This window comes from Pleurodeles waltl, chromosome 2_1 (genome assembly GCF_031143425.1).
Source record: "Pleurodeles waltl isolate 20211129_DDA chromosome 2_1, aPleWal1.hap1.20221129, whole genome shotgun sequence".
Classification (NCBI taxonomy): domain Eukaryota; kingdom Metazoa; phylum Chordata; class Amphibia; order Caudata; family Salamandridae; genus Pleurodeles; species Pleurodeles waltl.
Genome location: NC_090438.1, coordinates 438,582,850 through 438,727,028, shown reverse-complemented (window position 1 = coordinate 438,727,028; position 144,179 = coordinate 438,582,850).

Sequence of the window (144,179 nt, the reverse complement as noted above, 5' to 3'; positions counted from 1 at the left end):
TAATTTGTCCCAGCCAACAGCCATAGTAGTAAAACTCAGGAGGGAACATAGATTACACCTAGAATTATCAAAGGAGAACTGAGAAGACATATTAGGTAATAATGAAAAAGGGCTTAAAGAGGTCAACTTGATACTATGATACATTAAAATACTGTGCAGTTAGCACCAGTTACACAGAAATGTAAAATCAAAGACATTATCTCCATTCTATCTGTTCTAGAGATGTGCAACCATATTGTGCACAGACCATGGAAAATTTCAAAACTGAATCAGTGCTGGACACACCTGAAAGAATAAAATCAGAATCAGATGCAGAGGGGGCTGAGATGTAGGCCTAAGGACAGCTTTATTGTTCAACACAACACATTTTCCAATAATCAGACACCACAAAAACATACACGTTATGTATGGCCACTTAGATTATTTCTAATTGAATGTTGATTATTTTTGTGAAACCTGGTAGGTATTGTTCCTGGACAACTTCATTATTTGCACTTTACCATTCATACATTTTGACTGCTGCTAGCCCTTGTGGCTGCGAGCCCCGGAGTAATATGTGTGACCGTGATCTCTTTGTATAATGAAGAATAAAGGCTTATATAAATGATCGTACCATCATACACTTTCACACACTACGTCTAATTTTTTTAGCTATTAGAAAATCTCTTTACAGACATACAAGTAAGTAATGAATATACCTCTGCTATCAGTTTTTTAAATCCAATAATAATAAGACAATTGACAACACCGTTTAATGAAGTGGCATTTTAAAAGGAGCCTATGCTTAAACATGATCTAAAGAGATGTGCACTAGACTGAAACAGTCAAATGCTTCTGTATGGTTCTTCAATAGCCATTTGAAACTCCCACATAGCACATTAGTTTTGGCATTGGACATATGCAGTCTGAAATCCTTCTCATGGGGTTTAAAATTTCTGTCTTACAACTCATTAACAATATATTGGAAATTATCATTGTAACCAGAAGTTATGAATGTAACTTTCTGGGCCACAAAGGTTCACCATGTGACCAGAAACAACAAGTGATCTACATTTCTATTGATAACATATTGTATTTAGTGGTATAAATAGCAGACGGTTACAGAATAATAGCCATCATTGAGACATGAAATTAAAGGCTCTTCAAAAGTTTTAATTAGTAGATTGTGAGTAGTCCCACCAAGGACCAAATTTTTTAGTACATTTCATTGGGCATCTTCTGAATTTGGCTCCTCTAGACATGAGAAATAATCCATATACCTTGCTCAGTCCACTACAAGGTTGTTTTATCACATCGCCAACATCTAATCATAATCCACTTAGCTGAAAAGTGTGATTCTAAATATTTTGGCAATTTGATGTTTATCAGCAGACAGCCATTACACCTTACACTATATAAGATGTAATTAATGTTCTATATTTGTATAGCTCATATACTACTAGAAAAGTGAAATGACTGGGGTTTAATGGGTTCATATTCCAATTCATAACAGAAAAAAACATTGATTTGAAATGATTTGTTTGAGCCAACATGCATTTAGGCAAACATTAATTTCCTAAAATAGTCACTTGCATGACCATGTTTTAAATAGTTGCTACAAACGGATTAATGCACATATGTTAATTTATACAAGAAATTCATATTTCAAGAGTTCACAAAAGACATTTGTAACATTGATCCATGAAAGGAATATCCGGATATGCATCCAATTCTGTTTTTCTGCATCCTTATTTCACACAGATATACTTTGACTTTGACACATTCAATGACCCAAACTCAGTACTCAATACACTAATTCCAGTGCACTTGCTACAAGATATTCCAATACCCACCTGCCAAACAGAATTTCACCAGTTGCTGTATTCCACAACAATATTAATGTTGCAAAGAAATGTGTGACCATTTGCTATTTCTAATGCTTTTTCTGCAGTTGCAACACATTTTAGAGGGGGAACCCACAAGCTCATTGCCATAAAATTGATTGCTTAATCTGTCTTTCAACTAGTGTACATTAATTTATGTGGCCTGATGTAAGACCTGATATTGTTAAACAGCAGCGCTCAGGAACATTGGTAGACTATCTCAAGAAGGATACCTTAAGAAAATCAACATGTGGGAGATGTGTATTCCTTGGTTCTACCTATTTGTTTTAGCTGCACTAATATTAAAAAGCATAGCCAATGTACCAGTTGCATTTATGAATATGTTGCAGATGCTTTGTGAGCAAAATATGTAAAATTAAGTGAGTTACTCTATGTAGGAGGCTGGCCTGGCTTATAGTGGGTACCTGAGGATACTCACACCTTGTGCCAGGTCTAGTTATTCCTTTTTAGTAGATTAGTAGTGTTCTAGCAGCTTAGGCTGATAGAGGTAGCTATAGCAGAGCACCTTAGGCTGAACTAGGAGACATGCAAAGCTCCTACTATACTACTTATATCATATAGGTACTATATCATAAGAAACACAATACTCAGGCTTACTAAAAATAAAGGTACTTTATTTTAGTGACAATGTGCCAAATATATCTCAGAGGATATACTCCCTTAGGAGGTAAGTAAAATACATAAAATATATACACAAACCAAAATCAGGTAAGTAAAACAGTCAGAAAGTAGTGCAAACACTGTAGAATACAATAGGACGCAATAGGCCTAGGGGCAACACAAACCATATACTAAGAAAGTGGAATGCAAACCACAAATGGGCCCCTAGGCTAGTGTAGTGCGTAGAGGGTCACTGGGAGTGTAATAAAACACTAAGGGTGTCCAAGATACCCCACCCCAAGACCCTGGAAAGTAGGAGTAAATTACTACTATTTCCCCAGAAACACATTAAACTCATGATAGAGGATTTTGCAAAGACCACAACAGAATGCAAAGCAGTGAAGATGGATTCCTGGACCTGAGGACCTGCAAAGGAAGGGGACCAAGACTAAGAGTCGTGAAAGTGTCCGGGGGGTGCAGAAACCCACTAAACCCCAGAAGAAGGTGCAAAATGGCTGCCTCTGGATAGAAGAAGCTGAAGATTCTGCAACAACGAAAGGTGGATAGGAACTTCTCCTTCAGGCAGAAGATGTCTGTCCCACGGAGTGCTTGAGGATGCAGAGTTGGTTCTTCGGCAAAAGACCACAAACAAGCCTTGCTAGCTGCAAGAGTTATGGTTAAAGAAAAAGGGTGCTGCCCAGTCCCAGGAAGGACCAGGATGTCGCCACTTATGAGAGGAGACAGAGGGGGGCCCTCAGCAACACAGAGAGCCCATGCACAAGAAGGTAGCACCGATAGAAGTACTTGAACACAGGTTCAAGAAGTCTGAACACGTCGGTCATCTCAACACTGCAAAAGAGGGTCCCACAAAGCCGGAGATCAATTCAGGGAGCTGAGCATTGCAGGACAGAGTGCTGGGGACCTGAGCTTGGCTGTGCATGAAGGATTTCTTGGAAATGTGCACAGAAGCCCTCGCAGCTGCAGTTCACTCTGTGCACAGGACTACTATCTGGAGAGGGTAGGCAAGGACTTACCTTCTCCAAATTTGGATAGTTGGACCACTGGACAGTCTGGGTCACTTGGGTCTACCAACTGTGTTCCAGGGGCCACACTCGTCAGGATGAGAAGGGTCCCATAGTACCGGTTATGCTGAAGTTTGGTGCCTGCTGGAGCAGGGGGAAGACTCCGTCAACCAACGTGAGATTTCTTCATGGCTTCCAGTGCAGCATGAAGACAGGCAGCCCCCAAAGCATGGACCACCAGGAAACAGTTGAGAAAGCCGGCAGGATTCGGCGCTACAATGTCGCTGGCAGTTTTCTTGCTACTTTGTTGCAGTTTTGCAAGTGTCATGGAGCAGTCAGCGGTCGATCCTCGGCAGAAGTTGAAGAGAGAGGTGCAGAGGAACTCTGGTGAATTCTTGCAAGTTGTTATCTGAGGAAAAGCCCACTGAAGAGACCCTAAACAGCCCTCAGAGGAGGATTGGCCACCTAGTCAGGTAAGCACCTATCAGGAGGGGTCTCTGACATCATCTGCTGCCACTGGCCACTCAGAGGCCTCCAGAGTGTCCTCACACCTCTGGATCCAAGATGGCAGAGGTTTGGGACACACTGGAGGAGCTCTGGGCACCACCCCTGGAGTGGTGATGGTCAGGGCAGTGGTCACTCCCCTTTCCTTTGTCCAGTTTCGCGCCAGAGAAGGGACTGGGGGTTCCCTAAACCAGTGTGGACTGGCTTATGCAAGGAGGGCTCCATCTGTGCCCTTCAAAGTATTTCCAGAGGCTGGGAGAGGCTACCCCTCCCCAGCCTTTAACACCTATTCCAAAGGGAGAGGGTGTAACACCCTCTCTCAGAGGAAATTCTTTGTTCTGCCTTCCTGGGACTGGGCTGGCCAGAACCCAGGAGGGCAGAACCCTGTCCATGGGGTGGCAGCGGCGGTAGCTGCAGAGAAAGCCCCAGAGAGCTGGTTTGGCAGTACCCGGGGTCCATAGTGGAGCCGCGGGGATGTATGGGATTGGCTCCCCAATACCAGATTTGGCATGGGGGAGAATTCCATGATCTTAGACATGTTACAGGGCCATGTTGTGAAGCTATATATAGGTATTGATCTGTATGTAGTGCACGCGTGTACTGGTGTCCCCGCACTCACAAAGTCCAGGGAAATGGCCCAGGGAAATTGCCCTCACACTTAGTAACTTTGCATCTAACCTTCAACAAGTGAAGGTTAGACATATAGGTGACTTATAAGTTACTTTAGAGCAGTGAAAATGGCTGTGAAATAATGTGTGCATTATTTCACTCAGGCTGCAGTGGCAGTCCTGTGTAAGATTTGTCTGAGCTCCCTATTGTTGGCAAAAGAAATGCTGCAGCCCATAAGGATCTCCTGAAACCCCAATACCCTGGGTACCTAGGTACCATATACTAGGGAATTATAAGGGTGTTCCAGTGTGCCAATTATAATTGGTGAAAATTGTCACTACCCTATAGTGACAAATTTAAAGGCAGAGAGAGCATAAGCAAAGCGGTTTGGTTAGCAGAGCATCAGTGACACAGTTAGTCACTACACAGATACACACATTCAAGACACAAACTATGAGCACTGGGGTCCTGGCTAGCAGGATCCCAGTGAGACAGTCAAAAACAAATTTACATTCATATAAAAATGGGTGTAACATGCCAGGCAAGATGTTACTTTCCTACACTCTAGCAATTCCTAGATTTATAGCTTACTACGTGATTTAGGTCAGTAGTTCATCATATTCGCTTATTGACTGTTTTCTGTTTTCCAGAGAACATCATTGCATGGTGTTTTATCGTCTTCCTTTCGGAACTCATCTGAAAGAAATTGGTGTTATTTACCAAGTCTGGACTTTTTACGTGTGTTGTCTTTTGTACCTGAAGCAACCTAGTTCTGGCGTTTGCTAGTTAGTTTTGCTTACGGATTTTACCAAATTTGTCTAAATCCAGTCAGGTCTAGAAATTGTGAGCACTGCTCTTAAGGAATGGTAGGGAGAGAAGAACAAGGCAGTGGCCTACCATGTTAGAACACTCAATGAGATAAAAAATCATCACAAAGAAAGGTCTGATCTTTTCTAACAATATATTGCGTTCACAATAATTTTGCGGTTATGGCTATCTTGTTTTTCTAACATGGTAGTCCACAGACATAATTTTCGAATATCAAAAGAGATGCAGACATATGATTTAATTATTCGAGGGGTTGATTCCTATTACATTCGTGGAAGGGTGCCAGCAAAGATTGTTGGCCTAGGCGCTATCAGCACTAAAGCCGACCCTGCTTACAAGTGCAGAAATTCTTACATGATTATCTGTGTTAGGAAGTTAGGGAAATGATTGTAAATCTGCTCACTCAAATGGAGAGGGAAGAGATGTAAATATTGAGGACATTCACATAGGAAACCCATCTACCTCTTTGCAAGCAAAAGCTTTCATTGGAATATGTTAGAAATGGGGTTGCTGGTTGGCTAAGGTATGCACTGAAGTCAGGCAGAACCCACCCACTCTAGTCAGGGCGAGGGAGTTACACACCCAAGATAACCCCTGCTCATCCCCTTGGTAGCTTGGCACGAACAGTCAGGCCTATCCCAGAGGCAATTTGTAAAGCAATTCCACAACACACACTAAACATGTGACGCACTATCCCAACCACAAAAGAAACACAACACCAAGTTAAAAATAAACTGTATTGTACATGTTAGAAATGTGGTCTTTAGTTGGCAGTCAGAATACCTCCTGTCCAAGCAAGGAACCTCACTCTAGTCAAGGCAAAGGAGAAACACATCTGGTTAACCCCCACTCACCTCCTTGGTAGCTTGGCACGGGGCTTAACCCAGAAGGAGTGTGTAAAGTATTTGTACCAACACACACAGTAATACAGTGAAAACACTACAAGTTGGATACCACACCAGTTTAGAACAATAGGCAATATTTATCTAAATCAAACAAGACCAAATTACAAAAATCCATCGTGCACAAGTCAAGATATGAATTTTCAAAAGAACAAAAGTCTTACTCCATAGAAAACAATGGAAAAGTTGATTTTTCACAAAGTACCTGATTTGCGTAAAAAATAAAGCTGTACAGGTTAGTGTGTATTGGAAAAGAGAGTGATGCGTCAAATTCTTACCGGAAGGTGAGGCCATGCGTCATTTCTTTTCTGGTCGGGTAGGCGATGAGTTGCTTTTCTCCCTCGTAAGAAAGCGATGTGTCGATCTCCGGACAGGGCACCTAAGATCCACGCAGGTTCACGATGACTTAAACTTCCAGCGATGATGCGTGTGAATTCTGGTGGCATGGTGTTAGAAAACCACGCTGCCTGGGGTTTGCATTGTTATCAGCAGCCGCTGTGGTGGGTGTTGCGTCATTGCTCCAGCCACAATGTGTTGATGTCCCAGCTGCGATGCAGGTGGAAAGTCGAATTCAGCCGCAAAGGGGATGCCGTATCATTTATCAGCAGTGTTGCAGATGGTGCATCAAAAATGTCCCCGTACGACGTTCTGTGCATGGATTTAAGCTCTTGTTCTGTCAACTTCAACTTTCAAGGGCCCAGGGACTGGATAGGGCACTACTTGGTAGGGCAGGAGTCTCAGCAGAGAGTTCAGGTGATGGCAAGGAAATCTTTGATGGCCCTGGAACTTAAAAACAGGAGGCAAGCTCAGTTCAAGCCCTTGGAGATTCTTCTTGAGCGGGAATGCACAACAAAGTCCACTGTTTGTCCCCTTCACAGGCAGAAGTAGCAAATGGAGGATAGCCCAACAAAGCACAGTCACAGGCAGGGCAGCACTTCTCCTCAGCTCTTCTACTTGGCAGAAGTTCCTCATGGTTTAAGAAGTGATCTTGAAGAAATCTAAAGTCTGGAGTATGGGTTCACTACTCATACCTCTTTCTGCCTTTGAAGAAGGCAAACTTCAGTGGGAAGTCTCTGTTGTTCACAAGACCCTGCCTTGCCCATGCCAGGCCCCAGACACACCCCAGGGGGTTGGAGACTGAACTGTGTGAGGGCAGGCAGAGCCCATTCAGGTGTAAGGGACCACTCCTTCCTCTGCTGTTGCTCACATGGCTCATTAGGATATGCAGGTTATACCTCAGCTCCCTTTGTGTCACTGTCTAGAGAAGATTCACAAACAGCCCAACTGTCAGTCTGACCCAGACAGGGAATTCACAAACAGGCAGAGTCAGAGAATGGTTTAAGCAAGACAAGGCCTACTTTCTAAAAGTGGCATTTTCAAACTAACAATCTAAACACCAACTTCACTAAAAGTTATGGTTTTACAGTGTGAGTTCAGAGACACCAAACTCCATGATTTATCTGTCCTCAAAGGGAATCTGTACTTTAAGAATATTTAAAGGCAGCCCACATGTTAACCTATGATAGAGATAGGCCTTGCAACAGTGAAACCCACATTTGGCAGTATTTCACTGTTAGGACAAGCAAAACACATCAGTACATGTCCCGCAGTTACCCTACACTGCACCCTGCCCATGAGGCTACCTATTGCCTACCTTAGGGGTGCCTTACATGTATAAAAAGGGAAGATTTAGGCTTGGCAAGTGGGTACACTTGCCAGGTTCAATTGGTTGTTTAAGACTGCACATACTGTAGAGACACTGCAGTGGCAGGTCTGAGCCATGTTTACAGGGCTACTAATATGGGTGGCACAACGAGTGCTGCAGGCTCACTAGTAGCATTTGATCTACAGGCCCAGGGCACCTCTAGTTCACTTTACTAGGGACTTACTAGTAAATAAAATATGTCAATCATGAAAAAGCCAATTACACATACACTTTACACTGGAGCACTTGCACTTTAGCACAGTGGTAAAGTGACAGAGTATCAAAATCAGCAAACACAGAATCTAGCACATGGTCAAAACATGGAAGGAAGAGGCAAAAAAGGAAGGGAAGGCCATTCCAAGGATGCCAGGTCTAACAGTACACAACATTATTAGACCAAACACAACATGTCACTAATACCCTGCTACCCAAGCACTTGTCAGAACATTACACAGTACTTTTACTCTGCAAACATTAGCAGTAGTCACACAAAACACATAGTTTACTGATTATTCTGCAACACAAACAGTAGTCAGGAGAACATTACTAAACCAATGCACTTATCATAAAATAATCAGTAATGCCCATACAAGGAACATCAGGAAATATATGGTAAGTCATAAAAAACACCTAATTAAAAATGACCAGATTGGAAACCTCATGAGGGATACTCACAGCCTGAGAACCACAAGCTCATTATTGCTACAATGTCATGATGGCACATGAGGTGAAACGCATATACTTCCTCAGGGAGGTACCTCAATAAGGAGGCCCTCTTTGTTAGTCCTAGGCCCAGTCCTGGGCCACCTGAGGGGACTCCCATGCTCCGCAACGGTATGGAGTGGGGGTCCCAACAGCAGCCTGGTGGAAACGGGACCTCCGTCGAAGTGTCCCTCCCCCCCTGCAAGCCTTTGAAATATGAAGGGGGGGAGGCATGGACCCACTTTGATCCTCTAGGTGGGGGGAGGCTTCCTTCCCCTCACCTGACACAATGTTTTCAATGTGGCATAGCAGCCTCAGGGGCCCTCAGGGAACAGGACCGGCCCTCACGGGGCCAAGAAGTCATAAAAGACCAAGAAACAATCACAGAGCATTTGGCTCCTCATGCAGCACCCATGGAAGGGGGGCTTACGCTCCCCTCTCCCATGTCCTGCTCTCGGGTTGGCCTTGGGAGCCGGAGGGACCACCAATGTGGTCTCCATCCCTCCTGGGGCTGCTTCTTTCTGTTGCCTACACCCGACTCTGGTGAGTGAGCCTTCCTGCAGCCATCCTGGGCTGCCGTGGTCAATCCCTACCAAAAGGGACTCCTCCTCCATGTGCCTTGCCCTAGGGCACCACTAGTAGCAAGCTTGTTCCAGGCTTCCTTTCTTCATGCCCTGGGGGCACGGAACACAGTGTGTGTCTATTTTCAACAACAGAAAGCACTCTCCATGCGCAGGGCGTCCAACCAAAGAACAGGAGGCACTCCTATTACCCAGTTTGCAGGGGCCGGGGCCACACAGTGGTCCGGGCAGTTGCAAAGGAACATTAACCCTGTCTAAGCCCCTGCAAGAACACTGGTGAGTAAATCACAAGTCAGGAGGCCAGCACAGCTGGGTAGGTGTCACTTCCTCCTGATAGCCCCACAGGGTCTTGGGACCCACAGAGTCATAGAGAAGTTGGCAGTAGGGCAACATACAGAAAAGCATTCCGGTTGAGTATTTTGTGTCACCCACCAGGCACCAGGAAGCAGGGCAAGAAACAGAAGAGCAGTGCAGATGAGTCTTTTAAGAAGTCCAGTGATCTTTCTGACAGAGGTTCTGTCCCAGTTCCAAAAGTGCTCTAAAACACGGGGAAAAGCACCCTGCACTTATAATCAGTTTTGCAAAGCCTTTTCAATGAGAGGGAGAGGAGGTTTCAACCAGGCATAACTAGTTCTAGGAGTGTCCCCTCTCTCCTCCAGCACAGGCTACAGATATTTGGGGGTAAACAAGCACTTTGTGTGAGGCCAGGGCACACCCTTTGCAACTGCAAGTGTGCCCTGCCTTTCTTTCTCTCAGCCCAGGAAGACCATTCAGTATGCAGATGCACCTCTGTGACACCTCCATCCTCCCTGTGTACAGGCTGTCTGAAAAGAATGCACAAAACCCAGCTGTCACACTGCCCGGACATGGATTAGAGTCAAGCTGCAAAACACCAGAGTTATAAGCACAGAGAAATGCTAACTTTCTAGAAGTGGCATTTCTATAATGGTAATAAAAAAATCCACTTACACCAGTAAGCAACATCTCTCACTCCATTACAACCATACCAAACATGCCTATGCTACCCCTGATAAATGCGACAATACTTCTTAGACATAAGGTAGGGCATTTCCAATGCAATCCTATGAGAAGGCAGCACTCACAGCAGTGAGAAACCACTAGGCACATATCCTGCCTTTTACCTACATACCACCCTGCCCATAGGGCAAGCTAGGCCCTACCTTAGGGTTGAATTACATGTAGTAAAAGGGAAGTTCTGTGCCTGGCAAGTAAATTTAGATGCCAGGTCCCTGTGTCAGTAAACTGCGCAGGCAGGACCTGCGCTAGCAGGCCTGAGACAGGTTCGAAAAGCTACTTATGTGGGTGGCGCACTGCAGGCCCACTAGTAGAATTTAATTTACAGGCCCTGGGTATAGGGATACCACTTTACAAGGGACTTACAGGTAAATCACATTTGCCAATTTTGTGTAAGCCGATCATACCTACTTTAGAAGGGAGAGCACATGCATTTTAGCACTGATTAGCAATGATAAAGTGACTAGAGTCATAACGTCAGCCAAAAAGGGTCAGAAAAATTAGGAGGAGAAGGCAAAGGGTTTGGGGAATGACCCTGTAAAAAGGGCCAGGTCCAACAGAATAAATAAAGGAAATAGTCTGTATCTCAAATGTATACTTATCCATCACACATTGCATTTTCTAACCTCATAGATGCATGCTATGTAGTAAGCAATCTTTAATTTCTATCACTGCCGCAGGTTGTTTTTAAATGTTTTAGTAAGTACTCAAAATGAAAGCCACACCTATTGCTTTTGCCAATACTTGTTAGAGAAGCACTCATGCCAGGCACTGCACTATAGCGTCTCTAATATTTCCAGTAACAAAGTTAAACTACATTTTCTTCCCATTTAAGTTCTATTACACCCCGAACAAGGATTTTCAATCACTTCACACTGGGAACTGTATATATAATCTCACAAAAACGTCTTCAAATGCATACAGCCTGCGCGCATATTAATCAAGCATTTGCACCATTCATATCAATAACACAAACTCAGATCACATTATTCAAAGTGAAACCTATTGATAGGCAACATGTGTCAAGATAGTTCTACATTAATACTTTTTCATACAATTGCCAACGTTTCTGAAGTGGGAAGAGAATAATAATTTAATTTCACACAATTCACTTTGAAAGAAGCCCTTATTTCCATAAGATTTATGTTAACATTTATGCGACAAGGCACCGCCATGCTCAGTAGTCACCAAATGGTCTGCGATTCAGTATGGTTGACTTCACATTAATTGAACAGTTGTCAGATTATTGTAACTGTAATTGCATCAGTGGCTAATGCCAGATGAGTTGAGTTATCACTCCCTGGAAGTCGGCCGTGCAGTTCTTTTCCATCATTGTATACTGGCAGCAGCGACAATCTTTGTAAAAAAAACATTCTTTAAAGTGTACTGTCCGTGATAAAATGAGCATTTCAGGAGTCCTACAGCTGAAAAACAATAATGGTGGAACTTTACTTACAGCACGAAATAAGCCCCCTTAAGCTACCATAATGCGTCTTTCTCCCTAAAGTAACCGTGGCTATTTGGGTCAACTCAGTATGTAATAGGGTTTTCTTTTAAAGTTTCAACTACTTTAAGCTGCAGGTGTTTTGAAATTAAATTGTTCGTTTCCTCTACGAAATAGGCAGCCTCAAGCAACATCAATTCTCTCTAAAAGCCGATTGATTCCTAATGGTACTGAAGTGAAACCTGTGCAAACACATCCATTGAACAGTATATGGAGGGGCGTGCAAGCAATTCACTGTTCGTCTGTTATCATTTGTCTAAGTATGTACTCTCAGCTGTTAGCTAAATAACAGGGAGCTGCCGTGACGCACAGGCTATGCGTTTTATTTTCGCCAGGGAATTATTCCAGGAAACCATATGTCTGAAACCGTGTACATTCTGTAGGACTTTTTCCGACATTTCAGAATTAATTTAAATCGGATCTTTAAAGACAATAATTCTTTCATTGTTACTTTGCATGTGCATCTATGTCCCACTTACCTTAACAACACGCATCTCCTGTCAGTTACATGAAACCAAACATTGATGAGTGACGATTTCCATTGTGCAACTGTGAAGTAGATCACTCCCAATTGAACAGAGCAGCATCCCCTAGTGGTGTAATAAACAAGGTGGTAGAGGGCCAGTGCTCAGTTTTTTCTACAATACGGCACAGTGTTCCATGAACTGCTTTGGGTCCGTTGATGCTTTTAAATGTGCTTGGTACGTAGGAAACCAGATTGCCTGCAGCCTAATTGGAAGAAGTTGAAAGGAGAGGCGCTCAGTAAGGACCACGGTCATCCCCTTTGTAAATTCTCCACGTTTTTAAAATAAGGGGAAGAAATTATTGCGCTCTACAAATCCACAGACATATTTGCTGTCCCTTTCAAACCTTCTCCTAAGCTTTTTCTCCTATGTGTAATAGCGACAAAATCACAAGTTTAGGCCCATATTTATACTTTTTGACGCAAAACTGCGCTAACGCAGTTTTGCGCCCAAAAAATTAGCGCCGGCTAACGCCATTCTGAAGCGCCATGCAGGCGCAGTATTTATTCAATGATGTTAGCCGGCGTTAGCCGCCTGCGCTGTCTGGTGTGCGTTAAAAAAACCGACGTACACCAGGCAGCGCCGGCGTAGGGGGAAAATGGAGTATGGGCGTCCACAAATGGTGCAAGTCAGGCTGAGGCAAAAAAATCGCCACAACCCGATTTGCGCCATTTTTTTACGACGCCCATCCCCCATTGAAATGACTCCTGTCTTAGCAAAGACAGGAGTCATGCCCCCTTGCCCAATGGCCATGCCCAGGGGACTTCTGTCCCCTGGGCATGGTCATTGGGCATAGTGGCATGTAGGGGGGCACAAATCAGGCCCCCCTATGCCACAAAACAAAATAAAAAAAAATACTTACCTGGACTTACCTTAATGTCCCTGGGGTGGGTCCCTCCATCCTTGGGTATCCTCCTGGGGTGGGCAAGGGTGGCAGGGGGTGTCCCTGGGGGCAGGGGAGGGCACCTCTGGGCTCATTCTGAGCCCACAGGTCCCTTAACGCCTGCCCTGACCCAGGCGCTAAAATCCAGCGCAAATGCGGGTTTTTTAGACCCGCCCACTCCCGGGCGTCATTTTTGCCCGGGAGTATAAATACGACGCATATGCATCGCAGTCATTTTTTAAGACGGGAACGCCTACCTTGCATATCATTAACGCAAGGAAGGTGTTCACGCAAAAAAATGACGCTAACTCCATGAACTTTGGCACTAGACGAGTCTAACGCCAAAGTATAAATATGGAGTTAGTTTTGCGTAGAATTTGCGTCGAAAAAAACGACGCAAATTCGGCGCAAACAGAGTATAAATATGCCCCTGAATATTCAAAAGGCGATCCATGTAACCCCTTTACTCAGACCCCGCTGGCCTTTTTTTGGTTGTTATACGTGGAACTGGCCAACAAACTGGTCACTGGACTTCACAACAAGCATTGCTAATGTCAATTGGTCTGGCTTATGAATAAAAGTGCCTGTTGTGCCATTCATGGGTTTAGGCGCACAAAAGTTAACATAGATCCACTTTGTAAACATCTTTGCATTCATCCATCCATTCATCCATCCACTGACTCATTCTTGTGTTCAGTCTTTGATTCAACCGTAACAAAATACACAGAAACCCAACAACATAAGCAAGGCTAATTTAAAGAATACAGGTAGAACAAAGAAAGCATTTGGATATCTAAAAATAGTGGGCATATGCTTGCAACTACATAGCTAAACATAGCAGAGCCATAAGGATATATACTTTTACATGGATGTTTGTATTACTTATTGACTGTTTTATTACTTGATCCTGGCAGACAGCTAACTGTGTCAATCCTTCAAAAGAGATTCCAGCAAGAGGTATTGCTCTGCACATTTTCTAACTATACAGTTTGTCAGAGGTGATAAACAACACCAACATCCTTCAACTCAATTGTTACCTCTGACATTTTGTGCACCAAAATACAGAATATGCAAAGTTTGGCACATGTATTCTGCAAACTTCCATGCATCAAATTACCTGCTTATAGAATTTATATTAGTGTAAAAACAACACACCTTTAAAAGCCTGTTGTATTTAACATGTTTTTTACAATAAAAATGTTAAGTCTACTGACTTTGTCGTAGTTTTTCATTATAAACAGAACATACCATATGTGATTTTGTATAACCTTTTCCATCGAACCAATAAGGCCTACAGGCCTTATCAATGTCTTGCCACTATATCGAATAAGGGCCTGCTGAAGTGCACATAAACCGGCAACCATTAGGCATACAGTTGCAAAATTGCAAAGATGAAACAAATTACAATTATCAAAAAATATACAACCCCTCCCTATTGGGCATAAGGAGAATCATCACAGTGAAATCCCACTCCCAATGTCTGTTTGTGTGGGTGACCAACACCAAAACCCTTGACTTCCATGGTAATTTGTGAGATTACATCTAGTTAAATACCTGTCTACAGCCTGTAAGTTAATGTGATGACAGTCCACTGTAAGAGGCCTAATGTATTAGACAAGTGCTTTTACATTAAATAAACAATAACAACTGCCTTTGCCATAACTTTTCATAATAAACAAGCCAGACGTTAAGCATTTGCAATAACATTTCCTTGCACATCAGTAAAATGTATAGCTCTTTTTACTAGTATGTGGAAACTTTTCATAATAAACAGTTAGGACTACATCTTTTATCAATGGCTTTCTACAATAACCAGCACATATGTACAGTATTGGGCATATGCTTTCTCACAAGGAAACCATCAGGTATGCAGTGATGTAATTTCAAATATTTACACACAGTTGTTAAAAAAATATAAAATCCCTGCTACGAGAGCTTATTGCAAATCTTCTGTCCCCATTGTTTGTTCAGGTAGGCAAAAAACATCAAAACCCTTGTCTGTACTATGGTAATCGGTGACATTCCGTGCAACAAACCACATGCCTACAGGGCTCAACACAGTGTAATACCAATATGACCCTAGAAGCCTATTATCTTTAACTCATGCTTTTCACAATATGTCAGATCTATCTGCTTTGTCATACCTTTCTATGATAAACAGATCACATCTAGGGAATCTGACATTTATTTCCCAGTTAACTGAGAAGGCCCGTTGACCTTATCATTGACTTGACACTATTTCCAGCAAAGGGCTACTGAACTGCACATAAACTGAGAACCATCATGCATACAGCTTTACAGAAGGCAAAACAATGTACAACTCCTCTTAATAGGGCTTACCAAGAATTATGTGAAAATCGTCTACTCCCAGGGTTTGGCCAAAGTAACTGACCAACACTGAAACCCTTACCTGATATGGTAAACTGTGAGATTACATGTAATATAAAATATCTCCATAGCCTATATCATAGTGGGATGATAAGTCACTGTTCAAGGCCTATTGGATTTAACACATGCGTTTCACAAAAATGCCAAGTATTCTGCCTCTATCATAACTTTTCATAAGAAACAGACCAGACCCATAATATGTCACATAACATTTCCCTATGCAGCAATTCAAGCCTATAACTGTTATCATTTGCTTGTCACCATAACCAAGCCCACCTTACTGTACTGACCACACTCACAAGGGAACAATGAAACATACAGTCATACAGTACGAACCTTTACAAAATTAGAGTTGACCAAGGAAAATATTACACTTTCTAAGAGAGCCTATCAAGTGTTGTTGTAGTTCATACTTTCTATCCCTGCATTTTGGTTGGATGGTTCAATAACACCAAAACCCCTGCCTGCCCTAGTAGGTTTTAGCACATTGTCATAGAAATCCATCCTTAGAAACCATACCAATGCAAGGTGGCAGCTCTGTGAAAGATCTCCACTGAACCCAGCCCTTTCCTTCAGGTTTATTAAGCTGTTTTTCACCCAACATATTTGGCTTTTATTTGAGGATGATGGTGCTACCTTAACAATGCTACTGCTGGTGGGTTTTGGGAGGTAGCTGAGTGATGATTTAGTGGCTCACAATGACCACCAGTCACATACTTCTCTGTGAGTGCATAGGCTGTGCCGTGTGATCCCCTGACTCTGTCTCGTTCTGCAGTAATGTCTCCAGTGGTAAGTATTGCAGTCAGGTGCTAGTGATATGGGGGGCTCAAGCACCACTCTAGGTAAGCCACCACCTGCGTAGTGCAGCCTGCCACTTATGCCTGTGCTGTGAGCTGGAAACATGGCATTACGGTTTCGCATGCCAGAGCTTAATGCACAACTGCACTGCTGTGTGTTTAGTGGACCTTATTTCCTCGTGCACCCCGGATGCTGGATCCTCCCATGCAGCTTGTCCAGCAGTAAGAAGCACAGGTAGGTGTTTTTGCTGCCCGGGGCTCAACCACTACTCCCGGTAAGCCATCTGACTATGCAGTGAGGTCTGCCGATTGTGTCCAAATTGGCAATCAGAAAACCGGTGTGGCTGACCTGCACAACATAACTTAACACATGCTTGCACTACAGTGCAGAGATCTACACTTGCAACTTCATACTCCTCACCTCTTGCTGTTGAAATGACCGGGCCTTCTATTTCCCTGCTGGGACATTTTGCATGGGGCTTGATGCCCTGGCTGATGTCACTGATTTCACTGTGATCCACAATTTTGAACTCCCCACATCTCTCCCATGTTACCTCACTGCCCATGCCTTCCTGTCATACCTAAAGAGATTTTTCTCATCCTGAAGTGGCCTTGCATCTTTGTTGGAAATTAGGTCTCTATTTGGCCGAGGTATGCACTCTATCCAGGTAGGGACCACAGTCCTAGTCAGGGTAAGTCACAACACAACTTAAATAATCCTGTGATCAACCCCCTGTACCTTGGCGCAGAGAAGGGAGGCTTAACTTAGAAGGCAATGTGTAAAGTATTTGTACAATAACTCATACAGTAACATAGTGAAGACACCACAAAAAGTACTCCACACTGGTTTGGGAACATAGATAATATTTATCTGAATAAAATAAGATCAAAACAACAAAAATCCAATTTGTGCAAGTCAAGATATCACGCTTTAAAAGTTTAAATGAGTCTCAATCCTTAAGAATTAGTGATTGTATCCTTCTAAAACACAGTTTCTGGGATTCATCAAAAATAAAAGAGAGGCCACAGAGTAGGAGATGCATAGAAAAGCAGATGATGCATCAATCTTTTTCAGATCAGCAAAGGCGATGTGTAATTTCTTTCCACGCTGCAAGACAATGTATTGGTTTCCAGGAGCGCAGCCTTGGTTCCTCACTGTGATGCGGGGATATTTTGACACCCAGGGACAATGGTGGAAAACCCAGAAGAAGATGAGCAGAGGCAACAGGTGCTGCATTGATCCAGCAGGCGATGTGGTGATTTTTCAGCAGTGTAGCAGGCGCTGCATCGATCCAGCATGTGTTGCATCGAGTTTTTAAGGTATTGCATCGATTTTCTGACACTAGATTTTCTCCTCTTTGGTGAAGTCTTTGATAGCCCTGAAACCTCATAACAGGTGGCAAGCTCAATCCAAGCCCTTGGAGAGCACTTGAGGAGGAAGTTGGGGGTCATTAGGCACCAAGGCAACAAGCAGGCCAGCCCTCCTTCCCGCAAAGCAGTCTAGGTTAGTCCTTTGGGCAGCCAGGCAGTCCCTCTGATAGAATCCAGTTGTAGGTCAAGAAGTGTCTGATTTGGTGGGGTCACAGACCCAGTATATATACCCAAAAGTGCCTTTGAAGTTGAGGAAACTTCAAAGAGTGGTTTTGAAGTACACAAGCTCCCCTTTCAACCAAGCCCTATCTGCCAGAAGTCCTCTGGGGGGTTATCATTCCTTTGTGTGAGGGCAGGCCACTGGCCTTTGAAGTGTAAGCGTGAACCCATCCACCTTTCCTGCCCAGGGAGACCCATTCAGAATGCAGATAAATGCAGATGTGACTGAGTGTCCTGTGTTTATGGCTGTCTGGGTGAAATGTACAAGGTGAGCTGTCAACCAGCACAGACCAGACGTGGATTGGAGACAGGCTGTAAGGCACAGATGGCAGTAAGTGCAGAGAAATGCCCTCTTACTAAAAGTGGCTTTTCTAAGTTAGTTATATTAAATCCAGCCTCACCAGTAGGCAGGATTTTCTATTACCATTCTGGCCATACTAAACATGACAGGGCTACTCCTTTCAGACAGATCAGAATCTACTAATTAAACGCATCTAAGGGCAATTCTAATGCTGACCTATGAGAGGTGTAGGCCTCACAGTAGTGAAAAACACATTTGTGAGTTTGTCACTCCCAGCACATGTAAAACACATAAGTACATGTCCTGCCTTTTACTTATAGAGAATCCTGCCCTATGGGTTACCTAGGGCCTACCTTAGGGGTGACTTATATGTAAAAAAGGAAGTTTAAGACTTGGGAAGTAGTTTTAAATGGCAAGACAAATTGGCAGTGAAATTGCACACACAGGCCTTGTAATGGCAGTCCTGAGACATGGTTAAGGGGCTATTTATGTGGGTGGCACCATCAGTGCTGCAGGCCCACCTGTAACATTTACCTTACAGGCCCTGGGCACCTTTAATGCATTTTACTAGGGATTTACAGTTAAAATAAATACCATGTTTAGGGGAGAGAGCGCATACACCTTAGCACTAGTTAGCAGTGGGAAAGTGTGCAGAGTCCTAAAACCAGCAACAACATGGTCAGCAAAATAGAGGGAGGCAGGCAAAAAGTGGGGGATTGACCATCCTAAGGCTGTCAGGTCTAACGTGCCCCAACTAAGGATTTTCCCTATGGGAAAATATGGGAAAAAGCTAAAAAAAAAAAATAATTAGCTAAAAAAAAAAAGTAAAATATTTTTAGGTTAAATATAATTATAAACTAATGTTACATATTTATTTTAACTGTAGAACAAATGAAAAAATGTAACAACATTGTTACCTTAATTATGAATTAAATCATCAATTAATATATATATATATATATATATATATATATATATAAATATATATATATATATAAATTGCCAATTTAAACCAAAAAATTGATTTCTATTATGAAATAGTCATTATTAAAAGTGAGTACAGAATTAATTAAAAGTAATTTTGTGATATTTTAATAACAATACAATAGTTTTTAATTGATCATGTTTAGTAAAAGATTTTGAATAAAAAATAAATATGCTTTTGAAATTTTACATATTGGGGCATGGTCTGGCCACAAATACAGATGACTGCCTGATCTGTGAGCTCTGCGCGCCAGTGGGCCCTCATTGGAGGCGGCCCCTCTTTACTAGTACCTGTGGTGGAGTTCCAGACGATCCTGATACCACCAGGAGTCTTTGGCCCAGCGAAGATGTGGCAGTTTGCACGCACTCAGTGATTCTCTACCAACTGCACGCCAGTGCCTAGTAAAAGGTCTGAGTGAAGGCTGGGGCCGAGGTCTTCAGTGAGGTAGGTTGCCACCCTCTGCAGCCTAGAGCTAATCACCGTCCTCCCGATGGGACCAGCATTCCTGTATGATGCGGGGGGAGGCCGCATCTGTTTGTAGAAGCCCTCTTTGGGGGTGCTCCCACCACCCCTCACTGCCAGCGCAGCCACAACGTACGGCACAGGGGGAGCCTGATTGTACATCCTGAAGGATCATACAAGGACTTAAATCCAGAGACAGCTCCCCTGACAGTCCAACCCAGTCCAACCCATCAGATTTTGGAGCAAGCCTGCCCACACCTCCGACAGCCAACCTGTCAGCACCGATAATTCATTGAACGTGTGCTGGTGTCTGGAATCCGGCCTGCACAGGGGACGGGACCCTGATCCTTGTTGACGGAAGTGGCCCCCCTGCCGCGGTACAGAACAGTGCCCCGACCTCCATGTGGGACCAGTGACCATTTACTGAGGGGGAACCTGAATCTGGGGCCGAGACACTTTTCCGGAAGCGTCCCACTACCTGCTTATTAACTCCATGGCCCAAAGTGATGTCGCAGGGGAAGCCAGTACATCTACAGTGGCTGTTTCTAAGCCCCAACCTGCAAGAGGCTCTCCAGAAAGCTCATCTCACCTCAGGGGCAGAATGAACAGCAACCTGGTGAGTCCCTCCAGAGAGACTCCCAGCCAACCACTGCCACTGAAGAGGTTGCTGAGACTCGGTGTTTGAAATACATCGCTCACAATGAGTACTGCTACTGACCACAGCCGCATTGGGCTGTGGGGCATAGGCTGGAAGGCATGGACTCCAGCATCTCTGCACTCACGGCTGAAACCAAATCCATTTGCACTGATATAGGGGGATTTCAGAATCGTGTGATGGAGGTGGAGCATCAGATCATGGCGATGGAGGGCCGCTTGAATACCCTACCAGATAGGGATCAGGAACTCCTATTCTTCTACAGCAATGTTGTCGATCTGGAATACAGAAGTTGCTGGGACAATGTCTGCTTCTTTGGCTTCCTGGAGTATGTGGAAGGTTCAGATTAGAAAGGATTTTTGAAGAATATCCTGCCCGTGCTTACTGACCTCACTTTCGAACCACCCCTGGAGCTCCAGAGGGCACGCCGAGTGGGCCTGCAACTGCCAGATAGAACATCATTGCCTGCTTCCTGCAACATGAGCAGGCTAGACAGCTCCAATCCGAGGCTCACTTCCATTGCCCAACCCACCATGAATGTTCTGAGATATGCATTGCTACAGATTTCTCTAGGCAGACCAATGACCACTGTAAGTCCATCCTTTTTCTCTGGCACTGTCTTCATCATCTGGGCATCAAATATGGCCTATTAGAATCAGCCCGGATGTGGATCATGAAGGATGGCACCACAAGGGATTTCTACAATCCGGCGGATTTACGTCTCTTCCTCAATGAGCTTTCACACTAGGACATGAACGCTGTAACCTTCAGTCCTTACCCCTCATAATAAAGTGGCTGTATGGCCCCCCGAAGTCTCACTCCCCTCGCAAACAAGGATGGAATCACACCAATGGCAGATTGCACCATAGAGGGAGGATCACTATAAGAGACCCAAGGCCTCACAATGACAAGGTCCTTGCACTTCAAAGAGTGAGGTATTTAATTAACATTGCAGACCTTTGTCTTGTTCCTGTTATGGAGAGACTGCTGGGGCTGGCATCTTGTGCTCATTGGATGGTTGAGAATTCTTACACCTGAACACTTAAGCACTGTTTGTTCTTGTTCACCTTCTGTCTTAGTCTTGACCATCCTTGGAGCTGGCACTGTGGTTCACCCTTTCTCATGTATCTGGCTGTGTCCTGTGGCTCCCCCGGCTCCCTCCCCTCATCCCCCTCATTTCTCCAATTCTTCCTCCTGTTCAGATTTAGGCACGTCTATTGATCATAGTTGCCTCCTTAAAGGTTTGTTTAATATTATTCATGTTTAAAATGCAACACAGTACCTGTAGGTATCATGTTTCTCCTCTTAGTGCTCAGGCCCAGGTTTGTTCATTGATCATTGTTGCCTTTTCAGTGTTTTGCTTAGTATTGTTGATGTTTTAAAATGCAGCACTGCACCTGCAGGTATCATGTGTTTCATTTGTCTATCTAGGTATGTTGTCAGTCGATTACTAGTTAGTGCTTTCTGAAACTGTATATATAAATTTTGATTATCCTCTAGGATGCTCTCCGACCTTACTGCCACTCTCCTACTACCTCACCTGCTGGACATGACAGGGATGCTGGGCCCTACCATACGGGAAAGCCTGGGCAATTCTACCAGACCCTAACTAGTCAGCACTCCCCCCCAGCCTTCCATCACCTGTGAGATCCTTCCCACAACCTTTGTTATCTTCGACCATGTAGCCACATGGGTACATTTCTATAAAATACAGGACATCACTTTGAATTACCACCTCATTATGATGAGACTCTGTTGTCGCTGGTGGCCCTTCCACTCAGCCCCTGGATCTGCCAGATATCCCTTCACTTCTCCCGGCTTGAGTCCTCGAGTATCCTCTTTCTCTGTCACAGCCTTATCTCCTGAGGGTTCACGTCAGTACGCTGACTCCGCAAGCTTGAACCCACAGTTTACAGACCTAGTCCCTTAAAGTTTGCCCCAGCCTGCTGCTGGATTGCTCATTACCCTCTCTGACTACCTTATCCTCTTTTCCCTGTTCCCCTTCCCCAGTACTGCACTAACTTTGACTCCTCACACTCGCTCCATCCCATTTTCTCTTTTCCTATGTCCACTTACAATACTCTAATCCATTACATTCCTTGCCCTTATTCCTCTACACCTTAACTGCGTCTTAGCCCTGCCTCCTACGGTCTGAGCCTTTGGGTTCTACATTATGAAGCCCTAGTCTGATGTGGAGGGCAGATAGCCTTTGTACTACTAAAGATGGAAGGCAGGACATTGCGTATTGGCTCAGTATATGCACCCACGGGCCCCACATGCTCCTTTTTTCTTACAACTTAACCGTCTCCTTGGAGGTGATTGGAACCTCACCTGCTCCGATCATGCCACAGTCATCTTGTCTGTTAGATCTAGATCCTATCCAACCAGGCTGCAATCCTTGGTATTTCCCAGTACAATGTTATTGAACCCCCCTTGGCAAATCACATTTGAAAATATATATCTCCAACTAATTAGGGGAAAATAAGGGCTCAGTCACATCTCAGAGAGTGCTGTGGTCAGCTGTGAAGGCAACTATCCAAGGACAAACGATGCATGATGCTGCATTGGCTAACCAGCAATGAGTGGCCAATCAAAAAGAATTAGAAACTGCTGTTGCATCTCTCACCCATGGCTACACAGCCCGCCCCACACTACCTAACCACCATCACCTTGAACAGGCCCGAGTAGAACTTAATGAGCTATTCACATCAAAGGTGGAGTATGAGCTACTGTACTTGAAAGGCCACCACTCTGAACGGGGGGAAAAGCTGACGTCTTTTGGCGGCCCAAGTACACCAAATAGAGGCGTCCTCCTTTCCCACCCTCAAGATATAGTTAAGAAGTTTGCAGGCTTTTATCGTACTCTCTATACCCCTGAAATGATGGTAGATGTTACCTGGGTGGAAGAGTTACTGGAGAGCATACAGCTGCCTACCCTTTCTGAGGAGGGTAGGGAACTCCTTGAGGATGAGATAATCAAAATAGAAATTGCACAAGACATATCCAAACTTCTGTACCACAAGGCACTTGGAGGCAAGGGCTTCTCGGTGGAATTCTATAGGTGGGCTGGTGAGGAGGTCATTGATTACCTCTATTAAGTTTTTGGAGAGACTATCTAGGCAGGTTCCTTGGGTCCTATTTTCAACAGAACAGTCATAGCAATCCTAACCAACCTAGGGAAGGAACCTCTAAAGTGCTGCAGTTATCTCCCCGTTTCACTTTCAAATGGTGATATTAAGATACTTGTCAGCATGCTAGTCACCCATTTCTGGAAGGTGATCCCGTCTTTGGTACATGACAAGGTGGGACCATATGGGGGTGCACTTCTAGAAACCATCTCTGTATTCTTTCACATGCCCTGTGGGAAGCTAGGGATTTACAGGAGGAAACTTTGGAGCTATCCCTTGACACCGAAAAGCTGTTTGATCGTATAGATTGAGCATATCTCTTCACCACCCTACGCTGCTTCGGCCTCAGGGACCAATTCATTGCCATACTCTGACTTTTATATGACCATCCTCTGGTCAAGGGTAACTGTAGTGGCTGTGTTTCCAATCCATACCCATACAGAGGGGAACACAGCAAGGCTGCCCACTTTCACTGATTTTATTCTTGTTGTCCGTGGAGCGTCTGTTGGCTACCATCTGCCAATCACTGCTCCTTACTGGCATTCCACTCCAAGGCAGGACAACTAAACTTTACATATATGCCGACAATATCCTGCTCACTTTGCAGTACCTGTGCAGTTCTTTGATGGTGCTCCTGCAACTCATAGATGATTTTGCAGCCCCGTCAGGTTACTTGGCGAACTGGAATGAAAGTGAAGTCTTGCCCCTCTCAACCATTACAACGACGATGGATATTCATGATTTCCCTTTCCGATGGACACAATGCCACCTTAAGTATTTAGGTAATCTTGTCAGTAAATGGCTGGAACATATGGTGATGGATAACCTTGGCCCCCTATTTGCTCATATGCCCCAAGATATTGCAAAGTGGTCACACTTAAGACGGTCCATGTGGGGTAGAGTGCAGGAGGTAAGGATGGTCATGTCACCACGATATACATATGTGCTGGGCATGCTTCCCCTGTCGGTACCTCTGGGAACCCTCCACCTTATAGACACAGAAATTTGAGCCTTCACCTGAGGATCCTCTCTACCGCACTTAGCGATCGCCAAGCTAATGGCATATTGCTCATATGGGGGTATGGGACTCCCCTCAATTTAACAATACACACTGACCTTCCACCTATCACAGCTTATTTATATGATACCTGGAGTGCTGGATCCACCACACTGGGTTCTCCTTAGTGACTGCTGCTCTCTGGTACTGGTGGCCTTGATGTCCTCTACATGGTCACTTCTCCTCACCCACGCAGACCTAACCCGATGATTCAGGCTTTGCACAAAACCTGGCTCAGGGCCCACGGCCTCCTCGGGGTACAACCCTATCCCCATTTGAGGGCTCCCCTCTGGGGCAATGACAGCATACGTGTTAGAAATGTGGTTTCTGGTTGGCTAGGGTATGCACCTCAGCCAGACAGAACTTACCCACTCTAGCCAGAGCAAAAGATTTACACGTCCAACATAACCCCTGATCACCCCCTTGGTAGCTTGGCACGAGCAGTCAGGCCTATCCCTGAGGCAATGTGTAAAGCGTTTGCACAACACACACAACACACATAACGCAAAATGTACACCACAAAGTAAACACAACACTGAGCTTTGTAAAAATAAACTGTATTGCACAAAACATAATTAGACCAACATTACATGTAAGTAATACCCTGCTACCTTAGCAGTTGTCAGAACGTTACACAAGTTACTAATACTCTGCAAGAATACGCAGTTGTCACATTAGTACACGTAAGTACTCAGGATTCTGCAACATAAGCAGTAGTCAGGAATCACAGTAAAAAACTAAATACACTTGTCATAAAAGTATCATAAAGGCCTATATCAGGAGCACTTTAAACCATATGGCAAGTCAGGACATCAGATCAGTGTAGGATGCCAACAAAAAGAAACATCAACACATGTATGTTATATTACACCCAAAACAGGTTAGCCCAAAAGCCCCTTCAAGCCCCTAAAAGAACCATTTAGCGGCAAGAGTACCTGTTTTGAATTTGAAGGGCAACTTCAGTGCCACAAAGCATACGAGGAGGGCCCCCAGTGCTCCTTGTGCACAACGGGGGCCTCGTGGTGATGGTTATTGAGGAGGGGGAGGCACGCACACCCTACGGTTCATATTTCAGGACCCTCCTGGGTCCCGCGATCTTGTGGGTGGCCTCCGGCCAGTATGGACCCTCCGAAAAGGGAGGGGGTTAATAGAGCAAAAACCCCACCAAGGAACAACCAGGAAGACCAGGTGGTGTGGGGCCTCCGTGAAGGTTTCCACCTGCCAGTGATTTCCGCTAAGGCTATTGGCCCAGTGGGGCGGGGAGCTCTCTTTGAGGCCTGCCTCTCCTCCTAATTGTTTGGTGGAGTGGGGCCTGGTGGGACCTCGGATGATGCGTCTACCCCACTCGGGGAACAGCCGCACCTGACGCAGTACACGTGCTGCTCTGCTGTCCTTTTCAGCTGCCGCGGAAAGACCACATGAAAGAAGGAAGCTGGTGGCACCCCAGAGGCATCCTGTAGTATGCCACGCCTCAGTTGTATCTCCTAAGAGCACAGCGCCACTCGCCTCGTGCCCCTGAGGCACATCGGGCGCGCAGTTCTAATGTGCTTGGAGTTCCCAGGCTGCAGTGGTGATTCCGGCAAGAAAAAGGAGTGCTTTTAAAGCGCGTCGCCCCTGACAGCAACAGCGCTTCACCACTACTCCTTCCCAAGTGTGACGGCTCAAGGAAGGGAGCGCAGTTTAGGGGATCAGGAGCAGGTAGATGCAGGGAGCAGGGGCACAGCACCCATCCCCTGGAGACAGGACAGGAGGGAACACGGGACTGCAATGCTCCAAACACAGGCCAGCACAAAGGTTGCGAGTAACAGCAGATTCTCCCCATGACCAGTAGGTCACAGGTCAGCACAACAGCAGCAGTCCAAGGCGGTTCCTGGTGAGTCCATCCAGCAGCGTATTTATCCAACTCCAAGTAGGTTCTGGTCTCCCAGAAATGTCCCAAGAATGTCCAAATTGTGCGTAAAATTCCCCTGTACTTATACTGAGTTTTCAGTGTGTTTTACAATGAACAGGAGAGGGGGTTACAGCCAGTTACAATTGGTTCTGGGAGTGCCCTTTCTCTTCTCCAGCACAGGCTCCAAACATCAGTGGGGGGTAAACAACCCTATTGTGTGAGGCCAGGGCACAGCCTTTACAAATGCAGGTGTGGCCCGACTCTCCCTTCTCTCATCCCAGGAAGGCTTTACAATATGTAGATGCACCCCTTTGACACTTCCACACTCCCTGTGTTCAGGCTCTAAGAAGTATGTACAAAGCCCCAACTGTCAGTCTGCCCAGACATGGATTGGAGGCAAGCTGCAACACACCGAAGTCATAAGCACAGATAAATGTTCACTTTCTAGAAGTGGCAGTTCTGTGATAGTAATAAAAAATACACCTACACCAGTAAGCAGCATTTCTCACTACTATCACAACCATACCAAACATGCCTACGCTACCCCTCATAATTCAGACAATACCCCTTACACATAAGACAGGGCATTTCCAATGCAATCCTATGAGAGGGAGGCACCAAGTTAGGCTGTTTGTCACTACCAGGACAGGCCACACAACATGTCACATGTCCTGCCTTCTAAATACATGGCACCCTGCCCAAAGGGCTAGCTAGGGCATACCTTAGGGGTGACTTACATGTAGTAAAAGGGAAGTTCTGGGCCTGGCAAGTAAATTTAGATGCCAGGTCCCTGTGGCAGAAAACTGCTCACAGAGGCCTTGCGCTAGCAGGCCTTAGATAGGTTTGACAGGCTACTTCAGTGGGTGGCGCAAGCAGCACTGCAGGCACACTAGTAGCATTTAATTTACAGACCCTGGGTATCGGGATACCACTTTACAATGGACTTATAGGTAAATTAAATATGCCAATTAGGCATAATCCAATCAAACCAATTTTGTAAGGGAGAGCACATGCACTTTAGCACTGGTTAGCAGTGAAAAAGTGCTCAGAGTCAAAACGTCAGCCAACAAAGGTCAGAAAAATAAGGATGCAAAAAGAAAAAGTCTGGGAAATTACCCTGGAACAGGGCCAGGTCCAACAGTACGCATAGATGGCAAGACCCTTAACTGGTCACAATGACGTGAGGCGGTTATACATACCCTGGACCAGATCCTGGTTGATGGTGCACTGTAACTGTTTGAGCATCACCGGGAGGAATTTGACATTCCCCTTTACCAAACACCTCCAATTTTCCACATTGCTTACAGTGCTGCATGGGACCCAGCCCTGGACCCTACCGGCTTTGCCCGGGGTATCCAATCTCAGGACTTTGGGATGTTTTCGGTGGTACAGTCGGGCCTCTGACACGTCACCTCTTTTCGCAACTTCTCATGGCTGCTCTACACCACAAATGGCAATCTTGACTGCAGATAGAAATTGAAGAAGAGGACTGGTCGGACATCTTGGAAGCTTTAGACAGGAGTACACAGGAAGCTCAAGTGAAATTATGCCTCTTCAAAGCCGTCCACGAGTGGCATTGAACACCTGTGATTCTCCATAGGGTCGGCTTATTGCCACATGCAACTTCTTGGCAGTGCCCAGCTAATCATTGTGACCTCACCCGTATCCTATGTGAATGTCCCTCAGTTAGGCCCTTTTGGGGAGTGATTGGTTATACCATGGGTGCCTCAATGATGCTCATGAAACCTTTTTTTTCTTCACTCATTCTCCTACTACAAAGGATACCCCTGATTTAACCCGCCCATAAACCCATCTCTTGCATGCAGCCCATGCGACCGCCAAGATCTGCATACTTCAGAACTGGCGCTCTCCCATTCTACCATCACCAGAAGAATGGGTGGTGGCAGTGCTTCAAAATGACAGCCCATGAACGCGTCGTTTATCACTTACAGGATCAGCAGACATGGGCACACTTCAATAGGGATGGCCCAGTGGCTACTTGACAACCTACACTCTGCCATGATTCCATGACTACAGTGTCTGGCCTCTAACCTTCCCAAACACCCCTTCTTCTCCTCAGATTTCTTCTTCCTCTCCCTGCACAACTATCCCATCACCCCTCAGTCTGTTCCTCCACTGCCTCTTCCCCCTTCCTTCCTTCCCCTTCTCAGTCTCCCTACCTTTCCCTTCTTCTCTACCCCCCCTCTTGCCCCCGACCCCTCTCCTCTTCTCTCTCCTCTCCCTCATTGGCTCCTTCAAGAGGTCCAGTCCATTCCAGCTCCTATGATATTTCCCTTACTCAGTCACCTAATCCACGGTACTGCCTTCCCTACCTTATCTCTATTTTCTTACATCTTACTATCAGTCCACTGGTTTATTGAAGTTCACCCCCCATGCTGCGGTTTCCCCCTCCCCCTCCCACCACAGTTTATCTGGTCCTGCTTTATCCATTACTTGTGTCTCCAGAAGATAAATAACTATGCATATATGTCTTCCCTATCCCACATCACCTCCAGGAATGAACCCAGCTTGGTCCTCCCCTCTCTCCATAAAGGTGACTTGCTCTTTTGTCATTTAAATTCCTCTGACCAGGTCATGCTTCACAGCAGTCGTATACAGCCTGTCCCCTTCTCATTATTTTCTTCCCTCTGTGATGGACTTTCTTCTTTTCTTGTTTTGCCCAATGCCATATGGTGTAAATTATGTTGGAACTAATGTTCTTGACTTTCTTTCACTAAATGTATATTATGTTTATATGTTTACCATTTAAATTATTTAATTTAACATAACACTATTTCTCCTGGGATTTTAGGTCACTTTCTGTCCATCAATCTATATTTTTTATGAAAGGGTATTGCAGTACTAGTGGTTGGCCACGTGTAGTGCCTGACCTACCCCAGCTCTGAGCTGGATTAATTTGCTACTGTTTTCAGTCCCTGCAGCAACTTTAGATGTTCTGTTTGTGAATAGTAATGGGCTTACTATTTTGTGGGTGGGTGCCAGTCCCTCACTAACCCCTTACCTAGCCCTCTTTAAACCCCTACTCACAGCTAAACACTTACCTTTTAAAATGTATAACCATTTCATCTAGCCCCTACCCCGATGCCTCTCAATTTACTACTAAGTAGTAAACCTACATGGGGGCGTGGCTTGAGGCAGATGGAGCAGCATGCGTAAAGTGGAGCTCCCGGAGGCCACCGATCTTCGCACAGTTATCCTGAATCCCTGACCCCGACGGTCGCCAGGACTGACCTGTGATACATAATGGAGCCCCTGGCACATCACGAAACGGAAGCCTGGAGAGATCTAGCTGGCTCTGGACGGTCCAACGGCCCTGGCACTGAATCAAAGCGGTAGGACAAAATTGGCGGACCGCGTCAACAGAACCCGAAGCGCGAGAGGAAAACTAGGAGACCGCCCGGGCCCGACACAGTGAAAAGGGACCGGGACATGGAGAACTTGACTGGCGACCATGCCGGCCCCGAAACAACTGGCCAAGTGGGCGGTAAGGAGAGGCGGAAGGGAGCGCCTGCAGAGAGGGCCGGACCCGCACCGCAACCAATGGTGAAGCCGGCAGAGGCGCAAAATGACCCGTAGACCTCCATTTAGATCCCTCCACTAGAGGGAAGAGGGGTGGGGGAGGCTGGCGGGCCCCCGGTTGGGAAAAAGGCACTAGACTGGCAGCCCTGAGAACAACGCGAAGGCCCGGCAGTGCACTAGGCAAAAACCCGGCCAGCTGAGGCTGCTCTCTCCTAGGGACAACGAACCAGAAACGGCGGGAGCGGCGAGGAACCCGGCGAAAGACCGGAAGTGGGCGGCCGGAGGTCTTTACCCGGGCGCCCTCCACCAATAGGGGACCCATTGCAGCAAGTAAAGCTGGGGGGATACCTGAACGGATGACATGACGAAGCAGGGGTGAGATATGGAAACCGCCAGAAACTCCCTGCACCGACTCAAAGCAAGGTGGATCGTAGCGACAGTGATGTGCCTGGACACGGTGAAAGTAAACACAGAGAGCCCCCCAACATGAGAGGGAGAAGAGGAAAAATCGAGGAAATGACCAACGCAGAGGGAGAACCACACCCAGCCCTGTAAAATCAGCACACCAACTAAAAATGGGCAAGCCCAAAAAACAGGAAGGCCCAGGAGAGGACAACAGCTCGCAAAGAGAAGGAGCACCTGCAGAGGCCAACAGGGGTACCACTCTGGACACCCTACTGCAAGCAATCCAGGTATCCAGAGAAGCTCTGGAACTTAAATAAGACTCCCTGTCTGCAGATCTGACGCCCCTAAGAGACGATCACAGAAGATTAACCGACAGAGTAGTGGCCAATGAAAAGTCGCTAGAACAACTCACCCCTGAATGCAAGACACTCGCTAAAACTGTGACCTCTCTGACATCCAGGGTTAAAATACTTGAGACACGCATGGAGGATGCCGAAAATAGAGCACAAAGAAGCAATCTACACCTGGTGGGTATCCCCAAAAAATCGGAACGTGAAGCGCTGGACATGGAGTCTTACCTAGAGCAGTGGATACACAATGAAATAGCACCAGAGGGCCTCTCACAATATTTTGCAATAGAAAGAGCCCATAGAGTACCTGCGAGACCTCCTCCTCCTGGTGCAAGACCACGTCCAATCGTAGAAAGCTTCTGCATTTTAAAGAGCGAGACTTCATCCTATTGCAAGCACGAAAAAAGGGAGAGATCACCATGGAGGGACAGCGAATAATGATCTTCCCGGACTTTACCAAAGACACCCAGAAGCAAAGACCCACCTTCATGGAGGTCAAGCGGCATCTTAGAGAACGAGGCTACCAGTATGCCATGCTATTTCCGGGCAAACTAAAGATCATTACGAACAATGACACACTCTTTTTCACTGCACCACAGCAAGAGCAGGAATGGCTAGATGAGCTAGGACCGACAGAGAGACAATACAAAGAAGGAGTGAATAAAAAAAGAAGATAACCATCCGGGCGGAAAGGGAAACGCATTACGGACATGGCCCCACCCCTCGATCAGACAATGAGGGAAAAACAAGAAGCTGTGAAAGCTGTGGCATCCCTGGGACGAGGAGGCGTCACCTCCCCACGCCGGTCCGAATCCCTATCAGATCAGGACTCGGGGCCCAACGAAATCTCCTGTTCATCACAGGACACAGCCGACGGCCTCCCACGGTTCACCCCAGGGACATCAGACGAGATCATCTGAAACACCAGTGAAGATCCGCTAGCGCCCAAATGAATGACCGGAAAGACATGGACTGATGGAACGTAGCAAAAGAGGAACAGCAGAAATAAGGACTTGCGGGGCCGGATGGACCGGGAGCACAGCGGTAGACAACGATACAGAAGCACAAGCTCAACTGCCATGGGACTCTGTCACAGCCGACTTATCGCAAGTATAGCCGGGGTACTAGGGAGAAAAACACGTAATGAAGCAAGTATGTGTTGATATGGGGCCCATGGGCTAGGCACACAGTTCTTGCTTAGCCCCCCACACACAATGGTTACTAAGTTGGGGAAAGTTTGGACGGGGAAAGTTACGTCACCGGTCCTGGGGAAAGGGAGTTTGGTTTATAGAAGAGTCATTAAGTTAGCAAGCAGTGGATTTCAAATAAGGGAAATAGATTCAAGTAGTAGAACCAATCGGCAAGCTCCTGGCTATTGTCACACACAAAATGGAGGGATGGGTGCAAACACACCAAAAACTCACACATAAAGATTGAACATGGATAGGCCGCTAGATTTTCACATGGAATATTAGGGGATTGAACAGTCCGGGTAAGCTCTACAGGGAGTACAATCAGCTTAAATGACGAGGTTTTAAAAATAGCAATCTTACAAGAGACCCACCTCATAGGGAAAGAGGTGTTAGCGCTGGCAAAGAGATGGAGAGGTCAGATATATGCCACAGAATACTCAGCACATGCAACAGGGGTCCTGACATGGATACGCCCAGGGATCCCCTTCCAAAAAATGGAAACACTCATAGACAGGGATGGGCGCTACGTCCTGGTGAAAGGCCGACTAGGGTGAAGGGACATCACACTAGCAGGAATTTGCGCCCCCAATCAAGACCAGAGCTCTTTCCTACATGCAATGTCCCGTACTTGGGGACCCCACCTAACACAGTCAACAGTAGTGGGAGGCGACTTTAATTGTGTATCGAACACAGCACTAGATAGATCCCACCCACCCCTGGAGTCCTCCCCTATATGCTGGATAGCCAAGAGCTTCACTGACTGGCAGAGGGACTGGGGACTGATCGACTCTTGGAGGCACCTCCACCCCTTAGTGAGGGACTACTCTTTGTACTCACCCATGCATGACTTACACGTCCGACTGGACGCAATCCTAACCTCCCCGGATGTAAATTGCACGGCACGCAGTGCAGAATACTTATGCTGCACAATACCTGACCACAACCCGTTATTGCTTACCCTAGGCTGGCAGAGGGACCGCCCCCCCCATACCAGATTGGCGACTGAATGTAGAGACTTTAGAATATAGCGCCTATCGGCAAACCATCCGAGAAGCAATTAAAGAGTTTTTCACGCACAATACAGGCTCTACCCCCTCCCGAGCGCAGGAATTGGAGGCGTTTAAGGTAACTATCAGGGGCGAATGCATGCCAGGAACACTGGGGGTTAGGAGGTCAATAGAAGGGGAACTCAATAAATATGAGACAACACTGAGAACTCTGGAGCGCAACAGACCGGACAACCCAGACCTGGCCCCTAGCATATCCAAGACTAAGAACAAAATAGCAAGCACCCTGGAAAAACTTAGACAATTCGACCATAAGAAATATATCAGTAGACAGCACACGGAAGGGGACAAAGCGGGGGCCTTACTGGCTTGGATGGCGTCCCCACCGAGACAACAGTCACTCGTGATGGAAATAGAGGACACAGAGGGTAGAAGACTATACATCCAGGGGGAAATTAATGCCAGTTTCGCCAAATACTATGCAGCACTATATGCCCCCCCTACTGTACCCCTAGAGCCAGACCAGACCGGCTGGGATGCCTGGGGAACATTCGGTTTCAAACCCTGGGAAGGGAGGACCAGCAAAAACTGGGGGAGGCGATAACACCACAGGAGGTGACCACAGCGGTGGAGACAATGGCCAGAGGGAAAGTACCAGGAGCAGACAGGTTACCAGCAGAATTCTTTAAGGAGTACGTGGATCAACCAGCACCACAGCTCAGTGATATATATATGGAGAGGTGTTTAAAAATGGTAATTTGCCTAACTCCACAAATGAAGCCATTGTGGTCCCGCTGCCAAAACTGGATCGCCCATCTACAGATGCCCCCTATCCATGTTGAACATGGATTATAAGATATTGAGTTGTATCCTCGCCACCAGGTTGATGCCCCACATGGAAAAACTGACCCACCCCGACCAAACCGGCTTCATTCCTAACTGTAGCAGAGCCATTAATATCCGAAGACTAATTGAAATAATGCATTCTGGTTCCCCAAATCTCTACACAGCTGCAACATTAGTAGTGGATATTGAGAAAGCGTTTGACAGACTCAGATGGAACTACTTGCAGACAGTGATGAGGAGGATGGGTCTAGGTCCGGGGTTCCTTAGGTGGTCTAAGCTGCTATATACCTCCCCTACGGCACGAGTCCGCACCGGACGAACAATATCGAGCTCTTATAGAATAGGGAGGGGAACCAGACAAGGATGCTCGTTATCACCATTACTGTTCGCCATTGCGGTAGAGCCCTTGGCACTGATGGCCAGAACAGAAGAACTCTATGAAGGAATAGCCATAGAGGATAGAATGCACCAGATCGCACTGTATGCAGACGATACAATACTATTTCTGAGAGATCCAAACAGGGATCTTCCCGGGGTCATGGCCCTGCTGGATTGGTTTGGGGATGTATCAGGTCTCCGCATCAACTGGCAGAAAACCCTCCTTTTCCCGCTGTAGAAGGGGACACCCCGGATCACAACCATCCAGAACCTGGGATGGTCCCTGACCACGTTCGGATATTTGGGGATCAAGATTTACCATGAGCTAAGGGACCTATAGAGGGAAATGTGAACCATGCAATACGGAAATTAAGAACAACCGCCCAATTCTGGAAGACACTGCCGCTATCAGTAAACGGCCGAGTAGCCCTGATAAAAATGGTGGCACTGCCAAGACTGCTATATAGCTTTTCGACTCTGCCGGTACGATAACCTGATCCTCCTTCAGGGAAATTTACTTCATCCTTACCAGCTTTATCTGGGGGGGCGGGGCGCCACAGACTAGCCATGCACAAACTCCAACGACCCACAGTCGAAGGTGGACTGGCAGCTCCAGATGTGAAATTATATTATCTGGCAGGCCAGCTCCAGTGGCTGGCCAAAGAATGGCATGTAGCAACAACTGCAGAGACAGAAGACCCCATGAGAGAGAAAACGGCAACAACTCTTGCAGGGATACTGTTAGCGCAAGAGGGAAAGAAGGAGACAAAGGGGGTCATTCCGACCTCGGCGGTAAAAGTCGCTCACCGCCGGCCAGAAGGCCGCCATAACACCGCCGCGCCCGCGGGAAACCGCCACGGTCATTCTGACCCGCAACTGGCAAACCGCCAAAAACCCGACATCCACAAAAGTCCACCACACCAAAGGTCAGCGGGAAACTGGTGATGACCAAACCTCCACCGTCACGCCAACAGAAATACGCCCATGCCATTCCGACCCGCAAATCCCCGCAGCGGTCTTTCAACCGCGGTATTCCATTGGCGGTCAAAATACACACACCTTTACAAAACACTACCACATTGGATAATTCAAAATACACACACCTGAGACACATACACACACCACTCCCACACACCCAATTAACTATAAAACACACACCCACATCACCCACTAACCCCTACGACCACAATTGCGAGTGAAGGACAGAGAGAGAGAGCACAGCATAGAGTACACCATCACACAGAGGCAAATCATAACATCACCCACACAATTTCCACGCACAAAACACCATACACCACCACACTCACCACACTCTACAACACATACACCACCCCTCACCTCATCCACACCACCCCATGGCACCCCAAAGACACCCCAGGTTCTCTGATGCAGAACTCAGGGTCATGGTGGAGGAAATAGTTTGTGTAGAGCCCCAGCTCTTCGGTGCACAGGTGCAGCACACCACCATTGACAGGAAGATGGAGCTATGGAGCAGAATAGTGGACAGGGTCAATGCTGTTGGGCAGCATCCACGCAATCGGGACGACATCAGGAAGCGGTGGAACGACCTACGGGGGAAGGTGCGTTCCATGGTATCAAGGCACAACATCGCGGTACAGCGGACTGGCGGCGGACCCCCACCTACTCCCCCAGAATTCACAGCGTGGGAGGAGGAAGTCTTGCATATCCTGCATCCTGAGGGCCTCGCAGGAGTAGGTGGAGGAATGGACTCTGGTAAGTCAAATCTCCACTACTTCATTCCCCCCACCCCACCTGCATGCCAAATCATACCCCCACCCTCACCCCCACCCCCATCACACCAACTCCTTGCAAATGGCTCACCATCACATCCCACCCATCCCAAAACCTAGCCCTGCGTGCGTCCCCAAAGCATGGACACCCATCCCCAAAGCATGCCCACTACACACACCCATCACCCCCACAAGCCACCGTCACAAAAGCCCCCACAAGGGAATGCCAGCACTGGGGGACACGGCCACCCACCCATTACACGAAATGCCACACACAGAAGCAATAACCACACTCTTATACCCCTGCAGGACCCGAACGCCACCACACTGCCACGGAGGGTCCAGAGATGTCCATCCCACCCCCAGAAGAGGCCCCCAGTGATGAAAGCAGCTCTGTCTCCCTGGACCCTGATGACCAGCCCGGCCCATCGGGGACCTCGGGACAGTCGGTTCCCCACAGACAGCCACAGGCTTCACCAGACCTAAACCCCTCTGGGAACACCAGCACAGCTCCCACCCAGCGGGCCCATGCCTCTGTCTCCAGGACACGTCAATCAGCGGTGTGTCCACCACTACAGGGCACCCAGGTTGACCCACCACCCCAACAACAACAGGGACCTGGGGGCAGTGGTAGTGGGCACACCGTCCAGGGGACAGAGGCCCAGGGAAACAGGGGAACTGGGAGGGCTGCTGTGCGACAGGGGGGGGACATGCCCAGGGAACCGACTCTCCAAGAGGCCCTCTCCTCCATCATGGGAGCATACCACCACTCCCAGGAGACGATGGCTACGGTACTGGCCAGGTTCCAGGAGATCCAGGTCATGCAGGAGCAACAGTACATGGGGTTCAGAGAGGAACTGAGGAACATTAGTTCCGCATTGGGGACCATCGTCGTGGCCCTAACCCAGATAGTCCCCACATTGCGGGACCATGTGGCACCACAAAGGGCCCCTGTCACTAGCCTGGACCAGGAACAGCCTACCACCTCCGCCGGTGCTAGTGGACAGGAGGCCCCCACACAATGACGGGCCACCCGAACCCCACCTCCTGCAGAAGAAGAACCACCCCTCAAGCGGAACCTGAGATCTCACAAGAAGACAGAGTAGGATTGCAAGACCCCCGCCAGCAAACGATACCCCCTGATGTCATCCCACTGTCCCACATTGTCACCATGTCCAACCTTGAACTGCCCCTGCTCCATCCTTCCACAGGCATATGGACAATGCACCTGTGCGACTGAGAACTGGACTCTGCCATGGACATTACTCCACCATCACCCATCCCCGTTTTACAATCATGTTCCTTAAATTTAGCACTTGAATTAAATCACTTCTTGCACCCAAAAAATCTGGAGTCTGCTTGTATTTTGATCAAATGTATTAGACATAACAGTACCAAAATGTTCAGTTACATTGTGATGACAACATACCACTGTCACACAGCTGTAGTCCATGGGCAAACAAAGCAGAAGTCACGCAGTGGGGCCCACAGCTCTGAAAACGGAAGGGAAAGTCACAACTCAGTTAACAGGAACTGGGGGGGAACTCAGACAGTAGAGAGGCAGGAGACTTTAAGTAAATGTAAAATGGCGTGGTTGATTCGTACCTGTGTGCTACTGAAAATACTGTTGTATCACTGTGTAACTGTTGTCTGTGTCGTCCCCGTCGTCTTCCTCCTCTTCACTCTCCACAGGTGCTACAACACCACCATCTGGACCATCCTCCTGCAGGAAAGGCACCTGGCGTAGCAAAGCCAGGTTGTGAAGCATACAGCAGGCCACGATGATATGGCACACCTTCTTTGGTGAGTACATTAGGGATCCACCTGTCATATGCAGACACCTAAACCTGGCCTTCAGGAGGCCGAAGGTTCTTTCTATAACCCTCCTAGTTCGCCCATGGGCCTCATTGTAGCGTTCCTCTGCCCTTGTCCTGGGATTCCTCACTGGGGTAAGTAGCCACAGGTTGGGGTAACCAGAGTCACCTATTAGCCACACACGGTGTCTCTGTAGCTGTTCCATCACATAAGGGATGCTGCTATTTCGCATTATGTACGCGTCATGCACAGACCCAGGGAACTTGGCATTTACATGGGAGATGTACTGATCAGCCAAACAGACCACCTGGACATTCATTGAATGATAACTTTTTCTGTTCCTGTACACCTGCTCACTTCCACTGGGGGGAACCAATGCCACATGGGTCCCATCAATGGCACCAATGATGTTGGGGATATGTCCAAGGGCATAGAAATCACCCTTCACTGTAGCCAAATCGCCCACCTCAGGGAAAACAATGTAGCTCCGCATGTATTTCATCAGGGCAGACAACACTCTGGACAAAACCTCAGAAAACATAGGCTGAGACATCCCTGATGATATGGCCACTGTTGTTTGGAATGAGCCACTTGCCAAAAAATGGAGTACTGACAGAACCTGCACCAGAGGGGGAATCCCTGTGGGTTGGCGAATGGGGGACATCAGGTCTGGCTTCAGCTGGGCACACAGTTCCTGTATAGTGGCTCGGTCAAGTCTGTATGTCAGTATGACATGTCGTTCTTCCATTGTCGACAGGTCCACCAGCGGTCTGTACACAGGAGGATTCCTCCATCTCCTCGCAAGTCCCAGCGGACGGTGCCTAGGAAGGACAACATGGAGCACAGAGTCAAGCAACCCACAGGTACGTAACCACAGCTTGCACAAAACACGATTCGCTATGCATTGAATGGCTTGTATGAGTGGCAATGCAAGGCCTAGGCCTGTGTGACGCAGTAGAAATTAAGCCATGTGGGCCCTTGAAATGGCGGCTGCCTGACCTGTGAAGTGTGACAATGGGATGTGAGGTCAATGCGCTGGCGTGGCACACCGTGGCGGTAGGCGGTCGAAGACCGCGGCGCAAAGCAGCATTGGTTAGCATTGAACCCTATGGGTCTCAGGAGCCAATGACGATGTGCGCCGGCGGTCGCGGTACGCACCGCCGTGGTACGCACCGCCACGGGTGTGACCGCCATTTTCTAACTGCTTAATCACTTGAGACCTGATCATCCACAGGAGAGGACCTATACTGCAAGTGCTGCTGTGACCTCGGTCTGGGAGATACAATGGCTGCTGCGACTGGGGAAAGGGCCTCTGCCTTCACATCTGAGGAATTGGAGAAACTTGTGGATGGGGTCCTCCCCCAGTATGCGCTACTCTACGGTCCTCCAGACCAACAGGTAAGTACACAGAGAGCACGTAGTATGGGCTATGCCTGTGTTGAGTGGGGTGGGTGTAAGATGGTGGGGAGGGGTGCGAATGGGGAGTGCAACTCACGACAGATGAGAGCATGTGCCACATGGCAAGGTTGGGGAGGGGGGGCCACTCACATCGACCATGCAGGAAAGTGATGATATTTCTTGTTCCATCCAGTCCATGTCACATAGGTCAGCGCCCATCAGAAGATCGACATTTGGCGTGCCATCGCCAAGGACATCCGGGCCCTGGGGGTCCACAACAGATGGGGCAACCACTGCCGCAAGAGGTGGGAGGACATCCACCGCGGGAGCAGAAAGACCGCCGAGGCTCTGCTGGGGATGGCCTCCCAAACTAGGAGGGGTGCCACACGGCAATTGACCCCCCTGATGTCCCGGATCCTGGCGGTGGCCTACCCCGATTTGGATGGGCGCGTGAGGACATCACAGCAGACACAAGGGGGTGAGTATCAGCACATTCTGCTATATTAGTGCACAGTGGAGGTGTCTGGGTGGGGGAGGAGGGCTGTAGCTATCTCTAGGCCAGGGCGGTTTCTGTAGGCTAGGCCCCTCCGTTAGGCATGGCCCTGTGCCCCCACCTCTGTAGGGTGCTAAGTACAGATATCCATGGTTGGGCCTCACCTATGTGTGCATTTGTCGTCCATTGACTTGTAGGCCAAGTCACAATAATTGAGTAGTGTACCCCGAGTGCGCGGCGTAGTGCAGGGGGCTTCTGTGTCTGTCCTCTCCGCCAACGGTGCCGCCAATGCATGCACTCAACATGTCTTTCTTTCTTCTCCCCCCCCTTTTTTTGGTTTTCCTGTTCATGTGTGCATTAGCATCATCAGGCGGAGGAGAAGTGGCATCGGCGCACGAGGGAGCTGCATCTCACATGGCCCCGGAGGGCCATGCAACTGACTCAGAGTACACCAGTGAGACGGAGGGCGAGGGGGGCTCCACAACGGGGACCCGTGGAGACGTCAGCGACACCGACACGTCCTCGGAAGGGAGCTCCCTTGTGGTGGCGGCACCACCCGTGCCCACCGCAACAACAGGTACAGCCGCCACCCAGCGCACCAGCCCCGCCCTCCCAGCAGCCCCTCAGCGTTCGCCCCGTGCCCGCTCGGCCAGGAAGCCGGGCATCTCCTTCGCCCCTGGCACCTCAGGTCCTACCCCAGTTACCCCTGCTGCCCTCAGTGCGGAGATCATTGACCTCCTCCAGATGCTCATTGTTGGGCAGTCTACCCTTTTGAATGCCATCCAGGGGGTAGAAAGGGAGGTGCATCGGAGCAATGCATACCTGGAGGGCATTCATTCGGGTCAGGCTGCCCATCAGCGATCGTTCAACGCTCTGGCCTCAGCACTGACGGCAGCAATTGTCCCTGTGTCTAGCCTCCCCCCTCCAACTTCCTCAAACCAGTCCCACTCCCCTGTTCCTCTGCCTATCCCAGACACAACTACAGACCAGCCTGCACACACCTCAACACCCAAGGGCATGTCATCCAGACATAAGCACCACAGATCACACAAGCATTCACCCAAGCAACATCCACATGCAGACATGCCAACAGCCACTGCCTCCTCTGTGTCCCCCTCCTCCTCGTCTCCCTCCTCCCTCCCTGTGACGTCTCCACTCACACCTGCATGCACACCACCATCAGCCAGTACGTCCATCACCACCACACCCACAAGAACAGTCCGCACACGTGCAGTCACCACCCCTACTGCCATTTACACGTCCCCTGTGTCCTCTCCCACTGTGTCTGTCACCCCCTCTTCCAAACCACACAAACGCAGGCAGTCACCCACCCAACAGCCATCCACCTCACGACAGCCTCCAGCACAAGCACCTGCACCCAAAGACAGCACACTTGACTCTCCTACAACCACATCCTCTCCCTCCACTCCCATACCCACTGCACCTACCCTTCCCATTGTTCCTAAAAAGTTGTTCCTCTCCAAAATTAACCTCTTTGCATCACCTGACCCACCCCCTCCATCTCATAAGAGTCCAAACAGCACCTCAGCCACCACAAGCCCTGCACCTACTAGGACCATCCTTCAGGGCTATTGGAGTCCACCAGCTCCTAGGGCAGGAACATCGGCCAGCAGCAAGGGGACCGACAGCCCACCCCCTGGGAAAAGAACCAAGAAAGGGAAGGGCCGGCGCGACAGGCCTGAGACGGCTGCCCCCAAGGACACCACCCTTGCACCATCACCTGGCCCATCCACAAAGGGAGGCAAGGGCCCCAGAGATTCCGCCAAGGGGGGCAAGGGCAGCAGGGCGGACAAGTCCGGCAGCAGGCGAGCTGCCCCGGAGGGCCCCACCAGCCCCATTTGGGGTGTGACGGAGGACACCCAGGGGCCCAGGAGTCCTGCACAGGAGGGCCCCGCAAGCGATAGGTCGGATGGCGACTGAGCGGGAATGATTGCCCAGATCTGGTTCCCTAGGAACACAAGACAAGCACCGCTGAACAGGGCCCCGCCGTGAGAAGCACCGCTGAACAGGGCCCCGCCGTGAGAAGCACCGCTGAACAGGGCCCCGCCGTGAGAAGCACAGCTGAACAGGGCCCCGCCGTGAGAAGCACCGCTGAACAGGGCCCCGCCGTAAGCACCGCTGAACAGGGCCCCGCCGTGAGAAGCACCGCTGAACAGGGCCCCGCCGTCTCTGCACTGCCTTCGCTGGGCCCTTCATCTCAAGCACCGCTCCGGTGGGCACCGCCATCTCTGCATCGTTCCGCTGGGCCCTTCAAGTCAAGCACCGCTCCGCTGGGCCCTTCATCCCAAGCACCGCTCCGCTGGGCCCTTCCTCTCAAGCACCGCTCCGCTGGGCCCTTCCTCTCAAGCACCGCTCCGCTGGGCCCTTCCTCTCAAGCACCGCTTCGCTGGGCCCTTCATCTCAAGCACCGCTCCGCTGGGCCCCGCCGTCTCTGCACCGCTCCGCTGGGCCCTTCAAGTCAAGCACCGCTCCGCTGGGCCCTTCATCTCAAGCACCGCTCCGCTGGGCTCTTCCTCTCAAGCACCGCTCCGCTGGGCCCTTCCTCTCAAGCACCGCTCCGCTGGGCCCTTCATCTCAAGCACCGCTCCGCTGGGCCCTTCAAGTCAAGCACCGCTCCGCTGGGCCCTTCATCTCAAGCACCGCTCCGCTGGGCCCTCCCTCTCAAGCACCGCTTCGCTGGGCCCTTCGTCTGAAGCACCGCTCCGCTGGGCCCCGCCTTCTCTTCACCGCTCCGCTGGGCCCTTCAAGTCAAGCACCGCTCCGCTGGGCCCTTCATCTCAAGCACCGCTCCGCTGGGCCCCTTCCTCTCAAGCACCGCTCTGCTGGGCCCTTCCTCTCAAGCACCGCTCCGCTGGGCCCTTCCTCTCAAGCACCGCTCCGCTGGGCCCTTCATCTCAAGCACCGCTCCGCTGGGCCCCGCCGTCTCTGCACCGCTCCGCTGGGCCCTTCAAGTCAAGCACCGCTCTGCTGGGCGTTTCATCGCAAGCACCGCTCCGCTGGGCCCTTCCTCTCAAGCACCGCTCTGCTGGGCCCTTCCTCTCAAGCACCGCTCCACTGGGCCCTTCCTCTCAAGCACCGTTCCGCTGGGCCCTTCATCTCAAGCACCGCTCCGCTGGGCCCCGCCATCTCTGCACCGCTCCGCTGGGCCCTTCAAGTCAAGAACCGCTCCGCTGGGCCCTTCCTCTCAAGCACCGCTCCGCTGGGCCCTTCATCTCAAGCACCGCTCCGCTGGGCCCTTCCTCTCAAGCACCGCTCCGCTGGGCCCTTCCTCTCAAGCACCGCTCCGCTGGGCCCTTCATCTCAAGCACCGCTGGCCCATTGGCAGGGCTGGATCTGTGTCGGGCAGGGCTTCACGAAGCACTCTGGGCACCATGCCTCCTCCATAACCAGTGGAGTCTGTAATCCACCAGATGGACTGTGGCTTTGCACTCCCCAGGATGGTACAGTGGGCAACCCACCCACTGTAGAGACTTGAGAGACTGTGGCTTTGTACTCCCCAGGATGGTACAGTGGGCAAGCCACCCACTGTAGAGACTTGAGAGACTGTGGCTTTGCACTCCCCAGGATGGTACAGTGGGCAACCCACCCACTGTAGAGACTTGAGAGACTGTGGCGTTGCACTCCCCAGGATGGTACAGTGGGCATGGAGGCCCCTCGTGGATCTGGCATCGTGGACTCATGTGGCTGAGGTGCCCCCCCTTCCCTTCCCCCTGAGGTGCCTGTGGTTTTATTATCTGATGCCCCAGCAGTGTTCTCTCCAATGGAATCGGGTCTCGTGTGTGGTCTTTGCCCATGTGTTAATGCACATTGGCCCACGAACAATGGCATGTACCCAATATGTGCCGGACTTTTGGACTATGTATACATTGTTCATGTTGTGATTTATTTATTTTAAATATCTCATATTTCACTTCAGTTCCAATATGCTTTAATATACCTCTATTTTAATGATCATTTTATTGTGTCTTTGAATTATTCCGGGGGGTTTGGGGGGTGTAAATCTGAGTTGTTGCTCTGCTTTGGTGTGTGGGGATTTGGGGGGGGGTGGGTGTGTCGCGTATGTGTGTGCCCGTTACCTTTTCTCCTCCCCCCTCCCCTGTGTCGTAGGTGCAGTACTCACCATTGTCTCCTGCGGCAGCGCTCGTGCTCCTGGTAGAGGAGCAGGTAGACAATCGCTGGTAGGATGTTTAATTCGGGTTCCATGCTGTCCAGATTGCTCGTGGAGTGTATAAAGGTGAGCGTTTTCCCGTTCGTGGTCTGTTTCCGCCGTGTTTTTATCGGCGGGGCTCCCGCCCCGGAAAAGGTGGCTGATTGGTGGGTCGTGATAGGGTGGGCAGTACATTGTCTGCCGCCTGTCTGTTGGCGGTGACCGCCGCGCTGTTTGTTTGCCCCGCCGTGGCGGTCGGAGTGTTAAAGTGGCGGGCTGTGTTGGCGGTTCCCGCCAGGGTCTGAATTCCATTTTTTTTACCGCCTGCCTGTTGGCGGGTTGGCCGCCGCTTTAACACCGACCGCCAGGGTCAGAATGACCCCCAAAGTCTCTTGAACATCAGGTCATTAACACATGCTGGAAGCGTAGCCTGCAGCGCACACAAGTTAAATCCCCATACTCACCGAAGATCCCCCTGAGGTACTTGACCCTGCTCCCCGGAGGGAGCTCCATAATGGGGAATACAAAACTAGAGACGTATGGTGTTACCATGATAGAAGAGCTCTTCAGGAACGGAGAGCTCATGACATACACAGACATGATGGCACATTACGGAATACCACCTGGGATGTTCCTCATGCACAGATCCCTGACAGCTTTAATACAACAGCATTGGAAGCAGGGACTAAGGGAACCACCTACACACGCTGGATGCCACATCATCTGTACAATAGGGGGAGACAAAAATGTAGTATCAACGATTTACAAAATGCTACAAACAGACGCACTAATCCCTCTCGAAAGTCTAAAAACCTTATGGCAAGCTGACACTGGGGAAAACAAAGATGACGAGCGATGGGGAAACATCACGGCCTAGGTCTACAAAGTATCCAGAAATGCCCGGTTCAAACTGATAAACAAATACATTTATCACAGAGTATACCTTAGCCATGCCAAAATAGCATCAATGTACAACAACACGAACAGCGCATGTCCTAGATGTGCAGAGCTAGGGGCAGACCTAATACACATGCTATGGAACGATGGAGAGTTAAAACAATACTGGGAAGAGGTAATACATGACACCAAGAAGGTTACGGGCAGGAAACTGGCGACCACCCCTGCAGTAGCATTGTTGGGAAGCTTTCCCAGACCTCACTCAAAGAAAGTAACAACTAAGTTCATAGACCTAGCATTGATTCTAGCACAAAGGGAAATCACAATGCATTGGAAGGCCCCTAGGGGCCCAAGGGCACTTAGATGGAGGGACACCTTAACTAAATGAGCTGAAGCAGAAGGGGAGGCGTTACGCCAAGAAATGGCAAAAGGATTGGGGAGTGCAGAGAGGATGCAGCAATGGGATAGTCTACTAGACTGCTTAGAAGACCCAATAAGTGACTCACAGGAGCAAAACACATCATCTGAGGAATCAGACACGGCTGTGAACAATGGTACTAACCTGCCAAGAGACTAGTGTCATACCAGACAACTAACAGATTAACTCAGAGTGGCAATGCCTGGGAGGAAGGAGCACAAGGATCCGAGCTGAAATAAAGTACAGGGTGGGGGGAGGGAGTTGAGGGAAAGGCAGTTAATTGAATGTGTGTTGGAAACAATAACAATAAAAACATATTTAAAAAAAAAGTAGTAAACTTACATGTGTGAGAATAGGGACATAGTAAAGATATGAAGGAGAAAGAGATGTTCACTCATAGGTTTGTAAACAGCATTTTATGGTGCTTTAGTAGTAGTATTGTAGTACTACTACTTGTACTACAAAATGTGGTTTGTGGATAGGCCCCAGAAACCTATTCTTACACTTTTAAGTAACTTAACTAATTTTGGTTATTTACCTTTTATATGTGTAAAGTTAGTCAAATGCAGGGACTTATACAACCCCCCCATATGTGAATTGATGACTATATTTAATGTTCCACACATTGGGTGAGTTTTCCATATTGCAAAAAACAGGAAAATAATTAGAAGTTTCATAAAGCTTCAAAATTAAATATTTTTAAGATAAATATTAATTAGGAGTCATTTTACAAATGTATTTTAAATGTCAACTCAATATTTAGAATGAAGCCCATCTATAGTCAAATGTCAATATTTGTTATGAATTAAAAGTTAATAAACGTACTGTATAAGCATTATTGAATTTAATGGAACTAATTGTTAAAGAAATTATAGTTGTTTTTTAATTTGAGGAAAGGTCATTACACTATTTTAAAAATAAAATAATAAAGTAATAATTATATGTAATTTATATTTTTAATGTTAAATTATATATATATATATATATATATATATATATATATTTATATATATATATATATATATATACATTCCAATGTATGTAGATCCCGACCCGTCGATGTTGGACGAGTGGGCTCATAATTCAAAGGAATGTTCTTTGACCATGATGAGAATTTTCATTAAATATGCTGTTAAGGATAGAGAGAAAATTCTGGAGAAAATTGAAAAACTACCTTCAGACCTGTTATCTATGGTATCGAGAGATGTATTTGAAGAATTTATAAAGAACTTGGAGAAAAAATTGTCAAAATTAAAAGAAGAGATTACTACTAAAAAGCAGCGGAAATTCATTCATGACTTTACCAAGCAGGAAGAATTCTTATTCTTTTCATCGCAAATATGACCATATGTACAGTGAGAAACCGAATGACCAAATAATGGCACAGGCGTTGGATAAAGATTCATGTAGAATGGAACCAGATGAGAGTGATGCCTCAGATAGCACATTTTCGGATATCTCAGAAAGAACCTTGGCATCCAGGAATAAAGTGGATAAAATCACAGAGAAGTTTAATCTTTTAAAGCAGTTTCAATTGTTAAATCAGGGGAGGACAGAACAACGTGGTCATCAATCCTTCCAAAGAGGCATGGAAAAAAAATGAGAGGAAGAGGAAGACTAATCAACAAGCCAAGGCGAGAAGGCGGAAGAGAAATACTAAAGCCCATGGGAATGACAAGAAGGGCGAAGAAAACAGCTCAATGAATGTGGTAAATCTATATAATAGACAGAAACAGAACACAAACTTCTATCATTAGGACTTCCTTTTTGTCCCACAGGTAATTTTAATTATACTCAAACACAAATTGATTTGTTCAAGTTTGTGAGAAAATTTTAACTGAGAAAGTGGTTCAGTAATAGACAAGAGTACTCCAAAAAGACCCATGAAAAATCCAGTCTGGATACATTAATCATTTGGGATTTGGAGTTATTGCATATCTTAGCATCTTTTCATGAGGATATTGTCAACATCAGGGCAGTACGCGCTCTACGGGCGACTAGAATGCAAAAACCTAACAGTTTCAAGCTAACATAATTTATGCATTGTGCTGATATGATGTAGCTTAACCTTTTGCATTGCAGAGTTTAATCTTGAAGACTTATTTTCAGCATACTTATAAATACTGTTCACATGTGATGTACTGCTGCAGGCTTTCAGACTGTGTCAGGGTGTGGTCCCCTTCCAGGGCCTTCTAGAAGCTTTCCCTGCAGCATGCCTGGGTGCGGTTTGTGGGCTGGGCCAAGACTCTATATAAGGGAGCCAGCCCAGCTCCACGTGCTCACTATTCAGAGGTCCCGGTGCAGAGCAGCAGCAACTTCCTGAGCTCCTGTTACGGCGGCCTACTATGATCCTCCAGGCTTTGCCCTTTTTTCACTTCATTTGGTGATCCTAGATCAGGGCGGTAAGACGGAGGTCAGGCAGGGCCCCCGACTCCGTTATCAAAGACACTCGAGTTCTTGGGCCTAAACTTTGCATAATAAGCGATTTGACTCTTGTGCGTGTGAATGTGCGCTTGATCGTTTCATGGCATTTACATGTGGATACTCGAATCAGCAAGACACGCAATTCTTTTCTCGTGCTTAATTCATGTTATTCATTGCACGCTACCATTCCTTGGCAGTTACATGGTGGCATTCGAATCGACAAGATGCGCAATTCGTTTTCTTGTACTTCAACCCTTGATATTCATTGTGCGCTACCATTCCTAAGGCAGTTACATGGTGGCATTCGAATCGGCAAGACGTGCAATTCTTGTCTCATGCTTAATTCATGTTATTCATTGTGCGCTACCATTCCTTGGCAGTTACATGGTGGCCTTCGAATCGGCAAGACGCGTTAATCGTTTTCTTGTACTTCAACCCTTGATTTTCATTGTGCGCTACCATTCCTAGGCAGTTACATGGTGGCATTCGAATCGGCAAGACACGCAATTCTTTTCTTCTGCTTAATTCATGTTATTCATGGTGCGCTACCATTCCTTGGCAGTTACATGGTGGCCTTCGAATCGGCAAGATGCGCGATTCGTTTTCTTGTGCTTTAACCCTTGATATTCATCGTGCGCTACCATTCCAGGGCAGTTACATGGTGGCTTTTGAATCGGCAAGACGCGCAATTCGTTTTCTTGTGCTTTAACCTTTGATATTCATTATGCGCTACCATTCCTAAGCATTTATATTGTAGTACTCGAATCGGCAAGACGCGTGATTCTTTCCCTGTGTGTAATTCATGTTATTCATTGTACGCTACCATTTCCTGACATTCGTTTGGTGACCTTCAAATCGGAAACCAGCGCGATTCCTTTTCTGTGTTAAAAAATCAAGGTGTTCATTATGCGCTACCATTCTAAGGCATTTACTTGGTGGTTTTCGAATTGGCAAGTCGCGTGATTTATTTTCCGAGTTTTACTTTGTGTTATTCATGGTGCACAAATCATTCAATGGTATTTTCTACCTATGTGAAAATCTGTAATGTGTGCAATTCATGTTCCGGCAATTTGAGGGAACAAAAAGTCAGAGTTCAAGATGTAATGTTGTGTGTTCCCAACATGTTTTCTCAAAACCTGATTCATATGATGGTTTAGAAATCATTCAGATTGTTTCCTGATCCTCAGGTAAAGGATGGTACTTGAATTTGAAAGTTGCATTTAACCTTTTTTGATTCCCTCACAGGTACCCAGTCATCTTGAAGCCTAGTCATTTTAAGGCTATGCTTAGGTTGTCCATGTTTTTAGAATGACAATGTTTAGAGTCACAGTCTAGCATTGATTCATATGATAAAATCGTGATATTGTGTGTTTTAACCTTTTTTGCTTCCCACAGGTCTCCTTCCCAGCTGTTCCCTTCCTAATCCCCTTTTCCCTACTTGGACTCTCTTAGACTCTGTGACAATTCTAATCAGAGTATTGGAGCTGTCTTGTGGTGGAAGCGTTGGGAACGTGCACAGACCCCGAGGATCTGGTGACTCTGACAGATATAGAGGCAACTAAGGATCTGTTTATTCATTTGGATACTTTGGGCTTTGAAGTAGATAGATCTTGCCCTAGTCCATTCAAACCCAAATCTATTTTTTTGCCAGCGATGCACTGTGATGCTATTGAGGTCTTTGAAAGAGATGTAATCAAGGAATTGAAAAATATAAAGAAAAAACAACCAAACCAACCAACAGAGACAGTAATAATTTATCTGTAGTACAAGTCAGGGTATCGGAAAATCTTTAAAAAGGCGGCACTATTGTAATAAGGCAATTGGATAAAGGGGGTAATGTCAGACAAAAGGCAATATATCCAGGAGGGCAGTAGACAGTTAGGTGATCCCAACTGCTATGCTAGTTCCAATTTCGATCAAGCTAAGCAAGCAGATAGGACATATAGGGATATATAGAGATATGCTGTTTGATTGGAAGGAGCAAGGCATCCTAGAGTCGGAGGAATGTCAGTTTTTGAAATGTGATCACCCAAAAATACCAGTCTTATACTTGTTGCCCAAACTACACAAAGACAACATTAATCCTCCTGGGAGTCCCATTGTGTCAGCAATGGTCTCTCTGCTGGAAAACATTTCCAAATACATTGACTTCTACCTGCAGCCTTTTGTAGAGTCTCTTCCATCTTATATCAAGAACACTACACATTTTCTCAAGGTTTTGAGGGCATAGATTTGGAACAAGATTATCTGTTGATACATTGGATGTTGCTAGCTTATACACATGTATTAAGCATGAACTGGGAACAGGTGCAGTGAGATATTATATGCAATTTAGATCTATCACTTTCCTTTTGCATACAGAGATGATAAAGGATATGATGAGATTTTGTCTCCAAAATATATTTATTTTTTATTTTTGACAAACTAATTTACAAGCAGATGCAAGGGACTGTGATGGGTATCTGCTTTGCCCACAGCTATGCAAATTTGTTCATGGGCTGGTGGAAGGAGCATGTGTCTATTGAACACATTGAATTTGAGGAACAGGTCATTTTGTGGTGCTGATATATAGACAATGTGTTTGTTATTTGGAAAAAGAACTAAATATCAGCCAAGGAGTTTGCATTGAATTTGAATACTAATGAATACAATCTACAGTTTAGTGCTAATTTCAGCCGGTCCTGCATCCATTTTTTGTTTGGATGTGGAGGTTATGGTGAAATGAGAATGACTTAGTACAAGGTTATTCAAAAAACAAACAGCAGGGAACAGTTTGCTAAATGCACGTAGTGCTCACCCCTCCCAGCTTCATACATAAAATTCCTTATGGAGAGATACCACATGCGAGGCGGATATGTAAAACTGTAGAAGACTACGAGCAGGAGTGCATGATTATGTGTGAAACGTTCAGAGAAAAAGGCTACAGCAAGCAGATGATATTCCAGGCAGTAGAGAAAGTCAAAAGTGTCACACTGGATAGTTTATTATACACTGTTGCCAAAAATAAGATGGAAGAAGGTCAAACAGTAAGGTTCATTACAACTTTTTCCAATCAATCATATAATATTCGCAATATACTCAGTAAGAGTAGGCATATTCTTCCAAAAGAACCTGTGTTGGATCTCAGTCACAATATGGTATCTCAGCAAACAGCCGCTCAGGATACAAGTCTGGGTTTCTTTCACTGTCTACAATGTAAGGCTTGCTCCAACAGTAGTAACTGTAGGAGTCTGCAGACTGGACAAGGCAATAGGCTGTATCACATTAGAGGTCTCTTTAATTGCAATACTGATTTTTGTATATGTTGTCTAATATGTGACACATTGTACATTGGTAGTACTATCCATCGAGCCAAAAAAAGAATTCTGGAACATAGGAGAGCCATTCACCACAACAATCAGAACTATCCTGTTGCCAGACACATCTATGAAGTGTGTGGGGAAGATGAAAAGTTACTGAAATTTGTGGTAATAGATCATTCAAGGGGGGATAGACAATAAAGATTGAGTATTCTAGAATCTAGATATATCGTTGATTATGAGACTCTCGTCCCTCGAGGCCTGTACTTCAGTGAAGCATTAGCCAGACATTTGGGGCTAAGAATTACGGGGTTATGGGTTATCTTACCCTGAAGTATTTTTCAGCCTCTGAGGGTATTTCATTGATTGTATGTTTTTAGCATCTTTTTAATGGGTGTGTATTTCATAATTTTTTGCTTCATGTTTTCTTTTTAAATTTTTACACAGGTGAAAGAAATAGTGAGCTTATAACAAGCGCCTTTTGGGGTTGCCCTAGCCTCTACATATCTGCGTCTATACTCACAAGCCGTATGTATGATGGAGTATTTGAGTCATATATGAACTGAGGTCCATTGAATGCTCACTAGGGCGGTATTTATTCTTATCATGCATATGATGTAACCAATTGTTGGGGTTTTCTTAATAGATTTGATAATTTGGGATATTTTCTAAATAGGTGCTACTTATCCGCTCTACTACTCATTAGCCATGCACCCACTTGGGCAAGACTGATGTGATATGGGAGTTACACAAGAATTATGGCTCATAGAATGCCCACTGTGACAATGTGTACTCTTGAATCAAAAACAATGGTGTAAACAAATTACTCCATTGATTAGGTGAGGCGCAGCATGAAATGAGTGTAGATGTAGATGATTAATTTGTATTTCTGATATGTAGTGGCTATCCTATAGTTATTACTATTAACGAGTTTGAGAATCCGAGGTACCTACCACATTCCAAAATGGCCTCCACATTAGCCCTGCATTGAGCACTGGTTAAGGTATTTGTCTGTGATTTGTGTTTGTTGTTTCTATATGGATGTGCATTTGGCATTTCCACCTTTTACCGTGAACAAGGCTACGGCTGAAACGCATTGGTGTGGATGCCTGTAATTCCTACGATTTCGTATTAAACAACATTTTTACAGTGCCATGGAGTCCAGATTCTTCTTTACGATAAGAAGGTTTTGTGTAGATGAACAAGGGTTACTGGAACCCGATCCAGACCGCTGAGTTACAACCTCCGTACTTCGGACACTTTTGTAAAAAAAAAAAAAAAATATATATATATATATATATATATATATATATATATATATATATATATATTTAAATAAAGTTAGTAGGTTTACTTTAACCTTCACTTGGTTTTATTTTTAGTTCTTACCACCATTATTTTCTATGGGAGATTGTTGCCCTGAGCTGGAGTATTTGTAAGCCAGTTTGGCCTCATTTTAGGCTATAGCAACGTTAAGTGCATTTTGACACTAGGAAGTGGCTTATTCTTTTGACAGTGGGTACATGTCTCTCCCTGAACTCCCACCATCCTGCCCTGACTTAACCCCTCATTTCTCTACCTAATTGCCTTCCCATTTAGTCATACATATCCTAACCACCCCTCTCTTTCCCTCCTGTATTAACTACTAAAAGTCATACCTATCTGTGCAGAGATCTTCACAGTTGATGTGAACACCGCTGCTTATAAAAGAAAGGAGAGGGAGAGTTATAAACCTCCGCTGGTATGTTTATGAGTAGCATTTTGTAGCATGTTAGTTAAAGTACTTTAGTACTACTAGACATATTACAAAATGAAGTTTGTGAATAGGTCTCTAAATGTTGTTTTGGATGTAGTAGAGTAAAAGAAAAGTCCTGTGATGTAGCTTTCCTATTTATTATTAACAATGCAAGAATTACAGCGAAAATGGTTGTGTTATTATACCGATTGTCACTGCAATGTCTAGAATAACTTAAATAATTGAGTAAGTGTGAAAATTAATTAGACATCATTAGCACATTTAGAAAGAATAATCGTGGTAGAATTTATTTGTAACTTTAAAACACTTGTGGTGAGAACAGCTCTACATTCCCAATGCAGCTTCATTATCATATTGTGATTTACCTCCCCAGTTGACTTTGTACTTCATTAACCATTTAGCTGCTAAGCGTTTTTCAACTGGAACATTAAGCAATTTCTGTCGTTTGGGGAAGTTGCATGTTTCACAAAAGATGTCCTGTTCGAGTATATCACGTTATTTCACCACATCATTATCAATGAATAGGTACACGGGATTTGATATTTACTATAGAAGTGTCTGAGAAGTAATTTAATAAAATGCAATTAAAAAAAAAGGTTTAGAGGTTGTGTGCAAGAAAGTGTGTGGTTTGTTTTCTAAAATGTGCGTTAGCAAAAGATTAGTTGCGGTGAATTTATCCTCCTCCCAACTTCCAGTAACAGGCAGAGAGTATTTGTTTCACTGCAATTTGTGCAATGTTTTAAATGACAGTTAATATATGTTTATTTATTATTATTCTGGTTATTATTATTGAATATTATTGTGGTTTCTTCCTGCCTGCAATTTATTTTGGAAATATCTGTAAATCATCTGGACTAGCAGAAAAAGCTCTGCATTTCATGAAAAGGGGCAACGTTCATAATTCAGCAAGCAGCCTATTGCATACATCTTTAAAGCTTAAACAGCAATGTTGATCATCGAAATAAAAATCTATGCATGTAAAAAAGGGGAAAGGAGAACCTGGGGGCATATTTATGATCCCTGTTGCATCGTGCTTGCACCATGCAATGTGGTGCAAGCTCGACACACCCTTACTCTGCCCTGGAAAGGCGTTCCATGGGGTGTGTGTGGGTGTTCCCATGCAACTCCTATAGTTTATAATGTATTCCCAGATTTACCAGAAGTGTTCGGCCTGCGAATGCTCCAAAAAAATATTACTTCCCAGAGTAGGTGTAACAAGGAGTAACATCTTTATTTCTCCTCATTACTTCCTCTTTCTATGTGTGCTGATTTATGTGTTTTTCTGCAGCACACAAAGAAAGAGGACTATGCATCTCAGGATTGTTTTTGTGAAGGATGGTATTCTTTCCTGCACAAAAACAATCATGCATGCAATGCAAGCACCCTTGTGCCATAGCATTAGGCCATAGTGTAAGGGTGCCTGCATTGGTGCTAGGCAGCCCATTGGTGCTAGTGCTGAGGAAAGGACAGGAATGCGCCATTTTGAAATAAATACAGCACATCCCTGCCCTTTCCCTGTAAAGCATTGCAGCAAGGCGACTTGCTGCACTGCATTGCATTACAATCCCATAAATATGCCCTCTAGCGTCAATATGTGCATCTGTTGCACTTTGCCCTGAAGGCCTATATACAAAAGTAATATAGTGATTTACCCATTGTAATCTTCCAGTCACAGAAATATTCAGTTTTTTTTTGAAGATCTAAAAACTCTTGGTAGCCAGAGCCAACAATGAATCTGTGGCTTACAATAATATTTCAATATGAATTGACGATGACATTTATGTGCTTTTTTCTAAATGTATCCAATTATGGGAGATAAGGTGCTAGTGTTATTCACTCAGAATTAGGGCATATCTAAATTATTAAATGAGTGTAAGGAACTTTTATTAAAAGTGTTTTTGTGAACATTGACTTGCTGCAAAAAACTAAGCATGCGAGAAATGTAATTCAACAGATAATAATTGTCATTTAATGATTAATTTCTACACTGGTATCCTAAAAGCAGTACCCACGTGTTTGGGTGCGTCCCATCACAAAGGACTGGACAAGCCAATATATATAGCAAAATAAACAAATGGTATTAAATGTATCGCTGTAGTGCATTTCTACACAAATCGTGTATAAAACGATGTGCCATTTTTGTAAGTGGGTTTCTCACACAGGACAGCAAAGGATTTTTTTTTTAACATGCACACGGTTGAAAAGAAGCTTAAAACAAATATTTAGGGTTGAGCTCGCAAATCGCTCTGTCCCTGTTATATCTCTGCAGGCTTGTAACAACGCCCATCACTTTGGTTGGTTCGTGGGCTTGCCTTTTAACATTTGCTTCATTTGATTAGTGAAAGGCATGCATATGTTATTCCTTTTCCGGTGTTTAGCCCTCCTCAAGCGCACCCGCCAACTACTGTAAACATACGAGGCTCCACGTTTTCCATATGGTTTCTTGACTATTTTTTGTCTGTGTTTCGTAGGTAGTGCCATCTCACTGGGCGAGTTTTGACATTGATCTTGTTACATAGATAATTGCACTTTTGCCGGTAACATGGATAATTGCTCTTTTGCCGATACGTTTCACTGCAAGCTAACTTCTGCTTCTTTTTGTGTGTTTGCTTCATGCCCATTGGCTTATTTATGTGAAACTGTTTATCTTTTCATTTTCAGTTTATTTGGTAAGAAAAGTCCAGTTAGGAGTTCACAGCGCTAATAGCTCTAACTCGAGCAAACGCGAGGCCCATTGTATTGCAAATGCTTGCTTTTTTTGAGATGGCAACTACATTTGGACTCAGTATCAAACGACACCCAGGGAAACCTATCTTTCCTAGACAATTCTGGAAAGTAGAGAGCCAGAGGAATAAAGAATGATGTGGCTTGCAATGGTACCACCACTCAGTCAAACATTGGCTAGGAATACTGAACTACCTCATAATTATGTATGAGAACGTTCTGGAGTTCGCAGAAAGCTGCTTTTTGGGATGTGGCAAGCTGCAGCTTTCGGCCTGGGCAACTAGCACTCAGGGAAATTTCTAACCCAAGGCATTTATAAAAGCTAGAAATGAGACAGGTCCCAGGATGGGCAACATGGATGATATAACTTTTCATATAACCTCCAAAAGTCACAAATTGGTTAAAATATTGAATTTCCTCATATTTGTGTACATGGAAAGGTAAATGTCTTAGAGTCTAGTGACTCCACACTTCCCTAACAAAAACACCAAAAAAAACAGTATACCACAAGTGTGGGTGGTCATATCTTCCATGATTAAAAAAGTCTTAAAAATATGCACAAGAAAAGAACATGACTTTTGTAATAGCCTTCTTTAGTGAACTGGCTAGCTGCAATATTTAGAATGTAGTGGGCTGACACTTGGAAACATACAGACCCAAGACATTTCTGAAAGCTTGGGAATTCCAGGATAATGTTATTTACTTAAAAAATCAGCATTTCTTTTCTATCTAGGATATCTTACATCCCACATATTACTGAATCTCCTCACAGTTTTGTGTGGGGGGGGTGCTAGAATATGTGGAAACAATAACATCCAACCACTCAGCGTTTCCTCACTTCTGGTGCTAAAAATGGTACCCAACACTTCTGAGTGACCTATCACATGGGGAAAGGAAAGGCCTACCAATTTGAGCATGGAAAGGTACTGAAAGTGCCTTTTGGGAAGGCCTCTTTTTGGGGTGAGTATGTCTGCTGTGAGGGCTTGGGGTTAGCAGACACCAATGGAAATCTATCAACACTAGATGTTTCTGAAACATTTCAGGGAAGTTCAGAAATGTGGTTTGCATTGAGGTCACCAATGTTTAATTCCCAAAACGCTATGTAAAAATAAATATTTGATGAAAATATTAGATGTTCCTTACAATTATGTGAAAGAAAGCTTATGGTTTTGTGGGGGATTGCTACAGTCCTATCATCCAGTGTCCCCATAATTCTTCAATTAAACCCAGGCTCAAAATCAGTGGTTGGGCCAATCACTTGGATCACTTGGAAAAAGAAAGACTCAATAAGATGACTTTGGAATGGCCTCCAAAGTGCCTTTGGAAAAGGCCTTCCTTTGGAATGCGGTTATTTGCGACATTTCTGCCAGGGGCTGCCAATATCCAGGGAAACCTACTATCTCCATCTATTTTTGAAAAGTAGATACTATGTGGAGTTCATCCGTAGGAATTTTTTTTTTTGTTTTGCTCATAACTTGGCACATTTGATGAATCTTCCTGTAATTTCCAAATCTAATTTGCCACTCACATCAGCTGCTGCCTGGAACATTTTGGGGTGAGTCGTCAATCAGGAGCTGAGCAAAAGGGAGGGGGGCAAAATGTGTTTTCCCTATGCAATTTCCGGTAGGGGTTTTCATAAATGACTACAGCCTGTCAGAGAAAACATTGTCACTTGCACCATCTGTCATCATCCCCAGGGATTCCTCATTATTCATGTATATATTGAGGCCCCTCCCCCTGGGATAGTGTTATGTACAGATAATCCTGATCAGGTATCTTGTAACTGTTTGGTTTATCAGTGCTTATTATTGCTAGAATGCCAGAACATTGTTGTGAAGATTGTTACAGTTTGGTGCCATTGTTGCATATGTGGAACCTTTCCCTCAACAGTGTTACATTTGTAAAAACATTAATATGCCCGCGACCCTCTGTGTATTGGATAAAGGCTCGCTTAAAATAGAAACATTGCATGACAAGTGAGACCAAGCTGACAGATCACCTCTGCCAAAGGCCTCCATAGGAAATGCAGCCACACTATACCATCTAATTGGGTGGTAGCCATCTTGGCTCCATGTGGGTATAAATACCACACCCCTGTGACCCCATCACTTGGCTTTGTTGTTTCCCACCCACTCTGGACAACGTACACTCTTTGTGCTTACCTGAAAACCACTGTGCTGCTTCTTTTCAGGTCCTGCATCCACCACTGAAGGTAATGTCTGTTCGCTGACTGCATTAGAATCTGAAATAAGAAGAAAGAAGAAAAGACAAACACTTACAACTTCTGCTACCACACGGCCACGTCAGCAATGTAAAGACTAACATAACCCAGTGCAGCTTTCATAAAACCCAGATCATGGCTCAATTGCAACATTAGCATTTGGGCCCATATTTATACCTTTTTAGTGCCACATTTGTGACATTTTTTTATGCAAAAGTGGGTCAAACTTAAAAAAATACAATTATATTTTGTACGTTTGCACCGCTTTTGCATCCCAAAACTATGTAAATGCGGCACTAAAAAAGTATAAATATGGGCCCTAGTTTGATACTTTTTTTGACTCCTCAATTATTCTGATTGCATGTGATGTTGTATAAACAATTAGTCAGTTGTGCTAGCACTTTTGAACCAGGGCCAATTGCCTCAGTCCGGAGTGCTAGAAGTGACTAACAACAGAACTCGTGTTCTACATTGTGGAAGTGTAAAAGGAAAAGTACCACACACACTTTCAAATTAGAAAGAGAGAACTTTGGGCCAGATGTAGGAAACACTTTGCGAGTCGCAAACGGCAAAATCAGCCGTTTGCGACTCGCAAATGCGTGTTTCCTATGCAGAAATGCATTTTGCGAGTCGTTACCGACTCGCAAAATGCATTTCCGAATCGCAAATAGGAAGGGGTGTTCCCTTCCTATTTGCGAGTCGCAGTGGTATGCAACTCCATTTGCGACCGCGTACGCGGTCGCAAATGGAGTCACAGTTACCATCCACTTCAAGTGGATGGTAACCCACTCGCAAATTGGAAGGGGTCCCCAGGGGACCCCTTCCAGTTTGAGACTGGACCCCAAAACATTTTTTCAGGGCAGGGAGTGGTCCAAGGGACCACTCCCTGCCCTGAAAAAACCGAAACAAAAGGTTTCGGATTTATTTGAAATGCAGCTGGTTTTCCCTTAGGGAAAACGGGCTACATTTCAAAAAAAAAAAACTGCTTTATTTAAAAGCAGGTCGCTAACATGGAGGTCTGCTGACGTCAGCAGGCCTCCATGTTAGCGAGTGCCTATACTCGCAATGGGGCCGCAATTTGCGACCCACCTCATGAATATTCATGAGGTGGGTCATTGCGACCCCATTGCGAGTTGCAGTCGGTGTCTGAGACACCGTACTGCATAGCAATTTGCGACTTGCAAATTGCGAGTCGCAGGGACTCGCAATTTGCAAGTCGCAAATTGCTTTTTTGCTACATCTGGCCCTTTGTTTGGTATAAAGCTGGAGATTATTAACAAAAGGCATTTAGATGATTTGTGTAAAACATACCTCTTAACAGTCAGTATCATGCCCTATGTGGTTGCTATGATTGTATTTATTGTATGCAGCCTTTCTTATTATCAATAGTTCAAGACCCCATTTGGGTATTTACTGCTGTCTTTAAATCGCTCTTCATTCTTTTCTTTTGTTATTTATCAGCCATTCCTTTAGACCCAGAGGAATATGACCCCGAAAGCCAGAGAGCAGAATGGAAAAACAGATACATTATCTTGTTTATTGTTCTCTATTTCTCAAAATGTTTGGAAAAGATCCACACCAATGCTCTAGTAAATTGTAGCTGTAGTCATGTTGCTCCTCACCTTTATTTTTTTACTTTCTGGGTGAGTTTTCCACCAAAATAAAATCTGATCCCTATACGTGGTACAAAACCCTCTTCTTAACATAAAACAATCCGAAATGTGGTCTCTAGCATGTCAACCTTTCAACCTTTCACTTGAACATTAACATTAGACTCTCAATGTGATTATAAAGTATTGGAGTGCTGCAGTCTGTATTTTAAAGTGTCAAACTTATTGGCACCTCATGTAGTTTTGCTGAAATGCCAGATAACTTATCATAATGATGCATTAATGGGCAATAATAGTAATAAACTTATAACAAAAATCTATTTAAATATAATGTGTATACCAAAATGAAAAGGTCTGGTATTGAATATAATAATTTAAATATATACAGAATTTAGAAATTTAGATTAAGGGACTATGGGGGTCATTCTGACCTCGGCGGTAAAAGCCGCTTACCGCCGGTCAGAAGGCCGCCACAATACCGCCGCGGCCACGGTCAGCCGCCACGGACATTCTGACCCACAACTGCAAAACCTCCGAAAATCCGCCCTCCACTGCAGTCCGCCACATCAGCGGCCAGCGGTAAACTGGAGAAGACCAAACCTCCACCGCCACGCCAACAGAAATACGCCCATCCCATTATGACCCGCAAATCCACGCGGCGGTCATTCAACCGCGGTATTCCATTGGCGGTACACACCGCCGCGGTCAAAATACACACACCTTTACAAACCCCTACCACATTGGACAATTTGAAAGGCACACACCTGAAACACATACACACACCACTCCCACACATCCAATACCATATAAAACACACACCCACATCACCCAACAAACCCCTACCAACAAAAACCAGAGACGAAGGAGAGAGAGAGACACATCAGAGAATAGAGAGCCAGACACACAGAGATACACTGCAACATCACACACACCACATAGAAGCACAAAGCACCACACACCAACACACACATCATCACATACACCACCCCACACCTCATACACAGCACCCCATGGCACCACAAAGGCACCCACGCTTTTCGGACCAAGAACTCCGGGTCATGGTGGAGGAGATCATAAGAGTGGAACCCCAGCTCTTCGGCTCACAGGTCCAGCACACCACCATAGCAAGGAAGGCGGAGCTCTGGCAGCGGATCGTGGACAGGGTCAACGCGGTGGGACAGCATCCCAGAAATCGAGAGGACATCCGCAAACGATGGAACGACCTACGGGGGAAGGTGCGCTCGATGGTCTCGCGACACAACATCGCAGTGCAGAAGACTGGCGGGGGACCCCCACCCACTCCACCCGAATTCACAACATGTGAGCAAGAGGTACTCAACATCCTGCATCCTGATGGCCTCGCTGGAGTACGCGGAGGAATGGACTCTGGTAAGTACAAGGCCAACCACTTCACCCCCCACCCCCAGCATGCTAACCCCCACCCTCACCCCCAACCCCCCAGCACACATCCTCCCTGAGAATGTCTCCCCAGCACAACCCACCCAACACCAACCCCTGCATGCCACCCCCAAACTATGGACACCCATCACCTAAGCATGACCACTGCACATACCCATCACCCCCCCCCACAAAACACCCTCACAACACCTCCCCCAAGGGAATGCCAGCACTGGGGGACAAGGGCACCCATAAAACGCAAGCTAATGCACACACAGAAACAATAACCATACCCTCTTACCCCATGCAGGACCCGAACGACAACACACCGGTCAGGAGGGACCAGAAATGTCCATCCCACCCCCGGAACAGGCCCCTAGTGATGACAGCAGCTCTGTCGACCTGGAACCTGACGACCAGCCCGGACCATCGGGGACCTCTGGGCAGTCGGTTCCCCTTACCCAGACACAGGCCACTGCAGACCCAACCCCCTCTGGGAACAACAGCACAGCTCCCACCCAGCGGGCCCATGCCTCTGTCTCTAGGACAGGTCAAGCAGCGGTGTGTCTACCACTACAGGGCCCCCAGGTTAACCCACCAACCCAACAACAACAGGGACCTGGGGGCAGTGGGAGTGGGCACACCGTCCAGGGGACAGAGGCCCAGGGAAACAGGGCAACTCGGAGGGCTGCTGTGCGACAGAGGGGGGAGGAGAGGCCCAGGGAACCCACTCTCCAAGAGGCCCTCACCACCATCATGGCAGCCTACCACCACTCACAAGAGACAATGGCGACGGTACTGGCCAGGTTCCAGGAGATCCAGGCACAGCAGGAGCAACGCTACATGGGGTTCAGCGACCAACTCAGCAATATCTCAACCGCTATGGGGAGCATAGTCCAGGCCCTGAACCGTATAGAGGACAAGTTTCGGGACCATGTGGCATCACACAGGGCCCCTGTCACTAGCCAGGAACAGGAACAGCCTACCACCTCCGCCGGCGCTAGTGGACAGGAGGCCCCACCACAACGACAGCCCACCAGAACCCCACCTCCTGCTGAACAACAACCGCCCCGCAAAAGGAGCCTGAGATCAAAAAAACCGACAGAGTAGGATATCAAGTCCCCCGCCAGCATCACATACCCCCTGAAGTCCTCCCACTGTTCCACATTGCCACCCTGTCAAACCTTGAACTGCCCCTGCTCCATCCTGCCACAGGCATATGGACAATGCACCTGTGAGACTGAGAACTGGACTCCGCCATGGACATTACTCCACCCCCACCCATCACTGTTTCACTATCATGTACCAATATCTATGCACTAATAATAAATCACACATTGCACTGAAATCAATCAGGACTCAGCCTGTCTTATTTACAAATGTATGACACATTACATATCAATTACGTATTATTAACATTGTGAATTACACATACCGAGGTAACTTAGCATTAGTCCATGGGCCAACCAAGCCGAGGTCACGCAGTGGCTCATACAGCACAGAAAAGGGAAGGGAAAATCAAACATCATGTTTATAGGTCTGGGGGGAAATCGACAAAGTTGAGATGCAGGAGGCTTTCAGGAAATGTAAAATGGCATGGGTGATAATTACCTGTGTGCTACTGGAAATACTGTTCTATTACTCTGTCCCTGTTGTCTGTGTCGTCCTCTGAGTCTTCCTCCTCTTCACTCTCCACAGGCTCCACAGCTGCTTCAACACCACCATCTGCACCATCCTCCTGCAGGAAAGGAACCTGACGTCGCAATGCCAGATTGTGAAGCATACAGCAGGCCACGATGATGTGGCACACCTTCTTTGGTGAGTACATCAGGGATCCCCCAGTCATATGCAGGCACCTAAACCTGGCCTTCAGGAGGCCAAAGGTCCTTTCGATGATCCTCCTAGTTCGCCCATGGGCCTCATTGTACCGTTCCTCTGCCCTGGTCCGGGGATTCCTTACTGGGGTCAGTAGCCAAGGCAGGTGGGGTAACCAGAGTCACCTATTAGCCACACACGTTGTCTCTGTAGCTGCTCCATCACATAGGGGATGCTGCTATTTCGCATCACATACGCGTCATGCACTGACCCTGGGAACTTGGCATTTACATGGGAGATGTACTGGTCAGCCAAACAGACCACCTGGACATTCATCGAATGATAACTTTTTCTGTTTCGGTACACCTGCTCATCGTCTTTTGGGGGTACCAAAGCCACATGGGTCCCATCAATGGCACCAATGATGTTGGGGATATGTCCAAGGGCATAGAAATCACCCTTCACTGTAGGCAAGTCACCCTCCTCTGGGAAAATGATGTAGCTCCGCATGAGTTTCATCAGGGCAGACAACACTCTGCTCAAAATCTTTGAAAACATAGGCTGAGACATTCCAGATGACATGGCCACTGTGGTCTGGAATGACCCAGTTGCCAAAAAATGGAGGACTGACAAAACCTGCACCAGAGGGGGAATCCCTGTGGGTTGGCGGATGGGGGACATCAGGGCTGGCTCCAGCTGGGCACACAGTTCATGGATAGTGGCACGGTCAAGTCTGTATCGAAGTATTATATGGCGTTCTTCCATTGTCGACAGGTCCACCAGCGGTCGGTACACGCGAGGATTCCTCCTTCTCATCGCAAGTCCCAGCGGACGGTGCCTAGGAAGGACAACATGGAGCACAGAGTCAGCCAAACCACAGGTACGTACAGACAGCTTGCACAGTTAAAGAATGGCAATGGGTTGAAAGTCGTGTATGTGTGGCAATGCAAGGCCTAGGCCTGTGTGTCGCAGTCAAAATTAAGCCATGTAGGCCCTTGAAATGGCGGCTGCCTAACCTGTGAAGTGGGACAATGGATGTGAGGTCAATGCGCTGGCGGGGCACACCGTGGCGGTAGGCGGTCGAAGACCGCGGCGCAAAGCCGCATTGGTTAACATTGAAGCCTATGGGTTTCAGGAGCCAATGACGATGTGCGCCGGCGGTCGCGGTACGCACCGCCGCGGTACGCACCGCCACGGGCGTGACCGCCATTTTCTATCTGATTAATCACTCGAGACCTGATCATCCACAGGAGAGGACCTATACTGCAAGTGCTGCTGTGACCTCGGTCTGGAAGATACAATGGCTGCTGCGACTGGGGAAAGGGCACCTGCCTTCACGTCTGAAGAGTTGGAGAAGCTCGTGGATGGGGTCCTCCCCCAGTATGCGCTACTCTACGGTCCTCCAGACCAACAAGTGAGTACACCGGGTGCACATGGAATGGGCTATGCCTGTGTGGATTGGGGTGGATGTAAGTTGGTGGGGTGGGTGGCAAATGAGGAGTGCAACGCCCGACAGATGAGAGCATGTGCCATATGGCAAAGTTGGTGGGGGGGGCCAATCACATCTAACATGCAGGTCATTGATGATTTCCTCCTTTCCACCCTGTACATGTCAAATAGGTCAGCGCCCATCAGAAGATCGAGATTTGGCGTGCCATCGCCAAGGAAGTCCGGAACTTGGGGGTCCACAACAGACGGGGCACCCACTGCCGCAAGAGGTGGGAGGACATCCGCCGCTGAACAAGGAAGACCGCAGAAACACTGCTGGGGATGGCCTCCCAACCTAGGAGGGGTGCCAGTCGCACCATGACCCCCCTGATGTCCCGGATCCTGGCGGTGGCCTACCCTGAATTGGATGGGCGCTTTAAGACATCACAGCAGACACAAGGGGGTGAGTATCAGCACATTCTCCTATCTTTCTGCGCAGTGGAGGCGTATGGGTGGGGGAGGAGGGCTGTGGGTGACATTAGGCCAGGGCGCTTTCTGTAGTGTAGTCCTCTCCCTTAGGCATGGCCCTGTGCCCCCGGCCCCCACCTCTGTAGGGTGACAAGTACAGCCATTGAAGGTCCAGCATCTCCCATGTGCGCTTTTGACGTCTCTTGGCCTGTTGTCCTAGTCAGTAGTACTGAGAAGTGTACCCCGAATGCGCGGCTTAGTGCATTAGGCTCCTGTGTCTGTCCTCTCCGCCAACGGTGTTGACATTGCATGCACTCAACCTGGTCTTCTTTTTTCTCCCCCCACCCTTTCTCTTCATCTTCTTGTGCATGTGTGCATTAGCATCATCAGGCGGAGGAGATTTGGCATCGGAGCACGAGGGAGCTGCAGGACACAAGGCCCCGGTGGGCCCAGGAACAGACACCGAGGGCACCAGTGATCCGGAGGGCGAGGGGAGCACCACGACGGGGACCGCTGGTGAGAGCAGCGACAGCGACACGTCCTCGAATGGGAGCTCCCTAGCGGTGGCGGCAACATCCGTGCCCCCCGCCTCTACAGGTACAGCCGCCACCCAGCGCACCAGCCCCCCCTCCCAGCAGCCCCTCAGTCTTCGCTCCGTGCCCGTTCGCCCAGGAAGGGGCACGTCTCCTTCGCCCCAGGCACCTCAGCCCCTGCCCCTATTGCCCCTGCTGCCCTCAGTGCGGAGCTCATTGACCTGGTAAGGACGCTCATTGTTGGGCAGACGACCCTTTTGAATGCCATCCAGGGTGTGCAAAGGGAGGTGCAACAGGGCAATGCATACCTGGAGGGCATTCATTCGGGTCAGGCTGCCCATCAACGAGCGTTCACTGCTCTGGCCTCAGCACTGACGGCAGCCATTGTCCCTGTTTCCAGCCTCCCTCTTCTTACTGCCTCCAGCCTTTCTCTGTCTCCTGTTCCTCAGCCTATCCCATCCACACCATCAGACCAGCCTGCACACACCTCAACACCCAAGAGCAGCTCATCCAAACACAAGCACCACAGATCCCACAAACACTCACCCAAGCAAAACCCAGATGCAGACATGCCAACAGCCACTGCCACCCCTGTGTCCCCCTCCTCCTCGTCTCCCTCCTCCCTCCCTGTGACGTCTACACTCACACCTGCATGCACCCCAACATCAGCCAGTGCTTCCATCACCACCTCACCCTCCAGTACAGTCCACACTCGTGCAGTCACCACCCCCACTGCCATTTACACGTCCCCTGTGTCCTCTCCCACTGTGTCTGTCACCCCCTCGTCCAAGACACACAAACGCAGGCAGACACCCACCCAACAGCCATCCACCTCACGACAGCCTGCAGCACCAGCACCTTCACCCAATGACAGCACACCTGACTCTCCTACAACCACCTCCTCTTCCTCCACTTCCATCTCCACTTCTCCTACCCTTTACCTTGGCCCTAAAAAACTTTTCATGGCTAACCTTGACCTCTTTCCCTCCGATGAGCTCCCCCCTCCATCTTCAAAGAGTCCCAAGAGCACCACAGCCACCACCAGCCCAGATTTGGGTGTCACTGTTGTGCATGGGTTCTGGAGCCCACCCTTTGCCAGCAGTGACACATCGATCAGCAGCAAGGACACGTCCAGCCCCCCTCCCGGCAAGAGGACCCGCAAAAACAAGGGCCGCCGTGCGAGGACCGACAGGGCTGCCCACAAGGAGCAATGTGCGGCCACTTCACCACCCACACCATCTAGGGGAGGCAAGGGCCCGAGAGCCCCATCAAAGGAGCGGAAGGGCAGCATGAGCGCGGAGAAGGTGGACCCCACATGTCACATCCCAGCTGGGAAGGAGGACACTAAGGAGGCCAGGAGTCCGTCCCCGAAGGGTCCAGAAACGTCATGGTCCGAGGGCGACTGAGCAGGGAGTCCAGGCCAGGTCTGGCTCCCTTGACCTGCTGGATGAGCACCGCTTAACAGGGCCCGCGGGGCAGAAGAGCACCGCTGAACAGGGCCCGCGGTGCAGAAGAGCACCGCTGAACAGGGCCCCGCCGTGAAGATAGGCACCGCTGAACAGGGCCCGCGGTGCAGAAGAGCACCGCTGAACAGGGCCCGCCGTGGAGAAGAGCACCGCTGAACAGGGCCGCGGTGCAGAAGAGCACCGCTGAACAGGGCCCCGCCATGAAGATAGGCACCGCTGAACAGGGCCCGCGGTGCAGAAGAGCACCGCTGAACAGGGCCCGCCGTGGAGAAGAGCACCGCTGAACAGGGCCCGCGGTGCAGAAGAGCACCGCTGAACAGGGCCCGCCGTGGAGAAGAGCACCGCTGAACAGGGCCCGCGGTGCAGAAGAGCACCGCTGAACAGGGCCTGCCGTGGAGAAGAGCACCGCTGAACAGGGCCCGCGGTGCAGAAGAGCTCCGCTGAACAGGGCCCGCCGTGGAGAAGAGCACCGCTGAAGAGGGCCCCGCCGTGAGGATAGGCACCGCTGAAGAGGGCCCCGCCATGGAGAAGAGCACCGCTGAACAGGGCCCGCCGTGGAGAAGAGCACCGCTGAACAGGGCCCGCCGTGCAGAAGAGCACCGCTGAACAGGGCACGCCGTGGAGAAGAGCACTGCTGAACAGGGCCCGCGGTGCAGAAGAGCACCGCTGAACAGGGCCCGCCGTGGAGAAGAGCACCGCTGAAGAGGGCCCCGCCGTGAGGATAGGCACCGCTGAAGAGGGCCCCGCCGTGGAGAAGAGCACCGCTGAACAGGGCCCCGCCGTGAAGATAGGCACCGCTGAACAGGGCCCGCCGTGGAGAAGAGCACCGCTGAACAGGGCCCGCCGTGGAGAAGAGCACCGCTGAACAGGGCCCGCGGTGCAGAAGAGCACCGCTGAACAGGGCCCGCCGTGGAGAAGAGCACCGCTGAAGAGGGCCCCGCCGTGAAGATAGGCACCGCTGAACAGGGCCCGCCGTGGAGAAGAGCACCGCTGAACAGGGCCCGCGGTGCAGAAGAGCACCGCTGAAGAGGGCCCCGTCGTGAGGATAGGCACCGCTGAAGAGGGCCCCGCCGTCTCAAGCACCGCTCCGCTGGGTCCTTCTTCTCAAGCACCGCTCCGCTGGGCCCTTCTTCTCAAGCACCGCTCCGCTGGGCCCTTCATCTCAAGCCCCGCTCCGCTGGGCCCTTCTTCTCAAGCACCGCTCCGCTGGGCCCCGCCGTCTCAAGCACCGCTCCGCTGGGCCCTTCATCTCAAGCACCGCTCAGCTGGGCCCTTCTTCTCAAGCACCGCTCCGCTGGGCCCCGCCGTCTCAAGCACCGCTCCGCTGGGCCCTTCATCTCAAGCACCGCTCCGCTGGGCCCTTCTTCTCAAGCACCGCTCCGATGGGCCCCGCCGTCTCAAGCACCGCTCCGCTGGGCCCCGCCGTCTCAAGCACCGCTCCGCTGGGCCCTTCTTCTCAAGCACCGCTCCGCTGGGCCCCGCCATCTCAAGCACCGCTCCGCTGGGCCCTGCCGTCTCAAGCACCGCTCCGCTGGGCCCTTCTTCTCAAGCACCGCTCCGCTGGGTCCTTCTTCTCAAGCACCGCTCCGCTGGGCGCTTCATCTCAAGCCCCGCTCCGCTGGGCCCTTCTTCTCAAGCACCGCTCCGCTGGGCCCCGCCGTATCAAGCACCGCTCCGCTGGGCCCTTCATCTCAAGCACCGCTCCACTGGGCCCCGCCGTCTCAAGCACCGCTCCGCTGGGCACCGCCGTCTCAAGCACCGCTCCACTGGGCCCTTCTTCTCAAGCACCGCTCCGCTGGGCCCCGCCGTCTCAAGCACCGCTCCGCTGGGCCCTTCATCTCAAGCACCGCTCCGCTGGGCCCTTCTTCTCAAGCACCGCTCCGCTGGGCCCCGCCGTCTCAAGCACCGCTCCGCTGGGCCCTTCTTCTCAAGCACCGCTCCGCTGGGCCCTTCTTCTCAAGCACCGCTCCGCTGGGCCCCGCCGTCTCAAGCACCGCTCCGCTGGGCCCTTCTTCTCAAGCACCGCTCCGCTGGGCCCTTCTTCTCAAGCACCGCTCCGCTGGGCCCTTCATCTCAAGCCCCGCTCCGCTGGGCCCTTCTTCTCAAGCACCGCTCCGCTGGGCCCCGCCGTCTCAAGCACCGCTCCGCTGGGCCCTTTATTTCAAGCACCGCTCCGCTGGGCCCCGCCGTCTCAAGCACCGCTCCGCTGGGCCCTTCATCTCAAGCACCGCTCCGCTGGGCCCCGCCGTCTCAAGCACCGCACCGCTGGGCCCCGCCGTCTCAAGCACCGCTCCGCTGGGCCCTTCATCTCAAGCACCGCTCCGCTGGGCCCTTCTTCTCAAGCACCGCTCCGCTGGGCCCTTCATCTCAAGCTCCGCTCCGCTGGGCCCTTCTTCTCAAGCACCGCTCCGCTGGGCCCCGCCGTCTCAAGCACCGCTCCGCTGGGCCCTTCATCTCAAGCACCGCTCCGCTGGGCCCTTCTTCTCAAGCACCGCTCCGCTGGGCCCCGCCGTCTCAAGCACCGCTCCGCTGGCCCCTTCATCTCAAGCACCGCTCCGCTGGGCCCTTCTTCTCAAACACCGCTCCGCTGGGCCCCGCCGTCTCAAGCACCGCTCCGCTGGGCCCTTCTTCTCAAGCACCGCTCCGCTGGGCCCTTCTTCTCAAGCACCGCTCCGCTGGGCCCTTCATCTCAAGCCCCGCTCCGCTGGGCCCTTCTTCTCAAGCACCGCTCCTCTGGGCCCCGCCGTCTCAAGCACCGCTCCGCTGGGCCCTTCATCTCAAGCACTGCTCCGCTGGGCCCCGCCGCCTCAAGCACCGCTCCGCTGGGCCCCGCCGTCTCAAGCACCGCTCCGCTGGGCCCTTCATCTCAAGCACCGCTCCGCTGTGCCCCGCCGTCTCAAGCACCGCTCCGCTGGGCCCCGCCGTCTCAAGCACCGCTCTGCTGGGCCCTTCATCTCAAGCACCGCTCCGCTGGGCCCCGCCGTCTCAAACACCACTCCGCTGGGCCCCGCCGTCTCAAGCACCGCTCCGCTGGGCCCTTCTTCTCAAGCACCGCTCCGCTGGGCCCCGCCGTCTCAAGCACCGCTCCGCTGGGCCCTTCATCTCAAGCACCGCTCCGCTGGGCCCTTCTTCTCAAGCACCGCTCCGCTGGGCCCCGCCGTCTCAAGCACTGCTCCGCTGGGCCCTTCTTCTCAAGCACCGCTCCGCTGGGCCCTTCTTCTCAAGCACCGCTCCGCTGGGCCCCGCCGTCTCAAGCACCGCTCCGCTGGGCCCTTCATCTTAAGCACCGCTCCGCTGGGCCCTTCTTCTCAAGCACCGCTCCGCTGGGCCCCGCCGTCTCAAGCACCGCTCCGCTGGGCCCTTCATCTCAAGCACCGCTCCGCTGGGCCCTTCTTCTCAAGCACCGCTCCCCTGGGCCCCGCCGTCTCAAGCCCCACTCCGCTGGGCCCCGCCGTCTCAAGCACCGCTCCGCTGGGCCCTTCTTCTCAAGCACCGCTCCGCTGGGCCCTTCTTGTCAAGCACCGCTCCGCTGGGCCCTTCATCTCAAGCACCGCTCCGCTGGGCACCGCCGTCTCAATCACTGTTTATGGTTCACTGTGCCCACCATGCCTCCTCCTTGACCAGTGGAGACTGTCATCCACCTGATGGACTGTGGCTTTGCACTCCCCAGGATGGTACAGTGGGCAGCCCACCCACTGTAGAGACATTGAGAGACTGTGGCTTTGCACTCCCCAGGATGGTACAGTGGGCAGCCACCCACTGTAGTGACATTGAGAGACTGTGGCTTTGCACTCCCCAGGATGGTACAGTGGGCAGCCCACCCACTGTAGAGACATTGAGAGACTGTGGCTTTGCACTCCCCAGGATGGTACAGTGGGCAGCCCACCCACTGTAGAGACATTGAGAGACTGTGGCTTTGCACTCCCCAGGATGGTACAGTGGGCAGCCCACCCACTGAAGAGACATTGAGAGACTGTGGCTTTGCACTCCCCAGGATGGTACAGTGGGCATGGTGGCTCCTCGTGGATCTGGCGTCGTGGACTCATGTGGCTGTGGTGCCCCCCCCTTCCCTTCCCCCTGAGGTGCCTGTAGTTTTTACATCTGATGCCCCTGCAGTGTTCTCTCCAAAGGACTCAGGTCTCCTGTGTGGGCTTTGCCCTTGTTTCTCAAAACTTTGGCCCACGGACATGATGAATTCGTAGGATGTGCAGGACTTGTTACTTCAGTTATACACTGATGTGTATGTCATTTGTTTTCTTGTGAATATCTTTCATGGTTGTACGATAATTTTCAGGAGCTTTTTGGTACATAAATATTTATTCCAAATTTGATTATGTCCTAGCATTTTTCAGGGGTGTTTGGGTGGTGTCACTGTGACTTGTTGCTCTGCATTGGTGTGTACATAGTTGGGGGGGGGTGGGTCGCATATGTGTGTGCCCGTAACCTTTCGTCCTCCCCCCTCCCGTGTGTCGTAGGTGCAGTACTCACCGTTGTCGTCTGCGCCGGACTTTGTACTCGTGGTAGATGAGAAGGTAGACGAGAGCAGGTAGGATGTTTAATTCGGGTTCCATGCTGTCCTCCTTCCTCCTGGATGCGTAGTGGTGAGCGTTTTCCCGTTCGTAGTCTGTTTCCGCCGTGTTTTTATCGGCGGTGCTCCCGCCCCGGAAAAGGTGGCGGATTGGTGAGTTGTGATAGTGTGGGCGGTACATTGTCTGCCGCCTGGCTGTTGGCGGTGACCGCCGCGCTGTTTGTTTGTACCGCCGTGGCGGGCGGAGTGTTAAAGTGGCTGTCTGTGTTGGCGGTTCCCGCCAGAGTCAGAATTCCATATTTTTTACCGCCAGCCTGTTGGCGGGTTGGCCGCCGCTTTAACACCGACCGCCAGGGTTAGAATCACCCCCTATGGCTGGTCAAAAGTACTTCTTATCAAAAGTTATTGTCTTGTAGTTAAACTAAACTCCCTGAGATCCACAGCGAACATTGACAATGACGTTTTTACATTGATGTGCACCATAACTATGTATTTTATCAACTAATTATTCCATCTATCGGTTGGTAGTCTTATTTGCATATTTCGAGTTCCAAATCTGAATGCGCTAACAATCAATGAACTTGTTGAGGTAAAATTGGTATTTGTTCAAATTCTAGAACAAATATGACTGATGACCATGCAGTGAAAATGACATTTGCTTTGTCTGTGACCAAGGCAATTAATGTTCTGATAGTTTACTTTACTTGAATGCAAACTATACCTAGAACAATAAGGCCATGTTTTTCATAGGGCATTGACCTATTTTATGTTCCTTTGCTGACAATCGTCCTTCGTTTTCCGTGTTTAGACTTGGACGCAGTTCTACGCTGCAGTGGTGAGGTAAGACTGTGCTGATCCTGGTGACATTAACAATTCACTGGCTTTCCAGTTCAACTATAGCACTGGACTCCTCCAAGTCAACCTAGCTGCTCTAGTCTCCAGAGGTTTTATTTCAGCATCTGATACTCAATTCTCACCCCTCACTTGAGAAAAAGAAGATATTTGGTGATCAAAGAAGTTTCTGGAGCGTACTTTTATTATCTATACCAGTGAGAACACCTACTGGGATACCTTTATGGAAATTTCTTAAAGTTCTAGTCCCTGTGTGCAAAGTCCCCAGCTGAGGCGGCTACTGTGTCCAGCTCTGCATGGAAGTTGAATGCGATGGGACATGCACCACGGGGGCCAAGGAGTACTCATGCTAAGAGGGGCAACAACTTGCATGGAGGTCACATCCCAGGAAACAGAGAGTGAGCTGAGCAGGCTGATGCCCTGGTCCTATTCTATGTGTGGAAATGGCGTCAGCTACACCTATTGAACTAACTGTAGACCACTGTTCTTGGCTGAATTCATATTAACAAAGAAAGGGAAGGAAGGGAGGTGACCAATCATCAAGATCAAGACAAGAGGTCAAAAAATAGCAGAATATCTATGTTGAGTCCAGTGCTGCTGCTAATCAACCTATGATTGGCAGGGAAATGCAGAAAAATAAGATTGCTCAATGATCCATCAAGTCCTGCTTCAGGCCTTGATACTTAACAAGTTCTACACAATCCCCAGAGGTCTCCATAATGCAGAGGATAGTGCAAACTCCTTATAAAAGAAAATCAAATCTTAGGCCCTGATAACAATTGTGGTTGTCCAAGGACCACAACACTCACGGTGATAGTTGGACCGCCGCACTCCAGGCGGTTTAACCACAACATTGCAAACCTGGTGGGCCAACCCACCTACAGACCACCGTTCCTGCCAGGAACATGGGGCCACATGTACGTACGTTTTGCGCTTGCAAATCGGTTTCAGCGTTACTTGCGACTGTGCAAAACGCAAAATAGAATGTACAAATGCCATTTCGGAGTCCCAAATAGCGATGTGACAAATTACCGAATCGCAACCATTTGTGCATCGAGTTTGCCTCTCGCAATTAAGAAATCGCCCAAGAACTAGGAATGACATCAGGAAGAGGTGGAACAACCAACAGGGGAAGGTATGTTCCATTGCAGCAAAACACCAACTCGCTGTACAGAGGACTGGGGGTGAACCCCCTCCTCCTCCCCCACAACGCACAGCATGGGAGGAGCAAGTCTTGGCAATCATGCATCCCAAGGGCCTGGCCCGAAGTAGGAGGAGGACTGGACTCTGGTAAGTCAACTCTGGACTACTACTAGCCCCCTACCTGCATGCCATCACATATTCTCACCCCCATCACTTCACCGCCTCCCACACCCCACCATCACATCTCACTCATCCCAGTGCCAAGCCTTACATGCCCTACCAATGCACGGACACCCCTCACAGCCCTGCATGGACACCTACCACTAAAGCATGCACACTAGAGAGAATCAGCTAGCCCACCACATACCAGCTTACACAATTGAAAGCTGCCAGGGCAAATCCAACCAAAGAGGGCAAGCCACCAGTGCACAATATGTCACACATAGAAACAATAACACATCATTTACATCTCCACAGGTATCCAAGCCAATGACACCAGAGAGGAGGTGTCAGCAATATACAGTCCCACAACTGAAGAGGCCATGACAGCAACACTGGTCACCTGATTCTGGATGACCAACCTGGCCCATCAGGGACCTCTGGACAATCGGTTACCAAAGCCCAGTCACAGACAACCACAGAGCCTCCCCCATCTGGAAACACCACCACACCACCCACCCAGCGTACCCACACCTCTGTCCCCAGGACATGTCAATCAGCAGTGAGTCCACCTCTAAAGGTATCCCAGGGCACACCTCAAACCCATGACAATCAGGAGCCTGGGGTCAGTGGCAGTGGGCACACAGTTCAGGGGACAGAGGCCCAGGACAACAGGGAAACTGGGAGGACAGCTGTGCGCCAGGGGGAGGACAGGCTCAGGGAACCAACTCTCCAGGAGCCACTTGCAGAGATCCTGGGAGAATAGGAACAATCCCAAGACAAGATGGGCCAGATCATGGACAACGTGCAGGATAACAAGCAGCTGCATGAGGGACAGTACCAAGGGATCAGGGAGGACTTGCAGGCCATCAACACCACCCTGGTCTCCATAGCAGGGCTGCTGGCAGACATGACCAATATTATGAGGAGGCACTTTCACAAGAGCGGGCCACTGCCACTAGCCAGACATCTGAACTGCCTTCCACCTCCACTGCCGCTAGTAGACAGGAGACCCCGCCACAGGACTCACATGCCACCAGCACCCCTCCCCCTGCAAAAGGAGAACCACCCCACAAACATTCCCTGAGATCCAGACAGAAGCCAGAGACACTTGCCAAGACCCCCACCAGGAAATCAGACTCTCTGGTGTGTCACCCTTATGTCTCACTCTGTCACCCTGTCCAACTTGAACTGCCATTCCGCCCCTTCCTCTGTCCCCATGGACAACGTACCTGTGCTACAGACTGGAACTATACACTGGAATTTTCTCCATCATCACCCCATCCCATTGCACTTGCCCCTCAATATCTTGGCACTTCACTAAACACCCTTGAAAAAAAATAGAAGTATGGAATATGTCACATGTTTTAAGTATGTATACATTTATCCATGTACAAACATTGCACTTCAACTGTACAGTAAATGAACAAATAAGAAAGACATGTAGTTGGCTTCAGTGATCACACCAGGAGCTATTGTGAGGCACCAACATCTGTAAAATGAATTGCAAAGGGTACAGTAAGTGGGCATAGGCGTGGGAATTTATAATATGCCAGTGCCAAAGAATTTCAAAATAATGACAATGAAATGTGAAGTAACACTGTCTTACCTGTGTGTCATTGGAAATATTGTCTAATCAGTGCTGTTCAGTTGTCCTCATCTTTACCCTCTGCCTCCTCATCCTCACTGTCCACAGGGTCCACTGCTGCCACAAGGGCATCTCCAGCCTCCTCCTCCTGCAGAAAAGGTACATGGCATCTCAGTGCAAGATTGTGCAACACGCAGCATGCCACTATTATCTGGCAGACCTTCTTGGGTGAGTAGCAGAGGGTTCCACCTGTTAGATGGAGCACTGAAACAAAACATGGCCTTCAGGAGGCCAAAGGTTCTTTCTATGATCCTTCTGGTTCACCCATGTGCCTCATTATAATGTTCTTCTGCCCTTCTCCTGCCATTCTTCACAGGGGTCAGTAGCCAGGATAGGTTGGGGTAACCAGAGTCACCTGCAAATATTGAGGGGCAACATTCAGCCACACACTATCCCATATGGCCCACACCACACCCATACACCAACATCTGCTGGGTGGGAACAAGGGCTCACCTATTAGCCACACTCTGTGCCTCTGTAGTTGGGACATGACATTTGGGATGCTGCTATTCCTCAGGACAAAGGCATCATGTACCAACCCAGGATACTTAGCATTGACATGGGAGATGTACTGGTCCGGCAAGCACACCATCTGTACATTCATTGAGTGGAAACTCTTACGATTTCTGTATACCTGTTCATTTTGACGGAGGGACAAATGCAATTTGTGTTCCATCAATCACACCAATTATGTTAGGGATATTTCCCATTGCATAGAAGTCAGCCTTCACTGTGGCCAAATCTTCCATCTGGATAAAAACAATGTAGCTGCACATGTGTTTAATCAGGGCAGACAACACACTGGTCAGGTGTGGGTCAGCACAATTGAGAACATTGGCTGTGACATTCCTTTTGCAAAGCCCACTGTCACTTTGAAAGGACCAATTGCCAGGGACTGGAGCACTGATAGAACTTGCACAAGAGAGGGGATCCCAGTGGGGTGGCAGATAGCAGATATCAGGCCAGGCTCCAATTGGGCACACAGCTCTGTGATTGCGGCCCTGTCAAGTCTATAGTTGAGGATGATGTGCTTGTCCTCCAATGTTGCCAAGTCTACCGGGGGTCTGTACACAGGGGTATGTCTCTATCACCTATTCATCTGCAGCAGTAGCAATCTAAGGGACAAAAGAGTGGGGGGCAGGTCTCAAACTGAACAATGGGGCAACAACAGAATGATGCATGCTGTCAAATTGTAATGGGTCAGTGAGAATTGTCCTGTATGTTCAAATTGAAACAGTGATTTAAAGAGTGATGCAGTGATTATCCAGGGCCTACCCCTACCCCCCTGAAATGGCATCTGCCTGTCCTGTGTGGAGGGACAGGTGGAAGTGAGGTAATTCCACTGAGGTTGTGTGCCGTTGTGGGAGGCAGTTGGGAACCGCCGTGCAACTCCCACCGCGCAACTCCTCATTGGTTAACATTGGGTCTATTGGTTACAGTTGCCAATGGTAATGTATGCTGGTGGTGACCGTATACACCACCACACACGTGACCGCCATTTTCTATCATATTCTTCCCTTGCTACCTGACTGTTGGACCTGGCTTTTTGGCAGGGACATCCCCAAACTTTTTGCCTCCTTCCTCCTATTTTTTCTGACCTGTTGTTGTTGGCTTTTGACCTCTGGGCACTTTACCACTGCTAACCAGTGCTAAAGTGCATATGCTCTCCGTGTAAATTGTACTACTGATTGGTTTATCCATGATTGACTATTTAATTTACTTGTAAGTGCCTGGTAGAGTGCACTACATGTGCCTAGGGCAGGTAGATTAAATGCTACTAGTGGGCCTGCAGCACTGGTTGTGCCACCCACCTCAGTAGCCCCTTAACCTTGTCTCAGGCCTGCCATTGCAAGGCCTGTGGGTGCAGTTTCACTGCCAACTCGACTTGGCATTTAAAGGTACTTGCCAAGCCTAGAACTCCCCTTTTTCTATACATAAGTCACCCCTAATGTGTGCCCTAGGTAACCCCTAGAGCAGGGTGCTGTGTAGGTAAAAGGCAGGACATGTACCTGTGTAGTTATATGTCCTGGTAGTGTAAAACTCCTAAATTCGTTTTTACACTACTGTGAGGCCTGCTCCTTTCATAGGCTAACATTGGGGCTGCCCTCATACACTGTTGAAGTGGCAGCTGCTGATCTGAAAGGAGCAGGAAGGTCATATTTAGTATGGCCAGAATGGTAATACAAAATCCTGCTGACTGGTGAAGTCGGATTTAATATTACTATTCTAGAAATGCCACTTTTAGAAAGTGAGCATTTATTTGCACTAAAATCTTGTTGTGCCCTTCAATCCACGTCTGGCGAGGTTTAGTTGACAGCTCCTTGTGCATTCACTCAGACACACACCAAACACAGAGTACTCAGCCTCACTTGCATACATCTGCATTTTGAATGGGTCTTCCTGGGCTGGGAGGGTGGAGGGCCTGCCCTCACACAAAGGACTGCCACACCCCCTACTGGGACTCTGGCAGACAGGATTGAACTGAAAGGGGGCTTGGTGCATTTCTTAGAGACTCTCTGAAGCCAACCCCACTTCAAAGGCACAACTTAGTATAAAACAGGGCCTCTGCCCTACCTCATCAGACACTTGCTGGAGAAGAAACCTGAACCAGAAACTACATCCTGCCAAGAAGAACTGCCTGGCTGCTCAAAGGACTCACCTGTATGCTTTCTACAAAGGACTGCTGCCTTGCTGTTGCCCTGCTGCCTTGCTGAACTCTTGTCTGGCTGTGAAAGTGCTCTCCAAGGGCTTGGATAGAGCTTGCCTCCTGTTCCTTGAAGTCTCAGGACCAAAAAGACTTCTCTCTTTTACTTGGACGCTCCGTGCGCCGAAAATTTCGACGCACAGCTTGTTTTGCGGCGAGAAAAACGCTGCTCTCCGACGCTGATCGACGCAACGCTCTTGGGACGATCGAAGATCCGACGCACGGCCTCGCAAGGACAACGCGGCCCGACCTCTAGAGGAGAAATCGACGCAACGCCTGCCGTGAGATCGTAATTTCAACGCGCAGCCCCGCAGATCGAAGTCTAGAGGAGAAATCGACACGACACCTGCCGTGAGATCGTAATTTCGACGCACAGCCCCGCAGACCGACGCGCAGCCGGAAAACAAGCAGGAAAATCCACGCACAGACCCGGGACATCTGGTAATCCCCGCGACCCACAGAAAGAGACTGTCCGCGCGCCGGAAAACGACGCCCGACTTCCCCGCGTGGAAAATAACGACGCAAGTCCGTGTGTGCCGGGGAGAAATCGACGCACACACCCTTTTTCCACGCACCTCTTCCTCTGTGGCCCTCTGAGGAGATTTTCCACCAGAAACCAGGTACTTTGTGTTTGAAAGAGACTTTGGGGGTGATTCTAACCCTGGCGGTCGTTGTTAAAGCGGCGGCCAACCCGCCAACAGGCTGGCGGTAAAAAATATGGAATTCTGACCCTGGCGGGAACCGCCAACACAGACAGACACTTTAACACTCCGCCCGCCACGGCGGTACAAACAAACAGCGCAGCGGTCACCGCCAACAGCCAGGCGGCAGACAATGTACCGCCCACACTATCACAACTCACCAATCCGCCACCATTCCGGGGCGGGAGCACCGCCGATAAAAACACGGCGGTAACAGACTACGAACGGGAAAACGCTCACCACTACGCACTCCAGGAGGAAGGAGGACAGCATGGAACCCGAATTAAACATCCTACCTGCTCTCGTCTACCTTCTCATCTACCACGAGTACGAAGTCCGGCGCAGACGACAACGGTGAGTACTGCACCTACGACACACGGGAGGGGGGAGGACGAAAGGTTACGGGCACACACATATGCGACCCCCCCCCCAACTATGTACACACCAATGCAGAGCAACAAGTCACAGTGACACCACCCAAACACCCCTGAAAAATGCTAGGACATAATCAAATTTGGAATAAATAGTTATGTACCAAAAAGCTCCTGAAAATTATTGTACAACCATGAAAGATATTCACAAGAAAACAAATGACATACACATCAGTGTATAACTGAAGTAACAAGTCCTGCACATCCTACGAATTCATCATGTCCGTGGGCCAAAGTTTTGAGAAACAAGGGCAAAGCCCACACAGGAGACCTGAGTCCTTTGGAGAGAACACTGCAGGGGCATCAGATGTAAAAACTACAGGCACCTCAGGGGGAAGGGAAGGGGGGGCACCAGAGCCACATGAGTCCACGACGCCAGATCCACGAGGAGCCACCATGCCCACTGTACCATCCTGGGGAGTGCAAAGCCACAGTCTCTCAATGTCTCTACAGTGGGTGGGTTGCCCACTGTACCATCCTGGGGAGTGCAAAGCCACAGTCTCTCAATGTCTCTACAGTGGGTGGGCTGCCCACTGTACCATCCTGGGGAGTGCAAAGCCACAGTCTCTCAATGTCTCTACAGTGGGTGGGCTGCCCACTGTACCATCCTGGGGAGTGCAAAGCCACAGTCTCTCAATGTCACTACAGTGGGTGGGCTGCCCACTGTACCATCCTGGGGAGTGCAAAGCCACAGTCTCTCAATGTCTCTACAGTGGGTGGGCTGCCCACTGTACCATCCTGGGGAGTGCAAAGCCACAGTCCATCAGGTGGATGACAGTCTCCACTGGTCAAGGAGGAGGCATGGTGGGCACAGTGAACCATAAACAGTGATTGAGACGGCGGTGCCCAGCGGAGCGGTGCTTGAGATGAAGGGCCCAGCGGAGCGGTGCTTGAGAAGAAGGGCCCAGCGGAGCGGTGCTTGAGAAGAAGGGCCCAGCGGAGCGGTGCTTGAGAAGAAGGGCCCAGCAGAGCGGTGCTTGAGACGGCGGGGCCCAGCGGAGCGGTGCTTGAGAAGAAGGGCCCAGCGGAGCGGTGCTTGAGATGAAGGGCCCAGCAGAGCGGTGCTTGAGACGGCGGGGCCCTCTTCAGCGGTGCCTATCCTCACGGCGGGGCCCTCTTCAGCGGTGCTCTTCTGCACCGCGGGCCCTGTTCAGCGGTGCTCTTCTCCACGGCGGGCCCTGTTCAGTGGTGCCTATCTTCACGGCGGGGCCCTGTTCAGCGGTGCTCTTCTCCATGGCGGGCCCTGTTCAGCGGTGCTCTTCTGCACCGCGGGCCCTGTTCAGCGGTGCTCTTCTCCACGGCGGGCCCTGTTCAGCGGTGCTCTTCTCCACGGCGGGCCCTGTTCAGCGGTGCCTATCTTCACGGCGGGGCCCTGTTCAGCGGTGCTCTTCTCCACGGCAGGGCCCTCTTCAGCGGTGCCTATCCTCACGGCGGGGCCCTCTTCAGCGGTGCTCTTCTCCACGGCGGGCCCTGTTCAGCGGTGCTCTTCTGCACCGCGGGCCCTGTTCAGCTGTGCTCTTCTCCACGGCAGGCCCTGTTCAGCGGTGATCTTCTGCACCGCGGGCCCTGTTCAGCGGTGCTCTTCTCCACGGCGGGCCCTGTTCAGCAGTGCTCTTCTCCACGGCGGGGCCCTCTTCAGCGGTGCCTATCCTCACGGCGGGGCCCTCTTCAGCGGTGCTCTTCTCCACGGCGGGCCCTGTTCAGCGGTGCTCTTCTGCACCGCGGGCCCTGTTCAGCGGTGCTCTTCTCCACGGCGGGCCCTGTTCAGCGGTGCTCTTCTGCACGGCGGGCCCTGTTCAGCGGTGCTCTTCTCCACGGCGGGCCCTGTTCAGCGGTGCTCTTCTGCACCGCGGGCCCTGTTCAGCGGTGCCTATCTTCACGGCGGGGCCCTGTTCAGCGGTGCTCTTCTGCACCGCGGGCCCTGTTCAGCGGTGCTCTTCTCCACGGCGGGCCCTGTTCAGCGGTGCTCTTCTGCACCGCGAGCCCTGTTCAGCGGTGCCTATCTTCACGGCGGGGCCCTGTTCAGCGGTGCTCTTCTGCACTGCGGGCCCTTTTCAGCGGTGCCTATCTTCACGGCGGGGCCCTGTTCAGCGGTGCTCTTCTGCCCCGCGGGCCCTGTTCAGCGGTGCTCATCCAGCAGGTCAAGGGAGCCAGACCTGGCCTGGACTCCCTGCTCAGTCGCCCTCGGACCGTGACGTTTCTGGACCCTTCGGGGACGGACTACTGGCCTCCTTAGTGTCCTCCTTCCCAGCTGGGATGTGACATGTGGGGTCCACCTTCTCCGCGCTCCTGCTGCCCTTCCGCTCCTTTGATGGGGCTCTCGGGCCCTTGCCTCTCCTAGATGGTGTGGGTGGTGAAGTGGCCGCACATTGCTCCTTGGGGGCAGCCCTGTCGGTCCTCGCACGACGGCCCTTGTTTTTGCGGGTCCTCTTGCCGGGAGGGGGGCTGGACGTGTCCTTGCTGCTGATCGATGTGTCACTGCTGGCAAAGGGTGGGCTCCAGAACCCATGCACAACAGTGACACCCGAAGCTGGGCTGGTGGTGGCTGCGGTGCTCTTGGGACTCTTTGAAGATGGAGGGGGGAGCTCATCGGAGGGAAAGAGGTCAAGGTTAGCCATGAAAAGTTTTTTAGGGCCAAGGTAAAGGGTAGGAGAAGTGGAGATGGAAGTGGAGGAAGAGGAGGTGGTTGTAGGAGAGTCAGGTGTGCTGTCATTGGGTGAAGGTGCTGGTGCTGTAGGCTGTCGTGAGGTGGATGGCTGTTGGGTGGGTGTCTGCCTGCGTTTGTGTGTCTTGGAAGAGGGGGTGACAGACACAGTGGGAGAGGACACAGGGGACGTGTAAATGGCAGTGGGGGTGGTGACTGCACGAGTGTGGACTGTACTGGAGGGTGAGGTGGTGATGGAAGCACTGGCTGATGTTGGGGTGCATGCAGGTGTGAGTGTAGACGTCACAGGGAGGGAGGAGGGAGACGAGGAGGAGGGGGACACAGGGGTGGCAGTGGCTGTTGGCATGTCTGCATCTGGGTGTTGCTTGGGTGAGTGTTTGTGGGATCTGTGGTGCTTGTGTTTGGATGAGCTGCTCTTGGGTGTTGAGGTGTGTGCAGGCTGGTCTGATGGTGTGGATGGGATAGGCTGAGGAACAGGAGACAGAGAAAGGCTGGAGGCAGTAAGAAGAGGGAGGCTGGAAACAGGGACAATGGCTGCCGTCAGTGCTGAAGCAAGAGCAGTGAACGCTCGTTGATGGGCAGCCTGACCCGAATGAATGCCCTCCAGGTACGCATTGCTCTGTTGCACCTCCCTTTGCACACCCTGGATGGCATTCAAAAGGGTCGTCTGCCCAACAATGAGCGTCCTTACCAGGTCAATTAGCTCCGCACTGAGGGCAGCAGGGGCAACAGGGGCAGGGGCTGAGGTGCCTGGGGCGAAGGAGACGCTCGCCTTCCTGGGCGAACGGGCATGGAGCGAAGACTGAGGGGCTGCTGGGAGGGCGGGTTGGTGCGCTGGGTGGCGGCTGTACCTGTAGAGGCGGGGGGCACGGATGTAGCCGCCACCGCTGGGGAGCTCCCATTCGAGGACGTGTCACTGTCGCTGCTCTCACCAGCGGTCCCCGTCGTGGTGCTCCCCTCGCCCTCCGGATCACTGGTGCCCTCGGTGTCGGTTCCTGGGCCCACCGGGGCCTTGTGTCCTGCAGCTCCCTCGTGCTCCGACGCCAAATCTCCTCCGCCTGATGATGCTAATGCACACATGCACAAGAAGATGAAGAGAAAGGGTGGGGGGAGAAAAAAGAAGACCAGGTTGAGTGCATGCAATGTCAACACCGTTGGCGGAGAGGACAGACACAGGAGCCTAATGCACTAAGCCGCGCATTCGGGGTACACTACTCAGTACTACTGACTAGGACAACAGGCCAAGAGACGTCAAACGCGCACATGGGAGATGCTGGACCTTCAATGGCTGTACTTGTCACCCTACAGAGGTGGGGGCTGGGGGCACAGGGCCATGCCTAATGGAGAGGACTACACTACAGAAAGCGCCCTGGCCTAATGTCACCCACAGCCCTCCTCCCCCACCCATACGCCTCCACTGCGCAGAAAGATAGGAGAATGTGCTGATACTCACCCCCTTGTGTCTGCTGTGATGTCTTAAAGCACCCATCCAATTCAGGGTAGGCCACCGCCAGGATCCGGGACATCAGGGGGGTCATGGTGCGACTGGCACCCCTCCTAGGTTGGGAGGCCATCCCCAGCAGTGTTTCTGCGGTCTTCCTTGTTCCGCGGCGGATGTCCTCCCACCTCTTGCGGCAGTGGGTGCCCCGTCTGTTGTGGTACCCCAAGTTCCGGACTTCCTTGGCGATGGCACGCCAAATCTCGATCTTCTGATGGGTGCTGACCTATTTGACATTTACAGGGTGGAAAGGAGGAAATCATCAATGACCTGCATGTTAGATGTGATTGGCCCCCCCCACCAACTTTGCCATATGGCACATGCTCTCATCTGTCGGGCGTTGCACTCCTCATTCGCCCCCCACCCCACCAACTTACATCCACCCCAATCCACACAGGCATAGCCCATTCCATGTGCACCCGGTGTACTCACTTGTTGGTCTGGAGGACCGTAGAGTAGCGCATACTGGGGGAGGACCCCATCCACGAGCTTCTCCAACTCTTCAGACGTGAAGGCAGGTGCCCTTTCCCCAGTCGCAGCAGCCATTGTATCTTCCAGACCGAGGTCACAGCAGCACTTGCAGTATAGGTCCTCTCCTGTGGATGATCAGGTCTCGAGTGATTAATCAGATAGAAAATGGCGGTCACGCCCGCGGCGGTGCGTACCGCGGCGGTGCGTACCGCGACCGCCGGCGCACATCGTCATTGGCTCCTGAAACCCATAGGCTTCAATGTTAACCAATGCGGCTTTGCGCCACTGTCTTCGACCGCCTGCCGCCACGGTGTGCCCCGCCAGCGCATTGACCTCACATCCCATTGTCCCACTTCACAGGTCAGGCAGCCGCCATTTCAAGGGCCTACATGGCTTAATTTTGACTGCGACACACAGGCCTAGGCCTTGCATTGCCACACATACACGCCTTTCAACCCATTGCCATTCTTTAACTGTGCAAGCTGTCTGTACGTACCTGTGGTTTGGCTGACTCTGTGCTCCATGTTGTCCTTCCTAGGCACCGTCCGCTGGGACTTGCGATGAGAAGGAGGAATCCTCGCGTGTACCGACCGCTGGTGGACCTGTCGACAGTGGAAGAACGCCATATAATTCTTCGATACAGACTTGACCGTGCCACTATCCATGAACTGTGTGCCCAGCTGGAGCCAGCCCTGATGTCCCCCATCCGCCAACCCACAGGGATTCCCCCTCTGGTGCAGGTTTTGTCAGTCCTCCATTTTTTGGCAACTGGGTCATTCCAGACCACAGTGGCCATGTCATCTGGAATGTCTCAGCCTATGTTTTCAAAGATTTTGAGCAGAGTGTTGTCTGCCCTGATGAAACTCATGCGGAGCTACATCATTTTCCCAGAGGAGGGTGACTTGCCTACAGTGAAGGGTGATTTCTATGCCCTTGGACATATCCCCAACATCATTGGTGCCATTGATGGGACCCATGTGGCTTTGGTACCCCCAAAAGACGATGAGCAGGTGTACCGAAACAGAAAAAGTTATCATTCGATGAATGTCCAGGTGGTCTGTTTGGCTGACCAGTACATCTCCCATGTAAATGCCAAGTTCCCAGGGTCAGTGCATGACGCGTATGTGATGCGAAATAGCAGCATCCCCTATGTGATGGAGCAGCTACAGAGACAACGTGTGTGGCTAATAGGTGACTCTGGTTACCCCAACCTGCCTTGGCTACTGACCCCAGTGAGGAATCCCCGGACCAGGGCAGAGGAACGGTACAATGAGGCCCATGGGCGAACTAGGAGGATAATCGAAAGGACCTTTGGCCTCCTGAAGGCCAGGTTTAGGTGCCTGCATATGACTGGGGGATCCCTGATGTACTCACCAAAGAAGGTGTGCCACATCATCGTGGCCTGCTGTATGCTTCACAATCTGGCATTGCGACGTCAGGTTCCTTTCCTGCAGGAGGATGGTGCAGATGGTGGTGTTGAAGCAGCTGTGGAGCCTGCGGAGAGTGAAGAGGAGGAAGACTCAGAGGACGACACAGACAACAGGGACTGAGTAATAGAACAGTATTTCCAGTAGCACACAGGTAATAATCACCCATGCCATTTTACATTTCCTGAAAGCCTCCTGCATCTCAACTTTGTCGATTTCCCCCCAGACCTATAAACATGATGTTTGATTTTCCCTTCCCTTTTCTGTGCTGTATGAGCCACTGCGTGACCTCGGCTTGGTTGGCCCATGGACTAATGCTAAGTTACCTCGGTATGTGTAATTCACAATGTTAATAATACGTAATTGATATGTAATGTGTCATACATTTGTAAATAAGACAGGCTGAGTCCTGATTGATTTCAGTGCAATGTGTGATTTATTATTAGTGCATAGATATTGGTACATGATAGTGAAACAGTGATGGGTGGGGGTGGAGTAATGTCCATGGCGGAGTCCAGTTCTCAGTCTCACAGGTGCATTGTCCATATGCCTGTGGCAGGATGGAGCAGGGGCAGTTCAAGGTTTGACAGGGTGGCAATGTGGAACAGTGGGAGGACTTCAGGGGGTATGTGATGCTGGCGGGGGACTTGACATCCTACTCTGTCGTTTTTTTTTATCTCAGGCTCCTTTTGCGGGCGGTTGTTGTTCAGCAGGAGGTGGGGTTCTGGTGGGCTGTCGTTGTGGTGGGGCCTCCTGTCCACTAGCGCCGGCGGAGGTGGTAGGCTGTTCCTGTTCCTGGCTAGTGACAGGGGCCCTGTGTGATGCCACATGGTCCCGAAACGTGTCCTCTATACGGTTCAGGGCCTGGACTATGCTCCCCATAGCGGTTGAGATGTTGCTGAGTTGGTCGCTGAACCCCATGTAGCGTTGCTCCTGCTGTGCCTGGATCTCCTGGAACCTGGCCAGTACCGTCACCATCGTCTCTTGTGAGTGGTGGTAGGCTGCCATGATGGTGGTGAGGGCCTCTTGGAGAGTGGGTTCCCTGGGCCTCTCCTCCCCCCCCTGTCGCACAGCAGCCCTCCGAGTTGCCCTGTTTCCCTGGGCCTCTGTCCCCTGGACGGTGTGCCCACTCCCACTGCCCCCAGGTCCCTGTTGTTGTTGGGTTGGTGGGTTACCCTGGGGGCCTTGTAGTGGTAGACACACCGTTGCTTGACCTGTCCTAGAGACAGAGGCATGGGCCCGCTGGGTGGGAGCTGTGCTGTTGTTCCCAGAGGGGGTTGGGTCTGCAGTGGCCTGTGTCTGGGTGAGGGGAACCGACTGCCCAGAGGTCCCCGATGGTCCGGGCTGGTCGTCAGGTTCCAGGTCGACAGAGCTGCTGTCATCACTAGGGGCCTGTTCCGGGGGTGGGATGGACATTTCTGGTCCCTCCTGACCGGTGTGTTGTCGTTTGGGTCCTGCATGGGGTAAGAGGGTATGGTTATTGTTTCTGTGTGTGCATTAGCTTGCGTTTTATGTGTGCCCTTGTCCCCCAGTGCTGGCATTCCCTTGGGGGAGGTGTTGTGAGGGTGTTTTGTGGGGGGGGGGTGATGGGTATGTGCAGTGGTCATGCTTAGGTGATGGGTGTCCATAGTTTGGGGGTGGCATGCAGGGGTTGGTGTTGGGTGGGTTGTGCTGGGGAGACATTCTCAGGGAGGATGTGTGCTGGGGGTTTGGGGGTGAGGGTGGGGGTTAGCATGCTGGGGGGGGGTGAAGTGGTTGGCCTTGTACTTACCAGAGTCCATTCCTCCGTGTACTCCAGCGAGGCCTTCAGGATGCAGGATGTTGAGTACCTCTTGCTCCCATGTTGTGAATTCGGGTGGAGTGGGTGGGGGTCCCCCGCCAGTCTTCTGCACTGCGATGTTGTGTCGCGAGACCATCGAGCGCACCTTCCCCCGTAGGTCGTTCCATCGTTTGCGGATGTCTTCTCGATTTCTGGGATGCTGTCCCACCGCGTTGACCCTGTCCACGATCCGCTGCCAGAGCTCCGCCTTCCTTGCTATGGTGGTGTGCTGGACCTGTGAGCCGAAGAGCTGGGGTTCCACTCTTATGATCTCCTTCACCATGACCCGGAGTTCTTGGTCCGAAAAGCGTGGGTGCCTTTGTGGTGCCATGGGGTGCTGTGTATGAGGTGTGGGGTGGTGTATGTGATGATGTGTGTGTTGGTGTGTGGTGCTTTGTGCTTCTATGTGGTGTGTGTGATGTTGCGGTGTGCCTCTGTGTGTCTGGCTCTCTATTCTCTGATGTGTCTCTCTCTCTCCTTCGTCTCTGGTTTTTGTTGGTAGGGGTTTGTGGGTGATGTGGGTGTGTGTTTTATATGGTATTGGATGTGTGGGAGTGGTGTGTGTATGTGTTTCAGGTGTGTGCCTTTCAAATTGTCCAATGTGGTAGGGGTTTGTAAAGGTGTGTGTATTTTGACCGCGGCGGTGTGTACCGCCAATGGAATACCGCGGTTGAATGACCGCCGCGTGGATTTGCGGGTCATAATGGGATGGGCGTATTTCTGTTGGCGTGGCGGTGGAGGTTTGGTCTTCTCCAGTTTACCGCTGGCCGCTGATGTGGCGGACTGCAGTGGAGGGCGGATTTTCGGAGGTTTTGCAGTTGTGGGTCAGAATGTCCGTGGTGGCTGACCGCGGCCGCGGCGGTATTGTGGCGGCCTTCTGACCGGCGGTAAGCGGCTTTTACCGCCGAGGTCAGAATGACCCCCTTTGTTTACTTTCTAAAGACTTAAGACACTCTCTATCACTTTTCAGTGATATCTTTACAAATTCGTATTGCAACTTTGATCGTTTTGACCTGAAGATACCCAGATAAATATTATATATTTTTCTAAACACTGTGTGGTGTATTTTTGTGGTGTTATGCTATAGTGTTGTATGATTTATTGCACAAATGCTTTACACATTGCCTTCTAAGTTAAGCCTGACTGCTCGTGCCAAGCTACCGGAGGGTGAGAACAGGCTGATTTTGGATTGTGTGTGACTTACCCTGACTAGAGTGAGGGTTATTGCTTGGACAGAGGGCAACCTGACTGCCAACCAAAAACCCAATTTTTAACACTGACCTTCAACAGGAGATGGCCTACACTGCATGTGCTGCTGTGACCTGTGTCTGGAACCTTGCATGGCCTGTGTGACTGGGAAAGGGCCTCTGACTTCACCCCTGGAAGTTGGGGAGACTGGTGGGTGGGGTCCTACCCCAGTACAGACTTCTGCATGGGCCTCCAGACCAACAGGTGAGTACACTGTTGGCACGATGCATGTGGCATGAATGCATGGAGTGGTGTGTGAAGGCATCATTTAAGGGGGGTGGGTGGATGTCACGTGGCCGGTGTACAGGTTGTGTGCTGGGCCATGTGTGTGTAAATGATGATGTGAAGGGGTATGGTGGGCCATAACTGTAACAGGCAGGACTGTCTGACTAATACTATTTTCCTGTGTGTATTCCCTCTGCAGGTCAGCACCCATCAAAAGAAGGGCATATGGCGTGCCATCACCAAGGACGTACAGGCCCTGGGAGGCTCTGTCAGACGGAGTACCAACTGTCGGAAATGGTGAGAGGACCTGCGACACTGGGCATGGAAGATAGCGGAGGCCCAGCTGGGGATGGCTTCCCAATGAGGAAGTGGTGCTCATCGAACCCTGACCCCCTAATGGCCCGCAGACTGGCGGTGGCCTATCCTGAGCTAGATGGGCGCTTGAGGGCATCACAGCAGCCACAAAGGGGTAAGGACAGTGCCCATCATTACAACTTACGCATGGTAGGGTGGTGTCCGGGTGGTGGATGTGTGTCAGTGGGTGCCCCTAGGCCAGGCCTGACATTGCAGCATAGGTCCCCTGGTGGCAAGGGTCCAGAAGGGATAATCCTGTCACCTAGCTCATAGGCATCCACTAATGGTCAAGGCTGCGTGGGTCCCAGGTGTGCTGGATTTGCCAGTGTGTGCCCCTCCCCATGCCTTTGTGGCTAGCAATATCACTGGTAGTGCAATGCATTGTGTGTAGGCCTCTACCCTGTGTGCGAGTGTGCTGTGTGTGCCAATGGTTGTCGCTTCCCCCCTTTTTTGTTTTGTCACCCTGTCCTTAATCATCTGGTGGAGGAGCAGAGGCACTGGCGACGGAAGGACCTGCATCCCACAGGACCCAGGAGGCGGAGTCTACCGACGCTGAGGGCTCCGATGGAAGCTCCCTGTTGGTGGAGTACTCCTCTGTGACCACCCCAGCTACAGGTACAGCCACCACCCCCGTACCAGCACCGCCCTCCCAGCAGCCCCTCATCGAGTTGCCCGTGCCAGCTCACCCAGGAGGGTGGGCATCTCCTTCGCCCCAGGAACCTCAGGCCCTGCCCCAATGAGCCCTGCTGCCCTGAGTGAGGAGGCTATTGACCTCCTGATATCCATCTCTGTAGGGCAGTCAACAATTGTGAATGCAATGCAGGGGCTCTCAGCCCACATGAAACAGACTAATTCACTCCTGGAGGGCATTCACACTGGCTTGGAGGCCCAACAGAAATCAATCCAGGATCTGGCCTTCTCTCTGATGGCAGCATTTGTCCCTTTTCCACCCTCCCCACTCCAACTTCCTCTTCCCCTCAACCCCAACCTATCCCAATCACACAGGCAGATAAGCATGCACACAAGAGTGGCCCAGGCAAACACAAGCACCACACATCATCCCACAGGCACTCACACAAACACCACCCAACATCCACAATTTCCACTGTCTCCCCCCTCCTCCTTCTCCTCCACCTCCCTCCCATTTCCGTCTACACTCACACCTGCATGGACTACACCCTCATCTACTACCAGCATCACCACCACACCTAGCAGAACACACACCTCACTGGCAGACACCTCCACAACAGCCATGCACATGTCACATGTGTCCTCTCCCACTGTGTCTGCCCCCCTTCTAAAGCACACAAACGCAAGCACTCAGACACCCAACAGCCATCCACCTCACAACATTATCTAGCCCATGCACGTGCACCCAAAATAAGCAGACATCTCCTACAACACTCCCTCTTCCCCAACTCCCAAACCTTCTCCCTCTTCCTGCCCCAATGTCCCTAAAAAGCTTTTCCTATCCACCATTGACCTCTTCCCTACCCCTCCCACACCGTCCTGCATGTCTGGGCAGGGTGGCAAAAACCCAGTCAATCACCTCCGCCACCCAGTGCATGGGTCCAATAGTCACCACACCCTCTCGTGGTGGGAAAGGATCCAGGGCACATGTCCTGAGGGTGAAGGAACCTGCACCAGGCAGCTTTAAGGGTAAGGAGCTGAAACCAGCTGCTGCCTGGAATACCAAGGAGCCAGAACCAGCAGACAGGAAGGGCAAGGGGCAGGAGCTCTGATGGAGCCCCCACCACCAACCACCATGGTTGTGCAGCCATCCAAGGCTGCAGGGGATGAGCTGGAGCCTCCCCCCACCAGCATTAGCAGCAGCACCACCACCAGTGGGCAGCCATGCAAGACTGCAGGGGATAGTCTGGAGCCTCCCCCCACCAGCAGCAGCAGCACCATCACCATCAGTGGGCAGCCATCCGAGGCTGCAGGGGATGGGTTGGAGCCTCCCCCCACCAGCAGCAGCAGCACCACCACCAGTGGGCTGGAGCCTCCCCTCACCAACAGCAGCAGCAACACCACCACCACCAGTGGGCAGCCATCCAAGGCTGCAGGGGATGGGCTGGAGCCTCCCCCTACCAGCATCAGCATCCCCACCACCAACAGTGGGCAGCCATCTGAGGCTGCAGGGGATGTGCTGGAGCTTTACCCTACCAACGGCTGCAGCAGGACCACTACCACCACTGAGCAGCCGTCACCGCCGGCAGACGGTATATAGTCCTGCCTCCATGGGCTGCTGTGAGACCTGCCCCCTGCAAATCCAGTGTGTATGACACCCACCTGAGAGACTGTAGCTTTGCACTCCCCAGGATCATAAGCACAGGGTATCATGCCCTCTCCAGAACCAGTGGGTAATACACCCACCATCCCCAGCCTCCCTAGGATTATGAGCACAGGGCACAATGCCCCCTCCAGAAGCAGTGGGTAAGACCCCCACCAACCCCAGCCTCCCCAGGATCATGAGCACAGGGCACAATGCCCCCTCCAGAGCATGTGGGCAAGTTACCCACTCGAGAGACTGTGGCCTTGCACTCCCTAAGAATAAGCACAGGGCATGTTGCCCCCTCCTGAACCAGTGAGCAAGTCACCCACTCAAGAGACTGTGGCTTTGCACTCCCCAAGACCAAGCACAGGGTATGTTGCCCCCTCCAGAGCATGTGGGCAAGTCACCGACTCAAGAGACTGTGGCCTTGCACTCCCTTTGACCAAGCTCAGGCATGTTGCCCCCTCCAGAACTAGTGGTGTGGTTCCATCTCCTGGCTGAGGTGCCCCCCCATCCCCTGTCCCCGTGAAGGTGCCTGACTATTAACCAACCAATGTCCCTGCAGTGTTCTCTCCGTGTTGATGTAGGTGACAAGTGGGGCCTTGGACTTTGGTCTGTGGCCATGTGGCCCACGCAACTGAGTCATGGGGAGTGTCTGTTGAAATGTACAATTGTAAATATCTGTAACATTGGCTAAGTTATTTTTAAACTGTGTTGATAATATTTCACTCACTTTAGTAAATTAATTTTGTCTGTGCATTATTCAGCCAATTTAGGGGGAATAACTTGTTTTCTTGTGCATCTGGTTGTGTGTATGGTGTGTGTACGTCTGGTGGGTGTTGTGCGTGTGTGTGTCACTCTCTTTTTCCTCCCCCTCCCTTGTTTCCTGGATGGCTGTACTCACTGTTGTCATCTTTGCCGTTGTTGGTGTTCGTGGTGGAGCAGCACGTAGAAGAGCATGGGGAAGAAATGCAGCTCGGGCTCCATGGCGGTGTAGTTGTTCCCTGTGTCTCCAATGTTGAGTCCTTTCCCTTGTGAGCTCAGTTTCCACAAGGCTTTTGATGTCGTTGATACCACCCCGGAAAAGGTGGCAGTTTCCAGGCTCTTAATATGGTAGGCAGAACATTGTCTTCCACCTGGCTGTAGGCGGCTATCGCCATGGTGCCTGTTGTTTCCGCCCTGGCAGTCGGTGTGGCAAAGTGGCTGTCTATCTGAGATCTGTCTGCCATGGTCATAATTTGGCAGTAATTGCTGCCAGTCTGTTGGCGGTATTACCGCCACTTTTACACCAACCGCCAGGGTTGTAATGAGGGCCTTAGTGTTTTTAGCGCATAGAAATGAATAGCGCCAATCTGGTCATCTGGTCACACCTTGACCAGGGTTAAGTCAAAGTTTCAGGCCGACCACAAGGGAGCCCTGGTCGGCTAGAGCAAGCGGGAAGCCTCAGTCAAAAGTTTACCTTCACTTTCTTGAATATTTTCTTCAGCAGGATGAAGTCACCAGTCCGATCCGACCTCCCTGGAGTCCTTCTTTGGGTACACTTTACAGGAGACCTCGGTGAAGATTTCTACGTTCGGTATTAGATGATTTTTCAAGATGAAAATCCTCGATTGGGACAAACCTGAATCTTGATCTGACGTCCCTGGAGCCCTCTTCGGATATGCTGCGCGGAAAGTCCCAGTAAACTTTCTACATTTGGACTTAGTCACTTTTTTTGAGATTTTCTTCAGCAGGATGAACCTGCAAGCTAAGCTGGGTCACAGTTGAGAAAAGCCGGCTATGCTCACTGCAGCCAGTTGGTCCCTCTATGGAGTTTTTTCAAAAAAGTTCACCAATCTTCTCCAAACTTCTAGATCTTCTTCCAGAAGGTCTCTGAAGGTCTTTTAGGAGTCAACAGCTCACCTAAAGGTTTCCGAAGCACTGAGTTTCCCCTCGAGGGTGCAGACTCCAAATCCCAGAATGCACCTTGCTCAAACTCCAAAATGGCCACTGGTAAGTGGTCAGCTGGTCAGTTTCTTCAGGATTTGATGCAGGGGACTCTGGTTAGCTATTTTTCACCTGCAGCAAACAGGGAGTCCCTCCTTGAACCAGTTGAATCCAGGCAAAATCATTCTTGTGGTAAAGCCCAAGTGTGCAGCTGGTCCAGTCCTTCACAGTGCAGTGTTGAGATGCAGGTCAGGGGTCCAACAGGGCAGTTCTTCTTCTTCTGATGTTCTTCCTTGTAGGGATATAAAGTGTGGGTGCTGCTCTGCCATATTTATCCTTGTTCCTGGGTGGAAAGCAGGGGGGTCCTTGTTATCCAATCACAGGCAGGCTCATTTCCATTGTGATGACCACTTCCTGGGAAGTGTGGCAAAAATTAATCTCAGGGAGCCACATTCCTAAGAAATCCATCATGGTTGAAAGTGATTTTTGGAGGTTAGATCTGACTGAGCCTACACACTGGTGTGGCTAAAGATCCTCAACACACCCTTCTCCTGCCCTCTCCTAATCCAATCAAGAGGGCACCTATTTGTCTGGGGTTGCAGGATGTGAGGAAAGTGTTGAGCTGCTCCAAATGTCTTTTCCTGCCTTTGAAGACCAGTTTGGCCACTCTACCCCCTTTCCGCTTCATCATCTACTGAGGCAGATCTCCTCCCCCAGGCACATCCTTTTGTGTTCAGCCCAGGCCACTTCAAATTTCATCAAGGTAGCCTGGTCAGGTTGCCAGAAGCTGGCAGTCAGAGAAGGGCACTACAGAGCTGAAGTTGGCAACTTTCAGGTAGAGTTTTAAAACTCTTTTCTTGAACTACTTAAATTAAATCCAACAATTGTAAGCTGTGAGATTTATTATAAAAGTCAATTTGATACCAAACTGAAGGTATCTGACACTTAAGGGGACTTTGTTATTTAAAATAAAGTCTCCCCCATCTCGCCATTCACTACAGTGAGGGAATATAAAATGTGGCTATTTTACCTCACCAGCGCTTATAAAACAATTTGATACGGTCCTGCTGATAGTTACATGGCTTCCAACCTATTTGCAGATAGGCCACACCTTAGGGGTGACTTATGTATGTATGTAATAAGGTTGTTTCAGACTTTGGAAGTACATTTAATTCCAAAGTCGAATTTGCATATCACTTTAGTTTAAAAGCAGCCAGCATGGCAGGCGACACTGGGCACCTCCGCAGTGCACCTGTGGGTGCACTACCTATGCTGGGGTCCCTAAACCTACATGCCCTACCAAACACTAGGGACTTATAGGTGGATTGACATAACCAACTATAATTAACCTAATTTTCACACTCATTTTACAAAGACCACAGGCCCTGGGACTTGTTAGCAATACCCAGGGCACCATCAGAATCAGGAAAACACCTGCAACTAGTGAAAAATGGGGGCAAAATGTTTGGGGGCCTCTACAATCAGCCTGTTTTCTCACATATGTGAATTATGTCATATGTATGGTTTCATAGCTAATCTCTTTGTTTCAGTGTTTTTAGGTAAGTTTACCGTGACTTCTTCATTTGGACATTTCAGAGATGTGACATTAGCAGGTATATCATGCTGTTGGGACATACATTCCCAGAAACAACCCATGTCCAAATAGTATGTCACAGATTTTGGGTGTAAAATACCTGTATCAAGGCAGCTTGCACAGTGATAGGATGGAAGTTGAGGTGACTCCATTGGACTTGTTCCTTGTTGTGTTGTGTCCACAATACATTATGTATGTCATCATGTATTCAGAGAATATGTACTTGTAGGCCTAAATCATGTTATTTTCCCTTCACATTGGCTAACTACTGATTTTTGTATGAACTGTTTAGCTGGTGATCTGTTTCATCATTGTAGGCCAAAGTGCTTGTGGCACATCACTGATGTTTCTTTTTGACATACCATCAGAGGCAGAAGCGTTGGATTATAATTACCCTGTGACCAGATACTGTTGTACTGACATATGTCTGAGTCTTGCCTTAAATGATGTAGGATTCCCATTGTGAGGTAGATGATATGGTTCCAGCTGATCACATCAACCAATTTTATTTGTGCCTATTCTACAGGACATTGTCTGATATGTTCTGGCCATCCATGTTCTTGAGTTCTGTACCAGTAAATGTGATCACTTACATGCATAATTGAGTCATGTATGATTTGCTGTGTTTCTTATATCTTGCCAGCCTATTATTGGAATAATGTAATAAAAATGCTATAAGGCAAGCCACTTGTATGTATGTGTTGGTGTGACATGGTTGTGCTCCTGAACTTAACATTGTGTACATGAACCATATCCATGCTTTCACAAGCAGCTTGTTTGTCATTGTATAATTCACATGGTATTACATATCTGCATACTGACCTTTAGTACAGCAGACAATGAGTTTGTGACTTGTGAATTTATTAAAGTGGTAAGGTTAAAAAAGAAACATAAAAAAGAAAACTGAAATAGTTAGCCATGGTGAATGAAACCATGAATGTAGATGCCAAATTATCTGAAATCCAAAGTCCAGATTAATCCTCCCTTAAGAAATGGAAAAGTGACATAAATTAGTCCACAGAGTGGATGTGTAACACACAATGGAGGACATTATAGTCAAGGTTCCTTGCTGGCAGTGGTGGGCGTCTAGCCATCTGCACCCCTTGGATTTTTACATGGACTTCCCGCTTGTGAGGGCGATGGGGAGGTTTCCACAACTGCAAAAGCAGGTGTTTCTGAAGATATTTCTTCATGTGGCTGCCACAATTATAGATGGGCTTTCTGTTGCATTACAGGAAGAAGTAGATGGTGTTAGAAAAGTCCTATTCAGGGTTTTATGGATGTCCATCAGCACCTCTGTTAGGGAGCCAATGTTGGTGTTATGGGCCTCCATCTGTTGGTACATGTCTCTCTGCAGCTGCTTCATTTACCAGAGTTCGGTAAGTACCTGGCCCATTATGCCTTGTGACTCCTGATACACACCCAAGACTTGGCTGATAGTGTTTTCGGTGTGACTGGCCCCAGTGGCCTCACTCTGCTGGCCCAAGGTATCCCTCCCACTGAACCAGCCCCACAAGCCTGTGCCCTTGGCCCAGGGTGCCTTCCCTAACTGGGTCCTGGTCCCTCTGTGTCAGGGCTGGTGATTTGCACTTCAGGATCCAGGACTGGGGGCACAAAATTGGACTAACTGTGCTACATACAGAGGTTGGGGCAGACTAGTGTTGGCTGAGATGTTGTTGCAGCTGTGGTGGAAGGTGGTTGTGTGGGGACAGCGGGGCTCGTTGTTGCTGTCTGCCCAGGCTGACCAGATTTGCCAGGTTTGGCATCCCGATGTCCAGGAATGTTGTCATCATTGAGGGCTTCCTCCAGGGGTGGAGTGGGAGTCAGTTCAGTGGATAATTTCTGCCGATGTGATGTGCCAGATCGACCTGTTATGAAAAAAAAAACATTGTTATTAGTGGAAGTGTGGAATCTGCATACAAATATTTTGTGTCATAGGAAGTAAAAAAAAAAATGTAGAGACCTAGAAGAATCTTAATAGGTAGGGTTTCTTATGGTAAACTTCATAATAAGCGCACATCAGTTGTGACATGGCAAACAAGTGAAAATTGGCATGGACACAATAGCCTCTTGTTTTGAATTACAGAAACAGGCCTTCATGGTATTTGTAGTCATGTCACTTTTTAACTCTCAACACCGGACAAATGGTAAACTCCACAAGAAGTGAACATCAGTTGTGACATGCAAACAAGTGAAAATGGGCAAGAGCACCATAAGTTCTTGTTTTGAGTTATAGAAACAGGGCCTTGTGGAAGTTATAGTCATGTCACTTCCTGCTTCACAACACTTGACAAACGGTTAGTCTTACATATATGTTGCTAAACTGCAGTTAGGCTGGACCATACATTTATATATTGACACATATCATGGGTCCTGGGATGATATTGTACTAGTAACACACTTACAGACCCCATTCACACATATGGTACGTAATGTATGGCATGTAATGGGGATTGATACATGTGATCTTATATACAACAATACACATTGACAATTAAACATCTCTGATACTTGTGTATTGCATGTTAGGAAAGTAGACAATGGCAAAAGCTGAGATGAGAACATACAGGACATTCATGTGTTGTAACAGTTAATGAGGTGTAACTTACCAGTCTTTACTCTCTCAGCTATTCCTGTCAAGCCCTCAGGATGAAGGATCCCCAAGACATTCTCCTCCTGGGGATAGTGTTGTAATGGGGTGCTCGGAAGACCACCGCCAGTCTTCTGGGCCTCGAGGTGTTGCTTGGAGGCCAAGGAATAAACCTCCCCCCTTATGTCATTCCACCTCTTCCTAATTTGCTAATTTGTGCGTAAGGTGGTGCCTACAACATTCACTCTGTCGACCAGTCTTTGCCACATTTTCTTTTTCCTACTGAGAAGATTACATTGTATTTGGGCTCCAAACAATTGTGGGTCTACTCTTGCAAAATCATGCACCATAACTATCAACTCAGCCTCAGAAAAATTTGGATTTTTTTAACATGACATGACTGCAAATTAAAGTGGGTGACAATGACTAAAACAGCAAGACAAGTGATATTATGAAACAAAAACGAAAGTGTGTGAAAAGTGTTAAAGGGAATGGGAAAAAAGGGCTGCCTTATCCCACAAAAATAAAACAATGATATGTGGTCTCTGTCTTGCTCTGCTGCAGTGGAGAGGCAAAGTATCATGGGATAGGGTGTGTTTTATAGTGGGATTTGCAGGTGTGTCCACTTGGCCAATGGAAGTCAGCTGTGTTTTTTTTTAATCCATCCAATGGGCACTGGTCTGCTGCTTTGCTGAGAGCGCAACGGCCTATTTCCAGCAAACTGCCACAAGGGGACCGCCAATACAAGTGTATTTCTGTAATTGGCTCTGAGGTTAGCCGCAGCCCTTATGACGATGGAGTACACACCGCCAGCATTGCAGCCTGTTGCACTGCTGGTGGTCACCACTCCGTTGACATGGGAGGCGGTTCAGGCTGCATACATCGTGATACAGCGGGTGGGGGACTGCCGGCTCGGTGTTCTTCTTGGGACCGCCGTCACTGTGGTACGGCGGTGCAACCACCAAACTCGTAATCAGGCCATAAACGTAGAAAAAATATAGTCAATATAACTATAAAAATAAAATTACACATAACAGAATACCTACATATTAAACATTTTCAAAATAGTGTGTGTTTTCTACAACTATCAATTAATATACTGAACATTTAAAGTTTCCTTATTTATAAAAAAAATTAAAAACCTTATAATTTAATAACTAATGTAAAAAATTCTTAATTAAGACGTCAATTATATATCACTTGTGTGAACATAAGTATGAAAATAAAATGTAAATAAAAATGTTAGTTACAAAAGAAAAAAAATTATTTAAAAAGTATTCACAATTTAACAAATATTTTCTCAAACAATAAAAAATATAAATAAGATGACAAATTGCATTAATAGTCTCACCTTATTATTCTTGCAGGTAATTAGGCATAACATTGAACACAAACATATTCTCGAAGTATCACCACCCTTTTCCACTATAAATCTAACATCCCACTCTTATAACATAATTAAACTTATAAAAACAAAAATAAATGACTCTAATTAGGACTATAATAGAAAATTGTAATACTTTCACATTACAAATATATAGATACAAAAAGCTAACACAGAAATAGACATCTTACTGACTAAATACTACAAAAAACAATACAAAACTATTCATAAAAATGATATATAAAACAATATTTTAGAAAACTAAGGCCATCATTACAACCCTGGCGGACCGTGCAATGTTGCCGGTGGGACCGCAAACAGGCTGGCGGTAATTACCACCCCATTATGACATTGGCGGTTTGGCACATGCCAAACCGCCAATGTACCACTCTGCCCGCCACGGCGGTAATGACCACCAGGCTGGAGACAACGGTCTCCAGCCCTGCGGCCGTCACTAGTCTGCCTGCTGGATCATGACCCCGCATACCGCCATGGAATTCGTCAATTTTGAACCGCCACAAAATCCTTGGCAGTAGGCACTATTAGTGCCAGGGAATTCGTTCCCTGGCACTGATAGGGTTCACCCCCTCCCAGGAGTCCACCCCCAACAACCACGACTCCCCACCCCCCCCCAAAGGTAGTAGGGCCCCCTCTCCTTCCCTGCCCAGACCTCCAAGGGCCCCCCCAGACGTACCCCCCACTCACGCACCACACACCACTCACACACATACAGGTGCACATACATGCACACATGCAGACATACATACACGTTACATCCCCACTACACACATCACACCCCCGCAAACATACACGCACTCACACGCCCTCTATAAACACTCACACCCCCATGCATGCACACACCACACAACATCCCCCAACCCCCTCCTCGGTCGGTGAACACCTTACTTGCCTCTGTGGTCGTCTGGGAGGGAACGGGATCCATGGGGGCTGCTCTGCCACCAGCACCCCGTCACCAGAACACTGCCACGCCAAATACTGGAATGTAATTCGGTGGGTGGTGTTCTCATTACGTGGCGGTGATGGAGGAGCTGCCTCCACTATACCGCCGACCGCCAGTATGGCGGCTGGCGGCTCTCCGTCCAGAAAATGGCGGAGGGTCACCACCAGTCATAATATGGTTGGTGAAAGACCGCCAACACTGGCGGTCTTCAGCCCGGGCGGAACCTTGGGGGTCTTTCAAAAAGACCGCTGAGGTCAGAATGAGGGCCTAAATGCTCCACAATGACGAAAAAACACTTAAAACAACATTCTTACCCTCAATATTTCTTTCCACAATATTTTAAACATCACAATATTCTTGACACAATACTTTGTACCACAATAATTTCTCCATGTATTCTTTCATCAAACCAAACCGCACAAGAAGGACAGATTACAACATGTTTGATCTTTGGCTATGGACAGATCTGATAGATATGTTAATTGCCCACCGAGAGGATAGGGATCATAATGCCCTTCATGGGTTTCTGGCTTCCATACTAGCTCCAAATAACATGCTTGTTGAGTAAACAAATTGATCTTGACAAACTGTAAAATGGGCGTTTACACACCAGCCCCCTGAGATAAAATATTTTTAATATGAGTCAGTAACTGAAGGGATTGATCTTTTTTCCAAATTGACCTCTATTCACTGTACCCCTGATGGCATCATTAGTACTCGTGGAAAATGTTTACATTTATCAAAAAAAATTCTAGGAAAGAGACCTATCCATCATACTTCAAAACTGGCCTCTTCGTTTAAGAGGCAATGCAAAGAAACTAAGAGTGCCCTTATTGTTGCAGTTACATCTAAGGATAGTGACAATATTAGACGAAAATACTTAAGAAAGCGCAGACCCTAGTAAAAAAATTGCACTATGATAAATGGTCATATCTTAATAAAGTGGTACAGGATAAGGGCACCATTCTTTTTTTGGTAAAAGCAATCTAGCCAGGATTTCTATTCAACCTTGCATAGACAATTTCGCCACTTTATACTGTAGCCCTCATGAAACGAACAAAAGTGATGAGTCAGCCAATTTGATCTGCCTAATTGAGGATACTGAGCCCTATCAATGGCGAAACATAGCACGGAACGAACGGCACAATGCCAAATAAGACAGCTGGCACATGCAGCATTTCAGGAGATCTCTTTTTGTCTGACCCATACATGTGGGCAGCCTATATTAATATGATTCAAAATGGCATTTTGGCAGAGTTCAAAATTCCTAATACTTGGACAGGTACAGCAATAATTTCCATCTCCAATAAAGGTCGGTACGAAATCCTTAGAAAATACTGCCCAATTCTCATAGACAGTGTCAAACATTATTTTGCCATCAGATATTAGATAAGCTTCTGTATTGGATTGATGAGTCGATTACCTTCTTAAAGTAACATTGAAGAATAAAATCTGCTAAATCGATCTATTAGTTTATTGGAAAGTTGTTGTTTTAATCGAGGGGCATTTATTCTTTTTTCTCGTGAATAATAGGTCTGCATTCAACGTAATTCCATGTAAAAAATAAAATTAAAAAAACACTGTGATAGGCCATCAAGAAAATGAGAATCCCAATTTACATTTTTACTATACAAATATGACAGCACTTATATGCAAGTGAGATGGGGCCCCTGGGCGAACTAACAGAACCATTTGGATAAAGTAAGGGATACTACCTTGTTATGTTATAGCTACAACATTGTTTTCGTTGTATGGAAATTATGTGCTGAAATCATTGGGCTCATCTATAAATGACTCGCTGAAGTCACCTCAGTGTAGAACGTTGATCCTCCTATAAGTGGGTAACACATTTCTGATATATCGGGCATCTAAGGTTTTTCAGGCTGTACTATGCCAATCTGTACACTTCTGCAGACACGATGGGCTGGTAGTGAATCCAGCCAAAACCAAATATATGGTTTTCAACCTCAATAAAACCTACTATGCTGCTCTAAAAACATTAACAAGAAGAAGCAGGCTTAACAAGGTTAAGGCCTTCAAATACTTGGGTGGGAAACTAACAGAACATGTCCTGGGTCATGCAAACAACAAATGGTGCACCAAATCTCCAACAATACAGGGTACTGTAATCAACGCGATCGTTTTCTCTAGCATTACAGATCTGTAGTGTACAAGCATTAAGTGCATCACTTTATGACATATAATTATGAAGACACAAAAACCCCCGGCATCGTCAAATCTGAGAATACATTTCACAGAGCAACCTGCCATCAAATACTTCATGTTTGCTACTGTATATAGATATGAGACATTGCTTTGTTTTCACCATATTAGTCACACATAACAGCAGACTCACTATAGGATGGCCCTTGAAGAGGTACTTGGTATAGATGTCTAAAGCAGAATCATGTGGCTCAAATATGTATGATCCCAGCTGCATGAGCTCCGTTTAGAAGCTCTATGGAATAATAGGAAGGAGGCCAAATCGTTCTTAAAATAACACATTGAAGAGAAGGTTCCGATACACGTCTCAGAAAGAGAAATTGTTAATCCTAGGTATGGACGCCTTAGTTACAGATTTACTGAATTTAAACATACATTTAAATGTGAGCCTTTTTTAGATGGTGTTACATGATCTATTGTCAACCAGATATATGTTAAATTCAGGTACAGGACCTTTCCGATAAAAAGCAAATGACTAGAAAATGTGTTTACTGATTAAAAAAAAAAAATAACCTGCTCGTAAAATCACTTTTGTAGAAAATGGATAATCCTTATCAGATTGGGGCGCCGCAATCCAAAATGGCATTATGAATTCTAACATATGACACAAGTGAAACTATAGTTTTCAGAGTAGCTCAGTTTCTCCCAACCGTTGGTCAATTATGGAGGAAGCATAACGGCGATGGCAGTCACTAGGCTTTAATGTGGTATGTTGTTTTAAATTCTAAATGTTATTCACCTAAATATTAATGTTTATTACTAACATTAAAACAATGTGTTTTGTCTGCGATTGTTTAATGGGGCTTAATTCAGTATAAACATTTTAAAACGATGATGATGGTTTCAAACAATAAATGAAACATTTGATTTGATGATGGTGTTTAAGTTAATTGTGGAAGAGAATTGTGACACATATTGCCTAAAGTCGATGTTGCATTAAGACCATGCATGTTAATATTTTTTAATCCTCACATGTGAGGATGCCCAATATTGATAAAGGCAATACATTTTAAGCAAATGCTAGCCTACACGCAAGATTTTTTCTTCTTATTCCTCCCTACATCATGTCATCTAGTCATATGCTGTGACAATAGCAAATCATTGTTAGATACTTTGGGATGTTACAGAGATACTGGTTTTGAGACATCTGTAGTGTTTGTTGCCAGACCATTGTTGGAATTGCAATGCTGTTTGCGGTAGACCTCCTCTCACTCATGGAGTGATGCAAAGGTACATGAGTGCTGACAAAGGATCCTTAAATGTGGTTTGTGTCTCTATGCCTAGGACTATAACTGCATCTCATACATTTTACCAATTCCATGGAAAACGTGTGTACCCCATACCTGCATCTGAACAACTATAGGGCAATTAAAAATATGGTTGGATACTACCATTTGAACGACTAACGAACATAGAGTATCAATTGGGACAGATATGTAACACTAACTTGAGATTTTGTCAATAGGTGAATTCATTACATAACATAAATGGGGCGAGTCATACTCAAATTTGAACAGGGCTGATGGCATTGTTGACTCCATATATGCACTTCCTAATGTTGTGTCTTTCTGCAAGGTGTATATTTCCATGAGTGTCTATACACATTTTTGGCCTGTCCTTCCCCTGAGGCATGAGGCACAGAAGCCAAAGGCAAGCTGATGGAAGACAAATGAGATACGAGAGAACAGACTTGAAGCTTTTGCCCTGGTGGAAAACATACAGAAGACCCACATGCAGGAGACTCTGGAAGCAGATTTACAGGAGAATGAGGCCCTGGATGCTTACATGCCGAGGGTTTTGTTTCTGAGGCTAGAAACTCAGGCCCTCATTACAACCCTAGAGGTCTGTGATAAAGCGGCGGTAATACCACCAACAGGCCTACGGTAAAAAAAAAAAAATTTTGACCACGGTGGATGCGCCAACACAGACAGCCACTTTACCACACTGACCCCCACAGCGGTAGCAACAAGCACCACAGTGGTAACTGCCAACAGCCAGGCAGAAGACAATGTACCACCCACCCTATTACAACAAGCCAATCCACCAGCTTTTCTGGGGCGGTACCAACGCCATCAAAAGCACAGCAGAAACAGAACACAAAAGGAAACGACTCACCTCTGGACACTCAAAGAAGAACCACAGCACCATGGAACCCGAACTACAGGTGTTGCCCATGCCGGTATACCTCCTCCTACACCAGGAACACGAACGGCAGTGAAGACGACCACGGTGAGTTCCGCACCTAGCACACAAGGGAGGGTGGGAGGAAAGAGAGAGTGACACACACATGCAACACGCAACACCTCGACCCTCACCCCAACACCATACACACAAACAGATGCAACAACATTACATATCTACCCCATGCCCCTCAGGAATAACGCAAGGACAAAAGGAAGTGAGTAAAGTCAGTGTAATAATATAAATTTTGAGAAATACGTCCTTAAAGCATAAAACAGTATCTACAATATATACAAATGGAGGGACAATGCCCAGTCAAAAATGTCTGTGGCCCACAGGGCCATATCACATAGGCCAAGGCCGCACCTGACTCCTGTCTCAATATGGAGAGAACACTGCTGGGACATCAGGTTGAAAAATACACAGGCACCTCAGGGGGAAGGGGAAAGGGAGCACCTCTGCCGGAAGATGGTACAACGCCACTGCTCCTGGAGGGGGCTGCATGCGCTCTGCGATGTCCTGGGGAGTGCAAGGCCACAGTCTCTCAAGTGGGTGGTTTGCCCACTGCTTGGCCCTGGGGAGTGGAAAGCCACAGTCTCTCAAGTGGGTGGTTTGCCCACTGCTTGGTCCTGAGGAGTGCAAAGCCACAGTCTCTAAAGTGGGTGGTTTGCCCACCGCTTGGTCCTGGGGAGTGCAAAGCCACACTCTCTAGTGGGTGGCTTGCCCACCGCTTGGTCCTGGGGAGTGCAAAGCCACAATCTCTCAAGTGGGTGGTTTGCCCACTGCTTGGTTCTGGGGAGTGCAAAGCCACAGTCTCTCAAGTGGATGGCTTCTCCATGGGTTCTGGAGGGGGCCTTTTGCACTGTGTGATTCATTCTGGGAAGGATTGGGTGAGTGGATGCCTTCTTCCACTGGTTCTGGAGGGGGCCTTGTGCCCAGTGTGCTTCATCCTGGCAAGGAGGGGGTGAGTGGATGCCTTCTTCTACTTGTTCTGGAGGGGGCCTTGTGCCCAGTGTGCTTCATCCATGGCAAGGAGGGGGTGAGTGGATGGCTCCCTCCACTGGTTCTGGAGGGGGCCTTGTGCCCAGTGATGCAGATCTTGGAGGGTTGCAAGGTCACAGTCTCTCACCTGGGTGTCACACCTAGAGTTGTTGCAGGTGCCAGGATGCACTACAGCCCATGGAGGCACGACTACACACTGCCCGCTGGTGGTGACGCCTCCTCAGTGGGGGCAGTGGCGGGACTGGTGGTGGTGCTGTCAGTGGTGGGTGGAGGATACAGCCCTTCCTCCGCAGCCTCAGACGGATGCCCATTGGAGCTGCTTCTGGCAGTGGTGCTGGTGGTGGTACAGGTGGCGGTGCTGGCGGTGGTGCTGCCAGTGGTGGTGGGAGGCTCCAGCCCTTCCCCCGCAGCCTTGAATGGCTGCCCACTGGGGCTGCTGCTGCTGGCAGTGGTGCTGGCAGTGGTGCTGGTGGCAGTGCAGGTGGCGGTGCTGGCGGCGGTGCTGGCAGCGGTGCTGCCAGTGGTGGAAGGAGGCTCCAGCCCTTTCCCCGCAGCCTCGGATGGCTGAAGTGCCATGGCTGGTGTTGTTTGCCCAGATGCTGCTCCAGCACCAGGCACCAGATCCATCCTGCCTGCGGCATCAGTGCCTTTTTCATTGCACTTGGCAGCTGGTGTTTCCTTCCTGCCCTTGGCAGCTGGTGGTGCCTCCTTGCTTCTGCCAGCTAGTGGTGCCTGCTTGCTTCTGCCAGCTGGTGGTGCCTCCTTGTCTTTGCCAGCTGGTGCTCCCTTTTTGCTCTTGGCAGCTGGTGCAGGCACACTGGCTGTGTGGACGGGTCTCTTCACAGTGCCTCTCACAACTGCAGTGGCTGCAGAAACAACAATTGCCGTGGAGTGGGTGGCTGAGGTGCTAGCCTGGGTCCCGACCACCCTGGCCCAAAGTGAAGGATGGGGGAGAGGAGCAGGGAAGAGGTCAAGGGTGGAAAGGAAAAGATTTTTAGGGACACTGGGGCTAAAAGAGGGTGTAGGTTTGGCAGTGGAGGAAGAGGGAGTGGTGGTAGGGGGTGTCTGTCTGCTGTGGTTGGGTGCAGGTGCATGGGCCTGATGCTGTTGTGAGGAGGATGGCTGTTGGGTGTCTGAGTGCTTGTGTTTGTATACTTTGGGAGGAGGGGACACAGACACAGTGGGAGAGGACACAGGGGACGTGTGCATGTATGTGGGGGTGGTGACTGCCAGTGAGGGGCGTGTAGTGATAGGGGTGATGGTGATGGAGGAAGTGGATGAGGATGTAGTGCATTCAGGTGTGAGTGGAGATGCTACTGGGAGGGAGGTGGATGAGGAGGAGGAGGGGGACACAATGGAGGCAGAGGATGTCGGTGTGTCTGCATTGGGATGATGCTTGTGTGAGTGCCTGTGGGATGAAGTCTGGTGCTTGTGTTTGCCTGAGCCACTTCTGTGTGTTGATTTGGGTGCATGCTGGTCTGAAAGTGTGCTTGGGATAGGCTGGGGTTGAGGGGAATGGGACTTGGTAGAGGAAGTTGGAGGGGGAGGCTAGAGACAGAGACAATGGCTGCCATCAGGGAGTTAGCCAGAGCCTGGAATGATCTCTGTTGGGCCGCCATGCCAGAGTAAATTCCCTACAGGAATGCATTTGTTTGTTGCAAATTCCCTGCCAGACCCTGGATGGCATTCACTATGGTTGACTCCACAACAGAGATGGATCGCAGGAGGTCAACAGCCTCCTCACTCAGGACAGCAGGTCTAACTGGGGCAGGGCCTGAGGTGCCTGGGGCAAAGGAGATGTCCACCCTCCTAGGTGAGCGTGCATTGGAAACACACTTTGGAGCTACTGGGAGGGCAGTGCTGGTACGGGGTGGCAGCTGTACCTGTTGCCACCACCACAGAGCTTCCATCAGAGGAGGAGTCGGTGTCTGTAGTCTCCCCTCCTGTGTCCGTCATGGTGCTCCCCTCGTCCTACGTCCCTCTGATGCCCTCACCGTCGATGGATTTGGCCTCCAGGCCCATGTGGGATGCAGCTCCCTCTGTCACCGGTGCCTCTGCTCCTCCACCAGATGATTCTAATGCACACAAGGACAGGGTGACGAAACAAGAAGGGGGGGGAGACAGAGGATACACTTGGTCAATGCCCGGAACAACACTACTGTTGGTGTACACAACAGACAGGGATCAGCCCTATGCATTAGGCCATGCACTACCAGTTACAAAGCTAGTCACCAGCCTATGAGGTACATAGCATAACAGCATCAGCTGCACACCTGAAACAAACAGGACCCTGCCCAGTAGTAGATGGCCACTAACACTTTTGGGGTTGGAGTGCTTCAGAGCCTGCCCAACAAGGGACCTACCCTGCCATGTTGGCCCTGGCCTATGGGCACCCATAGCCCACATCCCCCACCCAGGTAAAACCTTAACAGAAGCAAAGTCATGATTCTGAATCTGTACTCACCCCCTTTTGGCTGCTGCAATGCCTTCAAGCACCCATCCAACTCCGGATAGGCCACCACCAGGATGCGGAACATCAGTGGGGTCAGGGCACGATGGGCACCCCTTCCTCGTTGGGAGGCCATCCCCAGCTGGGCCTCCGCTGTCTTCCTTGCCTAGCGGCACAGGTCCTCCCACCGTTTGTGACAGTTTGTGCTCTGCCTGTCAAAGACCTCCAGGGTCCGCATGTCCAAATACCCTTTTTCTGATGGGCGCTGACCTGCAGAGGCAATATAGACAGAAAAACACCACTAGACAAACCGTCCAACCAGTTACACATAAGGCCCACCATACCCGTTTATAGCACTGTTGGAACACATAGCCCAGCAGCCAATGTGTACCCAGCCAGGAGGACATCCCACCCTCCTTACACGGAGCCATCACACACATCTCCGTACATGCATGCCACATGCATCGTGCCCACGGTGTACTCACCTGTTGGTTTGGAGGCCCATACAGCAGTCCGTACTGGGGTAGGACCCCATTCACCAGTCTCTCCAACTCCTCCAAAGTGAAGGCTTGTGCCCTTTCTTTGGTCACATGGACCATGGTAGGATCGAGAGACAAGTCACAGCAGCACATGCAGTGTAAGTCCTCTCGTATGGAAGGTCAGGGAGTAAGTCAGGAATCAGATAGAAAATGGCAGTCACGTCCGCAGTGGTTCATACCGTCACCGCCAGTGTAGATCACCATTTGCCACTGTAACCCATAGGGCCCAATATTAATCAATGAGGATTTGCATGGCAGTTTCCGACCGCCTCCTGCCACTGCACACAACGTTAGCAGAATTACCTCACTTCCACCTGTCCATCCACACAGAACAGGCAGACGCCATTTCATTGGGGGGGGGGCAGCCCTATGGAATCATGTTGTGTCACAGGAGAAATAGGCACATACTGGACAAATCACACTGACCCATTACATGCTTACAGAATGCAAACTAGTGTTGTGGCTCCAATGTTCAGTTTGTGACAGCCTCCTCACTCTTATGTCCCCTAGGTACCTACAGCTGCGGATGAATAGGAGATGGAGACATACCCCTGTGTACAGACCCCTGGTGGACTTGGCTACACTGGAGGAGAGGCACATTATTCTCACCTATAGCCTGGACAGGGCCAGAATCACAAAGCTGTGTGCCCAGTTGGAACCTGACCTGATCTCAGCTATCCGTCATCCCACCGAGATCCCCCCTCTTGTGCAAGTGCTATCTGTACTCCATTTCCTGGCAACTGGTTGTTCTCAAACGTGCTGACATGAGTGTTGTCTGTCCTGATAAAACACATGTGCAGCTACATTGTTTTCCCCAAGGTTGAGGATTTGGCCACAGTGAAGGCCGAGTTTTATGCAATGGGGCACATCCCCAACATAATTGGGATGATTGATGGTACACATATTGCATTTGTCCCCCCTCCTGCCAGAATGAACAGATGTTCAGGAATTGTAAGAGTTTCCACTCCATGAATGTTCAGATGGCGTGCTTGGCAGACCAGAACAACTCCCACGTCAATGCTAAGTATCCTGGGTCGGTGCATGATGCTTTTGTCCTGAGGAATAGCAGCATCTCAAATGTGATGGGCCAACTTCAGAGGCACAAGGTGTGGCTAATAGGTGAGCCCTGGTTCCCACCCAGTAAAGGTTGGTGTATGGGTATGGTGTGGGCCATATAGGATAGTGTGTGGCTAAATGTTATCATTCAATACTTGCAGGTTACTCTGGTTGCTCAAACCTATCATGGCTGCTGACCTATGTAAGGAATGCCAGGACAAGGGCAGAAGAACGCTATAATGAGGCACATGGGCTAACCAGAAGGATAATTGAGAGAACCTTTGGCCTCCTGAAGGACAGATTACAGTGCCTCCATCTAATAGGTGGATCCCAGTGTTACTCACCCAAGAATGTCTGCCAGATTGTAGTGGCATGCTGCATGTTGCACATCCTGGCCCTCAGACACCTCGTCCCTTTTCTGCAGGAGAAGGAAACTGGAGATGTCCCTGTGGCAGCAGTAGACCATGTGGACAGTGAGGATGAGGAGGTAGAGGATGAGGATGAGGATAACAGAACATCTGTGATCCGTCAATACTTCCAATGACATACAGGTAGGACAGTGTAAATTTACATTTCAATGACGTTGGTTGTAAACTGTGGGGCAATGGCATGCTGATATTCCCCGCTTCTATGCCCAGTTACTGTTCCCTCTGGGAATTCATTTTACAGATGTTGGTGATTTGACAAATACTCGTAGTGTGATCACTACAGCCATCTACAGGTCATTAATCTATGCTAATTCGATATACAGTTCATTTGCAATGTTTGTACCTGTTTCTAGCAATCCATATTTGATATACATAACATACTCCAAATGGATTTGTTTTCAAAGGTTGTTTATTGAAGTGGTAACATATATGGGGAAAGTGCAATGGGATGGGGTGATGATAGAGGAAAGTCCAGAGTATTGTTCCAGTCTGTTTGTAGCACAGGTGCATTGTCCAAGGAGACATAGGAAGAGGAGCAACAGCAGTTCAAGATGGACAGGGTGACTGAGTGGGACACAAGTGGGGCAATCAGGAGAGTCTCATTTCCTTGCGGGGGTCTTGGCATGTGTCTCAGGCTTCTGTCTGGATCACAGGAAACATTTGTGGGGTGGTTCACCTTCTTCAGGGGGAGGGTTGCTGGTGGCCTGTGAGTCCTGTTGGCAGCTGAAGTAAAAGGCTGTTCAGATGTCTGGCTAGTAGCAGAGGCCTGCTGGTGTGAGACTGTCTCCCTCATAATGTTGGCCATGTCTGCCAGCACACCTGCTATGGAGATCAGGGTATTGTTGATGGCCTACAAGACCTCCCTGATCCCCTGGTACTGTCCCTCCTGCAGCCGCCTGTTCTCCTCCACATTGTCCAGGATCTGGCCCATCATGTCCTGGGAATGTTGGTAGGGTCCCAGCATCTCGGAGAGTGCCTCCTGGAGAGTCAGTTCCCTGGGCCTGTCCTCCGCCTGGCGCACAACACTCCTCCCAGTTTCCCTTTTGGCCTGTGCCTCTGTCCCCTGAACCGTGTGTCCACTGCCACTAACCCCAGGTCCCTGATTGCCTTGTGTGTGAGGTGTGGCCTGGGGTCCCTGTAGAGGTGGACACACTGCTGATTGATGTGTCATGGGGACAGAGTTGTGGGTACCCTGGGTGGGTGCTGTGATGTTGTATCCTGATGGGGGAGGTTCTGTGGTGGTCTGTGACTCGGCTTGGGTAACCGGCAGTTTAGTGGTCCGTGATGGGCCAGGTAGATCGTCCAGAACCTGAAGACCAGAATTACTGTCATCAATGTGGACCTCTTCTATTGGGGTACTGGATAGTGCTGGCCCCTCCTCTCCGGTGACATTGGCTGGGGTACCTGTGGGGAGGTGAATGATGTGTTATGGTTTATGTTTATGACATATTGTACATCCCTGGTTTCCCCTCTATGGTTGAATTTGCCCTGTCAGCTTTCACTTTTTTATGTCAGTGTGTGGTGGGATTGTTAGTTCTCTAAGTTGTGCATGCTTTAGTGATGAGTGTCCATGCAGGGCTGTGAATAGTTTCCATGCATTGGTACAGCATGCAGGGTTTGGCATTGGGATAAGTGAGATGTGATGGTGGAGTGTGTGGGATGGAGTGGAGTGATGGGAGTGAGGGTGAGGCTATGTGATGGCCTGCAGGTATGAGGGTGAAAATAGTAGAGAGTTGACTTACCAGAGTCCAGTCCCCTTCCGACTCTGGCCAGGCCCTCAAGATTCAGTATTGCCAAGACTTGCTCCTCCTATTCTGTGAGTTGTGGGGGAGGAAGTGGGGATCCACCGCCAGTCCTCTGGATAGTGCACTGGTATCTTGCTGCTATGAAATGTACCTTCTCCCATAGGCCGTTCCACCTCTTCCTGATGTCATCCCTAGTTCTGGGCTGCTCTCCCACAGCATTGACCCTGTCCACGATTCTCTGCCATAGCTCCATCTTCCTGGCTATTGATATCTACTGCACCTGTGCTCCAAATAGCTGTGGCTCTACCCAGACAATTTCCTCCACCATGACCCTTAGTTCCTCCTCTGTGAAACGGGGATGTCTTTGTGGTGCCATGGGTGTTATGTGAGGTGTGTTGGTGAGGGTGTGTTGGGTAATGTATTGGGGTGTGTGATGTGGAGTGTGTGAGTGGTGTATTGGTGTTACTAGTGTCTGGCTCTAGTTGTCTCTGTGGTCTTGGTGTCTCTCTGGTGGCAATGATTTGTAATCATAAAGGTTTGTGGGTAATGTGGGTGTGTGTTTTATAGTGGTGTGGGTGTGGTGTGTGTATGGGTGTCAGGTGTGTGTTGTTTTATTTGCCCATTGTGGTGTTGTTTTGTCTGTGGGTGTCTATATTGAGCGCAACTTGTCCGCCATGGTGATTCGTGGGTCATAATGTGATGGTGTTGTTCTGTTGGCGTAACGGTGTGGGTTTTGATACCGGCTCTTTATCTCTGACCTTTGGGCTGGCGGATTTGTGTATGTGGCTGAATTCTGTTGAATTGGTGTGTGTGTTATAATATGGTGAACGGATATCTGCCGCCGCCACAGTAAGTTGGTGGCCGTCAGGGTGGTGATAGCGGCATTTACAACCAATGTCATAATGAGGGCCATAGTGTCCTGCTCAGGACTACAACCATTACACTCAAACACATACATACAAGGGTCACACAAAATATTTTATTCCAGTGAACAGCACATAGGTTGCCCATATGCCTGGACACTGTGAAATAATATTGTGTGACTCACACTGAGTCAAAGTACATATTCCAGGATAAAGCCCCCCAGACCACGGAAGGGAGGGATTTGTCAGGCATTGTCCTGTAGAATAGTTAAACATTATAGTGGATGATGTCAGCAGCTTGAGCCTTATCACATACCACACCAAAGTAATCCAACATCACATAATCCAAGATACAGACAGACGGCAGTACAACATTCCCTGTTCACAGGCCCATCAAAAGCCAATGACCAAGAATCTGGTGGTATGGCAGAAACATATGTCAGTGGTGTGGCACAAGTACTGTGACCTGCAATGATGAAATACATCGACATCCATGTACAGTTCACACAAGAATAGTGTTTAGACAAAGTGAACAGTGAGTGGCTTGCTCGCAATCAATGAATTCATTTTTCATGCCCACATGATGACACACCTGATGCAATTGACCCAACACAGCAAGTCCAATGTGCACTTCTGACCTTCAACCTCAACACTCTGCAAGCTGCCTTGGTGCAGGTCTCATACACCCCAAATCTGTGACCTACATTACTTGGAACAATCCATGTCCACTTTGTATGTCAGAACAGCATCAGATACCTGGAAATGTCACAACTCTGAAATGCTGACATGAGAATGTCATGGTGAAGGTATCTATACAAAGGAAAAATAAGGAGTATAGACTTGAAAACATACTTATTGCACAATTCACATAGCAAGCTACTGGAAATGTAATTACATTACAATGAAAATGACACAAACAAAGCAACATCATCAAGTTGGGGATATGTCAAAGGCTAACTGTTCAAACAGCCTTTGGCTAAATATTGCAGAGTACAAGCTCCCTAGTTGTTCCTAAAGCACTCAACTCCACACATTCTCACAACTTTAGTTCATGATAAAGTCACAGTCATTACAACACATGACATGCTAAAACTCATGAAAAGCAGCTGTTGATGAGATCTTCCTGCAAGTCAGCTTCTTCCTCTTCACCACTGTCATCCTCAGTTAGAATTTCAGGATCCTCCCCTTTCTCTGGGATGGGATGGGAAATTCCTCCACAGGTCAATGTTGTGGAACATGCAACATGCCACAGTTTTCTGACACACTCTTCCGGGTGAGTAGAAGAGGGCTCCACCAATCCAGTTAAGACACCTAAATCTGGCCTTCAGGAGCTCAAAAGCCTGCTCCATTACCCACCATGTTCTTCCACAGGCCTCATTGAAGGGGATTTCCCCTGGCATAGTTGGATTCCTTCTGGGCATCAACAAGCAAGGATGGTTTGGATAGGCAGAGTCTCCTGTTCAGTAATGAGACATATGTGTATCAATGAGTCACTCACTTCATGATTGTATCCCCAGACACTGCACACACACAAACAGGACAGATGTGACTTAGCAACCAGCCAGGCCTTCTCTGGATACAGTTATGACATCAGATGGGGTATGGTGCTGTTCTGTATTATGAAGAAATCATGGGCTGAACCCGAATAGTGGGCAAACATGTGAAATGTAGAGCTCCGCCAAATAAACAACTTGTACATTGATGGAATGGAAGTTGTTTCTGTTGTAGTATACTTGTTCATTGGCCTGCGGTGGAACCAAGCCAACATGTGTGTCATCAATGGCCCCCACCACATGTGGGATGCATGCATAACCATAAATGTCATCCTTCACATGGGCTTAATCCTCACTTCAGGGAAACTGGATATAGCTGTCTGGGTGTTTTAACATTGCTGAGAGGACATCCTTCAACACAAGACTGAACACAGATTGGGACATGTTAGCTGATAAGGCTTCTTTATTTTGGAAGGACTCTGTGGCTAGGAAGTGCTGACTTGACTTGACATACAATGGGTGGTATGGTGGTTGGATAACTAATAGCTGGCATAATATCTGGCTCCAACGGACAACATAAGTCCACTGTTATTTGCCTATTCAGATGGTAGAGCAGTATGATTTGGTGTTCTTCCATGGTCTTAAGGTATGGCAGTGAACGTTAGACAAGAGGTTGTTGCATAATCCCTCTCCCTGGATGCCTATCTATGACAAAACATGATTTTTAACATTAGTCATTTTGTCCACAGCAACATACATGATGCATGCCAATGTGGCTCCTGTGACAAGGCATTTCAGAATGGATAAACTTGGCAACCAGTACACATCACAGCTGCAAATAACACAAAGGTCACGTGTGCCCACCATGGTTTTCCACACATGTGGTCACAACATGTATATGGACCAAACTCAAATATGTGAAACACAATTACCCTTCAAAATATGACTGGATATCCCCACTGCCAAAATGACCGTCAGCTGTGGTGGACAGTGCCCCACTGATAAATGACATCTTTGTCCTGACACATTCTACAATGATGTTTCAGTTGTATGACCTACGTGACAAGACAGGATAAGCATGTATGTGAGGTCAAAAATCCATTTTTACAGGTGTGACACAGTATACATAGCCCAACACAGCATTTCAGGGCACCTAAATGGCAGCTGCCTGACCTATTCCACTGGACATTAGGAACCTCCTGTGACCGCTGGCGGAAGTCCTCATTGTGGTAGGTGGTTGAAACTGCAGCGGACACAGCCATAGGATAACATTCTTGCCAGTGGCGGTCACAGGCCAATGGCTGTGTCGGCAGGTGGTGATGACCGTGTACATGGTGGATGTGACCCCCATGTTCTGCAGATTCACTCACTTGACTCCTGACACTGCTTCCAGCAAAACCTCCATGACCTGAGCAGCTGTGTGCCACTACTGGGAGCAAGCATGCCATGTCCAGCAGATGATAGGGCCACTGCCGTCTCTCCATAGGAGCTGGAGAGGCTAGTTAATGAGGTCCTGTCACTCTGCGGTTCACCAGAGGAGCAGTTAAGTAACTCATGTGCACAATTTTATATGTAATTCACCCTCTTTTCCCTCCTCACATGCTAGAATGTGCCTATGTGTGCCAGTTAGATTACTTGTGTGCCTGTTGTTGCAGTCTGTGTTGCATCAATGGAATAGACAATGTGCAGGTTTTGGCTGCCAGTGCCATAAGTTAATTTCAGTCACATTGCTTTGCATGAGGGTTTTGCGGTCCTAGATCCTCCTTCTCTTGGATGCACATAACTAAGTTTAAGGAGACATTACTGTCATTTACTGACATCTCTTTCCTCATGATTGTTGTAAATGTCAGATGACAAGTATGTGGATGACAGCATGAGCTGTGTATGTATGTTGTATGAGTCAGTTGAGAGTCATGTGAGCAATGTGTATAGTGCCACAGATCTTTCAACTCACATCTGCCCTTGCTAAACTGTTGTGTGGAAGATGTATCGTGAGTCATTCTGCCCTTCAGCTTGCCACACATACCACATGACAAATTGCTGTTGGCTACATGATGTACTATCATGCATGGAAGTGATGGGAATGGAGTGTCATGTAGGTTCTGTCAGCTCAGCCTACAGACACTAGGGCCTGTCACATGTATCTACCGGTATGGGACCTAGTCTAGGCTGGGGGAGAGTTACAGTAGCTATGCAATTGTGGCACTGTGGCCACTCCCTGTACACCAGCAGATCCCGTCATGTGGCCAATATGATCCTCTTGTGACAAAACCTGCCCAGAATGCCTCATTCCTTTGACTAGATTAGGAATGGATTCAGAGGAAAATCATGAATCTAGTCCATATGTTCATTTAGCATAATTGGCAATGTGAGTCTTAGACTCATGACAAGTCCCTTACCTCCACAGCTCTGTTGTCACCTTCACACTGGTCATATTTGTCCTGTGCTGGCTTATTGCATAACTGACAGTCCCACAGTTCGGACAGTGTGTTGATTCCTGGGAGGTCAGGATATGTGACTCAGTAGCTTGGTCCCATAGCAGAAACTGTAGAATGCATGTCTATGTTTGTTAGATGCCATCTCTGTAGGATGAACTCATATTTCCAAAGGAGTGTTGTACGGTACAGGTACAGAGCACAAAACCCTACTCCCTGAAGTGAAATGAGTCTGCATTTGTTAGGCCACATGTCCACACTTGGACAAGGAAGATACTTTCTGTACCCACTATGCCAGCCCCTTGATTATTACTCATGTGTAATTTTGAAGTTTGAACTCTGGCTCGGTCCTATTGGGTCTGCATGCTGTGAGTTATTCTTTTGAAGTGTGAATGTGTTGGTCCATTCATGCCTAAGGAGTTTACCCTTCAGAATTTCACAGTGGCTCACATTACAGTACAGGTTTCTAGAGCATGGGCTACCTGATAGCATTACACTTGCTTAGTTATTGCTTAGTCATTGTAGGATCTGAGCAGGGTAGTAGGTTAGACTGCAGATAGAAATATATATGTCCCTGTAGTTATTGGCTTGTGTGTTTCACACTTGGGGAGTACTGACAAAGAGAAAAGTTCTAGCTTGATGTTACTGACATGTATGTGACTCAACCATTTGTGGTGAAACTTGTGATTATAATCTCTTGATTTATCTTTTGCATTCATGCAGGGCAATCCCCATCAAAAGAAAGAACTAGAATAGTCATCGGAGGATTCCGCCACCTGTGAAGCGCCCACTACAGGAAAAGGTGAGAGTTCCTGAGATGATGGGCCTGGGAAATTGCAGAGATCCATCTGTGGCTGTTCCCCCAACATGGGCAGGTGCCAGTCAGACCATGACCCCCCTAATGGCCTGCATTCTGTCAGTGGCCTACCCAGACCTTGATGGGTATTTGAGGAAAGCACAGCAGCCACAGCAAAGTGAGTACCAGGCATAGTACTGCCTGTTACATTGCCAAATGAATGTGTTGGGTCTGACAGCTCCCGCTGAGAATTAGGGATGATCCAAGTGTAACACAGTAGAAGAGCGATTGTTTGTGCAGACATATCATGTGTTTTATAGGGATGTGCCTTGCTTATTGGCCCAGGGACCTAGGACACACTTGTGTACAATCCACAAACCACTTGCTCCACAGGGACGACACATGGCTGTGTACAGTGATCAATCAAGTACTGTTTGTTGTTGTAGTGTGAGTGAATTCCATGCAATGGACAACTACTCCTCAATGTTACAGGCCAAAAGTAAGGAAGTGATGGATCACTGTCCTCAGCCCAGTGTCTCGGTAAATGAATATATTGGGATCTGTCACACAGAGGTTATCTGTCTTCAGCCTATGAATGGGGCTGGTGTCTCACTGCAGTCTGTAATTTGAAGATGACCATCATACATGTGACAGAGCATATATTGTACTTTGGGTGCAGAAACTGATCAATACCTTCTCTTGGTGAGTGGAGAATGTCCATTGTCATGATTGATATGCTATCATTGTTGTCAACTTTCCTTGTGCCTACATGCCAGCATGTGTCCCTTTCTCATTAGCAAAATATTTTCAAACTGCTTTTTCATGCAAAGCCTACCTGTGTTGATGGGATGACGGCTGTATTCCCTCAAATATATGTGCATGAATACCTGTGTGCAGAATAAGCCATTTACAATGGAGGTACATTTCATGTTGTGCCACATACAGGCGTCTGTCACCATTGATTATTGGCTGACAAATTCTCTCTTGCATCGTAGCATGTTGTTTGGCATTTACAACTGCAGTAGCAATGAGGTACATGACAAGTAGGCCTCGAGTTTTGAGCCACAATGTGCATTTCCATGACATTGGTGTGGCAGCATAAAGTAAAGTGCACTACACATGTGTAATGGATGAGGTTTGTAACCTGTTTCCATGCATCGTGGAGTGACTTTCAGGTATGTTGAAATCCATAGACAGACGACTGGGCCTTCTTGACCATAATGGAGACAATGATATAGCTTACAATTGGGCAACATGGTGAGGGCCTTGAACAAGTAATTGCAACTCTTAGGGCCTCTCCAACATCCAAGGGACTTTTGGCGTATACTCAGAGTATGTCATTCTCAGGGGTGCCAGATATTATTGTTGTTTACCCTGGGGCTTGATGATTCATTGTGGATCTTGGGTGCATCTCTCCCTGACATATTGTAGGAAAGTACCATCTTGCCTGGCATGTTACCCCCATTTTTCACTGTATATATGTTGTTTTAGTTGTATGTGTCACTGGGACCCTGGTAACCCAGGGCCCCAGTGCTCATAAGTGTGCCTGAATGTGTTACCTGTGTAGTGACTAACTGTCTCACTGAGGCCCTGCCAATCAGAACCTCAGTGGTTATGCTCTCTCATTTCTTTCCAAATTGTCACTGACAGGCTAGTGACCATTTTTACCAATTTACATTGGCTTACTGGAACACCCTTATAATTCCCTAGTATATGGTACTGAGGTACCCAGGGTATTGGGGTTCCAGGAGATCCCTATGGGCTGCAGCAGTTCTTTTGCCACCCATAGGGAGCTCTGACAATTCTTACACAGGCCTGCCACTGCAGCCTGAGTGAAATAACGTCCACGTTATTTCACAGCCATTTTACACTGCACTTAAGTAACTTATAAGTCACCTATATGTCTAACCTTTACCTGGTAAAGGTTAGGTGCAAAGTTACTTAGTGTGAGGGCACCCTGGCACTAGCCAAGGTGCCCCCACATTGTTCAGAGCCAATTCACTGAACTTTGTGAGTGCGGGGACACCATTACACGCGTGCACTACATATAGGTCACTACCTATATGTAGCTTCACCATGGTAACTCCGAATATGGCCATGTAACATGTCTATGATCATGGAATTGCCCCCTCTATGCCATCCTGGCATTGTTGGTACAATTCCATGATCCCAGTGGTCTGTAGCACAGACCCTGGTACTGCCAGACTGCCCTATCTGGGGTTTCACTGCAGCTGCTGCTGCTGCCAACCCCTCAGACAGGCAGCTGCCCTCCTGGAGTCCAGCCAGGCCTGGCCCAGGATGGCAGAACAAAGAACTTCCTCTGAGAGAGGGTGTGACACCCTCTCCCTTTGGAAAATGGTGTGAAGGCAGGGGAGGAGTAGCCTCCCCCAGCCTCTGGAAATGCTTTGTTGGGCACAGATGTGCCCAATTCTGCATAAGCCAGTCTACACCGGTTCAGGGACCCCTTAGCCCCTGCTCTGGCGCGAAACTGGACAAAGGAAAGGGGAGTGACCACTCCCCTGACCTGCACCTCCCCTGGGAGGTGTCCAGAGCTCCTCCAGTGTGCTCCAGACCTCTGCCATCTTGGAAACAGAGGTGCTGCTGGCACACTGGACTGCTCTGAGTGGCCAGTGCCACCAGGTGACGTCAGAGACTCCTGCTGATAGGCTCCTTCAGGTGTTAGTAGCCTTTCCTCTCTCCTAGGTAGCCAAACCCTCTTTTCTGGCTATTTAGGGTCTCTGTCTCTGGGGAAACTTTAGATAACGAATGCATGAGCTCAGCCGAGTTCCTCTGCATCTCTCTCTTCACCTTCTGATAAGGAATCGACCGCTGACCGCGCTGGAAGCCTGCAAACCTTCAACAAAGTAGCTAAGACGACTACTGCAACTCTGTAACGCTGATCCTGCCGCCTTCTCGACTGTTTTCCTGCTTGTGCATGCTGTGGGGGTAGTCTGCCTCCTCTCTGCACCAGAAGCTCCGAAGAAATCTCCCGTGGGTCGACGGAATCTTCCCCCTGCAACCGCAGGCACCAAAAAGCTGCATTACCGGTCCCTTGGGTCTCCTCTCAGCACGACGAGCGAGGTCCCTCGAATCCAGCGACGCTGTCCAAGTGACCCCCACGGTCCAGTGACTCTTCAGCCCAAGTTTGGTGGAGGTAAGTCCTTGCCTCACCTCGCTGGGCTGCATTGCTGGGAACCGCGACTTTGCAAGCTACTCCGGCCCCTGTGCACTTCCGGCGGAAATCCTTTGTGCACAGCCAAGCCTGGGTCCACGGCACTCTAACCTGCATTGCACGACTTTCTAAGTTGGTCTCCGGCGATGTGGGACTCCTTTGTAAAACTTCGGTGAGCACCGTTTCACGCATCCTCGTAGTGCCTGTTTCTGGCACTTCTCCGGGTGCTACCTGCTTCAGTGAGGGCTCTTTGTCTTGCTCGACGTCCCCTCTCTCTGCAGGTCCAATTTACGACCTCCTGGTCCCTCCTGGGCCCCAACAGCGTCCAAAAACGCCAAACGCACGATTTGCGTGTAGCAAGGCTTGTTGGCATCCTTCCGGCGGGAAAATCAATCAATCAATCAAAGGCATTTGTATAGCGCACTGCTCACCCGGAGGGTCTCAAGGCGCTGGGGGGGGGGGGAAACGCTACTGCTCGAACAGCCAGGTCTTGAGTTGCTTCCTGAAGGCGAGATGGTCTTGCGTTGTCCGGAGGTGGATGGGGAGGGAGTTCCATGTCTTGGCTGCCAGGTAGGAGAAGGATCTTCCTCCGGCGGTGGCTCTGCGGATGCGGGGGACGGTGGCGAGAGCGAGGCTGGCGGAGCGGAGCTGGCGGGTGGGCTTGTGGAAGGTCAGGCGGCTGTTGAGGAACTTGGGGCCCAGGTCGTGGAGGGCCTTGTGTGCGTGGGTGAGGAGTCGGAACGTGATTCTTTTGTTGACGGGGAGCCAGTGCAGGTCTCTCAGGTGTTCGGAGATGTGGCTGTGTCGGGGGATGTCCAGGATGAGTCGTGCTGAGGCGTTCTGGATCCGTTGGAGTTTCTTCTGGAGTTTGGCGGCGGTGCCGGCGTAGAGGGCGTTCCCGTAGTCCAGCCGACTGGTGACGAGGGCCTGGGTGACCGTCTTCCTGGTCTCGGTGGGGATCCACCGGAAGATCTTTCGAAGCATGCGCAGGGTGTTGAAGCATGAAGATGAGACGGCGTTGACTTGTCTGGTCATCGAGAGGGAGGAGTCCAGGATGAAGCCTAGGTTGCGAGCGTGGTCCGTTGGCTTGGGGGTGGCTCCCAGGGCGGGGGGCCACCAGGAGTCGTCCCAGGTGGATGGTGATGATCCCAGGATGAGGACCTCCGTCTTGTCTGAGTTCAGTTTCAGGCGGCTGTTCTTCATCCATTCGGCGACGTCTTTCATCCCTTCGTGTAGGCTGGCTCTGGCGGCGTCCGGGTCGCTGGTGAGGGAGAGGATCAGCTGGGTGTCGTCGGCGTAGGTGATGATCTTGAGGTTGTGTTGACGTGCGATGGTTGCGAGGGGGCTCATATAGACGTTGAAGAGGGTGGGGCTGAGCGATGACCCTTGTGGAACTCCGCAGATGACTTCGGTGGCCGCTGACCGGAACGGGGGGAGGCGGACTCTCTGGGTTCTTCCGGCGAGGAATGAGGCGATCCACTCCAGGGCCTTCCCCTGGATGCCGGTGTTGTTCAGGCGCTGTACCAGGGTGCGGTGGCAGACAGTGTCGAACGCTGCGGAGAGGTCCAGGAGGATGAGGGCCGCAGTTTCCCCATTGTCCATTAGGGATCTGATGTCGTCTGTGGCTGCGATGAGGGCGGTCTCCGTGCTGTGGTTGGCTCGGAAGCCGGATTGCGAGTGGTCGAGGGATCCGTTGGTCTCGAGGAAGGCAGCTAGCTGTCTGTTGACGGTCTTCTCGATGACTTTGGCAGGAAACGGGAGGAGCGAGATGGGGCGGTAGTTCTTGAGGTCGGAGGGGTCTGCAGTTGGTTTCTTCAGCAGGGCACTGATCTCGGCGTGTTTCCAGCACTCCGGGAAGGTGGCGGTGTTGAAGGAGGCGTTGACGATGTCACGGAGGTGGGGTGCGATGATGTGGTCAGCCGTGTTGAAGATGTGGTGTGGGCAGGGGTCCGTAGGGGATCCGGAGTGGATGGTGTTCATTGTGCGTGTTGTGTCTTCGATGCTGACTGGGGTCCAGGTGCGGAGGGTGGCGGTGGGGGGCATCGGTTCGGTGGTGGGGTTTGTGGTTGGTGGGCCGAAGCTGTTGTGAATGTTGGCGATCTTGTCGTGGAAGAAGGCTGCGAGGGAGTCGCAGAGGTCTTGCGAGGGAGTGATGTCATTGTTTCCGGCGTCGGGGTTGGAGAGCTCTTTGACGATGCTGAAGAGTTCCTTGCTGTTGTGGGTGTTGTTGTCCAGTCGTTCCTTGAAGGCTGTCTTCTTTGTGGCGCGGATCAGTTGGTGGTGTTTGCGGGTGGCGTGTTTGAGGGCCGTCATGTTGTCTGTGGTCTGGTTGGTGCGCCAGGTGTTCTCCAGGGAACGGCAGTTCTTCTTGGAGGTGATGAGCTCGTCGGTGAACCAGGAGGCTTTCTTGCTGCTGCGTCTGCTGGGGGGGTTCTTCTTCAGTGGTGCGAGGGCGTCTGCGCAGTTGGTGATCCACTGTGTGAGGTTGTTGGCGGCTTCGTTGGGGTCCGTTGAGCTGGTGGGGGGGTTCTAGCTGAGGAAGGTGGTGAGCTGGTCGCCGGTGATCTTGTTCCAGCTCCTGCGGGGGGTTTGTTGAGGGTGGTGGTGGGTCGTCGTTTTACTGAAGCTGAAGTGGACGCAGCTGTGGTCAGTCCACTGGAGATTGGTGGAGTGGCTGAAGGTGATATATTTGCTGGATGAGAAGACTGGGTCAAGCGTGTGGCCGGCGTGGTGTGTAGGGGTGGTTACCAGTTGCTTGAGTCCGAGGTTGGCCAGGTTGTCCAGTAGAGCAGTGGTGTTGCGGTCCTTGTCGTCCTCCAGGTGGAAGTTGAGGTCCCCCAGGAGGATGTAGTCGGTGGAATTGATGGCGTGGGGGCTGACGAAGTCTGTGATGTCTTCGCTGAACTGTGTGCGTGGTCCCGGTGGTCTGTAGATGAGGGTGCCTCTGAGCGTGGTCTTGGGGTTGGTGTGTATCTGGAAGTGGAGGTGTTCGGCGGAGGTGAAGGTGTCATCAGAGTTGGTCGTGATGCGGATGGTGTTCTTGTGGATGATGGCGATGCCTCCTCCTGTCTGGTTGACGCGGTCCCTCCTGGTGATTTTGTAGCCTTCTGGGACGGCGATGGCGACGTCGGGTGCTGAGGAGGCGTTCATCCAGGTTTCTGTCAGGAAGGCGATGTCTGGTGCTGTCGAATCGAGGAGGTTCCAGAGTTCGACGGCATGCCTGTGAACGGAGCGGGTGTTGAGCAGGATGCACATCAGGTGTTTGTTGCTGGGGCTCGGTTTAGTAGGTGCAGTGTTGGGTCGTAGGCTGGTGAAGCGGCAGGTCAGGCAGGTGAAGGGTCCGTGGGTGCGTCTCGGGGTGGCTCGGTAGCAGGCGGTGTTTCGGCCGGCGTTGAGTGCGTGGAGGGTTCTGGCATCGTAGCTGTGCAGGGTGTGCTGGCGAGGGCGAGGACCAGGGGGTCTGGCGCTGGGCGCGGTCCAGGCGCAGACGGGCGCAGACGGGCTTACCTTTGGCGCACCTTCGGCGCTCAGTCGGAGCTCCCGCTGCGCGCGTCCGCTGCGCGGTCGCTCTGGGGGCGTCATAAGTAAGGAGCCGGGAGGGAGGAGCAGCTGGGTGGCGGGAGCGGTCCAGCGAATGGAATCACAGGGGGGCGGGGCCGCAGGGAGGCAGCGGCGGGAAATCCCAGGAGCAGCGAGCGAGCGAAGGAATCTGCAGGCAGGAGGCGGCAAAGGCAGGCAGGAGCGGCAGCAGTGAGTGGGGCGACCAAGCCCTGTGGAGGGCTGAGCGGTCACACTCTGTGGTCCCCTACGGTCCCCTTAAGTAAGGAGCCGGGAGGGAGGAGCAGCTGGGTGGCGGGAGCGGTCCGGCGAATGGAATCACAGGGGGGCGGGGCCGCAGGGAGGCAGCGGCGGGAAATCCCAGGAGCAGCGAGCGAGCGAAGGAATCTGCAGGCAGGAGGCGGCAAAGGCAGGCAGGAGCGGCAGCAGTGAGTGGGGCGACCAAGCCCTGTGGAGGGCTGAGCGGTCACACTCTGTGGTCCCCTACGGTCCCCTTAAGTAAGGAGCCGGGAGGGAGGAGCAGCTGGGTGGCGGGAGCGGTCCGGCGAATGGAATCACAGGGGGGCGGGGCCGCAGGGAGGCAGCGGCGGGAAATCCCAGGAGCAGCGAGCGAGCGAAGGAATCTGCAGGCAGGAGGCGGCAAAGGCAGGCAGGAGCGGCAGCAGTGAGTGGGGCGACCAAGAAAACACTTCTGCACGACTCTCCAAGGCAAGAGGAATCCGTCCACCAAAGGGGAAGTCTCTAGCCCTTTTCGTTCTTGCAGAAACCTCAGCTTCTTCTGTCCAGTCGAAGCTTCTTTGCACCCGCAGCTGGCATTTCCTGGGCATCTGCCCATCTCCGACTTGCTTGTGACTTTTGGACTTGGTCCCCTTGTTCCACAGGTACCCTAGATTGGAAATCCACAGTTGTTGCATTGCTGGTTTGTGTCTTTCCTGCATTATTCCTCTAACACGACTCTTTTGTCCTTAGGGGAACTTTAGTGCACTTTGCACTCACTTTTCAGGGTCTTGGGGAGGGTTATTTTTCTAACTCTCACTATTTTCTAATAGTCCCAGCGACCCTCTACAAGGTCACATAGGTTTGGGGTCCATTCGTGGTTCGCATTCCACTTTTGGAGTATATGGTTTGTGTTGCCCCTATCCCTATGTTTCCCCATTGCATCCTGTTGTAACTATACATTGTTTGCACTGTTTTCTAAGACTATACTGCATATTTTTGCTATTGTGTATATATATCTTGTGTATATTTCCTATCCTCTCACTGAGGGTACACTCTAAGATACTTTGGCATATTGTCATAAAAATAAAGTACCTTTATTTTTAGTATAACTGTGTATTGTGTTTTCTTATGATATTGTGCATATGACACTAGGTGGTACTGTAGTAGCTTCACACGTCTCCTAGTTCAGCCTAAGCTGCTCTGCTAAGCTACCATTATCTATCAGCCTAAGCTGCTAGACACCCTATACACTAATAAGGGATAACTGGGCCTGGTGCAAGGTGCAAGTACCCCTTGGTACTCACTACAAGCCAGTCCAGCCTCCTACATTGGTTGTGCAGTGGTGGGATAAGTGCTTGAGACTACTTACCACTCTTGTCACTGTACTTTTCATAAGAGAAAAATATACAAAACAAGGTCAGTGTATATACACATAGCCAAAAAGTTTTGCATTTCCTCTTTTCACTCTTTTCTAAGTGCTGAAAAGTACTTCTAAACTTTCAAAAAGTTCTTAAAAGTTAAAAAAGTTTTTTTCTGTCTTTCTAAAAAGTTCTGAAAACTTTTTTCTCTTTGTCTATCACTTTAACTCTCTCTAAAAAATGTCTGGCACAGGAAAAAATGTTGAACTGTTCAAACTTGCATATGATCACCTTAGCTGGAAAGGAGCAAGGAGTCTCTGCATAGAGAGAGGTTTGAGTGTAGGGAAGAATCCTTCCTTAGAACTGTTAATTAATATGCTTAGAGTACAGGATAAGGCCATAAGTGCCCAATCTGTAGAAAAAGTAGCTAATGGTTCTCAATCTGATCCAGGGACTCCCCCAGGAAAAGGTTCAGGAAAGAAACTTCTCAGCCTGCCCATTACTAGACAGTCTAGCATAGTTGGTACAGAGGTTGAATCACACCATACTGATGGTGTGCTCTCACATTATGCTGGTAGCCAAGCTGTTAGGGTGCCCTCTGTAAGGGACAGGTCTCCTTCTGTTCATTCCCATCATACCTCTGTATCTAGAAATGTCCCTCCCACCCACCCTGATGACAGATTGTTGGAAAGGGAGGTCAATAGATTGAGAGTGGAACAAACCAGACTGAAGCTCAAGAAGCAACAGCTGGATTTGGATAGACAGTCTTTAGAAATAGAGAGGGAAAGACAGAAGTTGGGTTTATATACCCATGGTGGCAGCAGCAGTATTCCCCATAGTCATCCTGCAAAAGAGCATGATTCCAGGAATCTGCACAAGATAGTTCCCCCTTATAAGGAGAGGGATGACATTAACAAGTGGTTTGCTGCACTTGAGAGGGCCTGTGCTGTACAGGATGTCCCTCAAAAGCAGTGGGCTGCTATCCTATGGCTATCATTTACTGGAAAAGGTAGGGATAGGCTCCTTACTGTAAAAGAAAATGATGCTAATAATTTCCAAGTTCTTAAGAATGCACTCCTGGATGGTTATGGCTTAACCACTGAACAGTACAGGATAAAGTTCAGAGAGACCAAAAAGGAGTCTTCACAAGACTGGGTTGATTTCATTGACCAGGCAGTGAAGGCCTTGGAGGGGTGGTTACATGGCAGTAAAGTTACTGATTATGACAGCCTGTATAACTTAATCCTGAGAGAGCATATTCTTAATAATTGTGTGTCTGATTTGTTGCACCAGTACTTGGTGGACTCTGATCTGACCTCTCCCCAAGAATTGGGAAAGAAGGCAGACAAATGGGTCAGAACAAGAGTGAACAGAAAAGTTCATACAGGGGGTGACAAAGATGGCAACAAAAAGAAGGATGGTAAGTCTTCTGACAAGGGTGGGGACAAATCTAAAAATGAGTCTTCATCAGGCCCACAAAAACACTCTGGTGGGGGTGGTGGGTCCAAATCCTCCTTTAATCAGAACAAGGAAAAGAAACCATGGTGCTATTTATGTAAAATAAAAGGCCATTGGACAACAGATCCCAGTTGTCCAAAGAAAGGCACCACAGCTCCTACCACTACAACCCCTACTGCTACACCTAGTGTCCCTACTAATAGCAGTGGTGGTGGGAGCAAACCTACTAATAGCCAATCCAAGGGAGTAGCTGGGCTCACTTTTGGTAATTTAGTTGGGGTTGGTCTGATTAGGGAGACCACAGAGGCTACTTTAGTCTCTGAAGGGGCTATTGATTTAGCCACTTTGGTTGCTTGACCCCATAACTTGGAGAAGTACAAGCAACTAACCCTAATAAATGGTGTTGAGGTCCAGGCCTACAGGGACACAGGTGCCAGTGTCACAATGGTGATTGAGAAACTGGTGCACCCTGAACAACACATACTTGGACACCAGTACCAAGTAACCGATGCTCACAACATAACACAAAGCCACCCCATGGCTGTTGTAAATCTCAACTGGGGGGGGTAACTGGTCCAAAGAAAGTTGTGGTAGCTTCAGATTTACCTGTAGACTGTCTATTAGGGAATGATTTGGAGACATCAGCTTGGTCAGATGTGGAGTTGGAGGCCCATGCAGCAATGCTGGGCATCCCAGGGCATATTTTTGCTTTGACAAGGGCTCAGGCCAAAAAGCAAAAAGGACAGGGAAGCTTGGATCCTGGAACAATGGACCAAGTGCTCCCTAAAGCTAGGGCTAGTAGAAGCAAACCACTTCCTACTATCCCTCCCTCTACAGTGGATTCTAATTCTGAGGAAGAAAAATTCCCTCCCTGTGCAGAACCTACACCAGAGGAGCTGGAAGCAGACACTGCTGAGCTTTTGGGTGAAGGGGGGCCTGCCAGAGAGGAGCTGAGTGTGGCACAGCAAACCTGTCCCACATTAGAGGGTCTCAGACAGCAAGCTGTCAAACAGGCTAATGGGGATGTCAGTGATTCTCACAGAGTTTACTGGGAGGACAACCTCTTGTACACTGAGCATAGGGATCCTAAACCTGGAGCTGCCAGGAGATTAGTGATTCCTCAGGAGTACAGAAAGTTCCTTCTAACACTGGCACATGACATTCCCTTAGCTGGGCACCTGGGTCAAATGAAAACTTGGGACAGATTGGTACCATTGTTTCATTGGCCTAGGATGTCAGAGGACACAAAAGAATTTTGTAAGTCCTGTGAAACCTGTCAAGCCAGTGGCAAGACAGGTGGCACTCCAAAGGCACCCCTTATCCCACTGCCTGTGGTTGGGGTTCCCTTTGAAAGGGTAGGGGTTGACATAGTTGGCCCCCTTGACCCTCCTACTGCTTCAGGCAATAGGTTTATCTTGGTGGTAGTGGACCATGCCACAAGATATCCTGAAGCTATTCCTTTAAGGACCACTACAGCTCCTGCAGTGGCAAAGGCCCTCCTGGGAATATTTTCCAGGGTGGGCTTCCCAAAGGAAGTAGTATCAGACAGAGGAAGCAATTTCATGTCTGCATACTTAAAGGCCATGTGGAAGGAGTGTGGTGTAATTTACAAGTTCACAACACCCTATCATCCACAAACAAATGGACTGGTGGAGAGATTTAATAAAACTCTCAAAGGCATGATTATGGGACTCCCTGAAAAACTCCGCAGGAGATGGGATATCCTTCTACCATGCCTCCTTTTTGCCTACAGGGAGGTACCCCAGAAAGGAGTGGGCTTCAGCCCCTTTGAACTTCTTTTTGGACACCCTGTTAGGGGTCCACTCACACTTGTAAAGGAGGGTTGGGAACAACCTTTAAAAGCTCCTAAGCAGGATATTGTGGATTATGTACTTGGCCTCAGATCAAGGATGGCTGAGTACATGAAAAAGGCCAGTAAAAACCTTCAGGCCAGCCAAGAGCTCCAGAAGCAATGGCATGATCAGAAGGCTGTTTTGGTTCAGTACCAACCAGGGCAGAAAGTGTGGGTCTTGGAGCCTGTGGCCCCAAGAGCACTCCAAGATAAATGGAGTGGACCCCACACAATTGTTGAAAAGAAGGGTGAAGTCACCTACTTGGTTGACTTAGGCACTGCCAGGAGTCCCCTTAGGGTGCTCCATGTCAACCGCCTGAAACCCTACTATGACAGGGATGATCTCACCCTGCTCATGGCAACAGATGAGGGACAGGAAGAAGACAGTGATCCTCTACCTGATCTCTTCTCTTCCGCAGATCAAGATGCTCTTGTGGAAGGTGTAATTTTGGCTGATTGTCTTACTGCTGAACAGAAAGACAATTGCATAAATCTCCTAGGACAATTTTCAGAACTCTTCTCTACTGTGCCAGGCACCACTTCTTGGTGTGAGCACACTATAGATACTGGAGACAGTTTACCTGTCAAAAGTAAGATCTATAGGCAGCCTGACCATGTCAGGGACTGCATAAAGCAAGAAGTTCAGAAAATGTTGGAACTAGGAGTGGTTGAGCACTCTGACAGTCCATGGGCTTCTCCTGTGGTACTGGTACCAAAACCCAATTCTAAAGATGGAAAGAAGGAAATGAGGTTTTGTGTAGACTATAGAGGTCTCAACTTAGTAACCAAAACTGATGCTCACCCTATACCCAGGGCAGATGAGCTTATAGATACACTGGCATCTGCCAAGTATCTAAGCACTTTTGATTTGACTGCAGGGTATTGGCAGATCAAATTGTCAGAAGATGCTAAACCTAAGACTGCATTTTCTACCATTGGAGGACATTACCAGTTTACTGTAATGCCTTTTGGTTTGAAAAATGCACCTGCCACTTTTCAGAGGTTGGTGAACACAGTCCTGCAAGGGCTGGAAGCTTTCAGTGCAGCATATTTGGACGATATAGCTGTCTTTAGCTCCAGCTGGGATGATCACCTGGTCCACCTATGGAAAGTTTTGGAGGCTCTGCAAAAGGCAGGCCTCACTATCAAGGCTTCAAAGTGCCAGATAGGGCAGGGTAAGGTGGTTTATCTGGGACACCTTGTTGGTGGGGAACAGATTGCACCACTTCAGGGGAAAATCCAAACTATTATTGATTGGGTTCCCCCTACCACTCAGACTCAAGTGAGAGCCTTCCTAGGCCTCACTGGGTATTACAGGAGGTTCATTAAGAACTATGGCTCCATTGCAGCCCCTCTTAATGACCTCACATCCAAGAAAATGCCTAAAAAGGTATTATGGACAGCAAGCTGTCAGAAAGCTTTTGAGGAGCTGAAGCAGGCCATGTGCTCTGCACCTGTCCTGAAAAGCCCTTGTTACTCTAAAAAATTCTATGTCCAAACTGATGCATCTGAATTAGGAGTAGGGGCAGTCCTATCACAACTTAATTCTGAGGGCCAGGATCAACCTGTTGCTTTTATTAGTAGGAGGTTGACCCCTAGAGAAAAGCGTTGGTCTGCCATTGAGAGGGAGGCCTTTGCTGTGGTCTGGGCTCTGAAGAAGTTGAGGCCATACGTGTTTGGCACTCACTTCATTGTTCAGACAGACCACAAACCTCTACTTTGGCTAAAACAAATGAAAGGTGAAAATCCTAAATTGTTGAGGTGGTCCATATCCCTACAGGGAATGGACTATACAGTGGAACATAGACCTGGGAGTAGCCACTCCAATGCAGATGGACTCTCCAGATATTTCCACTTAGACAATGAAGACTCATCAGGTAATGGCTAGTCTTATTGTCCTTCGTTTGGGGGGGGGTTGTGTAGGGAAGTACCATCTTGCCTGGCATGTTACCCCCATTTTTCACTGTATATATGTTGTTTTAGTTGTATGTGTCACTGGGACCCTGGTAACCCAGGGCCCCAGTGCTCATAAGTGTGCCTGAATGTGTTACCTGTGTAGTGACTAACTGTCTCACTGAGGCCCTGCTAATCAGAACCTCAGTGGTTATGCTCTCTCATTTCTTTCCAAATTGTCACTGACAGGCTAGTGACCATTTTTACCAATTTACATTGGCTTACTGGAACACCCTTATAATTCCCTAGTATATGGTACTGAGGTACCCAGGGTATTGGGGTTCCAGGAGATCCGTATGGGCTGCAGCATTTCTTTTGCCACCCATAGGGAGCTCTGACAATTCTTACACAGGCCTGCCACTGCAGCCTGAGTGAAATAACGTCCACGTTATTTCACAGCCATTTTACACTGCACTTAAGTAACTTATAAGTCACCTATATGTCTAACCTTTACCTGGTAAAGGTTAGGTGCAAAGTTACTTAGTGTGAGGGCACCCTGGCACTAGCCAAGGTGCCCCCACATTGTTCAGAGCCAATTCACTGAACTTTGTGAGTGCGGGGACACCATTACACGCGTGCACTACATATAGGTAACTACCTATATGTAGCTTCACCATGGTAACTCCGAATATGGCCATGTAACATGTCTATGATCATGGAATTGCCCCCTCTATGCCATCCTGGCATTGTTGGTACAATTCCATGATCCCAGTGGTCTGTAGCACAGACCCTGGTACTGCCAGACTGCCCTTCCTGGGGTTTCACTGCAGCTGCTGCTGCTGCCAACCCCTCAGACAGGCAGCTGCCCTCCTGGGGTCCAGCCAGGCCTGGCCCAGGATGGCAGAACAAAGAACTTCCTCTGAGAGAGGGTGTGACACCCTCTCCCTTTGGAAAATGGTGTGAAGGCAGGGGAGGAGTAGCCTCCCCCAGCCTCTGGAAATGCTTTGTTGGGCACAGATGTGCCCAATTCTGCATAAGCCAGTCTACACCGGTTCAGGGACCCCTTAGCCCCTGCTCTGGCGCGAAACTGGACAAAGGAAAGGGGAGTGACCACTCCCCTGACCTGCACCTCCCCTGGGAGGTGTCCAGAGCTCCTCCAGTGTGCTCCAGACCTCTGCCATCTTGGAAACAGAGGTGCTGCTGGCACACTGGACTGCTCTGAGTGGCCAGTGCCACCAGGTGACGTCAGAGACTCCTGCTGATAGGCTCCTTCAGGTGTTAGTAGCCTTTCCTCTCTCCTAGGTAGCCAAACCCTCTTTTCTGGCTATTTAGGGTCTCTGGGGAAACTTTAGATAACGAATGCATGAGCTCAGCCGAGTTCCTCTGCATCTCTCTCTTCACCTTCTGATAAGGAATCGACCGCTGACCGCGCTGGAAGCCTGCAAACCTGCAACAAAGTAGCTAAGACGACTACTGCAACTCTGTAACGCTGATCCTGCCGCCTTCTCGACTGTTTTCCTGCTTGTGCATGCTGTGGGGGTAGTCTGCCTCCTCTCTGCACCAGAAGCTCCGAAGAAATCTCCCGTGGGTCGACGGAATCTTCCCCCTGCAACCGCAGGCACCAAAAAGCTGCATTACCGGTCCCTTGGGTCTCCTCTCAGCACGACGAGCGAGGTCCCTCGAATCCAGCGACGCTGTCCAAGTGACCCCCACGGTCCAGTGACTCTTCAGCCCAAGTTTGGTGGAGGTAAGTCCTTGCCTCACCTCGCTGGGCTACATTGCTGGGAACCGCGACTTTGCAAGCTACTCCGGCCCCTGTGCACTTCCGGCGGAAATCCTTCGTGCACAGCCAAGCCTGGGTCCACGGCACTCTAACCTGCATTGCACGACTTTCTAAGTTGGTCTCCGGCGACGTGGGACTCCTTTGTGCAACTTCGGCTAGCACCATTTCATGCATCCTCGTAGTGCCTGTTTCTGGCACTTCTCCGGGTGTTACCTGCTTCAGTGAGGGCTCTTTGTCTTGCTCGACGTCCCCTCTCACTGCAGGTCCAATTTACGACCTCCTGGTCCCTCCTGGGCCCCAGCAGCGTCCAAAAACGCCAAATGCACGATTTGCGTGTAGCAAGGCTTGTTGGCGTCCTTCCGGCGGGAAAACACTTCTGCACGACTCTCCGAAGCGAGAGGGATCCGTCCACCAAAGGGGAAGTCTCTAGCCCTTTTCGTTCTTGCAGAAACCTCAGCTTCTTCTGTCCAGTCGAAGCTTCTTTGCACCCGCAGCTGGCATTTCCTGGGCATCTGCCCATCTCCGACTTGCTTGTGACTTTTGGACTTGGTCCCCTTGTTCCACAGGTACCCTAGATTGGAAATCCACGGTTGTTGCATTGCTGGTTTGTGTCTTTCCTGCATTATTCCTCTAACACGACTCTTTTGTCCTTAGGGGAACTTTAGTGCACTTTGCACTCACTTTTCAGGGTCTTGGGGAGGGTTATTTTTCTAACTCTCACTATTTTCTAATAGTCCCAGCGACCCTCTACAAGGTCACATAGGTTTGGGGTCCATTCGTGGTTCGCATTCCACTTTTGGAGTATATGGTTTGTGTTGCCCCTATCACTATGTTTCCCCATTGCATCCTATTGTAACTATACATTGTTTGCACTGTTTTCTAAGACTATACTGCATATTTTTGCTATTGTGTATATATATCTTGTGTATATTTCCTATCCTCTCACTGAGGGTACACTCTAAGATACTTTGGCATATTGTCATAAAAATAAAGTACCTTTATTTTTAGTATAACTGTGTATTGTGTTTTCTTATGATATTGTGCATATGACACTAGGTGGTACTGTAGTAGCTTCACACGTCTCCTAGTTCAGCCTAAGCTGCTCTGCTAAGCTACCATTATCTATCAGCCTAAGCTGCTAGACACCCTATAGACTAATAAGGGATAACTGGGCCTGGTGCAAGGTGCAAGTACCCCTTGGTACTCACTACAAGCCAGTCCAGCCTCCTACACATATTCACATGATGTCCTTAGTGACCATTTCCAAGCCAAATGTGTGGCCTATGTGAACAACATTAGTACTACCTCCATGACTCTATTGGGACAAATATCACTTGATGAAGTGTATATCGTGGAACTGCTCTCAGTGTGACACAAGTATTTCTATGTCATCCTCTTGGGTCTATTATACTTTTGTCAGCAAAATGTCAGGATTTGGGAGCATGATTTATTTTTGTTGGGTCATTATGTATGTGACAAATAGATTTGTGCATGACCATGTGTGGGATCTGTGAGAAGGCAATTGGCATTGATCTACTATTGTATGACAACAGGTAATTTAGTTATGCTCCATGGGGCAAAGCTTTGAACGTGATGAGGTCTCCTACTAGTTCTAGGGTCACTATGACTGCACAACTTCAGCTATGCAATTGTAGTTGTCTGAGATCTTAATTTTCCTGTGGGCAACTGTTGACAGTTCAGATGGCATGCATGCATATGGTATGGCACATGTATGGGCCAATTGGGTGGAGTGTGTTGCTAAAGCCTTCATAGTAATGTTTGCTAATCAGAGATGTTGTACAAGTGTGATCATGGATTTGTGATGACCCTATTTCTCTTTATATTTGTGGCATCAGCACCGGCACAGCTGAGTGGGGGTGCATCTGACCAAGGGACCTCAGGCCAAGACACTACGGACACAAACGGACCCAGAGGCCTGCAGGGTGAGGGGAGTGCCACAGGGGAAACCGGAACATCATCATCATTGTAATCTTCCTCCAGTGGACACACCTTTGTAGTGGCAGACCCATTGGGGCATACCCCTGTACCATCTTTGTCCACCAACCCACGTTCTATCTCCACCCTTCCTGTTGCTCTCCACCCAGTTGGCCATTCCAGCTCACCCAAGAGGGCGGATATCTCCTTTGCCACAGGCATCTCTGCCCCAGCCCATGTTACCCCTGCTGCCTGCATTGAAGAGGCTACTGACCTACTGAAAATATCTCTGTGGGTCAGACAGCCATTGTGAATGCCATCTAGAGATTGGAAAATCAATTGCAGCAGACTAATACATTCCTGGAAGGCATTCACAGAGCAATGTCTGGCCTACAGAGAACTAGTCAGACCCTGGCCTCCACACTGATGTCACAGTGCCCTTTCCTCGGGATCTGCACGCTGCTGAACAAAAGGCCCACCTCTCGGCGTCACCAACTCAGAAAGCTATTATAGCACAGAGTTATGATGAAGCCAGGCAGGGGAAGGGAATTAGGGTAGGGAACTGCAGGGAGATAGATCTGAAAAGAAAAGGTTAGAACAAATATTCATATACTCATTCATAGCAGTATAATGCATCAATAGACTCCTGAAATAAAGGCATCTCCGTGATGTCAGATTGAGACCCTTTTATGAAGTGAGGGCAAAGCCCCTTCTTTGAATCATGGAACAAGAACAAAATACAACCTCTGAACCAAGAGATGGCAAGATCTTTGGAGTATGGTCATACTCTGAATATCAATCCTGTAACTACTATGCATTCATTACATAAACGTTTGATCACAGCCTACAAATTCTCAAAGACTTAAATATGTATCTCACATCTTATGCTTTCCAAACTATGAAACTATAATTTGCTTATGTCTGAAAATGCTTTCACGTTTACAACCATAGACCTGAAAGTTTTACTCGTTGAACCTGAAGCGCTTTATTCGTTGGGCAGAAGTGCCTTGATTATTATACATGAAGCGACGCTTTATTCATTATACCAGAAAGCGCTTTTACTTGTCTTGTCTGAAGTGCTACGCTCATTATGCTAAGGGGGCCTTACTCAAGTGGTCTGGATCACTTTGATTGTTGTGCCAAGGGCGTTTTACTCATGTGTACTGAAGCGCTTTGATTGCCGTGCCAAGGGCGCTTTACTCATGTGGATTGAAGCGCTTTGATTACCGTGCCATGGGCGCTTTACTCATGTGGACTGAAGCACTTTGATTGCCATGCAAAGGGCGCTTTACTCACGTGGCTGGAACACTTTGTTTGCCGTGCCAAGAGCGCTTTACATGTGTAGCCTGAAGCCCTTTGTTTGTTGTGCTTAGGGGCCCTTTACTTCTGTACTCCGAAACGCTCTGATCGTCGCGCCAAGGCCGATTTACTCTTAAAACTGAAAACGCTTTGCTCATACTAAGGGGCGCTTTACCTTTGGAAGTAACAACTCCCTTGAAGATTGGACTCATCAAGACCTTACAGCTTCGAGTACGACCTATTTGTATCTGAATTCACCCTGGAAACAAGGATACTCCGATTTGCTGTCAATCTGCCATGCTGGAAATCTACTCTTCTTCAGAGGAACCCCCACGTGGTCTGACTGCTTCAAAGTCTTCAAAATAGTGAGCAATGTGCTTGGGTGTGGCTGGGCTTTATAGGCCTGCCACACCCCAAGATGGCTGCTGCCTCTAAAAACATGAGAATTGTAGTCCCTTCATAGGATGGCACTGATAAGTGCGTCCACCAATGTCCTAACCCTGCAGCTACATGAGCTTTACCACAGGGCAGACAACACTGATAACCACTTTTAGAACAAGAGGGGATGAAAAGTGGTACGCATGAAGCGCCGCAAATCCGCGCAGCGGAGTTTCGGATGGGACCTGGACCACGCCCAGCCTTATTCCTGACACTGATGACAGTCAATCACCCCCAACTTTCATCCCCTCTCCATCTCCCTCTCCCTAGTCCAAATCCCCAATTTCCTTACTTACCCAAAGCACACAGACCAATCCTCATGCACCACCTCAACACACAAGAGCAGCACACACAGACACAAATTACACAAAACACAGTGGTATGCAAGCAAGCAACAGACACTCAGAGACACAACATCAGTCACCACTTCCTCAGACACCCCACCACCCCCACTGTAACAAATACAACATTAAGCAAATCCACAGGGACCACCACAACATTTAGTGACACACCAACCACACCCAGCATACCCTCAGACTCCACACCAACAGACACACACACACATCAGCCACACCTACCATACCCACAGACACCACCCAAACAGACACAGACATCCACCACATCCAGATTACCCTAAAAAAACACCCCAACAGACACACACATCCATCACTCCATCCCCTAGCTCCTCCACCTCCCAGCCCCCACAGACATGCAAACGTACACACTCACCCATGCAAAAGACACAACTCAAGCACAAGCATACCTCACACACACAGCATAAACACCGACACAGCAGACACTCACTCCCTCAACCTCCAAATCCTCACCCCTTCTGCTGGAAAATAACATTTTTTGTCCCCTGTCATCTCTACCCCATTCCAAACACGAGGCCCCAACCCACCTCCCAACCCCTCCCTTCCACTTCCAAGTCCTCCTTTGTCACACAAGCCCCCCATAAAAGCACCCATACCCCTCCCCCTAAGAGTACCCCTCCCAAGAAGCAGTCATCCCTCCCAAACCCAAGACCAAATCCACCTCTCCCAAATCCGACTCCCCCCAAAGATGTTCCCCAATGTGCCTGCCTGTCCACTTGAATCCCCTTGCTGTGGAGGCTCCCTGGTAGTTAGGAGTCAAGTGACAGCACAATGATGTGCCTGTGCAGAGACATATGGACTGGCGAATGGCCTTAGACAATACATAATGTACCTTTAATAAACCCAACCAGTTGTGTTTTTCAGTATACATTTGTCCTGCAGTTCCTTATGTACCTGAGTGACTTGTGTTGTCTGCCTACAGATATGTGTGTTTCGGCCTGCTTCCTAATCTATTTGCTGTTGTTTGCAGTATCTGAATTTGTGGGCAGTGCTGGTGTAAGACAAGGGTATATGTTGGATATGGACATGGGGATGTAAATGCAATGGTGATGTAATGGAATTGTGTACTGTTAGTTATGGTCATTATTTCATCTTGTGTTGTCTGGTGTTAGACTTGTCCCCCTGATATGGCTCATGGATTAATCTATTGTGTGGCAGCTTGTGTTTTGTTTATGCAGACATGGAATGTTTTCGAATGTGCTACCTTTGTTTTCAATTGACTGCATGTGTGTCCATTTAGCTGTGTGTACCTTGCAACTAATTCATGTAGAGGTATGTCTCATGCAGTTGGAGTTATATGTGCTTTGTTGACTTGCACGTCTACATTGTGCAGATAGGCATGTCATTTTGGTCTACTATTGTTTGTCCCTGAGATACATGTAGGGCCAGTTCCTGTGCAAATGTTGTTTAAGGGGCATGTGCAAAGTGATATGTGTCCCAGTGCAGCCTCCTTCACTGAGTGTTCCAGATGCCCCCATCGTTATTGTGCAGGCATTGTGTGTATAGTGTTCTTTCTATTGTTGTCTTGCTGTCTATTGTGCATGCCGTCGCCTTTGTAATATGCTGCAATGTGGGTAATGTGTGTGTCCATTGCAGGGCTGTTTTATGGTAGTGTTTGTGTTCCATGCCACAACCATACATAAGTCTGTTGAATGTGATGACAGTCCATGGCATATGTGGAATGTGAATGTGTGAGTTGTATTTCTAGATGTGATGTTGCTGTGTTGTTGGTGTTGTGTGAGACAATGTTGTGTACATGTCACTGCCCCGTGCCCGAGGTGAGCAGATGTGTGTTTTTGTGTAGAATAGTGGTGCATTTTGAGTGGCCTGCCCAAAGGGGGCTATTTGTGACTGTAATTGTGTCCGTCTTTGTGAATGATTCCCACACGGGACACACTGAGATGTGGACTTGGTGCCCGTAGTGTGCTCAATTGATGATCAACAACAGCGGGAGGACTTGTGTGATGGGGTCCATGGCAGCACTGGACATGTGAGACTGCCTGCAGGTGAGTGTCTCCCTTTGTTCTCCCCATTTCTGCCTGCTGAGACGTGGTGTTTGGACTGCCACGGTCACATTGGCAGTGTGCAACATCATAATATGTCTGGCAGAAACACTGTCTTCGCCAGCCTGTTTGTGCTGCCTTGTGACAGCGATGGTCTGTACTGCCTGGTGGTGCCAGCTTGACCTTTGCGGTCTTTGCTAAATAGGCCCGCATGACTTGTAATATGGCGGTCCGACTGCCAACCTGATGGCAGTCTATGGATCAGCAAACTCGTAATGAGGCCCTAAATGCTTTTTTTTGTCAGGCAGTGGGGAACTGCCCTGCACAAACATCATCACTAGTGGTATTCTTTCTTAGACCTCTCATTGTGACATACAATCAAACTATTTCACAGACAATTCAAACACAGAAAAAATTGTAACTAATTAAATGCAAAACACATGGAAATGTAGATTGACATTCTGTCAGGAAACTGTTGGGGGTGTTGGCTAGACTGGTAACAGGGAAGACAGAGGAGACAGAATACTGCTATAGAGCTGCCCAAGATCGCACAAAGAGTAAGAGGAGAGAGGGGATTGAAAAGTGGAGCTCTATTCAAGGGAACAAGAGGGATATGTCTTCTCCTTCTTCTTGTTATACTTTTACCATCATATAATATCCATATATGGATATACATGCAAAGGCAGGGTCTGTGGAGCTGACCCCTATGGTGATGTTATAAAGGTAACTGAGAGACAATACTCACTGTGGACAAAAAACACCACCTAGGTTGTCAGCTGAGCCCACCAATCCTGGTGATCATACAAGAACATGCAAGGCCGTAACAGCAAGGGTATAGAACTAAAGACAAACATGATGGACTAGGAGCTAGCAAGGAGGAGTGCTTAACAGGAAAGAAGGGAAAACAAAGGTCACACTTGGCAGAAAGCAAGTAACAAACACACAAGGAAACTAGACTCAAGATAGAAGGAAAACAGCAAACTTGGAACTGAAACAAGGAAATGGGAAAAATAGCATGGACTGGGAAAAGGTAAATAGCGGAGAGGCTTCAAGGGAGCACAAGTAGTGCTGGTGCAGGAATCAAAGAAAGAAGGAAACCAGGAAACACTGCAGGTAGAAAAAGTACAAGGAACAAGGAGTAAATGAGGCTCAGGAGTCATATAGCACCGCAGGGAGTGCTACATGAGAAACAAGGATTTGCAAAGACTCAGAAGACAAGGTATGACAGCGGGTGTGCTAGTCAGGAACAAGGATTTGTTAAGGCTCAGAAGACAAGGTAGAACCATGGGGGTGCTAGTTCAGGAATAACTATTTGCTGCAGCTGAGGAGGGGGAAGGAAGAACCATGGACACTGGCTGCCATCAAAGAGGAGGCTAGAGCCTGAGATGATCTCTGTAGGGTAGCCAAGCCACAGTGAATGCCCTCCAGGCATTGCATTGCTGCATCTGGGATGCCAGCACCTAGATGGCATTCAATATGGTTGACTGTCCTACAGAGATAGATCTCAGAGGTCAATAGCCTTTTCAGTTAGGGCAGCAGGGCTGACTGGAGAAGGGCCTGAGGTACCTGGAGTGAAGGAGACAACCACCCTCCTGGGTGAGTGGGCACAGGCAAATGGGTGGGGGGGTACTGGGAGGGCGGTGCTGGTACGGGGCTGGTGGAAGATGTTGTAGCTGGGGTGGTCCCAGAGGGACCCACCACAACCAGGGAGCTTCCATCAGAGGAGGAATCGGAGTCAGATGTCATAGCTCCTATCTCCCCCGTGGTGCTCCCCTTGCCCTCCAACCCACTGGTCCCCACGGAGTCATGGACTGTGCATCCTGGAACTGGTGAGCTGCAGTACCCTCCATACTCACTGATGCCCCTGCTCTTTCACCAAATGATGCTAATGCACACAAGGAAAGGATGAGAAAAGGAGAGAGGGTGGAGAAGAAAGAAAGGGAGCACAGGGTAAATTTCAGCAACAACAGCACATATGGAATACACATTACAATCACTCACTGAGACTAACACTGCGCAGTATGAAGCACAGTGACTAACTATTGCCTGGGAACAACAGCAAAAATGAACCCAAACACTACCATCGGCACACCTACTGGGACTCACTAAGCCATGTCTGCCATAGTATGCTAGCTACTTGCCTTTACCAAATATACATTCCACTCTACATTGCTAAGCAGGACTCCACCAGTTCAGCTCAACCGGCATATTGGGGCATCGACTGACTAGAACCTTGCACCCAAACTCTGTGGCAGGCAACACAAAAGAATACCACACAGTGTGTACTCACCCCCTTGTGGCTGCTGTGCTGCCTTCAAGCGCCCATCCAGCTCCCGATTGGCCACTGCCAGCATGCAGGCTATTAGAGGGGTCAGGGTCCAACGGGCACCCCTTCCTCATTGGGAGGCCATTCCCTGCTGGGCCTCTGCGATCTCACTGGCTCAGCATCTCAGGTCCACCCACTGTTTCCTGCAGTGGGAGCTCTGCCGGCTATAGACCCCCAGGGTCCGCACATCCTTGGCGATGGCATGCCACAAACCTTTCTTCTGAGGGGCGCTGACCTGCATAGGGAACACAGACAAATGGACACCATGAACTCAGCACTCCATTCTGTTACAGAACTGGCTTACAGAGATCCCACATTAAGCCCACACATGACCCGTACCTCTGCATACACATTTCATGCAGCAAAAATACACACCCCAAATGACACACTGCAAGCACACACATAAATCTTCATACACCCATGTCACATCCAACGTACCCATAAGGTACTCTCCTGTTTTGCTTGGAGGCCCATAGAACTTCTCATAGAAGGGTTAGACCCCATCCACAATCTTCTCCAACTCCTCTGATGTGAAGGCTGGGGCCCTTTTCCATGCAACATGGGCCATCGCTGGTTCCAGACACAGGACACAGCAGCACTCGCAGTGGAGGTGTTAATCTGTAGAGAGTCAGGAATCAAATGAAGTGGAACAGAGAAAACGGTGTTAAGAAATGTTAAGAATGCTTAAATATTTTCGTGTCGTTTTCTGGTTTGGTAATGTATTTTAACTTGTTTATTAATGTAACTATTTTTTGTGGGTTGTTGAAATATATCAGAGTAGAGAGGGAAGTATTGAAATATTTAATTTTGTTTATTTTTACTTGATTATACCTACTTGAATAAGTTTACAATTGTTAAGTAGATAATTGTTCATGTAAATAGTTTTTTTATTTATTTAACGGTAATCTTAGGAATACAGTATTTTATATTTGCAAATTTGTTAATTATAAGTTAATAATGATGTTTGTTATTTTTGTGATTAATTTAATTTTTTTTAATGTTTTTGGGAATTTTAGGGAATGTGACAGGAAGTATATGAAATATATTTCAACATTTTTTGTAATTGATATAATTTCATATTTCTAAGTTGGGGTTTGCATTGCCCTCCTTTGGGCGTGTAACTGGCACACTTAGATGAAATTGCTTGGTGGTGTATTTCCCATTGTTCAATATTGCACAAAATACTAATCTGTAGTTCACATGGAAGGAATTTACATATAGGAAATCCATGTGACTTATAGCAACTGACCCTTCATTGAACGCATAACAGAAAGGTCAATCAGTATTGTAGTCTCAGCCTCATTAAGTATTCAAAATAATAGGCCTGCTCTGGGATACCTATGGTGTTTCAACCAAGTACACCATCATACACTGTGTCGAGATGGGGCCACCCACCTGAAAAGCAGGATGTCTTCAGGGGCGATGGTATGCCCCCTGACCTCCTGAAATGCCTCTCAGCACTTCTTGGTGGACACAGAAACCCCGGCAGGTGTCCCAAAAGGAAAGTGGGAGTGGAAGAGAAAGAGACAAAACACTGCCACGTCTTGCCGGTCCAGCCAGGCACCCTGTATCTTAGGTGGGGCAGGTTGTTGTTCACAGAGTGATAGTAGAGTTAGTGCACTCAACTTCCTTGAAACTGAATCTCTTTTTCTGATATGGGTACAGGAGCGGTAAAAGAACACCGGGACACTCCAGCACTTTTCTTAGATAATATTAACTGTTGGCACAATTACTAACACTGCATTACCAAAAACCCAAACTGAGTACAATAACAATAAATATTGTGACACTAGGGCTGGCTTCACAGAGATTCACTGTTGCACACTACAATTAGAACTGTGGTTGCACTTATCATGCACAAGAAAGACAAACGAGGGCATTAATTATATCACGTATAGCTTTCCTGTATGCATAGGGTTAAACTAAAAGGATCAAAAACAATCCAAAAAATACAAATGTCCACTCTGGGTTTAAACAGTTAGGGTGGCACAGTTTGGTTTGGTTTACCTGTGTGTTTGAAAAACCCTTCAAAAACAAATCTCTCAAACCTGAAACACAGGCATTAATGACACAATTTAAATCCAAGAGTTATGCTATTAGAGAAAGAAAAGTCACGTAAATGCTCTTTTAAAATTGTATTGTCACTTTCTGTAGTACTTGAGCTCAAGCAGATTTCCTTAAGCACATTTAGGCAAGTAACTACAATAATAATGTAGAATGTTCAGAAATGCATTTGTCTCTTCAAGATAAGCACTTTGCCAAAATACGAGGTCTGACATACACTAGCTGTTCTAGGAAAGCGTAGCGCTCAAAGAACAAACTCCCTGGAGAATACTAGTCACTTAGTTGCAGTCTTTTCCGGAGTGCTGGAGGAATGCCTGGTGTCAGCTGGTACAGAAACAAAGAAAAGAATGACTTGAAAAGTCCTGAATACGAGGATGACAGCAGAGGCTGCACTGCCAAATCAGATGCTGAGATCAGGAAGCAAAACATAGCCAAGCAGGGAGGCATGCTTCACTCTGCTATTTATAGCCAATCGGGAAAGCAGTTGAGTTTCCACATATGGATGAGTCACCACACCCAATTAGAAGCACATGTCTACACCTGCTCACGTTAGCAAACAAGCAGTGGTAAAACAAGCATTGGTAAAACCAGTTGTGCAACACAGCACATTATGTTTACTTAGAAACATGATGGTTTAACCAAGAACAGAGAACTGATGTAACCCTAATCCCCAGGGATGCTGACAGATAACGCAGGAGATACCTTGGAGATTCCTGACAGTCCTCCCCACCAAGGACCCTCTCAAAGGGCGGGGCTTGGAAGGGTGCAGGAGATCGAATTTTTTTAGTAAGACATGGAGCATGAACTGTGGACGTCGGTTCCCAGGAATTGTCCTCAGGCCCATAGCCTTTCCAAGCCAATAAATAGTGTAGAACACCAGGGATGAACCTGGAGTCAAGAATTTTGACCACTTCAAATTCCCATTTCCCGTGTACTTTTACCAGGGGAGGTGGTGGGGCATCCTGGGTCTCAGGGGAATAGGGACGGAGTAATGACACATGAAACACGGGGTGTACCTTGAAATCATCTGGCAATGTCAGTTCTACTGCCACAGGATTGATGATTTTGGCAATAGGAAAGGGGCCTAGAAATCGGGGGTTTAATTTTCTGGATCCTGCAAGTTGTAGATTTTTTTATGAGAGCCACACCTGATCTCCTATCTAATAAGAGGGAGCAGGTCTCCTTCTTTTGTCTGCTTGTTTTTTTACTTGAGCTTAGTAGAGTTTTAAATTGTGTTGTAATTGTTTTTGAATCTCCTGTAACTCTTTATGGTGCTTCTGTACTGATGGGACTCTTGTGGATGTTTGGGACCCAGGTATAGGTAACATTCTTGGGTGCAGATCAAACAAACAGTAAAAAGGGGATACTCCTGTAGCCATGTGGACACTGTTGTTATATACAAATTCAATAAGAGGTAAAGCCTTATCCCACTCAGTAGACCATGTGTCAATGTAACATCTCAGGATTTGCTCCATCGATTGGTTGGCATGTTCCGTCTGCGCATCCGTTTGTGGATGATATGCAGAGGACAAGCGGACATCTATACTGACAGAGGAACAGAAGCTATGCCAAAACCATGATATAAATTGGGGGCCACGATCGGAAACAATTGTGGTGGGCAACCCATGAAGCCATACAATGTGTTCGACAAACAAATCAGAGAGCTTGGAAGCCATAGGGAGACATTTTAATGAAACAAAATGATACATTTTAGTTAGGTAATCTACAACCACCCATATGACAGTGTGTCTATTGGAAGCAGAGAAATCAGAAATAAAATCCATACTTATGGTATGCCATGGGGCCACCGGAATTGGCATGGGAAGTAACAATCCTGTGGCTGGGGTATGTGGGGTTTTAGCCCGAACATAGGTGGAACATGTCTGGAACTAGCTTCTGACAACCTGCACAAGTGTGAGCCACCAAAACCAACTTTGACAGAGATCTAACATCTTTTTCTCACTCTGGTGACCTGCGAGGACAGAATCATGTCCCCAATGTAACATTGTATCCCGTAATTCTTTGGTAGGGACGTACAAATGATCAGCATGGTATAGTAAATCCTCTTTTTTCATAAACATCAGTTGAACAGGGAACCTTGTGTTGGGCTACCCATATTTTCTCAAGGAACTCTTGGGAAGTGCACACAGCCATGATTTTTTCTGGGGGTATAATGCTTCTGACCTGTTCTAGCACAACATCAGAGGAGAAACCCATCCTAGACAATGTGTCTGCCTTTTGTTGTGTAGTACCAGGCCTATAGGTGATTACGAAGCCCAACCCGTTAAAGAATAGAA